This window comes from Brachycentrus maculatus, unplaced genomic scaffold, assembly GCF_059751285.1.
Source record: "Brachycentrus maculatus isolate JH-2025_06_01 unplaced genomic scaffold, ASM5975128v1 h1tg000522l, whole genome shotgun sequence".
Taxonomy (NCBI): domain Eukaryota; kingdom Metazoa; phylum Arthropoda; class Insecta; order Trichoptera; family Brachycentridae; genus Brachycentrus; species Brachycentrus maculatus.
This window is the reverse complement of record NW_028281268.1, coordinates 274,070-375,000: the sequence shown is the minus strand read 5'-3', so window position 1 is coordinate 375,000 and position 100,931 is coordinate 274,070. Positions and strand designations below refer to the sequence as shown.

Here is a 100,931-nt window from a genome sequence, read left to right as displayed (position 1 = left end):
CACATTAAAATAAAAGAATAAAAGAAACCGGTCTAATACTTACATACTTCTTGTATGGAATTTTCGTTTCAAGATCAAATTTTAACAGAATTTGTGAATTGAAGGTATAAAGCTGCGAAATTGACATCTCAATATAGATAAAAAGAATATGGAAATCTGGGATTTAACAGAGCTTATGACTTGCCATACGCTGGTTTTGAGTGATCACTTTATACACGCGTAACATTCAGTCTATTCATTATTGAAAACCACACTACTCCAATTTCAGAAGTTGTAAATATCCTTTAAATGATACCTTCTTTAACTTGCGAGTTCTCGATACCAACTAAGGTTGAGTAGGATGACTTTTTTTTATTTAGCACCTGAGACCTTTAAGATTTTCCCGATTTATTTTATATACTAAGAGACGCTTAAAAAAAATTCAGTTTTCGTTAAAATTATAATTGGTCCAGTTATTTCATTCACAATAATTTTAGTGTGCTTAAATCTTAAAATATTTGGACACTCAAAATATTGTAAAGCTTTCAATCGACATGCGTCATTTTTATTTGAAATAAATTATTTATAAACACGTCAATTTTAATTAACAGATGAATCACCGACAAGACACACAAGGTGGCTTGGTGTGTATCTGCAAAAAAAATGTTCTAAATATGTAAAAATGTTGAAAATGTATATAAAAAAAATATATATATGTGTTTTACTTAGCTTAATTTCTCCAAATGACTTATAATATGTATTTTCAATTTCCTTCATTGATATTATTGTTCGTGAACATTGACGAGTTCATAAATTACAAATTTTAATCTGTATTAAAACAATATTGACGAGTAGCAGGATAAAAGTTTGCAACTTTTGCCATCCTTAAATTAATTGTGCTACTCACCGCTAGTCGTAGCATTAACAAAAATGTTATTCGAATCATGAGAGAAATTTAAGGATTTTTTTTATGTTTTAATTTTATATAATTTACATATTTCCTAAGGTACCTTTTGAATAAACATTATGTAATATTCAATTTAAAAAATATGGTGAGTTTATTTTGTTATAAAAAATATGACTACATATTATAATTTTCCAACCATCATCTTAAAACGATAATCTTTCTGGCCTTTGTTAACTAAATTGGAATTATACTCAGTGTAAGAGAGAGTCATGATATCCAAAATATTTATTTTCTATATTTCTTCAAAATGTATCTTTGACATTTTCAAAAAGATATAGCTAATAGCGGTTTAATTTTTTTAACTGCAGAAAATTTGTTCTCTTTCCTAAACATTGAAAGGGAGACAGTCGCGTTTGCAGAGCAGGTACCTACCCATTAGAATGCTCAATTTTATCTGGACGCACTGCAATAGGTCCCCTTATATTCTTCTATAATTTCTGTGCTCGCATGTTTATTGTCTATGACATCGTGTTTACAAAATTTTGAAATGTGTCTGTAGTGGAAAAAGCCACTTTTGCCTTTTTTCACTTGAAATATACTTTGAAACGTTTTGAATATTTATTTTAACATGCCTAAAGTTAAGGTGACTAGTGTCGTGAGCTTCAGCAGCGAGGATCCAGTAATTATATAATATTTTTTACTTTTTGACAGTTTTATAACCCTTCTCGCAATGTTATGACAATATATTTTCATATTTCCTTATCGTATATTGTTCACAATCTTTGTCACAAATTGTGAGACTTATATCTTCATTTTTTTTTTCGGTTACGTGATAAGACAAGTAAGATTTGATTTCGTTTGACTTGAGGTAGTGTTTTACGAAAGTTGCGCTGTACTAACTATCCAAAATTGTTATTATTATTTGCTGTTACCTTACTAGACGTATTTTTTATTTATTGTAGAATTACCCTGCTAGTAATTTGTTATCGAATGACATTTCTCACATGCGTTGGATTGGACAAAAAGGCGATTCTTCTAACTCTGTAGTGTTGCAATTGGAAAACTCAACACAAATAACTTCTGTATCAATTGGAACATACCATTCTGCACTTATCGAAGTGTTAGTTGGACGCTCGGAAGCTTCTGGATCTTTTGAGGTATTTATAATCTCAATTTGCTTTTAAAATATACATTTGTTTCGTATAACAGTAAAACATTGATATAAACTTTATATTATAAAGGACTAATACCGAGCCAGTAGCGTTATATAGAATTCCGTTTTATATAAAAATATGTTTCATTTAAATCAAAAAACTTTTTTCTGATAATACGAACATTGTATTGTTTATTTAGATATAAATAAACAATTAAAAAGACAAATAAAATTCCATTTATAATATTGTCATCGGGCACTCGTCGTGAAGTGACGTCACATGAAGGAAAGGTGATCAGTCCTCCGCTTCAGGTACCAGTCCAGGGTATATTGAAAGCTGTCCCACCGCATGCCCAGATCTGATACAGAAGCATCTAGGCTTCCTGACAGATCTGCTCTTGCTAAGCAATTTTTTTTTTGAACTAAGTTGCGAAATTTATTGAAAATGTGAAACAACATAAAATTGTATCCCGATTTTACTATGAATTTACATTTAAAAGCTTTCAATATACCTGTCACTGCCAATCTAAATAATACAAGGCTGTAAGTCCGTCACCAAATTTTCTAGAAGTTCCCCAGTGTAGGCAGTGAAAGGGATTAGTGTTTAGTTCAATTAGTCAGCTAGATCCGATTACGACTCGACGTTGGCCGGCACACAGACCAGTCCAGGGTAATATTAAATAAATACTAGAGTGAAAAAATCTTATTTATTTATTTGACCCCCCCTCGGATTTGAACCCGGGACCTCCAGAACGGTAGCCAAGCTTGCTTACCATTACACCACGGAGGCGACAATAGATTATATATACCAGGGCTTTTTTTAAATAAAAAAGGTCCCGGAACTCACTTTTAAACTCCCAGAAAAGGCCCGGGAACTCACAAAAACATAATCAAATATCATTTACATATTCATTACAATACCATATTTTGTCATTTTAACGAATTATATAAATACAGATTGTAATTACGTTAGCACAAAAATTGTTTCGTCTAATTGATTTTGAAAATTGAAAAATATGTATCTGTGAAAAAAGGTGCTGGAATTTCCATTCCACCGTGTTGCGTGGAAAAAAGCCTCGGATTATACTCTAATGACATTCTCTTCCAGGTTCTAATATGTGCCAGTTCTTTTATGAACCCAGCGGACTCCCGGAACTCTGAGAATATATTACGGGTCAGGACATTTAGTAAAGATCAGATGGTACCAGCTATACAGGCTAAGAAATGGGATAGAATTAGAGTTGTGTGCACTCAACCTTTTAACAAACATGTACAGGTAAATGTAGAATAATTTTTCTTAATTCAAATTTTATCTGTGGATTTTGTTGATATTTTAAATTTTATCTCTGGTCTTAGTTACAAAAGGTGAAAGTTTCATGGTAATTTTTTTTTTAATTACCTAACATCTAAGTGACTCTTAAATCTAGCTACGGCTTATGCAACACCGCTTATCAAGACCCTACTTAGGCTTCAACATTTTAAGTTTCATAGCCTATGCCTACTCGTGAGTGGATTTACTCTTTATGTTTAAAGTTATTATAATTTCATGTAATTCATGAGTGAAAATTCTAGCCAAAAACACTCGCAGTTTCGTTACTTAGACCGCGTACTATACTTGTGTGTAAATATTTGATATGGTTCTCCATGTTTATTTAACACATTGTTTGCGGGAAACGCTTAAAAGCGTCTTTTACATACTGTTAGTAGAGAGCGGGAGATGCTTATAAGCTTTCTATTTGCTTACTTTTGGTAGAGCATGAGTTGCCAAAAAACATTGTGCAGATCGGAATAGGGTTTGTAATTACTTTTGATTAGGTTAGTTGTGATTAGTATACGACCCTAATTAGTATACTAATTAGGGGACGGGTTGATGAAAAAACCGCGCGATAACAATATGTTAATATGCTACTGAATGAATAGTTTTTTTTTTCTTTTATTTCAATTTCGATTTGAAGTTAAATGAGATACTGCAAATTTCATATTAATTTCATAATATGCGATACGAAGAATTTCAAAATCAACTGTCTTTGTAAATAATAGTTCATTCAAATTCTCAAATCTCCACAAGTTATTACTGATTGCTAAAAAAAATTGAATGAGCGTTGCATTTGAATATGTGCGTGTTTTTATAAACATCTGTCACAGGTGTCTTTATCATTTGAACCCTTATCCGCACCCGAATGGTGCATAGGGCACTGCATCATACAAACGCAGTGTTATCTTGATCGTTAACACACGAAGGAAAGGTGATCAGCCCTCCGCTTCAGGTACCAGTCCAGGGTAATATTAAATAAATATTATTGTGAAAAAATCATTTATATTTATTAGACCCCCCTCTGGGAATCGAACCCGGGACCCGGGTGTCTTTATCTGGGATAGCCAAATATGCTCCTTAGAGTTTTTATTTCTGACACTCTTACCATGTTTTTTTTTTCTATTACGCTTTGCATTCAATTCCATATGTCATGATATGTCGCACAAAAGTTTTATATATAATATTTAAATTTTGCTGTCGATCTTCATTTCAGGGTTTTTCCATATAGAATTTTTCAGGCATTCTGAGATGACTGCAGCCTTTTTTACTTGCCCCATTAATTCACATGATCCCTTTAACCACATAGTTGTACATGTTTTCATAAATATTGTTTGAATTTGCAGTTTGGGCTTTCCTTCATTGAATTGTATAACAGTGATGCCCAAACTCCAAATGTGTCCAGCGATTCGCAAACATCATCACAAATGTTGGGAAGGTTTAAACTGAAGGATTTATCTTCTGATGAAGAGGACGCTAAACCCGGAGAGTTATTTGCGAGATTTAAACAAAAGGGAACCCTTTCTGCAGGTTTGAAATTTTTATGTCTAATGGTGGGGACTGACCGGAGCATTTTATCGCAAAGCAACATCGTAACATCGCTTATGGCGAGCATCCAAAACTATGGATGGAGCGCTCGGCTCGCTGTACTGACTATCTGAATGCTCGCATCGTAACGTGTTACGTTACGACGAAATTGCTCCGGTCAGTCCCTAACATAAAAGTAATAGAAATATTTAATAATCTAGAATATTGATTTAAATGAATTAGTCCCTCTAGTCCCCTATTCAGTCCAAAAAATAATGTCAACTTTTGTCCAATTCCATAATGTAATGGTCATACCTGCCACCGTGCTGTAGGTACCGGGTTCGATTCCCAGGCAGGTAATTATTAATTCAATATTTATTTAATATTACCGTGGACTGGACTTAAAGCGTACAACTGATCACCTTGCCTCTGTTTAGTTAACAATCAACTTAACATTGCATCAATTTGATGCAGTGCCCTATATGCCATTGGGTGTGGATGAAGGTGAGAAGAATACAATCCAAAATCACAATGCAATGATATGTTTTATATTATATATGTCTCAACTTGATATGAAACATCTATCGTTCTTCTTTATATAAAAACGATGGAAATCTGAGCATCCCAGGGCTTATGACCTGGCATTTGGCTGGCTTAAGCAATCACTTCATACACTTGTGTAACGTTCACCAGTCTGCCCATCATTGAACATATCGTTTCGTTCATATATTTCATATCAAGTTGAGGCACATATCGACGTGCCCTACGTAAAAGTACTCTAACTACATTTTGGTCAATTTTGAGATATTTGGTGTACGTTTTCAACTGACCGTTATCTACAAATATAAACAAACAAAAAAAATGTATAAAATAAGTTACGCCTAGTTTTCAGGCGTATAAGACGCTATCTACATCGAACTTTCGAAAAGAACTGAACTCCTAAAACGCTAACTACTTAATTTTGACAAGGCATAAAGTTTTAAAACGATTTAATACATTGTTTTATCGTGTTTTTGAATGTATATACTAGTTACGAATTTCAGATAAAACTGTTATGAATAAAATTAAAATACGTTAAAAAAATCTTCTGAGCTCTCTCCTGTAAAGTAACAGATTTGCAGATAGTACTTTATGTAGGGGCTGTCGATATAATATTGACATCTCATCCGGGCTGAATAATCTGGTATAATAAATAATATGAATATTGTTCATATGTTTTATACCTACTTTTTAGGGATATTTTACAACTGTTTGTAATCAGAGACAACGAATCTAAAAATGAAAAAAAGAAGATTTCTTGTTTATGCCCTGAATTCTTAAATTGATAGATAATTTCATTTTTAGATGCCCAGATACGTCAAGCCAGTTCCCCGCTCAACTTGAATTCTGACAAAAAGAACACAAACTTGTTGGTAAAAGCCTCCAGACCCCAAAAAACTAACAAAATGAACGATCCAAAATCTGACGACGATAGCGCATTGTCGCGTCGCAGGGACGAGTTATTTTATGAAGACGAAGACAATGAAAGGAATGACAAAATAGACAGGATCATGAAACGAGACAGAGAAGAAAAGGCAAAAGAACTTGAAACTAAAAGAAATAGTGTGAAAAAATTCAAATCAGATTCAGATGATGAAGATATGGGCCAAGATATCAAAGCGTGTCCGAAAAAGCATAATCTTTTCGATACTGAGACTGATAATAAGAAAGATGAAAGCTCTTTAAAGGTCCAGCATAGCCAGGGGAGCAGAGACATTTCAAGGTCTTCGAAGATTGATATTGATAGAAGCGACAAAAAGCGGCATAGATCTCCAGACGGAAGAGGAAATAGTTCTGGTAATTTTATTGTTTTCAAATATTTTAATTTTTAAATACTCTCTCGAATAGCATCAAGCTGAGGCAAGCGTTATCGATAAAATTAAGAAAGGTGTGTTGAGATGGTTTGGACATGTAGAACGAATGAGTGAGGAAAGAACGATAAAACAAATTTATGAGGCGAATGTAATTGGAAAAAGGAGTAAAGGAAAACCGAGAAAAACTTGGCACGATCAAGTATGCCAAATACTTGAAAGTGGTCAGGTTAGGAGTCGAAACAATCGGTGGGTATGTATGAGGAGATGCATGAACGTGGATGAGGTGAAGAATGTTTGCAAGGACAGAGTGGTGTGGCGTTCTATTCTCTCTGCCTACCCCTGCGGTGAAGCGGCGTGATGGTTAGTTAGTTAGTTTAATAGCATCATTTTGCCAAATTAGCTTTTAGCTGAAGCATAATAAAATTTGCTTTTGGGTCTGTTTATTAGAATTTAATTCAATTTAATGGTTCTAACCCTAATGAAAAAGACTGAATGCACTCAAAATGCGAACTCTCAGATGAATGTGTGGTAAAATAATGTATGATAGATGTTTGAATGGTTATATAAGAAAATAATACAAGGCTGAGATAAGCATTATCAATAAAATTAAGAATGTGTAGGGTTGTGATCTCGTGGTTAGTGTCGCAGACTCTTGAGTCGGTTTGAACCCTCTACCACAATTTGATACCTATTTCTAATAATGAGCCGCCTGAGGTGGAGACTGACCGGAGCATTTCGTCGTAGCAAAATGTCGTAACATCGCTCGCGGCGAGCATCTGAAACTATGGATGGAGCGCTCGGCATGCTGTACTGACTGCCTGAATGCTCGCATCGTAACGTGTTACGTCACGACTAAATGCTCCGGTTAGTCTCCACCTTTAGTCTCACAGAAATAGTATGAAATTGAAGTATTTTGGTAAATACAATTTTGGTAATAAACTTTAAAAAAAAAAAATAATGATATGTCGATATGGTTTTTGCATGTGAATCAAATGACAAAGGAAAATCAGTAAAACTAATTTGAGGCCAATGTTGTTGAAAATAGGAGTAGAGGAAGACAGAAGAAAACTTATTAGAAATCATCATTAAGTATTTCAAATACTAGAAAGTGGTCAGGTCAAAAGTCCAATTAACCGGGAATTCATGTATCTCTTTCATACATATCTCCGGGTTTTTGGACTTTTGACCTGACCACTTTCTAGTATTTGAAATACTTAATCATGCCTTCAAATAAGTTTTCTTCCGTCTTCCTTAAAAAATAATTAAACAATACCTTTTCTTCAAAATGCAAAAACAACACTTTCTGCCCTGTAGCGGGTAAATATTAAGTTAAAAATATGTCTCTTTTGCTGGGATATAGTACATTTTCTGGGCATTCCGAAAACATGCACAACTGAAAATTGACGATTTTTGATTTATGACGTTCTTGAAAGTAGTGAGGGAAGTGTCAGAAGAAGAATAAGACACGTCAAAGACTTTTTAATTTATAAAATTCCTAAAACATCAATCATTTCATTTCTCATTTTGGCAAAATTTACTTTTTGAAATAAAGTATTTTCAGCTGTTTCGATAATAACCGTGTTTAAATTATTGTATGTTTCATATATTTCAGTTAAAAAGCAACGATCGACGGATAACGAAATGGTAGCTATCCCACGAGGTCCCATGTGCTTGAAGGGTGTCGTGTTTGTTCTTAGTGGCTATGTCAACCCCAAACGGAGCACCCTCAGAGATACTGCCATATCTCTAGGTGCTAGGTACAGTCCGGATTGGGGACCCAACTGTACCCACCTCGTGTAAGTGTTTTTTTGCTATTCTAAAAAGCTACTCCCTGTCCACCTCCGTAGCGCAGTGGTCAGCGCGTTTGGTTGCCGTGCTGGAGGTCCCGGGTCCGATTCCCAGGGGGGTCAAAATAAATATGGCTGATTTTCACTCTCATATTTATTTAATATCACCCTGGACTGGTACAAGAAGCGCAGGGCTGATCACCTTTCCTTCATGCAATTAATGATCAAGATGTTACTGCGTCGCTACGATGCAGTGCCCTATGCACCATTGGGTGTGGATAAGGGTTAGAAGAAGAAGAAGATAAAGTTAATACTTGTATAAAATTAGCAAACATGCATGTGGAGCATATGGAATTCAGAAACTGCCTCTAGAATGTTCTAGCGGTTAGCAGGTTCTTCCAAATTAGGCCTGTATTCTGTAGTTCAGGCTGTAACTGACGATGAATTGCTACTAGTGGAAATCCTGAGTAAAGAACCCTGACTAACCCTTAGTAATCGAGTGCTAAGTTATCATGCATGGTTTGCCGTACTACTTAGTTTCGCCGCTATGGCGCCAAAAATACAGTCTTTATTCTCAATATATTTAATTTATTGCTTTTTTAATTTTTAATTTAATAAAAAACTAAATATAAATTAAAAAAATTATAAATTTGGTTTGTAAAATGCCCAATTTGAAGTGAAAAACATGTCCCGTAGAACGGGGCTACTTGAACTTTGATGTGTTACTTGAGCCCAGTACAAAAATAAATTAGACTGTCGTATCGATCAAAGTTTCGTGACAGTAAGTGTCACCTGTCAGGGAAACAAGGAATCATGTCGATGTGTTCATTATTGCAGACCAAATACAGATTTAATTTTTTTTTTGTACTGGGCTCAAGTAACACATCAAAGTTCAAGTAAAAAAAGTTTTTAAAAAAACACAAAAATTATTGTTGTTTTGTTTTTTTGAATTGGACAACTTTTAAATTATGGAAACTCTTTAAGTTAAAAGTAAAATAACCTGATATTTTTAGTTCTATTTTTGTGAAAAAAAAAACGAATGTTGAGTTCTACGGTATAGAGTTTTTTTAAAAAATTAAAAAAATCATTGGTGTTTTGAATTGGACAACTTTTAAATAATGTAAACTATTTAAGTTAAAAGTAAAATGAAATTTTTAGTTCTATTTTTGTGAAAAAAAACCCAAACATTGAGTTATTAATGTACATTATTAAGTACGGCTCCCTATATACGTAAATTACTTTAGAATTAAATCTTCTAAGTAACTCGTTTATATTTTCATTTCCGCTCTAGATGCGCATTTGCCAACACTCCGAAACATGACCAAGTAAAGAAATTAGGAGTTCAAGCCGGGATAGTCAGCGGCCAGTGGATTGAAGACTGCAAGACGGAGCAGGCTTGTCTTCCGTGGAAGTGGTATGCAGTAGACCCTCAGCAGAGAGTTGCCCGACCCAAAGACGCACTCCCAAAACCCCAAGATAGTCCAAGAAGTAGAGGAGATTCGAGGAATAACCAAAAGATGTATCAAACACCAAGCACTACAGCTAGTACCAGTCGAAGTATGTCGTAATATTTTTATACCTTGTTTTACTTGGTAAATACCGCTATTTCGTAAAATTGTTTTTCAAACACTGAATGCATCGAACACATGTCACAATATATTTATTGAAATAGTGGTATTTACCAAATAAAACTTAATTTTAAAATGGATATTACCACAAAGAAACTGACAAATCAATCTTTTTTCTTTTGTTGTTGTTGATTTGTTCGAAGAATGTGGGTGATCTTTACCGTCCAAATTTATTATGTCTCAAAATTATTAAATTATGAATTTATTGACTAATTTAACTAGACGTTTTATCAATGTTCATTATTCAGGCTCTGTCAAATTAATTAAAAAAAATAATAAGACTAGTACTGACATCTGTGGTGGTTTTCATTAAAGCTTTTTGAAGCTGTAGTTCACATTTCGACGTGCCCTACATAAAGTGCTCTAACTACACCGTTATCTACAAATATAAATAAACAAGAAAATATGTTAAATAAATTACTCCTAGTTTTCTTCAGGCGTGTAAGACGCTATCTACATCGAATTTTCGAAATGAACTGAACTCCTAAAACGCTAAGTACTTAATTTTGACAAAATATAAAGTTTTAAAATGATTTAATACATTATTTTATCCTGTTTTTAATGTTTAATTCAAGTTTAGAATTTCAGATAAAACCGTTAATTGAATATAAAAAATATGTTGAAAAAATCTTGTAAGCTCTCTCCTGAAAAGTAAAAGATTTGCAGATAGAGTACCTTAAGTAGGGGCCATCGAGTTTTCAATGTTTTTGTTCCGATATCACAATTTTAATTTTAATAACGTTTCTATTTATTTTTCCACATCACATGGCTGATGATTACTTAAACTATATTTATTTACTCAATTATCAGTTGATTTTCGGTTAATCCATGATATTGTGTCAAAAAAAGTTACTAAAGAGAAGAAAAAAAGATTTTAAGGCAAAAGAAATTCACTCATTAGAATACAGTTTAGTTTGCAAGAACTCAGTCACCAAGAAGCCAATGGGCAGGTTTTAAACTATTACTGAAAGAAGATTTTGCGACACTTTTTCAACATTTTTCAGGTTTAATTGCATCCTCCTCATTGCATTACAAAAGCTAGAGCTACATTTTTCTCATTATGTATATATGTACAAAACCCATTATTTCAGTTTATGAAGTATGCTTTATTTAAAATTTAAACAAGTTTTTCATTGAATAACTACAGTTTCAGATGAAGAAATGGACACGGAAGATGAGATTGAACGAGTCCTAGAAGAACAAAAGAAACAGGAATTGAAGAAAACAAATGAAGAAAAGGGAAAACAAACAAAAAATATTCAAGAAAATGAATCTACAAAAGTTAAAACTCAAACTAAAGTAGATACAACACAGAAAGAGACAATAAAAGATCTTAAGGCATCTAAAAATGTATATTACAGCTCTGATTCCTCTACGGATATAGATGAAACATTGATTGAACAATTCAAAAACCAGGCACCAGAGAAAAATGTAAAAAATACTGAAAAAGAAATCAAACCTGTTTCTCCTACCGTTAACAAACAAAAAAATGATGAAACCAATATCAATGATACGAAAAAGAAGTTTATAACTGATGAAATCAAAGACCATAATAACGGAGAACCTTTTGACGATTTGACGATAAAAGATTCCCTCCCCGATATGTTTTCTGGAATCAAATTCTTCATCGATCCTAATCTGTCAAGAGCCAAATACGATGTCGACGAAGTTAAAAGATATGTGCTGGCTTACAAAGGTGAAATCTTGGATGCGTGGCCGAATAAAGAGATAGATGTAGCAGTCACCACAGACAAATGGGCAGATGACTTGAGAGACGGGAAGGCCAAGAAGTGCCAATTCATGCGACCGGAATGGGTTTGGAAATGCAACGATACAAGAGAGTTATATTCATTTGAGAAGTACAGAATTGCATGAAGCGTTTCTCTCATCTCTCATATCTCATTTATTTCTTGAAGAAATATACATTATTTTATATTATTTTGAGAAATAAAGTTATTTCATATTTTATATTTTATATACTACTACTACTACCACTACCATCACGCCGTTTCTCCGCAGGGGTAGGCAGAGAGGATGGAACGCCACACTCTTCTGTCCTGACATACACTCCTCGCCTCCTTCACATCCATACATCTTGTCATACATGCCCTCCGATTACGCAGACTTTTGACACTGCCAGATTTTAGGTTCTGATTGATCTGATCGTGCCTAGTCTTTTTCGGTCGTCCTCATTCTGTTTTCCCTCTCACATTTGCCACATATATTTTCTTAGTCATTCTCGTTATCCATTCGCTCCACATGTCCATACCACCGTAAAGAACTCTTCCTAATCTTTTCGATTATTCCTCGTTCAGCCTTACATATATTTTATATTATATTTCATATTTAATATTTTATATATATTTCATATTTTATATTATTTTGAAAAATATTTTCAGAAATAAAAGAGGGCAACAGGTTGTTGCTGAAACTAGTTGGTTGTTAATAAATATGTGAGTGGATCAAAAAACAAAGTCTTTTTATTTCTCAAAATAATATATCAATATGATCCACAAAGTTAATGCTTTCAATATTCAAAACATACATTATTTTATTTAATGTGATTGAAGTTCAATGTCTTTGTATATTATTTTTATTTTGAACTTGTTTTCGTTCAGCTTTTTAAACAGATTTCCACATTACTTTATAAAAAAGGAAAAATTGTTTGCTTCTATGACCACAAATGTTACCGCTATTATTGATAGTAAAAAAAATATAAAAAGATACTTTCTGTTTAATAAATGTATTACTTCTTTTAATGTTATAGAAAAAATGTGTTATTGATTAATTTCCCTTATCCACATATTTTCAACCCAACATAACATAGGGGATAACTAACTAATTAGCCGTCACGCCGCTTTCCGCAGGGGTAGGCAGTGAAAATAGAACGCCACACCAATCGGTCATCACAATCTTCGCCTCTTTCACATTCATGCATCTCCTCATACATACCCGCAGATTATTCCGACTCCTGACCTGACCACTTTCAAGTATTTGAAATACTTGATCATGCCTATGGTGCCTATTCGAACATTAAACATTTTTATTTTTACAACGTTTTGAGTGTGTCCTTATACTTCACAAATCTGGATTATCTCCAATTATAGGAGTTATTTTTCATATTATTTAATTGGTTCATAAATATAGAACTTCCAAGAATTTGAGTAGTGTGGTTGTCAATAATGGGTAGAATTGGTGAATGTTACACATGTGTAAAGTGATCACTTAAACCAGCCTATGATGTTCGTCAGCCCCGTAAATGCCCAGACTTCCATATTCTTCATCTTTGATGAGATGTCAAAAAATAATATGATTTTTAGTTTTATTTTGGATCATTCACATAAAAAGTACAACAATCCATAGAAACATACAATAAAGCTGGGATTATAAATAATAATAACTCGATATAAATTATGCAAGGCTACATTTACGCATCCGCACAATAGGTGACGCAAGACGCTAGTCGAATGTGTGATTTAGTTAGCGAATTTCTGGGTTCGAACCCACTCTACCACAACTTGATCCTATTTTATTAATGGCTGCTTAGGTCTACAAAGAATAGTACGAGTATAAAATTGACATATCGCTCACTCCTTTCAACAACGTCATATATAAAAAATCGTCAATTTTCAGTTGTGCATGTTTTCGGAATGCCCATAAAATGTACTATATCCCAGCAAAAGTGGCATATTTTAAACTTAATATTTACCCGCTACAGGGCAGAAAGTGTTGTTTTGCATTTTGAAGAAAAGGTATTGTTTAATAATTTTTTTTTAATACACTAAATATTTCTCAAATGGAGAGAAACACCTTCAGGTTTTACCTAAAAAGATTTGTTGCACAGTAAAAAGTTTAAAAAAGTGGCTTGATATTTATTTTTAATACATTTTATTATATTTTTAAACATTAAAAACGATCTCCTGAAATATCAAGTTTTTTGAAATATGACGTTGTTGAAAAGAGTGAGCGATATTTGCTTATATAGCACACAAATACAATATTTGCCTAAAATATATATTTTTTAAATGGCTCGCTCGTGTTGTAATTTTAGCCATAAATATGTAAATAAAAAAAGTGTTAGGAAAATTATAAAACCGCCTTAAAGTTGAACGCGGTCAATTAGTATTTCAATCTGTTGCGCAATAATGAATAGCAAATATGTACCGACTTATTCACGTCTGGATTCTGAATCTACCTACAAGTAAAGTATTCAAAGCTTGATACAGTGTAACGAATTAATAAGGGCGAAGACTGACCGAAGCATTTCGTCGTAACGTAACATGTTACGATGCGAGCATTCAGACAGTCAGTACACCGAGCCGAGCGCTCCATCCATAGTTTCAGATGCTCGCCGCGAGCGATGTTACGACGTTATGTTACGACAAAATGCTCCGGTCAGTCTCCACTTAACGCCTGCAAAAAATATCTGAAAAGTGTTCCGGTGTGTGTTGTGCTCTAAAACTAAAAATGGAGTAATAAAAATATTCAATTTTTGTGTGTGAACTACAACTAAGGTAAGTGTGGCGTTTGGCCTTTTCGTATTTAATATTCATTTATATATCCATCAAATATTATTGCACATATTAACAATTATATTTAAAATTGAACCTAACTTCATTCAGTTCAAATTGTCATACGCTCTGGACCCACGTGTCAATACCCCAAGAGCAAATGACAATTTCATAATTTAATCTATACGTGTGCAATATGTTGAAGCAAATACATAAAATCATATGAAAATCTAATAATTTGTAATTTGCAATAAATAACCGGTAGATTTTTTTAATGAAATTGAAAGAAAACATACATTTTAATTTTTTTAATAAATGTTTTACCTAGTAAAAACCACTATTTCTTGAAATCTACTGTGACACGTGTTTCGATACATTCCGCATCATTTTCAAACACCGTATATGATGCGGAATGCAAACACCGAACATGATGCGGAATGCATCGAAACACGTATCACAGTAGATTTTAAGAAATAGTGGTATTTACTACGTAAAACATCAATTAAAATGGATAGATTTTACCACAAAGTGACTGCCGAATCAATAATTGAAATAAATTTTATACTTCATTTATCTTGTGACGATTATTATGGGAAGAATTACGCCTGAAAAAGTGATAGAAAAAATTAAAATAAGGAAAAACTTTTGTTTCTTCATAATCATTAATATATTTTATTCACATGAAAGTGTAAAAAATATATATTTATATTCCATTCCCCTACAATCAATCGTGGTACACAAACATTTGCTAGATGACCTGTTTATTATATTTATTTTCTGCTTGACCTTTTTGGGATATTTCTTGAATGATGAGGTTTGTTTTATTTTTATGGGTTTCAAAATTCCTTTTCATCCTTTTATCTCTAATCTGGGAAACTATGGAATTTAATCAGGCCCGGATTAGGTCCTTAGCTTAATAAGTACGTGCAGGACACCTACGGAATGAAAGCTCCGGAGAACTTTGAATAATTTATACAATATTATTGCGTATTCGCACATACAAACATATACAATGGTATTGCGTGAACTAAATAAGACAAACATTTAAAATTATGTATTTATTGAATGTATAATACTTAGAAAAAATAATTCAATTTTATCAATTTGCTAGACATTTCTACTTTTAGCATATCTTAATACTAGTCACGCTGTTCCTCTCCAAAAAAAGACTTAACTCTTGTGCTTTAGGAGGGACTTACACCCATTATTGGTATTACAAATTCAATAATTATTTCCAATAAATAACTATCTAAAAACTTACCACCACGCCGCTTCCTGAAGGGGTAAGCAGAGAGAATACCCCTTCAGGAAGCGGCGTGGTGGTAAGCAGAGAGAATACAAAGCCATACCACTCTGTCTTTGCAAACAATCTCCGCCTCTCCCACATTCATGCATATCCTCATTCATGCCCGCCAATTATTTTGACTCCTGACCTGACAATTTCAAGTACTTGACAAACTTGATAAAGTCAAATTTCTCGGTCTTCCTTTGCTCCTATTTCGAACTACTTTCGCCTCATACTTTCTATTTCATATCTAGGTTTTTATTTTCAGATTTAGTGATCTATTGTGAAGTAATTTAATGACTGATTAAAATTAATTAAAATGTGATAATACTTCGTTAATTCATTCAAATTTAATCCGGGCTTTCGTTTCTATTATAAATTATTTTCAACCGCATTTTAAAATTTCTTGAAACGAAACTTTTAAATACCAAAATGTGGCAAAAACATTTCAGAAAAATGATATGTGTGAAATATAAATATGAATGTTACATTACGGGTTATATAGTAGTCGTACAGGAGAAAGTGACTAACTTACAAAACGTAAAATGTTCAGGAGGGCCATTTAAGTCACTTTTGCTTGGCAAGAAAATAAACATCAATGCAGTTAGTCATTTTTAATAAGTCAATATAATTATACTTCCAAGTTTAAAATCGCTTCGGGATTTTTTTCAGGGCAATATTAAGCTAGTAAGATATCAAATAGTCAATAATCACGTTTTTGTAAAAAAAAAATGCCCTTGGTCTTTTTCTCCTGTATGTCTACGATATTACAAACGCCTTAACCAAGTACTATAGATAATTTAAACTTTGTTGCTGGACATTTATTGCATTTCTAATGATGCCGGTATTTCGAAATCCGTCGCGATACGCGTTATCAGGAAGTTCGTCTTATTTGTTTTTACCGAATAGAAGTAATGTTTAAAGTTTTCTACGCTACGTATTTGGAATTTTAATTTTAAGTTAAACGTATTTGCATTCGTACCCAAAATTGTTGTAACTAGTATTTTTTAACAATCAATTAAAATAATTGTGGTCTTTTGAGTGTAATCTTTCTTTTTCGTTGTTTAAAGGGGGATTGCTTTATTTTTAAGGGGCTTTTTATACATTTTTAGGCTTAAAACAATATCGTCATAAAATGTTATCGGAAAAAATAATCCACTGAGAATGAGACAGAAAATGCCCTCCAAGAAGTTTTGAAAAGAAAATTAAAAATCGACGTCAATTTTAATTTTACATATATGAAAAATACAAAATCAGTCAAGAATCAGTCAAAAAGAGTCAACGGATTTAAGGCTGTAAAGCTCTGATTTATACTAAAATAGAGTAAGTCCTTCTCCAAGCATAATTCCCTATTCCAATTCCTTTCTCTCTCCTTCATAAAAAAAATAATTAAAAAAAACAATTGTATGTAATATATTATATTACATTTAATTTTCTGTTTTTTGTTACTGTTAACGCTCACTCTGCGAAAACCTGTCCGCACCCCAATGGTACATAGGGCACTGCATTATATAAACGCAGTGTTATCTTGATCGTTAACACACGAAGGAAAGGTGATCAGCCCTCCGCTTCATATACCAGTCCAGGGTAATATTGAATAAATATTACAGTGAAAAAATCACTTTTATTTATTTGACCCCCCCTGGGAATTGAACCCGGGACCACCAGAATGGTAGCCGAGCGTGCTGACCATTACACTACGGAGGCGGACATGATGAAGATGTATACTTATTGGATATGTTATTGTTCTCTGTTGGTTTTCCAAATAAAATAAAAATAAAATCTCGTATTTTTTGGGGAAGGTAGAACGTTATCAAAAATAAAAATTGGCTAAAAAACGAGTGACATTATTGTTAGCAATATGACATAAATAGTTTTTCAAAATTCCTTACATATGGGTGCACCAAAATCATTAAAGCCGATATCTCGAACGCTTACATTAGGTTAGACGTCTCTCCGCACTCAATTTTATAAGAATATATAATGGAAGTAATTTTTTTTAATATTTAAAAATATATGGATATATACTTTTTAACTCCTTACCTTTAGAGAACTTTTTTCAAAAATATATATATACTTATATCGAAGAAAAATTTATTTTTTCAATTCAAAATTGGTGTTTTAATTCAAATATATAATTATGTCAAATGCTACCTAGGTTTAAAGAGAATATGGTTGCGATTTATCGGATATTAGACCATAAATTAGAGCATCTAAAGGTATTAATCCCACCCTGAACACAACATGTACCACTCGGCTCACATTTCTCTCCAAAGGTGTTGTAGTACGACACTCTTTGTTCCCGAATAAGAGACTTCTTGAAATATCCCTCTGCCTTTTGCTGGTGACGTTTCAACAATCACTGAAAACGTAACCCATAAATTTGCCGGCGTTTTCAGTTATTTGATCGGTGTATAATCTACATATAAGACTGGTGTATAATTCATAACGCTGATTCTGAGTAAAGCTATCGGCAAATAATCGCATTACTATATATGATGATTACAAAGCTTTACCGCCCACTGCTACGTAACCTGTGACCTATTAGCACATTTATCTTTTAAAACACGTATCAGAAACCGCTTAATTAATTCAGTAACGGAGAGACGATGTTTGATTTCAATCATATCAAACCCAAAACAAAAAAATACAATTTATTACTCTAGAACAGGGGTTCCCAACCTTTTTGTACTCTAGTACACATTCTAAAATATCGGTAGGGTGGCGGGCGCCACCTGTTTTCAATTGACTTATTTCTAAGTACTGTCAGCAAAGGAACCACTCATACATAAAATATGGCGAACATACGTACGCATTTAATAAACCAGGCACTAAAAAAAATTAAAGCCAACAAATAAATAAAAATGATTCACATTTTTAATTAGTGTTTATGAAAAAATTCTGCCTCTGTCGAATACTGGCGGGCACATACGAATCGGTTTACCCTTTCGTGGGCGATGGGAAGATGTATTCCCACCTAAGGAAATGTAAATATATATTTATATATAAAATATAAATATACATAAATATATATTTGTGAACAAACTGAGAAATTGTAGGCGCTAGCCCACAATTTCTTAGCAACTTTTTAATCACAATAATTTACCATGATGAACCTTATGGTAAGCGCATACAAATGATTTTTAGTTGAGACAACTTTTCCTTGATTTATTTTACTTTTGGAGATTAAATACAAATTAAGCTTTATTTTTATTTAAAATTAGTATTTCCGATTATTTCTTATTGATATTACATGAATATGTTTAATTCTTTAGTCATTTTCTAAATATTGTATAAAGTTTACTAGCAAATTTCCAGCTTTTACTATTAATTATTTAAAAAAATTACCTCATGTATCAGCATTTAATTTTATTTTAGATTTCACCTTCGATTGGAATAAAGACCACCGAAAATAATTTAATTCGAAACATTTAAAAATAAAAAACAAGCTATAAACTGTGTTCTATGTTCTATTTTCGTCAACCTGTCGCTGTAAAAGAAGAACTATAATGTTATTTACTAGAGCCTAGTTATTCTAGAAACGCCATCAATAATGCTTTCTAGTTTCTAGAAATAGTTCGTAAATCAACCCGTTTGAATGACTTTACTATTGGTGTCACATACAACTTGTCAGTTTATCAGCGTCAGACTCAGAGAATGCGAAATGGACGCACACACCAAATCGTCAGTTAAATACAGAAATGTCCCATGTAACATAAAACATATCTTACACGAGAGTTTTTAAATGTACATAGTTTTATAAATTTCTTAAAAAAAACCTATGCTAATATTACATACTCGTATTGATTTAAAATGTGATGTGTTCTTTTAAAAAATATATATAATAACGTTGGCACAAAATTGATCACCCTATCGGAAGATGTGATAATCTTTGCAAATGACGTCGTATTTCAACACACTTTTCTTAATTTTATCGATAGTGCTTATCTCAGCTTTGCATTTTTTCCTTATTTCATTATTTGAACATCTATCATACATCGTTTTGTCGCACATTCTTCTGAGAGATCGCATTTCGACTGCATTCAGTCTACTTTCATCCTTCTTTTGCCAACTCCATGTTTCACTTCCATACATTAGAGTTGGAACCAGGACTCCGTTGTGTACTGCCAGTTTAGCTTCCGCTGATAGGTTTTTATTTGCTAAAACTGTATTCAGTGCACCATTCACTTTCTTTCCGGCATTCACTCTCCTTTCTATTCTTTATCAATCTTTCCATCCCTAGAAAATATACCACCCAAATATCCTAAATCTACCTGTTCCAGCATTTCTCCATTCACCAATATTTCACACTCAGGTCTACATTCGTCTCTTTCAAAAACCATAATATTGGATTTGCTAACATTCATCAATAAATCACATTCCTTGAACACATTATACACTTATACATACATATTTGAATACTAAATTAACGTAAATGAAAAAAATACTCATTTTAAAAATGATTATTTTACTAATCTTGACGTGAATGATCAGACTTAATTAAAATGTTATTATCATAAAATTTTCTAATTAAATAATACTTACATTTTGATTAAGACAATTATATATTTTTAAATAATCTAATTATTATTTAATCAAGTCAATATCTTATTCTGTAGAATATTTTTCTGGTCCATTATATTTTGGTGTCTTTAAATATAGCCTCTTGTCTGCTGATATCCATCTGATAGAAAAACTTAAAGTATGAATAAAAAAATGGATTCAAGCTTAAATTATTTTTTTCAGATAAATTTTAATCACAATGGAAAAAATCATTGATTATTTTTTTATGAGTTTTACAAATATCGGATGGCTGAAAAATTACTGAAAACTAATATTTCGAATATTAAAATATGAAAAAAATATTTGTTTTTAAAAGTGCTATAAATGCAAGATCATTTTGGAATATTATGTTACCTGTTTTTCAAGTATAATTTTTTTAAAAGCTTTAATGTTCTTTCATAAATAAACTTAGGATCTTTAAAAAAATAAAGTATTCGTAAATGGATTTATTTTTCATATTTTAAGGCCCAGTATTCGTTATATCTTAACTAATTTTCTCTAAGCCAAGTAAAATATTTGAAGTAATTGAATTTTTTAAAGTGTTTTTTTGTCGAAATAAACGGTTATGAATCGGTTTAAATGGTTTTGAAAAGAAAAGTGTTATTGAAAGGTAAGGAGCTAAAAAAAGTAAACATTTTTTTTTAATGGAGCATGAAGGTACGTGCAGCTCTGAGCGCGGCCGAGCGCATTCTGAGTTGAACGTTTGAGATCTAACCTCAACTCATCAGGTGAAACAATAGGGAATTATCACAATGAATGAATATCGGGTATAATATATATATATGTCGCCTACTTTTAAAATCCGCCAGATCCAATTTTATAAGATTTTAAAATAAATACTCTATCGGAATGCCAATTGTGGGTTTTATTATTTAAAATATTCAAATACTTAAAAACCCTGCTAAACAATATTTAAAAACAGCGTTTTATTTCAAATTCCGCTGTATTCATGGAACTTGTCTTCTGACCCATATCGGCCAATCAGAGAGCGGGAATAGATCAAAAATTAAGATGACGTCATGATGGGTTTGTATCTCGTGTTTTTTTAAATAATGAATAATTTTTTTTTTTAAATGGGAAAATTCTCTATTTCATAATATTTTATCTAATGATAGACAAATCTTTTAAACATAAATATTACCCGGAGAATTTCGCATTTTTTGTAGAATCGACTTACACGGATCTGGCGGATTTTGGAAGTAGGCGACACATATATACTCTGCATTCACGTTTGAGTTCATGTCAGCGACTATGATTGGTTTGAGGCTTTTATGTAGCCCCATTTATTTAGATATATACAAGATCCAAACCAGATTATTTTCCACACTAGAAGATGCCTGAAAGCACGACTTAAAATGTTTACCCAGGTGATAATTTGACCAGATATTTTATTCACAACATTTTGGGCGTGTCTAAATCCTTGTTCTCAAATCTACGTTTCTCCTTTTAGGGGTAGTTTTTACATAATGCGTCATGAGATTTATGATGCACGTAGGAGTTCCAAAAAAAATGAGAACTGGGGTGGTCAGTCATGGGTAGAATGGTGAATGTTACACTTGTGTAAAGTGATAACTTAACCATCCTATGATAGGTCATAAGCTTTGTAAATACCCAGACTTATGTATTATTCTTCATTTATGTGAAGAAACCCTGATTTGTATACAAGGATTTGGGCATGCCCAAAATGTTATAATACCACTACTTTTTAAAAACACTAGCAGTTGACAATAAAATAAACATTCAAATGAAATGAAATGAAAATGATATTTTCTGGCGTTTCTCATGTGTGTGATTATAATTCAGGATTCGGACCTCACATACTAATAAAAGAGTTTCTGCTCAATAAAAAGCATATTTTCATCTCACCAATAGATGTCTCTAGTGAAGTTCTAGTGATTCAAGAACAATGTTTCAAAATTGGTTCATATATATAGAACTTCCAAGAATTTGAGTATTGTGGTTGTCAATAATGGGTAGAATTGGTGAATGTTACACGTGTGTAAAGTTATCACTTAAACCAGCCTTTGACGGTCGTCGGCCCCGTAAATGCCCAGACTCTCATATTCTTCTTCATCTTTGATGAGATGTCAAAAAATAAAATGAAAATTATCATTGGTGATATTACAATTTTTTTTAATGAAGTTATAAAAAAAAACGTCAATCCAGAGTGATTACATTATCCACCCGTTACAGATACTAAGAATTTTAGGGGCTGAAATCAAGTGAATTTATTAATAATTGGGATGATTTAACGATAGGGAATTTCACTCGCAGTGGTCGTGAATCAACCCCTACCCCCATTCTCCCGCTGATTGCTACTTACCCCCAAAGCCATTGCTCAGAGGGAGATTTCTCAGAATGAAAACGACCGTTGACACTTCCAAGTAAACACCCTCTCTTCATTATCCCGGTAAAATTTGAACTGTATTGTTCAATAAAATTCATTGAGAACTAGTGAGGTACCAATTCCAAAAACAAGTATTTATGGTTTGAGGCTTTGCGAAAACTTTTTTACTTGAAGTGTTTCATGATTTCCCAGAATACTTAATATTCTGTCATTTAATTAATTAAAGAATTTATAGAAAATATTTTTATCGTTTATCAACTCGTTAATTATTTGTTGATTCGGCATCAACTTTTTTGAATGTTGATTATTTAAAAAAATCGTTTTTAACAATCACCTGTCGATGAAAACTACAGTAGTTTTCATAACTTGTCGTTTGTAATGAAATAAAACTTATTAAGTAGTATTTTACAAGTTTTTATATTTTTTTAATAATCTGTAAAAATAGTTCAACTAGAACAGTGATTCCAAAAGTGGTCTATATCGACCCCGATGGGTCTACGATGACTTGGAAGGGGTATATGTCAGCGAAAAAAAATTGGGGGTCCATGAAAAAGAAATGGAGGTCAACGACATCAGGTTTATTCCTTCTAAGGAAATAAATAATTTTTTGATCTATTAAAAGCATTTATTTTTTGCTTATTTATTGTGTGTAACAGAAAGTAAATTTTAATTTGAATTAACCTGACATGTGTGTATTTTTTGAATTTTCATTACACTTTATAAATTATCACCCACGTTATAAATTTCAATCTTTCAATGTGCACTACATACATCGGCTTTCAAAAATACATTAGAAGATAGTGAATTTGCTGAAAAACAATATCAGGTAAGGGGGGATCTACCAAAAATCGAAAAACATGGCAAGGGGTCTACGAGACAAAAAAGTTTGGGAACCTCTGAACTAGAACAATTCTTTTTTTTTAAGAATTCCATCCGATAAAAACATTATCTTCAAAATTTTATGTCCCCAATGTAGAAACAATTTTTTAAAATATTCAATTTTAAAAACGTACATTTGATACATTTAATTTTAATACGATAAAAAGGCATTTTAATAGTAACATCTCAACATAGATAAAGAAAAATATGGAGGTTTTGGTTTGTGATCTGTCCTAAGCTTCCTATGACATGTCATAAGGCCTACGGTAAATATAACTTTTAATAAAATAATAATAAAAAACCCCTATGTAAAATTTACATGTATTTGGACACACTCTTATTTTAGATACAAAATTTATTTTATTTATTTATAATTTCATAGATACATACATTTTTTATACTATATGCATTACGGCTCTTTAGGCATGGCCTGTGTTGAGCCGAAATACTTACATGTTAATATTTTTATTTTATTTTTTTGTTTTTTTTTTTTTTTTAATTATTATATTATACACATTACATACAATAGATATAATAACAATTTACAGTATAAAGGTTTTACAATAAAATAATTACACCTGGACTTTAATTAATTCACTTTCTACCTTGTCCCTTCCAACGAGAAGCAACCATCGACGGACACTGTTCTTAAAGACATGATCACTACTAGAATTAATAATGGTTGAAAATGTTGTGAATATTTTAAATATTTGGAAATCAGATATTTTAATAACTTGCGGATACCAAAACTGAAAAACTGATGTTAAAAAAAATATTAAAAAAAAAAACTTTTTATACATGAAACAACAAAAAAAATTCAAAGAAAAAATAATTTATTACATCCTTAATTAAGTAAAATAAATAAATATTGAGTGTAAGTCCCTCTCCAAGCACAAGAGCGTAGTCTCTTATATGGAGAGGCATAGCGTAACTAATATAATATTTTTTTACAAGTGGCTAATGAATTAAATTTATTTTGTAACTATACTAAACAAATAAATATTTTAATTAAAGTGTTGTATTATTTTTCCGCAGAGAAAATTGGTAGTTTTTTGACTTCCAGGTGGAACTTAATGTTTGAAAGTGGGTTGTAAAGTACTCGTATGATAAAAAAAATGCAGAAAATTGCTTATCAATTAGTTTTTTTTTTGCCGTAAATAAAAACAATTTTATTTTAACATTTTTTCATATACAGAATATTTTTCAGAAATATTTACATACACTTGTTCATATATGATAAAAGAACATTAAAAAAATACTTCCACATCGAAAATTTTTATTCCAAATGTCATACAAAGTAAATAAACGTGTAAAATAAAGAAACTATTCTTTTTTAAGTAGAGAAATATTTGTGTTTTTATTATTTGAACAAATATTTCAATTTCATACTATTTCTGTGAGCTTAAGCGGCTCATTTAATAGGTATCAAATTGTGGTGGAGTGGGTGCGAACCGAGAAACTCTGACTTAAGAGTCCGCTACCCTAACTACGGGACCACAACCCGACACGAGTTTAAATTTAGGCTATATGCTTTGGGCAGAAGTGGTACCGTTCCTCAGGTTCTGTAAAGGTCTTCTAGAAGGTGAAAGAGATTCTAGAATACAGAAGGGAGGACTGGGAAGTGGTCAGTATATTTGAATTTCTCCCTCTTTGTATAAAGACACAATCTTGCAATTTCCTTCCCTCGTTATCTTTTTTTAAAATTTTTTTAGTTGCTCAAGAATATTCTCCTTGCTATTTATATATCTTAAAAGTGATAGTGAATGTGTTTAGTTAATAATAAATTAATGAATTGTTGTGTAATATATCAAAAATTAAACAAGGTTTATTGGATTTGAATTCTACATTATTTATGTATATGTTAATACGTGACGCGTTTCGTCTTATGAAGACATTATCAAACACACGTATTGAGTGTTTGATAATGTCTTAATAAGAAGAAATGCATCACGTATTAACATAAACATAAATAAATGTAGAATTCAAATCCAATAAACCTTGTTTAATTTTGGATATATTACCCAAGAATTCAATATGGAATTCTACCAACTGTCTGAAGTTACAATAAATAAATTAATGAGTTTGATCCCTAAATAATACAATTGATACATTGATACAGTATAATAGATACAATGGATTCAATATATTATATCAATTAAGATCTGTCACATTTCCTTCCCCCGTTGACGAAAAAAAAAATGGCGGGATGTTGATAGACTTAAAAATGTTGGGAACCTGAAGGTTGAGCATAACTGTCATTACACTTTAATATTTCTCAGTAAATTATCTGGATTTATTTTTTAATAAATAATTATTTTAAAAAATCGTAAGATTTTCAGACTAATTATATTTTAAAAGCTGAGATAAAACCATTGTACTTAAGTTAATACGTCATCAAAATCTCTAAAGGTAGAACACTCTGTAGATTTATCTCTCCTAGAAATCTGACCACGTTAAGATGAGTTTTATTATCAGATTTTTCATGTCAAGTTCATTCCACCCTTACTGAGAAAGTTCCGATTTTGCGCGGGTAGAATAAAAGAACGATGACTGGCGTTATCACTTAATACGCGGTTATGACTCGAGTCGTGATTAAAGAAAAATCCGAAATAAGTTTATTCGATTATTAAAAAAAGTCGAATATAGTAATAAAAAAATAATACTCCATTAAGGTAAGCTTAAGAAATAAAAAAAAAAATTGCTGTGAATATTATTTGATTCTAGACTATATCGAAATATCTAGTGTTCCATTTATAGACATTGGAATATTTCTTACGTACCATATATAAACTTTATTTTCGTTCTTTTATTTTATTTACAGCTAATGCCTTTAACAATATTAACGAAAATATGTACAATAACAATTAAGAATACACTCATAAAAATCATCACTTGCATTTCCTGAAGATCTACGCCTTAGATCAATTTTTTGAGTGCCACTTCTTCAATTTTTTGATATTTTAGGATTCTAATTCATGTTTCAAAATACTGAATAACTATTCTGTTGATCATAGTCCAACATATTACCAATTTATTTACAACATTTTGAGTGTGTCCAAATACTTGTTCACAACATCTGAATTATTTCCAATTACAGGAGTTATTTTCTTCCAGATTTTGTGAACAAGTATTTGGACACACTCAAAATGTTGTAAATAAATTATCTGGTTAAATTATAAGCTTTAATGATAAAAATGAAAATGATGTTTTCTGGCGTTTCTCATGTGTGTGATTGTAATCCAGGATTCGGACCTCACATACTAATAAAAGAGTTTCTGTTCAATAAAAAGCTTCTTTCCGTCTCACCAATAGATGTGTTTAGTGAAGTTCTAGTGATCCAAGAAAAATGTTTGAAAATTGGTTCATATAAATAGAACTTCCGAGAATTTGAGTAGTGTGATTGTCAATAATGGGTAGAATTGGTGAATGTTACACGTGTGTAAAGTGATCACTTAAACCAGCCTATGACGGTTGTCAGCCCCGTAAATGCCCAGATTTATATATTTTTCTTCATCTTTGATGAGATGTGAAAAAAATACTTATCACCATGAGAATAAATATATGATGCTAACCCGGCAAGTTATCTTTAAAAATTGAGGAAAGTAGAAATATCTCGAAAACTAAGGCATTTCCATAATTATTTAAGGTTCTCTGTTCTGGGGTAAATCAGACCCCGTCCTTGCAGCATAGTTTTTATAACAGGGGGTAAATCGGACTCTTTTTGCCGCGGTTTTATTGCATCGGGAGAATTGAACTTTCACGCGGGACGTGTCAGACTTTTCACTTAACAATACCCTCAAACTATTTTCATTTCATTATCACGACGACAGTGACATTTGGAGGTGTCGAGCACGGAGCGCAGGTGAGGTGACGCCGGCGGTATCATATTACTATAAACATGGAAATTTACTCTCTGTTTATGTCGCGTCATTTTCCGCCCGTGAGTGGGAACCTAATGAAATATATCCCGAGTCGCGACGTTTCAGGAATATTACTCGATATTCAATACCATTTGGAACCAACCTTTCATCTTGTTTGTGCAAAAAATGCTTAACCCTCTTCTTACCATTCATTGTTCACTTTGTGTAATACCACTTTTATAAACACTTGGTCGTGACTACCGCTTTTGGAATAATCATTCCACCATCAGGTCATTAAAATAAAATTATGACGATGTGACATTTCACTCATTCCTTTCAAGAACGTCATAAATCAAAAAACTGGATTTTTCAGGAGAACCTTTGTAAAGTTAAAAAATATAATACAATGTATAACAAATAAATATCAAGCCACTTACTGAACTTTTTACTGCGTAACTAATCTTTTTAGGTAAAATCTAAAGGTTTTTTACTCCATTTGAAAAATATTTAGTATATTTTAAAAAATAATTAAACAATACCTTTTCTTCAAAATGCAAAAACAACACTTTTTGCCCCGTAGCAGGTAAATATTAAGTTAAAAATATGCCTCTTTGGTGGGATATAGTACATTTTCTGGGCATTCCGAAAACACACCCATCTGAAATATGACGATTTTCAAAATTGTATTTTTTATGGTCTTAAGCCCTTTTAATACCTAGACTTCAAAATGTATGAGATGTCAAAATGTATCTTGACTGTTCATCATATGCTAGTAAGTGTCTTTTGTCTATCTCAACTTACCTTCAAAGAAACAACTTGATCTAGGTTGCTCCATATTCTTATTCATTTATGTTGAAATGTCAAAAAAAACTTTATTGTTAATTTATGCAACCGTAAAATCAACGGAAATATTTAAAAAAAAAGTTAGGATCAGATAAGAAGTTGGAGGATAGAGGAAGAGGAACTAAGAAAGAGTCATTGACAATATAATTCAATTCAATTCAAACCCTTATCCTCACGACAATGGTGCATAGGGCACTGCATTATACAAACATAGTGTTATCTTGATCGTTAATACACGAAGGAAAGGTGATCAGCCCAGTCCAGGGTATTATTGAATAAATATCAGAGTGAAAAATTCACTTATATTTATTTGACCCCCCCTGGGAATCGAACCCGAGACCTCCAGAACGATAGCCGAGCGTGCTGACCATTACACTACGGAGACGGTATAAAGGTTGACAATATAAAGTCAGAATTATAGTAATATTTATTCAAAATTACCATGGACTGGTACCTGAAGCGGAGGGCTGATCACCTTTCCTTCATGTATAAACGATCAAGATAACACTGCGTTTATATGACACAGTGCCCTTTGCACCATTGGGGTGCGGATAAGGGTTTTAAAAATATATTTTTATATATATATATATATATATATATTTATATTTATATATATATATATATATATATAAATATATATATATATATATATATATATATATATATATATATATATATATATATATATATATATATATATATATATATATATATATATTTTTATATATATATATATATATATATATATATATATATTATATATATATATATATATATATATATATATATATATATATATATATATATATATATATATATATATATATATATATATATATATATATATATATATATATATATATATATATATATATATATATATATATATATATATATATATATATATATATATATTAAAGATGACATTTAGTGCTTTCTTCGATATGCTCACATGATGTATGGGCGTCTAATACTTGTACCACACATGATTAAAACACTATAACGAGTACCTACATACTAAATACGTGATGACGTAGGTGGGGAAATCTAGCTCGGGTATGAGAATACATGTATTGTTTATGTATTCAACCCTTTTGTCAGGGTTACAACGTAACGGCTACACACGTATCACAAAGATTATTCCACAACCTGTGTTATGATTTTATACTGTCCTTCTGATGATCACTATGTGTGAGCGTCGTGGCTTGATATTCGACTGACTTAAGTAAAATTCAGATTGACTACATTGATACATCGCTCACTCCTTTCACAGTTGTGCATGTTTTCGGAATGCCCAGAAACTCTGACTCAAGAGTCCGCGACACTAACCACGGGACCACAACCCGACACGATTTCAATTACCAATTTCATTTCATTTCAATTACCAATTTAATATAGTTATCGTCTTTTCAATTTGAAATAAACACAAGTTTTTTACTGTACTAAATTCGCGTGTTACTGCTATGGAAAGAATTCCTTCATATCGCTCACTCCTAACAACAACGTCATAAATAAAAAATCGTCCATTTTCAGTTGTGCATGTTTTCGGAATGCTCAGAAAATGTACTATTTCCAGAAAAAGCGGCATATTTTTAACTTAATATTTACCCGCTACAGGGCAGAAAGTGTTGTTTTTGCATTTTGAAGAAAGGTGTTGTTTAATTATTTTTTCAAATAAACTTAATATTTTTCAAATGGAAAAAAAAACCTTCAGGTTATACCTAAAAAGATCTGTTGCACAGTAAAAAGTTCAATGAGTGGCTTGACATTTATTTTCCATACATTTCATTTTATTTTTAAACATTAAAAACGGTCACCTGAAAAATCTAGTTTTTTGATATACGATTTGGTTGAAAGGAGTGAGCGATATATGCAGAGGCATTCTACACAGGCAGAAAAGCAGTACCTACCCTAAATAACTCGCATTTCATATTGAAACACGACCAGTGCCTACTATGCCTATTGTATTGCCTGCCTTATTGTATCTTACTACACAACTTAACTACCTACCGTGATTAAAAACTCTACTCACGCCACTGTATATATGTATACAAATATATATGTGTGTATGAATATGTGTACATTATTATAAATTCAACAAATTGAAATTAATGAAAGTCAAACAAATATATTCTAAAACAACCCTTACTAATTCATATAAGAATTACTCTCACATAACACAAGAAAGTATATATAAATATGTATATACATATATATATATATATATATATATATATATATATATATATATATATATATATATATATATATATATATATATATATATATATATATAAATAAATATATATATATATATATATATATATATATATATATATATATATATATGTATATATTTTTATTTATATATATATTTTTAAATAATTTTCGCTGCTTTGCTGTCCAAACATAAAACACAGTAAATAAAGGACAATTTTTTGTAGTACGTTTTTTTTGTTGAATTTTAATAGTAAAAAGTAGAAGTTTTTTTGCTTTTTTGGACTAGTAGAATCTACTTAGTCCAAAAAAGCAAAAAAACACGTACAACAAAAAATTACCCTGACTGTGTTTTCAGTTTATAAAAAATTATTTATAAAAAAAATCCATCAGAAAGCATAGAGCTTCTGCATTAGATTCGGAAATGTTGTGGGGACTTTCAAAATATATAATTATTCTATTCTTTCTACATGATCTGGTATCTGAATTTTGGTGTTATCAAAGGATTTTAAAAGTCTGCGTAATCGGAGGGCATGTATGACTAGATGTATGGATGAGAAGGAGGCGAGAGTGTATGTCAGGACAGAAGAGTGTAGCATTCCATACTTTCTGCCTACCCCTGCGGGGAAACGGCGTGATGGTAGTAGTAGTAGTAGTAGTAGTCAAAGGATTTTTTGAAATATCATTTTCGAAACTTTTTGTAAAAATGTATTTTAATGCTTAGTATTTATTAATATAATACAATAATTCTACAGAATGCTGTTAAGTTAAGGTGATTTATATTTTAATGATGGCTAAAATATTTTTAATGGTTTTATGAAAACCACCTGTAGCTTATTAACCTTGACGTAAACCCTTAAAGTAACTTCGGCATATGAGTACAGTATGTGACCATCGTATTACGTACTATGGTTTTAATTTTGTTTTATTTTAAATATTCGGGATTTAACTACCCATATCGAACATAATTTATAAAGCAAAAGTTTTTTTTTAAATCTCAACATAGATGAAAAATATGGAAGTCTGAGTATTTACAGGGCTTATGATCTGTCATAGGCTGATTACGTGGTAACTTAATACAAATGTAACATCCAAAAATTTATAATGATGAACATTAAACATGTTTTTCGTCTTCTCCCAGTATATATAATGATTCCGCAAGGTCTTGTATATATTTAAATAAAAGGGTCTCCGCTAAATAAAACCTTTCTCAAATCAACCATAGATACTGTCCACCTCCGTGGTGTAATGGTAAGCGTATTTAGCTATCGAGTTGGAGGTCCCGGGTTCGATTCTCAGAGGGAGCGAAAATAAAGTGAATAGTGATTTTACAGTCTAATGTTTATTTAATATTAACCTGGACCGGTTCCTGAAGCGCAGGAGTAATCACATTACCTTCATATAAGCAACGATCAAGATAACATTGCGTATCCAATGCCCGGTGAACGATGCAGTGCCCTATGCACCTTTGGGTATAGATAAGGGCTTGAAAAGATACTTCCATGAACTCACACAGGAGATTTATATGAGTTACTAAAATTTGAGAAACGTGGCTTTCAATCATGGGTAGAATGGTGAATGTAACACGTATTTAAAGTGATCATTTAACCAGCCTATTACAGGTGATAAGCCCTGTGAGTACTTAGAATTCCATATTCTTCTTCATGTATGTTTAATTATCAAGATGTAAAAATATAATCTTGGTTGTACTTTATATGCAAGGGAATGTCTTTTGTCCATCGCAACGTACCTTCATGGAACCAACTTGATCTAATGGATATTGAAGTGACCATATAATCCTACACATGTAATATGTATTAGCAAAGGATATTATGTATATTAACCATGTATTTTATGACAAAGAGCCACATAAATTGTATTACGGAAACAATCAACATACTCGTACATACGCAGATGAGTAGGCGGGATGATTCACGTTACATTCACTAAGTAATATGTAATTTTAACATATCGCTCACTCCTTTCAACGAAGTCATACATCAAAAATCATCAAATTTCAGTTGTGAATGTTTTCGGAATGCCCAGATAATGTACTATATCCCAGCAAAAGCGGCATATTTTAACTTAATATTTCCCGCTACAGGGCAGAAAGTGTTGTTTTGGCATTTTAAAGAAAGGGTATTGTTTTTTTTTTATGTAAAAAATATTTTTTTAAATGAAGAAAAAACATTCAGGTTTTAACTAAAAAGATATGTTGCAAAGTAAAAAGTTCAATAAGTGGCTTGATATTTATTTTCAATACATTTTATCATATTTTTAAACTTTAAAAACGATCTCCTAAAAAAATTTTTTTTTTGATATATCGTTCACTCCTTTCAAAAACGTCTTAAATCAAAAAACTTGATTTTTCAGGAGAACGTTTTTAAAGGATAAAAATTTACACAATGTATTAAAAATGAATATCAAGCCACTTATTGAACTTTTTACCATGCAACAGATCTTTTTAGGTAAAACCTGAAGGTTTTTTCTCCAATTGAAAAATATTTATTACATTTAAAAAAATAATTAAGCAATACCTTTTCATTAAAATGCAAAAACAACACATTCTCCCCTGTAGCGGGTAAATATTAAGTTAAAAATATGCCGCTTATGCTGGGATATTGTACATTTTTTGGGCATTCCGAAAACATGTACAACTGAAAATGGACGATTTTTGATTTATGACGTTCTTGAAAAGAGTGAGCGATATGTATCTCATATAGTTTTTTCATATTGTTTTGTTTCTTACTAAATAACTAACTAACCTTCACGCCGCTACTCGCAGGGGCAAAGATAACGCCACACCAATGTGTATTTGCAAACAATCTTCGACTTTTCCACATCCATGTATCTTATACATACCCGCCGATTTTTCCGACTCCTGACCTGACCACTTTCAAGTATTTGAAAGTCTCGATCATACCAAGTTTTCCTGTTTCGTTTAATTTTTCAGGTTATTGAAAGACTATGACTTCATCTTTTAAATTAAAGTAATAGGTACAGTAGTAAAATCTTTTATATTAAATTTATCCAGTTATAATATTTGAAGTACCTCCGAATCCTTACATACAAATTCATATAGCCAAACGGGTTGTCAGAATGTTGAATTTTACAAAGTATATCACTTATACTTGCCAATCACAGGTCTTAAGTGAAATGCTCCAGTTCCACATTTCTTTTTCAACAAACTTCTACGTCACTGCTGAGACATATGTTTAATAAAATATATTATTATAAACGCTCATTTTTTCATCATATTTATTTGTATTATTTATGTTACACATATTGAAATTGCATCCTCTGTTCGTTGGCTGAGCAACCCTTAACTAAAACACGAAATCAATTTACGCTAAAGTGGGCTCGAACCTAGTAACTCTGGCTCAGAGATCCCGACATTAACCACGGGACCACAACCAGACTTTTGTACCTATTATATCGATCTTTTGAATTTTGAACATCAACACACAAGTAGATTGATAAAAAAAGAGAAAAATTTAAATTGAATTTCATTTGTATCCGACAGTAAAATGAACCCTTAAAAAATAGATTCCCCGTCAAACGCCTTTTCAGTAGGCCACGGATTACCTATTATAGTTTTTATATCTCTTCGTGTCAACATCGTATTGGAACAATAAAATGCGTTTTATTGAAAGAAACATAATTCAATTTCATATCCCTTATTTTTACCGAGTCATAAAATAGGGGTGTGTCGGATCACCCCTCCTGTATGTAAATTATTGACATGCGTATCTTGTCGGAATGTGTACAGATATTACATTTATTGTTTTTTTCATTTACCGTGTTTTATTTGTGCACATTTCTTTAACCGATTCAATAAATTCACGATTCGATTAAAACGTTTCATTCATGCATAAATATTACCAAGAAAATATTTATTGTGAGAGCGGTGGAAACGAGATTGTTTTTTTTACTTTTTAAATACATGGAAAATTAAATGTTTTACGAGGGTAGTTTTTGAGATTAATTTTCTTAGTCGTATAGTTCTGCCAGTGAACGGTTAAAAGTGACACTTCTTCAATCAATCAGTATACTTAAGTAGTAACAAAAAATGCTTGAGACTCTCGCAAGTTATAAGTGAAACTTTTTAGGTTCAAGACACAGTTGATTTTACAGTTAAAATGTTACTTTGTTTTGAAATCACTATAAATATTTTATTTTACCTTAAACACAATGTTTACCGGTTTCAAAGCTTATCGCTTTTTCAAGACTGATCAATACTTATTGATTAGAAGTATATTTTAATTATTAAAGTTATATTTTAATTTTAAAATAAATTGGGAAATCACAAAATTATTACTTCAAATATAAATTTTAATTTATTTTACGTTATCTACTTACCTCGAATCTCTCTTTTTCTTTCCAAAGTAGTTATTGACACTTTTTATTACTTTATTAGCTGTTTTTAAAGGCTCGCACTCTTTCTGTACTTGTCTTTTTCTTCATTTTACTTTTCGCACAATGGAAATTGTTAACTAATAAATAATACAAAGTTTTAAGCTAACGTACAGTATAATATGCAAGCGTTTACTGGTTTCCTATGCTACGTATTAACACAGTACACGCGGCACATGCGCGGAGACTGCCTATGACGTATGCGATGGTAGAAAAGATTTTCCCACTCTCTCCTTTCAACTTCCAGATGAATTTGGAGAAGAGAGAGGCCACTGATTCAATTAAAAAATAAATCATGCATAATAAACGCCATGCTACATTAAAAAAAGCTTTTATAAGACAGCTTATTTTAAGGAGAAAATGGACCCCGCTAATAACTTAAAGTTAAAGTGTACTTTGAAAGTGAATTATATTTCAATAAAATTTTTGAATGATATATTTTTGCATTACCTTTAAATCCGAATTCGGAATATTAAGTACCAAACTTCGCTGCTAACAAATCGACTGTCGCATGTCAAATCGATTATTTCACTTTATTTTTTGATTGTTTAATACCAATATTTCTTCAAATCTAATTGCAACACTTGTTTTGGTGTTTGAAAATTAATGTGAAATGAATCGAAACATGTCTGACAATATTATCCACTGACACTTCGTGATGGAATTGCATTTTTAATTTATTATTAGATTAAAACCAATATTTTTAGCTTTTCCACTTTTTTATTTGACCAGCGACCGGGTTTCGTCGTTACCGACATCATCAGACTGGTGATGATGTCGGTAACGTCGACATCATCCAGTCTGATGATGTCGGTAACGACGAAACCCGGTCGCTGGTCAAATAAAAAAGTGGAAAAGCTAAAAATATTGGTTTTAATCTAATAATAAATTAAATGTCTGACAATAACATTTTAATATTTAATCATAACAATGGTATTTATAGTATCAATTTGAAAATAACTGTACGGTATTAATTAAATAATAATGGTTTGAACCAAGTTAGACTTAAAATAAAAATGGATGGATATTTACTACGAAGTGTCTGCCGAATCAATAAAATCAAATCTTCTTTACGCATTGAAAAAATACATATTGAGTGCATACTCGTAGTAAATGTCATAAGTAACGGTAATTTTTATCCAACTATTCAGAAATCCAAACTGCAATCATGAAGAAACATCAGTAAAATCTAATTTTCTGATATAAAACAAAAAAAATAATTTAGAATTGTTAGTTACAACAGTTTTTCACTAAGCAGTCAAAATTTTGGGTGGCTGAAATGCATTAAAATGTAAAAAAATGGTTTATTTATTGTAACTGCAGACAGTTAAAATTCCATATTGAATTCTTGGGTAATACATCCAAAATTAAACACGGTTATTGGATTGAATTATACTTTTATTTACATATATACGATAATATGTGACGCGTTTCGTCTTTTTTTGACATTATCAAACACTATAGAGTGTTTGATAATGTCTTAATAAGACGAAACGCGTTATATATTATCATATGTATGTAAACAAAAGTAGTATTCAATCCAATAACCGTGTTTAATTTTGGATGTATTACCCTACAATTCAAAAAATAATTTGTTAAATTTTCTTCTGTTAGCGTTCATTAAGTGAAATAATATAATGTCAATTTATCAATTGTAATTAATAAAAATCAAAGCGAGATTGATAATTAAGAAATTTATTTATTTTGACACAGCTGTTTCGTCTTGTGAAGGCGTAACAAAATGTGTTTAAAAAACAGATTTCATTACATTATTTTGAAAATGTAAAGTAATAATAGGTACGAATAATATAGATGAATAAAAAAGAACAACAGTTAGGATACTTAACATAACGGCAGGATACTCTGGGTCGCATACCCACACTCGTTCAAAGTCCATAAGTTGAACAAGCTAAAAGTTACGTTGTTTTTTTTAAAAAATTGGGTTCATCCGTAGATATTTGTCAATGTTGATTTTTTCAAATATACAGAAACTTGTGTTTCTGTTAAAAATAATATCAAAAAATTAAAATATCAACAAAAAAATCTTAGTAGATTAAGGAACAAGTTAGATAAAAATACTGCAAAAATCATTTGTAAAACAATCATAATTCCACATATAGATTACAGAAATTTAAATAAATTGGAAGTTATACAAAATAAAGCGATGAGAATTAAGTGTAAATATGGTGTATATTAGTGTAATATAAGCTAATTAAAGAAATAAAATAAAAAATTCTAACCAACTCAATAGCGGTATAACACAACTGTTTTATTTTTAAAATTGTATTCTTAGTCTCAATTCAAATTTGTTGTCATTTTTTGCAGCTTTAGTTATAAAATAACTCAGGATCTGGCTAGTACCTGATTTATCAAGGACCCCAGATTCGTGATCGAGTCCATGACATTACCACAGAACCACGACTAGTCTTAAATATTGTGCCTATTGTCCTGTACTCGGGTGAGAATTTGGAATTGCTTTAATTAAATATGAAAGTTTTTCTTTTGTGATCGTTGGAGGAGGTCGTTGACAATTTTAATCCAGATTTCAAAGTCCTCAACTCTTGGCCACCATTTTGAATTATGTATTTACACAACCTAAGAGCAGATACTTCCAGAACAAAATCTCGACTTCGAACCTCCGAGATGAAGACTCTCCGATCCATAACCGGAAACACATTGCGAGACCGAGTAAAAAATACCGACATCCGGAGCATGTGTAAGACGGAGGATATCGTGAGGTGGGGACGACAACGAAGGCGATACTGGAAGGAACATATAAACAGAATGTCAGAAGACAGACTTCCACGTATCGTCCTCCAAGGTAACCTTGAAGGACGCAGACCCCCAGGCAGAAATCTCCGAAAAGATGGAAAGACAGCTGGGAGTCAACATTCCAAGAGCGACATGCGGATGCACAAACAGATCCCTAGGATCTACAAAAAGAAGAAGAAGAAGACAACTTAAGGCCAAACCAATTAAAAATGGTGAAAACACGTTTTAAAAAAAATTGTTATTGTTTTTCTAAATAATTTAAATTCATCTTTTTTAATAAAATCAAAAAATATCGGTCTTAGAGAAAAATAATTGAAACTGTCGTAGAATAAAATGAAGTTTTCTAGTAAGTTTGGTGTAATATTTTAAGCTAAAAGTTGAAAATAAAAACAATTTTAAATGGCGTTCAACGCAAGTATGCGTCCACAAAATCTGTATTTACTCTACTAAGAAGATCCTCTAAACTGTGTTGACGACAGTCAACAGTCTGGCTTCTCCTGAGGGAGGTTTTACGTGGTTTCATCCTAGCAATGGGCAAATGCTGAGAAGTTCTTGATAGTCGCACACTAAATTATCTGTCCTGATCTAAATACAGATTAAAATATAACATATTTTTTTTAAGTGAAAAGAAACAAAAATCCACTAAATGATCTTCGAACTTTGTTTATAATAAGCGATATAAATAATAAATGCGACCATCTTTAAAAAAAACACCTCTAAACTGCTGTATTAGTTTTTTCAAACCAAAATACGATTTATGATTTTATGTGAAAACTTTTGCGCTATACCTTATTAAACTGTATTGAAAAAAATAAATAGATTGATAAAAGTATTAATATGAAGATCTAGATTCTCTTATGACAATACCTGAAACGCAGGACTGATGGCCTTACCATTATGTATAAAATTAACGATCCACTTAACATTGGGTCGATCTGATGTGTGCCGATAAGGGTCAGAAAAAACAAAATTATGCCATAGTGAGTGGATTTTCCTAAAATAATGCGTTCGCAACATTTGTACAATATTCATGATTCGTTGACTCCGACATAAATATGTTTATGTTCGGCTACATTCTAACTGGAATGTAGCCGAAGTATTGAAGGACGATATATGTTTTTAAAGACTAACCCACAAAGCCTCTGCTTTAAGAGTCTTGTCTACAGGTAGGATAGTAAGGATATGGAAGGAAAATGTAAAAAATACATCACAAACATCCAGACCAATTAAAAATAAATCTTTGAGGTAAGATAATGTGGAATTTCTTGAATATTTTTCGCAGATTCATTGTGGCACATTTTATAAACTTCATAAAATAAAACAACTTTGTTTTAACCACTTTTTATTGGTACACTTTATCCAACCGGTTTCGACACGAACCTTGTCATCATCAGATTTTATGTTCTAAATTCTAAAACATTGTAATACTCAAAATTAATTATTTTTCCCTTGCCAAAAACTTTCACAATAATGTGGAAGTCTGGGCATATATAGGGATCACGACCTTAAATTGGCTGGTTCAAAGCTAATTGATCACGTATGATACAAAGTAACATTTAAAATTCGGCTATTTTTTTTACTAAAGGAATTACCCGCAAAGCCTTTACTTTTAGAGTCTTGTCTGCAAGTAGGAAAGTAAGGATAAAGAAGGAAAATGTGAAAAATTGACATATAAATATATAATATATAAATGTATATATATATATATATATATATATATATATATATATATATATATATATATATATATATATATATCTATGTGTATATATATATCATATATATATATATATATATATATATATATATATATATATATATATATATCACAAACACCTAGACCAATTATAAATATATATTTATTAAATTTATTTTGCAATTGAAGCTAATTGAACCTGCGACGCCAGTTTTGCAGTGGAGCGTCTCCCCATTACGCCTGTGTTTTGAAAGTCACGTCAAACTTGGAACTAGCATAAGTATAGGTCCGCAAATATTTATCATCCAATATGACCATGATTGCAGTCGTCGGCAATTGCAACGGGGAATACCATAGGAAAATGATTACATGATTATTGTACGTATTGTTTGATGGTGGGCGGAACGACCCCGCGCTGTGGGCGGGGCGGGGTGGTGGTAGGGAAGGAGGGAGGAGGAGGGGGTCGGTGCCGACATATAAGGGCGGCATCCGTGGTCGCTCCTTCAGTCTCCAATCATCCCTTGACCTGGGCGATGGTGATAGCGCGCGGATGTTAATCGGTGACCGCAACATCATGATGATACCCACCCTGCTGGTTTTCCTGCTGCCGACGCTGATTGCGGCAGGACCCTTGTATTTATCAGGTATATACACTTATTTATTTAATTTTATTTTGATAAAAATATTAATTTAATCATAGGTCTTAATCAAGTATTTCATTTACAACATTTTGAGTGTCCAGATATTTATGTATCACTCAATTTCCGGTGCTTTACCAATAAATAATAACAAAAAATACTAGTTCACAAATTTAAATTATCTCCAAAAATAGGAGTTTTTTTGACATCTCACCCATGACGGTCGTCAGCCCCGTAAATGCCCAAACTTCCATATTATTCTTCATCTTTGATGAGATGTCAAAAAATAGTATGAAGTAATTCATTAAAAAATATTTCTTGCACTGGTAATTTTAGCTGGGATTTGATATTGTTTCGAATAATTTTCCTCCTTTTTTACCAGTCTGATGATGTCAGTTACGACGAAACCCGGTTGCTGGTCAAATAAACTTAATGTGGAACAAATTACGTAGTAAAATTTTGTTTAACACTATTTATATATAAAGATCAACATATTTAATTTTAGTCTCTTTTTTATAGATAACCAGTTGAGTTCTTCTCTCGTTTTTTCTATATTGTATGTAATATTATAACTCACATTTCTTGATCAAATAATCAAATAGTCAAATAGACATCAACAATATTTCTCTTAAATGTTTTAAAAGAAATATTATTGATGTCTATTTAATTAAGCATTTCATTGCACATATCGCAGGCAAGTTAAATTATATGATTATTCCGATATTGCACTGAAAAAATGGTTCACGGGACACTGCACATGAAAGCAAAACAATCAGTATTGCGCTTCCGGTACCCATTCACGGTGGTGCGAAACATTTTTACCTTAGAAAAATTAAATTTCATTTTAACCTCCCTGAAATCGAGTTTTGAATCTCATGTGGCTGTAGCCAAACGCACTAACCATTACTCAATAGAGGCGGGTGAAACCATCAGACGGTGCATTGAGTCGGAATAATCAGCGTGTATGTATGAGAAGATGTATGAATGTGGAAAAAGCGAAGATTCTATGCAAAGGCAGATTGGTATGCCGTTCAATTCTCTCTGGCTACTCCCGCGGGGAAACGGTGTGATGGTTAGTTAGTTAGCTGGTTAGTGGGTGCTTAATTGAAATTTTTTTTAAATTTTAAAATTAAATTAACACAAAATGGCGCAACTCACACCTCTAATATATTATTTAATTTAAACATAAAAACGGTCCCTAAACTCCCAGTTTTTGCATATTATACATAGTTGTTAAAATTATGGCCGCTAAAAAACCGTTATAAACGTTTATTTTCTGCGAAAAAAAATTCACGTACATATTTGATACGAAATTCTTAATTCTATGTAAAGAGAATATGAATTCAAAGAATTTAAAAAAAAGAATCAACCCTTTTTGTCAGATTTTTGTTTTAAAATGAAATAAAATAAAATCTTAAATATTGTAGTAGAAAAATGGGAATATCATTATGGCGTCTCTTTTAAAATTTCTCTTTTTTCAAGATTTTACTGCTTTATTTTTTGCAAATACTTGTGTGTCGGCTGTATATAATTTTTTTTACTAACCAACTAAATAACAAACGCTGCTTATTGCAGGGATAAGCAGATAGAAAACGCCATACCAATTTGTCTTTGCACACAATCTACGTTTCTTCCACATTCAAACATATTCAAACACCTTATCATAGATACCAGCCGATTATTCCAACTCCTGACCTGTGTGCTTTCAAGCATTTGAAATACTTGATTATGTCAAGTTTTCCTCGGTCTTTTTCTGCTTCTATTAGCAACCACGTTCTCCTCATACATTTGTTTATTCACTTATTCGATGCCCGAATCCGCACAATTTTCTTAATTTTATTGCTTTCTTTCCTTAAATCATCATTCAAACGCTTTGCCGCACATTCGTTTGAGAAAACGCATTTCGACTGCATTCAGTCTACTTTTATCTCGATTGGTGAAATGATTAAGGTTCTTAATTGAATAATCAATATTTTGATATTATTATCCTGTCTGGAAGCTGAATTAAATCAAATCTAAGGCTGAGGTAAGCATTTTGGATAAAATGAAGAAAGGTATGGTGAAATATGGTTTGGACATGTGGAACGAATGAATGAGGAATGTACGATAAAACAAGTTTGTAAGAAATAAGAGCAGAGAAAGACCGAAAAAACCTTGGCATGATCAAGCAGGTCAAATGCTTGGGCGTAGTCAGATCTGGAGTCGGATCAATCGGCGGGTATGTATTAGGAGATATGTGAATGTGGAAGAGGGGAAGAATGTTTTCAACGAAAGTGGTGTAGCGTTCTATTTTTTTTGCTTACCCTTGCAAAGAAGCAGTGTGATGGTTATAGGTTTAGTGTATTGTTTTTTTTAATTTTTTTTAATATAGAATTCATTAAATACAAGCATAATATCTATGTAGGGGTATTTCATTAAAAATTCAATTAAAAAACAATTAAATTAAAACAGAAGTAAAATGAAAACAACAAAGTCATTCAGGTAGACCTAATGAATTTCCTTAATTATGTATTATTTTGACCGCAAAATTTTTCATCATTCGTTAGAAGACATCCAATTACGTAGAATAAAAAACAATTCCACCTCCCAAAATTTGAGTTTGAAATCAAAGGTCCTCGAAATCATTGACTAAACTCACACAAATAGAATTAAATTGGTCTATTGTCACCCTTAATTAATTTTTTTATTATTAAAAATCGTCATTGGCAAATAAGGGTTGCTTATTAGTTGACTTGCTTAGAAAAAAAAAACATTTTTCATTCAACAAATTAATTAGTTACTTCAAGAATTTTTAGTCACGTCAAGAAAAATTATGAGAATCTGCGTATTGACAGGGCTAGGGCTACGTGTCATTGGGTGGTATAAGTGATCACTTATACCACCTTTAAACTGTGTAACGATTACTTTTCTTATAATTAAAATGTAACTGTTTTAATATCACCATAAATATTTTATTATAACTTAACTGTCCGCCTCCATAGTGTAATGGTCAGCACGCTCGGCTACCGTTTTGGAAGTCCCGGGTTCGATTCCCAAGGGGGGTAAAATAAATATTAGTGATTTTTTCACTGTCGTATTTATTCAATATTACCCTGGACTGGTACCTGAAGCGGAGGGCTGATCACCTTTCCTTCATGTGTAAACGATCAAGATAACACTGCGTTTATATGACGCAGTGCCCTATGCACCATTGGGGTGCGGATAAGGGTTTTATTATTTATTGTTATTAATTATAATGTCTACCGGTTTCGAAGCTAACCGCTTCTTTATCAAGACTGATTAACACTAATACTAAACTAGTATTTATTGCATATATTAAGTTTTTTTTATTAGCAGAAGCCTTTACGAAATGTATAAAAAACATCTATAATATATTGAGACTCAACATTTTGAGTTTGTCCAAATACTTGTTCACAAACCAGGATTATCTCAATTATAGGAGTTATTTTTCATATTATTTTTTGACATCTCATCATAGCCTATGACGGTCGTAAGCCCCGTAAATGCCCAGACTTTTATATTCTTCCTTATCTATGTTGAGATGTTAAAAAAATTAATCATTGAGATTGAGACAATAAAAATATTGATATAAAAAACTCCTAAGTGGACCAAATCCGAAATATTTGGACAAAATTTTGAAAACACTCAAAATATTGTATTTTATATCTTATTAAATAATTAATATGTTTACAACACAACAAGTACGATGTATTATTTATTGATTCGGCATTAACTTTGTGGAATGACATATTAATATGTTTTAATTTGTACCCGAAGATGAAAACAATTGTCGTTTTCGAAACTAGTCGTAAATAAAAATAAAACTCGATTAAGTGGATTATTCAAGTGTTTAATTTTAATAAAATAAAGTAAGATGTATTTCATATTTTATATGAAAAATACAATCATTATTTCTAATTCGTTATTCGTAAGCATAATAATTCATTAAACTAGTTACCAAACTGAAATATAAGTATGAAAAACAGATTAGTAGGGCGTTTTTTCTCACTGCCTACCCCTGCGGAGAAGTGGTGTGGCAATCGGTGACACTTGAGGAGATTTTTAACTAACAAACGTTATTTTTTTTTTTATTTGGTTTTATCGTTTTAAAAAAAAAATCTTTATAGGACCATATTTACCGTCGAAAAGATAACTTAACTAAAGTAAAAAATATATACATTCGTATCGCATTTAACCAACTGTTTCTTAAAAATCCTCTATATGCAATGCTACGTTTAAAGAAAGGAAATGAGTTCGTTCACTTATGTTAATTCTATATCTGTATTATCTTGCAAAATTTCGTATTCAGATTTTTCTAAGAGCGCTTTTGTTTCGTGTAATTTTTCTATTATTACTCCAAGAGCATATTATAAAAGAGAAAATTAGCATAATTGTTATTAAATTAGCATAATCATTTTAAGAGCTAGATCCAAACATTTTTAAGGATTGTCTTAAAAATCTCTGTAACTCTATAAATTTAAAATGTCATTTTAATTTATTCTCTGATTACTTTGATATAAAAATCAAAATGGGCGAGATACTTTTAAAGAGTGGAAGGTCAAAGAAGAACTTGCAAATGTTGAATAAATATTTAGATATTTTATTCTTATTTTTAAAACGAAATCATTAATAAATTCACACCCTAAATAAACCCTTTTCGCAAAAGTCACTAAGAAAATTATATGCCTTTTGGTGGATTTATTTTCCAGGACAAAATAGTTGTAGGTAATTTGAATCAAATATGGGTAAAAAACATAGTATATGTAATTAAATATGGGAAATTTCAATGATGTAATTAAATATGAAGTGATGTAATCAATCTTTCAATGGTACAATTATGAAGTGAATAATGATGATGTTGTGTGGTTAGGTGGTGGAATAAGACAGTAAAATATTGCTAGTTCTTTGACTCTGGTTTATTTTATGCATATTCAAGTTATTAGGAGCTTTTAGTGTGTGACGTGAGTTTGCGTTTGGGGGATGTTCTTATCACTACTTTGTCCGCAACGTACCCATATTCCTTACAGATAAAGACTTCAAAAACATTTTGTATAGCATAATTATATGGTTTTTGAAAGAGCTCTTCGCACATCTCTCTCAAATGCATATTAAATGCCATTACGATGCTTTTGTGAGCGACTCTCCGACAAAATGATTGTCAAGATATTACAGTTTTAAAATTTCACTCTTAAAACTATGTATTTCGTTTTTCTTTTTGACATCTCATCAAAGATGAAGAAGAATATGGAAGTCTAGGCATTTACGGGGCTGACGACCATCATAGGCTGGTTTAAGTGATCACTTTACACACGTGTCACATTCACCAATTCTACCCGTTATTGACAACCACACTACTCAAATTCTTGAAAGTTCTATATATATATGAACCAATTTAGAAACCTTGTTCTTGAATCACTAGAACTTCACCAGAGACATCTATTGGTGAGATGTAAAGAAGCTTTTTATTAAGCAGAAACTCTTATATTAGTATGTGAGATGTCAAAAAATAATATGAAAATAACTCATGTAATTGGAGATAATCCAGATTTTGTGAATAAGTGTTTGGACACACTCAAAATGTTATGTATTTTGTGTCAATTTTTGCATGAATCTATCAGGTTCTGGAGACAAAAGCTTTTAGATATCAAAATAATCGTTTTATGCACTGTTCCTACATATCATCATCCCACAAATCAACAAACATAATAATTAAATTACACGAATTTACATGGCTTCCATAATTCTTTTTTTCTACAAAGTTAACCCTATTTCACATGGTTTTAAAATTCTGCGTCGAGATTCTTGTTGAATGATTAAAATGGATCCCGATTTTGCAGCCTTTGATGAAACTATTTCAGAATCTGAATTTTCAATCCATTTTTACGACACCATTTACCATTCAAGACATCAAATTTAAATTTGTAATTTTTCTACGATTTATTATATGTAGTTTTTCACCTAGAGTACGTGATCAAATTTGTCTATGAAAAGGGGTCCGTGGGCCAAAAGAGTTTGGGAACCACTGGTTCAGATGGAAAACCCTTCAAACAAAAGTTTGTTGAGAATTTTTCTTCCTCAGTGGTATCTTAAATATATCTGTCACTATTTTGTAAAGCTCCACGTATATTAAAGTTTTAGTAAAGCTAAAATAATAATGGAAACCCTTCATTCACAGTGACAATGCATGCAATGACAAAGTTTGCGTTGTTTTATACCTATAATATTATATCAGACGTTTGGGTCATTTTACACGTGGGTTTCGGGTATAAAGACTGCCCGCACATAAAGCCTACATAGGTACATATATACCCCTTTATTAGCTGACGTGTTTTCCTTGTAATTTGTAAACACCCCTAGGCTTTACATACCGTACCTGAATAACGGAGAAATAAAGAATATTTTATTATACAGAAAACTTTAAGCCTCGCGGGTCAACAACGTACTTTTAATTGTTATTATTTCATAAAGCTTCTTGTATTTCCGAAATTAATTATCTGATCAACATGAACATAGGCACAATACTTTACCCAGTCGAATTACTTGGCTTTTGTTGAAAAAACTGAACTATTTTACTTGAAAGAGTATATTTCTCATATAACTCAACCATTCTTCTTCTTCCTTTGCTTGGTGTAGTCCTTGTGGCCTGATTTGGCCTGTGGCGATGTCGATTCCCAACTGTCTATCCATCTCTTTGGTGGCCTGCCCGAGAGTCGTCTACCTTGGGGTTGGCACCTTCATTAGGAAAAGCTTGAAAACATTTATTTTTTTAAATTTTACTTAGCTTATATCTCAGCAAGGTATTTCATTCACAACATTTTAGTGTGTCCAAATCCTTGATCACAAATATGGGTTTCTCCACCTAAGAACTATTTACATTGAAATCTCAAAAAGATGGGGAAAATATGGAAGTTATAAAGCCTGTGACGGGTCGTAATCCCTGTCAATACTTAGATATCCATATTTTTCTTCATCTATGTTGAGATGCCATTATAAATAATCATAATGGCATCTAATAAATAAACTCCTACTTGAAGAAACCCAGATTTATGAACGAGGATTTGGACACACTCAATTCGTTGTGAATTATACCCATGAGATGATACTCATGTGATATAACTTATTTCATATCCTTGTCATTTTCAGTTTTGTTATTACTCTACGAAAAACTAATTAAGGAGTAAGACGTCATAGTCTATATTCTGGATCACGTGATAAAACTAAATACACCACTTTTCCTTTAAAGTTTTCGCATCGACACAAAGATTTCATCTCATTAAGGGCGGTATGGCTTCTGACCCTACCCCTAAATACCAATATAGACCCTTATAACACAGTAGACACAACCTTTGACCCTTTCAAACCTAAATCATCGTTTAAGGGGAGATAGTAATGATACTTTAAACAAAAAATGCATCGTTCAAACTTAACATTGACAGCATAATATTTTGTTCATTAATCTGGGTTTGTGCACTTAGGAATTGATATCGCAACATAGATGAAGAAGAATATTGAAACATTATTTTTTGATATCTCAACATAGATAAAGAAGAAAGAATTTGGAAGTCTGGGTATTTACAAGGCTTACTACCTGTCATGTTTTTAAGCGTCTCTTAGATCAGAATTGATTCAGGAATAATTTTACATAGATTTATTTCATGAAGGTCTCTGATCATTAAAAAAACTGAACTCAACCATAGTTGGTGCTGAAAACTGGCATGTGAAAAAAGTGTCAATTGCAGCATAAATACAACTTCTAAAGTTTTAGTAGTGTGGTTTCAATCATGGATTCAAAAGTGAATGTTACACGTATATACAAAATGATCACTTAGACCAGCCTATGACGAGTCGTCAGTTCTGTAGATACCCAGACTACCATATTTTTCATCATCTTTGTTGAAACATTAATAATAAAATAGAAAACAGTTCGTGAACAACCATCTAAAATATTTGAAAAGAAAACATTATAAAAATTTCTTAGTAACATTCCACACATTTGTAAAAATATTAAAATACAAACCCTTTGACAAAAAGTATCAAATACTGAGGTTGCTTTAGAAATTGTACTTTACTTTATTGCAATGTTATTTTGAAACTACGGTTAAATATTTTACATTCTCATCGTATACTTAAAACATTAAAATGCTTTTTAAATGTGAGTGGTATGTTCAGTCGAGGACGAAGCTTTAAAGCTCTCATATTTTAACAATAAAATCTCTTTTAATCCAAGTTCTCATATCATTTTTAAAATATTTTAATTTATACAAAAATATATGATTAGTGTGAACCATTTAGAAATGATTATTTAAATTGGAATGGTAACGTTTCGTTCTAGAAATATTAGTTCTATTGTTATTCGTGCATATTTTGAAGATAAAATAATATGTATATGAAACAATTACTTAAGTAAGCACCTGTACATATACACACATGTGTGTTTGTGTGTGTGTGTGTGTGTGTGTGTGTGTGTGTGTGTGTGTGTATATATATATATGTGTGTGTGTGTGTGTGTATGCACAAGTGTATGTGCAAGTGTATGATCCATATTACAAAGTTACATTTCAGGTAACAAAAAAATTACCGTCCATGTTTTAATACGGTTTTGATTAAAAAAGTTCGAATAATTCATTTAATATTTTCCTGAATTTCAATTAATTATTATTGTTTTTATCTCCTCTCTCTATCTCCTCTTATACGCCTACCTTTTTTATTGCAATGCATTTTGTTTGTAATAGTCAAAATCACTCGCAAACGATTGGAGCCTTATAAAATAAATAAAATAATCTTGCAAAAAAATATCAAATTTAAATATTTGTATATCAACAAAAAAATCCTCCATTAAGACAATGTTTGTACCTACTTAAGTAAAAAGAAGAAAAAAAGTTATATGGTGAATTATCAAATATTGACAGTATAATGTAACTGAAAAATCGATACCTCAGTACCTATCGTACCTACCTTTTACATATCTTTACCATTTACATTATATTTTTTCTTTGTACGTTTAAACTTTTTTTAAAGTAAGTATTGTTTTTGGCTTTTGAATCAATGATATACGCCATTAACTGATAAGAATGTTTCTGAACTTTAATTTATTTTACAAAAAGTCTAATAATTTACATTTTTATTTTATTATTTTATGAGTTTTCTGGGGACATTGTTCCCGGAACATTAGTTTAAGGATGGAAATAATTTGAATTTTTATGCCAAAATTTAATGAAAATAAAATTAATAAAAAACGAATCGTGAACCATGAAATAAATTTCATTATTTTATGATTTTATCCAAAATATATCTTTTTAATTCTGAAATTTCTGAGAAAGCGGAAAGCCTTACTTTAGTGGGAATACACATTTGGTTTTAACAAACTTAGCAAAAAGAGTGTTGTAGGAGCATTTCATAAAGCCCTTTAAGTTTGAAAGGATTATATCAGTATATTTTTCGTTTTAACTTATAAACAAGCACTTAGCCAATATTACTAAACCCCCATATAACGTTGAGATAGGTACTGCGTTATCGGAGGGAACAGTATAGGGGTTCGATGTTTGAAATTTAATTTTTACATTTTCACCAGCGAATGACTGAAATGAGTCATTATTAAATTAAAATACGATTTTAAAACATTTACCCTCCAAAACGGTCACTCCGTATTGCGGTACTTATCTCAACATTACAAGGGGGTTTACTGTACGAGTATATGTATTCTGTAAAAAAAAATAATGATTAAAAAGTCGGTAAAAATGTGTAATAGAAAAACAGCAAATTTTAGATGCATTATTTGTTACCTTTCGCAATGTAAAAACAGGACCCTTAAAATGACAATGGTTGCTAGAGCTCCACAATCTAACGGGTAGGTACATTCCTCTTAAACACGTAACGCATGACACTTTCTTTCAAGGGAAACACAAAACAGACGGTAAATCTCCTAAGTGCCTCAGTAATCTTATATTTCTACCTCTTGGTATTTGATATTATTTGAATTTGCTTTATTAAGTTAAACAAAGTGCGAACAACATAATGGAAAATGTTACATTTCTTTTCCCAATATTGCGGCAGTCGTAAAATATTACCCGTGTGAAGATGGCATGAGACATAAATAACGTTTTTTATTACCGCGATGATGTTTCGAGTTTTGCAAAATATTCGTAGTTATTATTTTTTTACTTGTACTTTTCGCAAACCCACGCGTGTTTCGCAAGATTACAAAAATGTTAATATATTTACCAAGCTATTGTTTTTATCTCGATGTTATCTTATATGACAAGTGTTACATATCAATATTTTTAACAACTAAGGTTGTAATTTTTTTTATATTTTTGAGAATCGTAAACTAAGCGCGTAGGTGGTCGTAACGTTGTTGATGAATTTATTTATTTGGGGAAATCAACAGCAACATATGCAATAAAGCATGATCATATAATAGTAATATAATAAAACCCTTAACGCACCCCAATGGTGCATAGGGCACTGCTTTATATAAACGCAGTGTTATCTTGATCGTTTACACATGAAGGAAAGGTGATCAGCCCCCCGCTTCAGGACCAGTCCAGGGTAATATTGAATAAATATTACAGTGAAAAAAATCACTTATATTTATTTGACCCCCCTGGGAATCGAAACCGGGACCTCCAGAACGATAGCCGAGCGTTACACTACGGAGGCGAACATATAAGTAAATGAACATATAAACATAGAAAAAAACTAGTTATAGATTTCTACAGAAATACAATAGTGATATATTATTTATTGATTCGGCATTAACTTTGTGGAATGACATGTTGATTATTTTTTTTTAATTAAACACTTGAATATACCACTTAATGAGTTTTATTTATATATATACGACTAGTTTCGAAAACTTACAGATGTTTTCATCTTCTGGTAAAAATCAAAACTTAATTTTAAACTTAGTTTTAATTTTTACTAAAAGATGAAAATATCTGTAAGTTTTCGAAACTAGTCGTATATATATATATATATATATATATATATATATATATATATATATATATATATATATATATATATATATATATATATATATATATATATATATATATATATATATATATATATATATATATATATATACATATATATATATATATATATATATATATATATATATATATATATATATATATAAATAAAACTTATTAGTGTTCAATTATAAAAAAAAAATAATACAATAGAGTTCGTTGACAGATAAAAACTCGAATAAAAGTGTATTTAAATAATATTTTTATGTATTAAGGGTGTATATGTGTTGATATGAGTGTATTTAATAATATTGGATATAGGTTTGTAATGTTCAAAATAATTGGGAAAGATGGTTAAAGAATTAAAACATTTTTTTTTATATACAGCTCCGTTTTTTAGTTAATATTTCCCGGGAAAAATTTGCATTAATATTTGCCGCTTCTCCTCAGGGGTGGGCAGAAAAAACTCCCTCAATCTTTAAACAATCTTCGCTGTTTCCACATTCATAGATCTCATTATACATATCCGCTGATTAATTATTCCAACTCCTGACTTGCCCACGCCTAAGTATTTAAAATTCTTCATCATGCCAAGTTTTCCTCGGCATGATTTTTTTAAAAGTTTTGTAGCTATGAAAAACATTTTTTTTCACTTATAGGGAGTTTGTCCACTACACGGAATTACACGGAATTTTACCGTCCGGCACGTCAGTAAGCGTTAAACGACGATTGGCTTGCTCTTTTGTCCATATTTCTTACGTTGCGCGTAAATTAGATCACATAAAACTTTTGTAGTCGCTTTCATTTTTCAAAACCGGACTGCCGGACGGTAAAATTCCGGGGAGTGGACAAGCGCCCATAAGTTTGTCTTTACTTGAATTTACAGTAAATTAAATATGAAATCAATAACGTAATTAAACACGAAGAACTAGTGCGTAACATATGATTAAAACTCTTCTAGCACTGGTTATAGAAATGACCAATGCCCCAGGGTATTGCATGTGCCAATACAATAATAGTGTAGTATACACGTATGTAGGTCAATACATATATATTCGGGCTTTTTGAATGAATATACTCCTAATAAATAAGGGTAGTACGTGAATGGTAGGGCGTTATGTTAACAATTTCTATTAATTTGTTAGTACAAATTCTCTCAGATTTTAATTGACGGGAAGATTAGTAATATTTAATCGCACCCTTTCCAAACCTCTGGATTAAGATATCTTTCAAGTTACAAAAATACTTTCCCTTTATGAAAATAATGGAATTTTTAACCCAAAGCTCTTTTGTAGAAAAGAGATTTGGTTTTGAAATTAAATGCCTCGTTAGGGTGAAGAGATTTCCTCTACACTTCAAAAGGTGTTATATTTTGTAATTAATCTTTTATTTTTATTTTATTATATGTTATATTGACACATTTAATTCGTACACTACCCATTTTATCGTAAAAGCCCATAGGGCGAAAAAATATCGTTTAATAAATTAATGTATCGGTAATTTTTTGTTCATAATCATATTACATGTATTTAAATTTCATATCTCTTTTTAGGTATTAAAATGTTATTTTTAGCAGGATTTAGAAAATATATTTCAGATTAATTTTATAACAATTTTATTTTGGAAAAGGATTAAAGCTTAATTAATTAAAGCTCAGCAAGCAATAATTTTAAAATAACATTATTTTACTTATTATATACATAATATATAATTGTTCATTGGTCCAAAATCTTATATCTCTCAAACATTTCATAATTTTTCTGAAATTTGGACAACGCTGCATTAGCTATAGTTTTTTTTAATCACCTGTTGTGATCACAAGGGTAGCGTCATCTGTTCAACGTTGTAGCAACACATGACAAATTAAACATTGCTCATGGAGGACAGCGTGCTTCTTGGCAGGTGTTGTCACTAATCATTTTTAATGTTTTCAATTGCATTGATGTTTTATGATCTACGACTAGACTATAGCTCATGTTTATACTCGCTTGTCTCAAAGTGAGTATACATATCGAAAATGAGCAGCGCGTGAATGCTACACACAAAGATAACAGTGTATACTAGTATCTACAAAAATAACTTTCATTTTATTTTTTACTTTTAATGTTGTTTTATCGTTTTGAAAATATATATTTTGTCATCTCGTGATTATCTGCGATATATTGAATTTAAAGAATTTGTTAAATTAATGTCGTACAATAGATTGATTTTAAAACATTTCCTTATTTTGCCCTTTCCATTTAAAAAATGCATCCTTCAATAAGTAACTAACAGAACTCATTTCTTTCATGATTTCTCAGATTTAATTCATGGTCTGATTACGCTGGTCAACTGGATTTTGTAACTGAAATTTTTATGACTTTAATTTTTATGATAAGTCTATATGGTGACAAGCTTGTATCACGTCAAGTTTTGATTTTACAGTCATATTATTGTTTGCATGGACCCCATACGTTGAAACCGTAATAGTGGTTGGTATCTAGACATGTTTTAGTCTAAGGTCTAAAGGATTAAAAAAAAGTATTGATAATTATGGAGTAACAGTGGAAATGTATTAACTTATTAATATTAAATACGATAGCATTATATGTTTATACATAATAATGCGTTGTTTTGTCGCACAATATGTATAAACGATGTACGCACAATATGTATAAACGATGTATAGATGTGCTAATAGTGAAATAAGGAAGGAATGCAAAACTGAGATAAGCATTATCGATAAAATTGAGAAAGGTGTGTTGAGATGGTTTGGACATGTAGAACGAATGATTGAGGAAAGAACGGTAAAATAAATTTATGAGGCGAATGTAAGTGGAAAAAAGAGTAGAGGAAGACCGAGAAAAACATGGCACGATCAGGTATGCCAAATACTTGAAAGTGGTCAGGTTAGGAGTCGTAACAATCGGCGAGTATGTATGAGGAGATGCATGGACGTGGAAGAGGCGAAGAACGTTTGCAAAGACAGAATGGTGTGGCGTTCTATTCTCTCTGCCTACCCCTGCGGGGAAGTGGCGTGATGGTTAGTTAGTTAGTTAGTTAGTTACATAATTATACATAAATCTTGTCAACATCAGAATTAAAAATATCCATAACTAAAAAATCTGACGTGCTACATTTTTTTTGCTTTCCTTTTTAATTGAATTTCTTGCAAAGTGAATAAAGACCAGGTATTTTCAAGCAAGTTACAAATAAAAATTGTAAATTGTTGGCCAGTGTTATTAAACCTTCTTATTAAACATTGTTATTAATAAACATTCTGTATTTATGACGCTCATATAAGATCACGCAAACCCATTAAGTGCTGTTATATGTTGTAGGAACAGTATAAATAGTACCTACTATAATACTTTTCACTTGAGATAAATCTTTGACCTCAATCTGTTTACATTTTTATTTTTATTGTAGATCCTTATAATAGTTGGGTTATATATCCAAAATTAAACACGGTTATTGGATTAAATTTTACTTTATTTAAGACATTATCAAACAAGTGTTTGATTTCTTAATAAGACGAAACGCGTCACATATCATATATGTAAATAAAGTATAATTCAATCCAACAACCGTGTTTAATTTTGGATGTATTACCCAACAATTCAATTTGGAATTCTACCAACTGTCTGCAGTTACAATAAATACGGTCGTTAATAAACTTTCTTTCAGGAGACCTGTTAATATTTTATAAATTAGTATAAAAAAATATTTGGAAATTTAAAATTTGCTTCAGCTAAGAGTTATTTATACCAAGATTATTGATATTTTTAATATTTTGTGATCTATACTTAAACCTTTATCCGCACCCCAATGGTGCATAGGGCACTGCATCAAATAAACAAAATGTTATCTTGATCGTTAACACATGAAGGAAAGGTGATCAGCCCTCCACTTTAGAATATTCTTATTGAATAAATATTTATTGAAAAAAACACTTTTCTTTATTTGACCCCCTCCCCCTGGGAATCGAACCCGGGACTTGCGTGCTGATCATTATACTACGGAGGTGGACAAAATACGGTGTTTTAATATGTAATATAAAAATAATTGATATTTTCAGGCGTCTCCTAGTATATAAAATGATTTGTGATGAATCGTATATGGTATACATTTATCTGCTAATAAAAAAGCTAATTTGATTCAATCATAGATGTCACCGAAGATGTAGCACATAAAAGATTTTTTCAATTAAAACGTAAATATAACTTTCGAAATTTGAATCGTGTGGTTGTCAAGCATAGGTAGAATGATAAATGTGTTTAAAGTGGTCACTTAAACCAGCCTATGACGAGTCGCAAGCCTTGTAAATACCAGCAATAAATACTACCGTACTCTTTCCTATGCTATTGTAGTGCCCATCATTAAGTTAATTTACATTTTTAAAACATAAAGCAAATTTGATTTTTTTAAATTGAACTCCTGGTTTGATAGGAGAAGGCAACAAAATTTCATTGGATATATGGACCATATATTTGACGCATAGAAACAATTTATATCATGATATATGTATTACGAAATCAAATATTCCAGCGCGACAAATCACTGAGGAGGATAAGAGAAAATATTTTTAATACACGAAAGAAAATGAAGGAATGCCATTTTTAATTAAAAACTGTTTGAGTTATCAATCATAAAACGATACATCTGATAAAAATTTGTCCATTATTTATTTTCAGTGATTGAATTTTTATATTTATTGAAGCGGAGGGTATTTTGGCAAAGTTCCGATTAAAAATATTTTATTTTATTTGAAAAAAAATTAAAGCTTTTAAAAATGTGGGACATTAATAACGGTCGTTTTTTAAATGACTGCGTTTTAAAACTCCAGCCTACAAAAGCTGTATAAATTAAAACATTCAATTCAATAATACGAATAAATAATTTTATCTTTTTTAATGAAAAAATAGCAAATATTTAATACATTGGTGCAAAAAAAATATTTAAAAAAATTACTTCATTTTTAAGTATTTCTACCAAAAACTATTTACATAAGATGAGTATCTCAGTATTACATAATTTTAGACAAGTAAAACTTTCAAGTAAATCCAAATTAATCTGAAGTTTAAAAAGTATTTAAGTTATGATAATAATTACCCTTCACAAAAATAGAACTACAGTTTTTACATTATTCAAAAAAATCGCTCGATAAATCTCTTGAGAATTCAAAGTTAACAAGCACATTTTCATATTTTTGTCACACAACCATGGTTTCCAATCATAGGTAGAATTGGTGGATGTTACACGTATGTAAGGTGATCAATTAAACTATGCAATGACGGTCGTAAGCTCAGTAAATGCCCAGATATGCATGTTCTTGTTTCATGTTAAGATGTCAAAAATAATGTATTTTAATTTCATACTATATTATTTTTTAATTTATTTACAACATAAATTGTCTGGTCAAATTATAAGCTTAAATAATAAAAATGAAAATGGTATTTTCTGGCGTTTCTCATGTGTGTGATTATAATTCAGGATTTGGACCTCACATACTAATATAAGAGTTTCTGCTTAGTAAAAAGCTTCTTTACATCTCACCAATAGATGTCTCTAGTGAAGTTCTAGTGATTCAAGAACAAGGTTTCTAAATTGGTTCATATATACAGAACTTCCAAGAATTTGAGTAGTGTGGTTGTCAATGATGGGTAGAATTGGTGAATGTTACACGTGTGTAAAGTGATCACTTAAACCAGCATATGACGGTCGTCAGCCCCGTAAATGCCCAGACTTCCATATTCTTCTTCATCTTTGATGAGATGTCAAAAAATAATATGAAAATAACTCCTATAATTGGAGATAATCCAGATTTTGTGAACAAGTATTTGGACACACTCAAAATGTTGTAATTTCATACTATTTTTAAAGCCTAAAGGGCTTTTCAATGGATTTATATTTTCCACTGACACTTCGTGATGGAATTGCATTTTTAATATATTATTAGATTAAAACCAATATTTTTAACTTTTCCACTTTATTTTTATTTGACCAGCGACCGGGTTTCGTCGTTACCGACATCATCCAGTCTGATGATGTCGGTAACGACGAAACCCGGTCGCTGGTCAAATAAAAATAAAGTGGAAAAGCTAAAAATATTGGTTTTAATCTAATAATATACTAAAGGGCTTTTTAAAAAATAGGTATCAATTTATGATATATTGGGTTTTAACTCTAAAAGAAAGAGTTCGAGATACATATAACGGTGCCACAAACCCGTAGTATTTTATAGCCAGATTAGAAAATAATTCCTGAAAAGGCAATTTTCAGTAAACGTAAAAATTTCACGGAATTGTCTTTAATTTTCATCGCTCCAATTTTGTAAAGCCTTCGTTTACCCTTTCCTTTATTAATTAACTCCTGACATTATTTTGTGATTAATAGTTTCATTCTTGGAATTTGAACAACAAATATTTTTTATTAACTTTTTTACATTTGTTTTACGTGAAGGCGTTGTGTGTGAAAAAAAATAGACTCGGTAATTCTTAGAATATTCTCGAGCATACGTTAAAAAATACATTTTTACCTAATCATTTTAAAATACACGTTTATGTTCTAACGGATTCTCGATTATTATTCACCCTTTTATGCATAATCCAACGTAAATATCGTACAAGTTTTGTTAGCTTTAATATTAAACTTTAAATTAACCAAAAAATGTTTGCAATTAATTATTGTGTGTATGGTGGCGTGTGGAGGCTTGTTTTCTCGAATCGCGTTTAATGGCTGATAAATATATATATATATATATATATATATATATATATATATATATATATATATATATATATATATATATATATATATATATATATATATATATATATATATATATATATATATATATATATATATATATATATATATATATATATATATTTATATATATATATATATATATATATATATATATATATATATATATATATATATATATATATATATATATATATATATATATATATATATATATATATATATATATATATATATATATATATATATATACATATATATATATGTATATATATATATATATATATATATATATATATAATATATATATATATATATATATATATATATATATATATATATATATATATATATATATATATATACATATATTGATTAAGTGTAATTGGACAATGCGATTAAAAATATGTTGTTATTTCGCAATCATATTTATTCAATATTACTTGTTAGCGCAGGACTAATTACTTTTCACTAAAATTAATGACCAAAAATGGTAAAATAAATAATGGTAAATGACGCGACGCAATGTTTAGTGACTAAGTTGAAAAGAAGATTTTTTCGTTAATAAAATTTAAAAAGTAATATTCAACAAAGTAAACAAAATGGTCCTCGAATATTAAAAAACTTATTGTTTATGATCTTCCTAATGCATGGAAATTTTGTTTACAAGAAAGATTAAAATACAGAAAAGACACATTTCATCCGCAATGTCAATATCCTTTTTTTTATTTTTTGATGGGCGTAAAGTACGGCTTAAAAATGTACTTACTTTTGTACACGGTGTATGGTAACAAAATCAATTAAAATCAGCTTTTGAGGTACTCAAAGAGGTGAACATTTTCCAAATATGTACACATATCGGAAGTAACTCGGCTGTCCAAACTCAAAACACAGTATGGGACATTTTTTGTAGTACTTTTTTTTGCATTTTTGGACTAAGTAGATTCTATAAAAAAATGTCCCTTACTGTGTTTTAAGTTTGGACAGCCAAACTGCATTTACTTGATATTCATCGTCATTTTTCTAAGTATGTATCTGGATAGTCTCGAATTATAGGAGTTATTTTTCATATTACTTTTTGTTATTTCAACATATATGAAGAAGAATATGGACATAGGCTGGTTTAAGCGATCACTTTACTCAACGTTAAGTGATCACTTAAACAAGCTTATGACGGTCGTAAGCCCCGTAAATGCCCAGACTTCCATATTCTTCTTCATCTATGTTGAGATATCAAAAAATAAATAGTCGTGTTAATATTATTAAACTAAAAGGTTATTTATTGTTTAAAATTTAAGACAATGTATTAATTTAATTACTGAATGTCTGCAAATGTAGAATGTCTGCAAACGTAGAATGTCTGAATGTCTGCAAACAAAAATAATAAAATATATTTTGTTTGCAGACATTCTAAACTAAGTTAGTTAGTTTATGTATTAATTTTAAATCAAACACAGTTTGTTTGAGTCTACTGAGTTGTATTTTATTAACAAAAATACATAAAAAATTATTATACTGTGACAATTGTTTCACCTTGTTATTAGGGCATTATCAAACGAATGTGAAGATCAAAAAAAAAAAAAAAAATTCTTCACATTTGTTTGATAATGCCCCAACAAGGCGAAACAATTGTCACAATGTAATAATTTTTTATTTGTTTTTGTTAATAAAATACAACTTAGTAGACTCAAAAAATCTGTGTTTGATTTAAAATTAATACATAAATTAAAATGGAGTTCTACAAATTAAACGCCAAATCAATAAATAAGTTAGTCAGTTTAGAATGTCTGCAAACAAAATATATTTAATTTTTAATGTCAACCAATTGAACGTATTGTTTTGTCCCACCTTGTATATTTATTTTCGTCGATATTAAGTTTACCCTCATCCCCCTCTCCGCCATCATTTTGCCTCAGCTAATAATGGTACAATGTGTCCAAGAGAATATAATCATCTAGTTTTTATGGTTTCATATCTCCCAGGGACGTCCTTATAACATGCGAAGAATGAAGACCGCTCATTCAGAATCGGCACACCCTCTCTTCTGACGCAGAAGGTTTAAACCTAGGGTGTCGTTTGACCAATCTTTAGGCTTCTCTGGGACATATAAATAATTATATTTAATTAGTGTTTGATTAAACATTTGATACATAAATTATTTTTATTTTATTTATTGTTTCGGCATTAACTTTGTGGTAAGACATGTTACAATGATTAAAGAAAACACTTCGTTTTTTACCACTTGAGTTTTATTATAGACTACATGTTTCAGAAGTTAAACTTCCATCATTCAGGTCTATATAATAACTAACTAATAGTTATTATATAGACCTGAATGATGGAAGTTTAACTTCTGAAACATGTAGTCTATAATAAAACTCAAGTGGTAAAAAACGAAGTGTTTTCTTTAATCATTGAAAATTATTTTTATATTTCGACGTGCCCTACGTTAAGTGCTCTAACTACATTTTTGTCAATTTTGAGATATTTGGTGTATGTTATCAACTGACAGTTATCTACATACAAATATAAACAAACAAAAAAATATATATAATAAATTACGCCTAGTTTTCAGACGTAAAAGACGCTGTCTACATGGAATTTTCGAAATGAATTGAACTCGTAAAACGCTAACTACTTCATTTTGACAAAGCATAAAGTTTTAAAAAGATTTAATACATTGTTCTAACGTGTTTTTGAATGAATAATACTAGTTTAGAATTTCAGATAAAACCGTTAATTAATAAAAAAGAATACGTTGAAAAAAAATTCTAAGCTCTCTCCTGTAAAGTAACAGATTTGCAGATAGAGTACTTTATGTAGGTGTCGTCGATTTATTTGATTATGATCCAAAATTAAGGTCTATTTTCTTCTCGCCCTTATATGCATTAAATGACTTTAGCCAATCTTACTTTGAAAAGATAGTTTTCAAAACGAGACGTATGAATCATATCATACATGTTAGGAAATATTTATATGGAAATTTTTTATTGCTATCTCAATTTAGATTATTTGTAAAATAGATAATTAAAAATAAATACATATTTTCAGTCGTCTCCTAGTATGTAAAATAATTCAGTTAGGATCTGTCATACATTTAGAAGAGTCTCCGCTAAATAAAGCTCACTCAAATCAACCACAGATGTACGAACTCGCACATGAAACGAAGCATGAATCATTTCATTTACCAATTCGAATAGCGTGGTTGTCAATCATGGTAGAATGGTCAATGTTACATACCGCTCACTCCTTTCAAGAACGTCATAAATCAAAAATCGCCAATTTTGAGTTGTGCATGTTTTCGGAATGCCCAGAAAATGTACTATATCCCAACAAAAGCGGCATATTTTTAACTTAATATTTACCCGCTACAGGTAAGAAAGTGTTGTTTTTGCATTTTGAAGAAAAGGTATTGTTTAATTATTTTTTAAAATAAACTAAATATTTTTCAAATGCCGAAAAAACCTTCAGGTTGTACTTAAAAAGATCTGTTGCACAGTAAAAATTTCAATAAGTGGCTTGATATTTATTTTTAATACATTGTATTATATTTTTAAACATTAAAAACGTTCTCCTGAAAAATCGAGTTTTTTGATTTATGACGTTCTTGAAAGGAGTGAGCGATATGTGTAAAGTGGTCACTTACACTAGCATATTTCCTTATTTTAGTGACCACTTTACTAACTTATATTATTTTATTAATTTGATTTTTCCTTGGGAAACACCACTTTTTCTTCAAGTATATTGACACGTATTTCGATGCATTCCGATGCATTTTGGGTGATTGAAAATGATGCGGAATGCATTGTAACACGTATCACAAGAGATTTTAAGAAATAGTGATATTATCCAAGCAAAACTAAAACAAAAAATTTAATGAGGATTGATATTACCACAAAAAACTGCCGAATCAATTAATAAAATTACATATTCTTCTTTATCTATGGTGAGATGTCAAAATGTATAATTGACTAACTAACTAACCATCACCACGCCTTCCCGCTTGTGGTAGGCCACACCACTCTGTCTTTGCAAACATTCTTCGCCTCTTCCACGTTCATGCATCTCCTCATGCATACCCGCCGATTGTTGCGACTCCTAACCTTACCACTTTCAAGTATTTGGCATACTTGATCGTGCCAAGTTTTTCTCGGTCTTCCTCTGCTTCTTTTTCCAATTACATTTGCCTCATATATTTGTTTTACCGTTCTTTCCTCATTCATTCGTTTTACATGTCCAAAAACCATCTCAACGCACCTTTCTTAATTTTATCGGTAATACTTGTCTCAGCTGCATTCCTTCCTTATTTCACTATTTGAACATCTATCATACATCGTATAAATAACTAATTGAAGAAACCCAGATAAGAGAACAAGGATATGGACTCAACCAAAATAATGAGACTAGCTTGAAAAATCAAACTTTGAAAATAGTTATGATTTTTTCCTATCAATGCGATTAGATTTCAATTTCTATAGCATCAATTATCTGTCTACATAATAAAACTTAAAATGTAACGAAAATAAAAAATAAAATGATGATAAAGGATTAATAATACAAGTTAACAATTCAATTCAAACCCTTACTGCACCCCAATGGTGCATAGGGCACTGCATTATACAAACACAGTGTTATATTGATCGTTAACACACGAAGGAAAGGTGATCAGCCCTCCGCTTCAGGTACCAGTCCAGGATAATATTGAATAAATATTAGAGTGAAAAAATCACTTATATTTATTTAACCCCCCTTGTCTTTATTGTCTGCCTCCGTAGTGTAATGGTCAGCACGCTCGACTACCGTTCTGGAGGTCCCGGGTTCGATACAAGTTAACAATAAATTTTATTTTTTGTTACAGATTTTAACCCATCTTTTCAAGATCTCCTGGCTTATGAACTATCCTTGGGATCTGCGGAGGATAGAACTCCAAGTCCCATCTCGGATGATAGGAACAGAGTCCCTGATGATGAAGACCTCGACCAGCACTATCCTGACACTGAACTGATGAAGATCTTCGGAGAGACGAATGACATAAGGTAATCTTAGTTAATAATAATAACAGGGCTGAAATTATATATAAGATTTTGAGTGTATCCTAATACTTGTTCACAAATCTGAATTATCTCTACTTAGGAGTTATTTTTTTTACATACCGCTCACTCCTTTCAACAACGTCATATGTATATCAAAAATCGTCAATTTTCAGTTGTGCATGTTTTCGGAATGCCCAGAAAATGTACTATATCCCAGCAAAAGAGGCATATTTTAATTTTATATTTACCCGTTACAGGGCAGAAAGTGTTGTTTTTGCATTTTGAAGAAAAGGTATTGTTTAATTATTTTTTTAAATATACTTAATATTTTTCAAATGGAGAAAAAATATTCAGGTTTTACCTAAAAAGACCTGATGCACGGTAAAAAGTTAAATAAGTGGCTTGATATTTATTTTTAATACATTTTATTATATTTTTAAACTTTAAAAACGATCTCCTGAAAAATCAAGTTTTTGATACATGACGTTGTTGAAAGGAGTGAGCGATATATGACATCTCAACATAGAACTTGTAGAAAATACGTTTTATAATAAATTATATTAAAAAATAAGTACTTCATAAAAACAACATTTTTCTTATTTTATTAAAAGGTCAACATAATAACATTTTTTTAAATTTTGTTTGGGGAAATACCCATTATTGGGTAAGACATGTTTGTCTTTTTTGACATCTCATCTAAAGAAGAACATGGAAGTCTGGGCATTCGCAAGGCCTTCGATCAGTCATAGACTGGTTAAGTGATCACTTTACACACATATTACATTCACATATTACATTTTGAGCGTGTCCAAATACTTGTTCACAAAATCTGGATTATATCTAATTACAGGATTCATTTTCACATTATTTTTTGACATCTCATCAAATATGAAGAAGAATATGGAGTCTGGGCATTTACGGGACTGACGACCGTCATAGGCTGGTTTCTAGTGAAGTTCTAGTGATTCAAGAATAATGTTTCGAAATTGGTTCATAAATATAGAATTTCAAGAATTTGACAAGTGTGGTTGTCAATAATGGGTAGAATTGGTGAATAATAGTTGTTTTACACGTGTGTATATTGTTGTTTTCTCTTTATATTTATATTTATATATATATATATATATATATATATATATATATATATATATATATATATATATATATATATATATACAAATATATATATATATATATATATATATATATATATATATATATATATATATATATATATATATATATATATATATATATATATATATATATATATATATTACAAATATAGATGGCCAATTCTCAGTCCCTTGGATTTTTTAAGAATAGACTACTGTAATCAGTAATAAATAAGCTGAATATAAGTGCGAGTAGTTGAGTTATAAATAAGTTTGCTCTGATAATCTTCAATCACAAAGTTTGAGACAACTTCGAATCTTGTCTAACCGCAATATTCCCTGATGGGAGAGTGTGTTTGTAATCTGCAAATGGATTCAAAATAGACTTAATTGCTTGTAAACTATGAGATCGTTGCATGTATAAAACATACGCATCTGCATACATGGATACGTATAAAATAATTAAAGCTTAATTTACACAGTAACAGTAAACAACGTAACAGTCAAATGCTGTTTGTATTTTCTTGGGTTGATTTCCTTGAACTCTTTGAAATATTTAAAAGATAATTGGAAGGAAAAAAATGTATGATATACATGTATAGGTACTGACACTCACAATGCTATGAATGTTTTATTGTGTTAGCGTTTTTGACAGTAATAAAAGTATATTATATATAAACACCGCATCTGTAGTGTAATGGTCCGCACGCTCGGCTACCGTTCTGGAGGTCCCGGGTTCGATTCCCAAGGGGGTCAAATAAATATTAGTGATTTTTTCACTGTAATATTTATTTAATATTACCCTGGACTGGTACCTGAAGCGGAGGGCTGATCACCTTTCCTTCGTGTGTAAACGATCAAGATAACACTGTGTTCATATGAAGCAGTGCCCTATGCACCATTGGGGTGCGGATAAGGGTTTTATTATTATTATTATATATAAACACAATCCTGCATGCTATGGTATATTTATTAATTACGAATAAACGCTTTCTAGTATGAAGGGGTGATTGAAATTAAGAAATAACATTTAATCTCCATTCTCAAGAGGACAAAATAAAACTAAATTAAAGTGGAAACAGCTCTCGTATATGTAGATAAAAAGCTTTGTAAAACGGAGATTTGTCTTGGTTTGAATAAGCCTAACCGCAGCCCTGATTAAGTAACACAATTTGTTTTTATTTTATGTTGGCAATTCTAAAAAAAGGAAGGGAGTGTTGGGTAATGAAGATTAGTTTATGTCCTTGTGTGTGTGTACACTGTACATTAATGTACTAAGGGTATATATGTACCTAACTTTTACATTTCTCTTGATTATTTATTTAGCGAAGTACCTAGTGAATAAATAACACGTAGAAATTATTTTTTACCATCCAACACATAGATTCTCAAACTTATTTGACTGGACGCCTAATTTTCAATGTCAATATTTTTAATCGCCAACCCTAGGAAAACTGTATCTGTGTTTACGGTAATGGTAAATATAAAACGTACCTAAGAGTATTTTTTTAATAAAAACCATTATAGTTACGTGACATATCGCTCACTCCTTACAACAACGTCATATTTCAAAAATCGTTAATTTTCAGCTCTGCATGTTTTCGGAATGCCCAGAAAATTTACTTTATTCCAACTGGCGGCATATTTTTTTAATTAATATTTACCCGCCATAGGGCAGAAAGTGTTGTTTTTGCATTTGGAAGAAAAGGTATTGATTTTTTTTTTTAAATATACTAAATACTGTTCAAATGGAGATAAAATATTCAGGTTTTACCTAAAAAGATCTGTTGTACAGTGAAAAGTTCAATAAGTGGCTTGATATTTATTTTTAACGTTGTTGAAAGGAGTGAGCGATATGTTTTTAATTTCACAAAGTAAGTTTGAAATTTTAAAAGTGAATCTTTTTTGAAGTAATCTCAACCTACGTGAGTGATTTATCCTTCCTATTCCAAACACAGATAATAATAAAAAAAAATCTTAGCTAAAAGAAACAAAAATTCACTAATTGATCTATGAATATTGTACATATTAAGCATAAGTAGATAATAAATGCGACTTTTATCTAAAAAAATAAGTAATCGCTGATAGTTTCAAAAGAAATTCAAGCAAAAATACATAAATATACAAAATTATTCAAAATTGTCGATTTAACTAAGGGAAGTGTACATTTTTTGACATCTCAACATAGATGAAGAAGAATGAAGTGAAGTCTCGGTATTTATATGGCTTATGAGCTATCATAGGCTGGTTAAGTGATCACTTTACACAAGTGCAATATTCAACCAGGATTGACCACGACACTACTCAATTTTCATAAACTTCCACAAATATCATTAATCTCAGGACACTGTACATACAAGCGGTGTGACGGTTAGTTTAGTTGTTTAGTCTCTGCTGAGACAACACACATATCTTATTAAATATAGTGTTCGGTACAATGAAATAAATCGTTTGTGACTGTGGATTACTTTTCTATGTACCCATGCCTGGAAAATGGGTTAGAGCATCTATTTAAATAAACCCTTAAGCGCATTATATTTCATGCAAAATATATTACCCCAAAATATCATATAAAATACTCATAAAACATTTACACATTACTTTTTCAACAATCTGTTATTTGACTCTTCAAATTGCCCGCCTAATTCTCTCGAAGCCAAAATTGTCCACTGGGATTACTTAATCGCCCAGAAGCGAGTGATGTTGCCCAGTTTGGGAATCTATGATCTAAAAGGTCATCCGCCTCCCGCATTATTTGTTCTCTCCGTAGTGAAATATAAAAAATGTAAGTGATTTTTCAATGTAATATTTATTCTATACTAGCCATACTCGCGCACTCATTTCTTTGGCTATTTAAATATTAAACTCTCTTTGTCATTCTTTTTGTGTAATACCACTTTTATTTTAAAGTGTTATTACACAAAGTGAACGATGAATGAGAAGGAGAGTGTTATATTACCATACTACAAAGTTATCGATGCTTTTAATATACAAAATACAATAATACTTATTGCAATCATTCTCCGAAGAGTAGTGTGGTTGTCAATGATGATCGAAATGGTCAATTTTATGGTCGTTAGCCCTTTAAATATCTAGACTTCCATATTCTGCTTCATCTATGTAGAGATGACAAAAAATGTAAAGTATAATTAAAGACACACAAGGTGGCTTGGTGAGTCTCTGTAATTTAAAAAAAAAATTGTGATATAAATAAATGGATACATATTTTATTTATTGTTTCAGCATTAACTTTGTGGTAAGACGTGTTACAATGATTAAAGAAAACACTTGTTTTTTCCCACTTGAGTTTTATTATAGACTACATATTTTAGAAGTTAAACTTCCATCATTCAGGTCTGTATAATAACTAAGTTATTATACAGACCTGAATGATGGAAGTTTAACTTCTGAAACATGTAGTCTATAATAAAACTCAAGTGGTAAAAAACAAGTGTTTTCTTTAATCATTGGATACATATTGTTTTTTGACATCTCATCAAAGATGGAGGAAAATATGGAAGTCTGGGCATTTACGGGGCTGACGACCGTCATAGGCTGGTTCAAGTGATTACTTTACTTAACATTATTATTGAATCACTAGAACTTCACTAGATACATTTATTGGTGAGATGAAAAGAAGCTTTTTATTTAGCATGATTAGCAGTGTATTATATTACCATACCACAAAGTAAGCAATGCTTTTAATAAACAAAACATGGTTACATATTATAGAAAAGAGATGAAAGAAATAGAACACACCTTAACCCTTATTGGTCCAATATCTCGATATCGATTTTTTGCTCTTATATCCTATGTCGGATGTTATTCGACATTTTTTTCATCATTAATATTATTCATTTAAATTCCAAGCTTAAATTTTTGTCACTCGTATCTATTGCAACAGTATGTGGAGCAGAGGCCAATTTTTTTCCAATCGGAATGTAACTGTCTACCTACATTTTTTTTAATTTTAGAGGACCGGAAAGGGTTAATAATAAAAATATATTCTACCCCTACCTTGCTGTGGATATAACATTTTATCTAGCCGTCTACCAGTCGTATGATGTCGGTAATGACGAAACCCAGTGACTGGGTTTTGTCATTACCGACTTTACTGTGAATTTACATTTAAATCATCCCTATTTTACTGTGAATTTACATTTAAAAGCTTTCAATATACCTGTCACTGCCAATCTAAATAAATACAAGTTTGTAAATCCACTAACAAATTTTTTAGAAGCACCCCGGTATAGGATAGAAGAAGAAATAATTTATACATTTCGCTCACTCCTTTCAAGAACGTCATAAATCAAAAATCGTCAATTTTCAGTTGTACATGTTTTCGGAATGCCCAGAATGTAATATATGTAATATGTATGAATGAATGTAATATATCCCAGCAAAAGAGGTATATTTTAACTTAATATTTACCCGCTACAGGACAGAAAGTATTGTTTTTGCATTTTGAAGAAAAGGTATTGTTTAATTAGTTTTTGAAATATACTAAATATTTTTCAAATGGAGAAAAAACTTTCAGGTTTTACCTAAAAGATCTGTTGCACAGTAAAAAGTTCAATAAGTGACTTAATATTTAATTTTAATACACAGTATTATATTTTTAATCTTTAAAAAAGTTCTCCTGAAAAATCAAGTTTTTTTGTTTATGACTTGTTGAAAGGAGTGAGCGATTTGTCACTTAGTTGTCCGTTTTGTAGGTTGGAGAGCAAGCGGTCCGGCCTGCGCGCCGCCCTGGCCGCCCGCATGGCGCGCGGCTCGGCCGTGTCGGGCCCCCAGTCGCTGGGCAGCCACGTGTTCATAGCGCCCCCTTCCTTGTCGGACGGCTCCTTCGTGAGCAGACGGTCGCAGGCCGCGCACGCCCCCTACCTGGGCGTCGGTGAGTGCACTTTACCACTAAGCCTTCACAATGTCTTTTTTTTTATTTGTATACATTTATTTAAATCACAATTTATACATTGACGTCGCCCACCTTATCAAGCTGATATATCTTGGGAATATTAGAAGGGGGGGATAGGGAGATGAAAGAAAATTCAGCGCAAAAAATATACTTAAATTGATTTGATTAAAAATATAAAAATTATACGAAAATGACTTTAACTTAAACTAATCTTATCCGCTATCTTAAATTAGCTTAAAATTAATTAATCCTATCTTAAATTAAACTTATTCTAACCTTTGGTGGAAAAAATGCGCCGTGGGATGCTGGGGTGGCCGTGATCCTTTGTAAAAAAGCTGCGCCGTGGATGCTGGGATGAGGTTCTTCTTATGACGGGCCGCCGTGCGATGATTCTTGCTTCTTATCTTCTTCTTCTCCTAGTAGAGCTTCAGCTCTAAATTTGAGGCTTATGACCCGGCGTGGGTTTGCTTTTGATACTCCGGATGAGTAACTCCCTTTTTTCTATCTTCTTTCTCCCTGCGTAGAGCTCCCGCTCTTCTCCTCACTTAAGTCTTAAAACCTGGTGTAGGTATGCTCCTTCTAACTGATTTCTCCCGACTGCTCGATCCCCCTGATCTCTCCCGACTGCTCCTTCTAACTGATTGATCCCACTGATTTCCCGAATGCCTCTTCCAACTGACTATTCCGACCAGTCCGACTGGTCGGTCTTCTCTGATCCGACGGATCCCGGCTTCCAAGTGCTGGCTTCCAAGTGCTACTTCCAAGTGCTACTTCCAAGTGCTCGATCCCACTGATTTCTTCCCGTTATATTCGGTTTCTCTCCTTGAAGATCACGCCCTCGAAACCATTTTTCATTGGCTGACGGTGCGCTTGTATCCACCCCCAAAATTTTCAACGTCTAGACGTTTCAATTAGCAAACTTAATTTTATTGATAATATAATAAAGAATGCTCTTAGTATAATAATAAAGAAAGACCACCGGCAAACATCTATTTACAAAGGCCAGCGGGTTGGCGACAGTTTTTATGATTCAAACCTTTTAAATACATTTAAGTTTTACGACAGGTAAATTATAAAAGGTCGGAGCCATAAAAAATATTTGCGCGCACAGAAAAAAATTTTACCTAAGACTAATTAATTAAATGGATTGATGATTGATTTTTTTAGCCAGCCTGAAAGGATAAACGTGGTTTCACCACGTCAACATATTTAGAACTTTTTTGTTGTTTGCAGAAACCCACCAAGCCACTTTGTGTGTCTTGTCGGTGGAGTTCTTTGTTAATATTTTTTTTATTGTCTTTAACGATTTTAACACAAAAAAGAGAAAAAAATAAGAATATAGACATTTTACAATTTTCATAAAATTAACTCTTGATCATTTACCCATTCCTTTATTTTGCCTTTGTTCAACTGGCTAACTGGCATATAGTACCAAACTTAACAGTCATTTACAAGAACAAATCCGAAAATCGTATAAGCGTTAACCTTCAAATGTCTCTAGTGAAGTGATTCAAGAACTTCCAAGAATTTGAGTAGCGTGGTTGTCAATAATGGATAGAATTGGTGAACGTTACACGTGTGTAAAGTGATCGTCAGCCCCGTAAATACCCAGAACATATTCTTCTTCATCTTTGATGAGATGTCAATAAATAATATACCTTCAAACGTTCTCAGTTCTAATGAAAATAATTTCTTATCATATCCATTTATCAAATCTATTTTTCATTAAAATCCTAACTGTGCATCAAACCTCCTCCCCTAGTTTTTCCCTCTACCTCCGTCCCTAAACTCTCCTTTTTCTTTGCCTTCCTTATTATCGTCAATTTGTTATTTATGTTTTCTTTTTAATCACAAAGTAATTGCTTCAAATATCAAAATTAGAGAAAATAATGTTTTCAAGCGTTTCTCAAGTATGTAAATATAATCCAAGATTCATACCTCGCATACAAATTAAAGAGTCTCTACTTAATAAAAGCTTTCCTCACCCCACTATACATGGTTATAATGAACTCGGGCATGCTGTGTTACGGGTTTGATCAATAAACCTAGAAGTTTCAAGAATTAGAGTAGTGTGTTGCTCAATAAAAAGCATCTTTTCATCTTACCAATAGATGTCTCTAGTGAAGTTCTAGTGATTCAAGAACAATGTTTCAAAATTGGTTCATATAAATAGAATTTTCAAGAATTTGAGTATTGTGGTTGTCAATAATGGGTAGAATTGGTAAATGTTACACGTGTGTAAAGTGATCATTTTAACCAGTGTATGACGGTCGTAAGCCCTAAAAATGCTCAGACTTCCTTTTACATTCTTCTTCATCTATGTTGAGATGTCAATAAAATAATGTAAATTTCAAACTTAAAGTCATTTACAAGGACGAATCCGAAAATCGTAGAAGCGTTGAGAATATTTCAGTTTTAAAGAAAATCATTTCGCAATACGGTGCCAGCTCGCTAATCCGAACGTAAATCGTGCCGTAGTTCGTTCGGATTAGAGAATCGTTCGGATTACTGAGTGTTTTGAGAAAATTGAAAGAAAAAGAAGAAATTTCGGTTTGTGAAAATGTTTTTAACATTACTCTATTTTGGCATTAAATGAATAATTAAAAAAAAAACAACTCTGTAGTTTTTTTTCCACAAGAATTTTATTTGACCAGCAACATACTTTTCTGATGATATCGAATACGAAACAGGGTTTCGTCGTAACCGATATCTGGTCAAATAAAATTTGTGTAGAAAAAAAAACTACAAAGTTGTTATTTTATTCTATAAAATGCAGTTCCACCAAGAAATGTCAGTACAAAACATGAATAAATAAAAAATAAAAATAAAATATTTTAACTTTACTTTATATGAAACATATCCAATTATGAACGAAAAGCGCAAAACAATAATAATAATAAAAAATCCTTGGCACTTCAAAAATGTTTTAAAAGCAGAAGATTTTGAAAATAATTTGCGTTAAAGATTCGCCTATATTCGTGATAGTGGATATTATTTATTTGATACTACCTGTTGTGCTCACGCGAGATGGATAAATTAGGTACGTTACGTAAAGGGTATTTTACTTTACAACGTTAAAATACCCTTTACGTGTCCGTCACGTACCTACGTGTTCATTATTCTAGTGATTACCAAATAAACGTGATGATTCATACACACTACATGTGTACTTTGTACGTATACTCACTTGACAGGATGTAATTAGGTAAAAATATGATTATCATTTTAGGGAGGCTTTAATTTGGGGTCGCTAAGACTGACGATGAAATACTGACTTTTTTTCATTATAATTTGAGTTTAAATTCTACATAGGTACCTTTCTGCCTGAATTTTTTCGAGGTTCCTAGCTTTTTTTATCATACAGGAATAAATATCGTAATTAACTTAACTAAGTGGAGAAAACCCAGATTTGTGAAGGAGTATTTGGACACATTGAAAATGTTGTGAAGAAATTATTATTCTTTGTGAACATATTTTACAGCTCAAAAATCCCTCTCCGTTAATCTCCGTTTAAAATACTGAAAGAAGTTTAAAATAAAAGTACAATATGGCATATGGTAATATAAACTATCGTTTTTCATGCTTATGTGTAAACCAAAAAAAAAAAAAACCTTATCCGCGCCCAATGGTGCATAGGGCACTGCGTCATATAAACGCAGTGTTATCTTGATCGTTTACACATGAAGGAAAGGTGATCAGCCCTCCGCTTCAGGTACCAGTCCAGGGTAATATTGAATAAACTTACAGTGAAAAATCACTTATATTTATTTTACCCCCCTTGGGAATCGAACCCGGGACCTCCAGAACGGTAGCCGAGGCGGACAGTTTTTAAAATTATTAAAGAAAATACTTGTTTTTATACCACTTTATTTATGTCTTTTATTTATTTATGTCTACTAGTTTCGGAAGCTAAGCTTCCATCTTAAGTTCTTCGAGTTGATATTTGGACGTTCCTCGAGCGTTTTGTGAATCACTCGTGTAACAGAAATATCATCCTTAATCATGGATACAGGGCAAAATGTCGTCGTCATAAAGGGTAATAACTGAAATATCTGAAAATACCTTATTTATTTATTTATTTAAATGTGTTCCCATAAACCTCACGCGTGTCAACTTAAAATGAATGATTTTTCTTGCCTAGTACTCAATTTATAAAATATTTGTATTTTTGTATAACTGTTATGAACACGAATATAACCCAACAAAATTTATTATACAGATCATGTTTTATTAAAAACATTATTTGCTACTTTAGAGAAATATCACCAAATAAAAAGGAGTATATTTTATCACATATATGTTTTATGTTTGATATCTGAATAATTCTATGACGACATTAAATTGAATATCTCCTATAAAATATTTGTTTTGTACGAGATATTCAATTGAATATTATTATTTGTTAGTTTTCTAGCATTGGTTAGTACTTTTTCTTGACGATTTATATGCATACTCGTATATACTTTAAATAGCAGAAGTACTAATATTATATATTATAATTATTAGGATGAAAGTAGACTGAATGCAGTTGAAATGCGATCTCTCAGAAGAATGTGCGACAAAACGATGTATGATAGATGTGCAAATAGTGAAATAAGGAAGGAATGCAAAGCTGAGATAAGCATTATCGATAAAATTAAGAAAGGTGTGTTGAGATGGTTTGGAGATGTAGAACGAATGAGTGAGGAAAGAACGGTAAAACAAATTGATGAGGCGAATGTTAGTGGAAAAAGAAGCAGAGGAAGACCGAGAAAAACATGGCACGATCAGGTATGCCAAATACTTGAAAGTGGTCAGGTTAGGAGTCGTAACAATCGGCGGGTATGTATGAGGAGATGCATGAACGTGGAAGAGGCGAAGAATGTTTGCAAGGACAGAGTAGTGTGGCGCTCTATTCTCTCTGCCTACCCCTGCGGGGAAGCGGCGTGATGATTAGTTAGTCACTAATATTGTCTTATACGAGGGTTTTCGAAAAAAAAAATATACCCAAGAGCGACTCGTGTTATATAAGCTGGTCGTGTTATATACCTCGAACTATCACGAGAATCTTATAAAATTACAGGATAAACTTTATTAAAAATATGTTATAATCTGAAACTTATTTTCATAGATACTAGAACATTCTGTTCTCTTTGTGTGTAGTATTCACGCGCGGCTCATGCTTATGCTCTCTTCGAAACAAGCGAGTATTAACATGGTGTCGTCGAGGGGAGTAAAGCTGAGTTTACACTCGGTAATTACACATTTACATTTTTTTTTAAAGGAATAACCGACAAACTTCTACTTGTTGCTTACTTGAGGCTTGTCTGCAGATAGAATAGTAAGAAAATGGAAGGTTAAGGTGAAAAACACATCACAAACACCCAGATTAATTAAAAATAAATATTCCTTGAATTTTGCAATTGACTGGAATCGAACCCGCGACGCCAGTTTCGCACTCAAGCGTCTACCCAATTACCGTGTATTGTTTTAAATCATTACGTACTGCCATAAAATATTGTGTCAAGACTATAAGAGTATATAAACGCTCGCACTACTACATTTCGAAAAACTCTTAAATTTATTATTATTTCATTTTTTTTTCAATTCGATCGGTCGATTTATTCCCAATGCCACTCACATATAATTTTACAACATTCTTCACCTCGTTATATATCTGAGCTTCAAACCCATGTCTATAAATAATGGTAAAAATCACCTGTTTATGATATCCACCCTTTTCTGCTTTCATTTGGCTTTCGTTTCTGAGAGTTTTCTTCCTATTCTTATATTAATTTTAAGTCAAATGTTTTATTTACTCGTCACTTTTCCAGGTGTTGCGTGTCGCTAAAGCTTTACCAATAATTCATACATTTTATACTCACACCTCATGGTCGGGCATTTTATTGCATATTCATAACGTCACGATTTTCCAAGTATTTCAAAAATAATCTCCCGTAAGTCCACCATAGATATTTATGATTTTGCCTAACAATATAAAAGTCTATTTCAATCGTTTGTATTATTTTCGTTTATTAAAAAATCGATTCGATATTTTGGGCGAAAAAGGGTATACTTAATGAGTGCATAATACATTGATATATACACATACTTGCTTTTATAGATGTATTAACATTCTCATGGCCAATTTTCGAATTAATTGCGTTATCCGCTGCCATAGTGTAGCGGTTAGCTCGCTAGGCTAACATGATGAAGGTCCTGGATTCACAAGAGGGTCAAAATAAATATTTTTATTTTTCATATTAAATAAATATTATTGTCTAATATTTATTTAATACCTTCCTGGGCTGGTACCTGAAGCGCAAGGCTGATCACCTTACCTTCGTGTATTTAACTTTCAAGATAACACTGCTATACGATGCAGCACCCTGTACGCCATTGGGATAAATTTCATTGTAACAAACACAATATAATACGTTTATAGATTTATCGCTTAATTGCGAGATCTATATTCATGTATTATTAATAAACTTCTTCACTCATTCGATTCACACTCCCAAATCATCTCAACACACCTTTCTTCATTTTATCGATAATGCATATTTCACATTCTATCATCTACCATACAACGTTTTGACGCACATTCGTCTGAAAGATTTCATTTACAAAAACGGACTTACAGCCAGGATAAACATATATCGAAAATCTGGAGACAATCGGACATGTACATAGTTGCTGAGATGTATATATATATATATATATATATATATATATATATATATATATATATATATATATATATATATATATATATATATATATATATATATATATATATATATATATATATATACATATATATATATATATATATATATATATATATATATATATATATATATATATATATATATATATATATATTTATATATATATATATATATATATATGTATATATATATATATATATATATATATATATATATATATATATATATATATATATATATATATATATATATATATATATATATATGTGTGTGTGTATTCGTCAGTTACCCCATTCGTGCTTAAAAAATACAGAATTGTTTAAAGTTCAATGGAGATAAAATTGGGTCTAAATTTCTTTATTTCATATGAAACCTGAAAATGGATATTGGAAAACGATTCGCCTTTAAATCGACACTGTTTTCTACCTCAAAAATGTTAAATAAAAGAAAGAAAATACTATTTTCCGAAATACAAAATACAATACTTGTATTCTTTAAATATTTTATTTACTTATTTTGTCTTTCGCGCATAAAAAGTCATCAGTAATACAGTATGAGGCCCGTGAAGTGCAATTATTTTAATCAAAAAAATGTATGTCAAACTGCTGATATGTATATTACATACCAATAAGAATGCTTAAGCGTTTTAATTGGTTACCCTTGCTTTCTCTCAACCTAAACATGCTCTTTTAAGTACTATTAGTACCAAAATTAACATTCTTATGCTTTTTTTAAGTGTTTTATTTGGGAGTCAGTCATATAAGGGATATTTCAGATAGTTTCTTATTTGTATTTATAAACAAAAGATTAAAAAATAATTAACTAACTAACCAACACGCCGCTTCTCCGCAGGAGTAGGCAGAGAGAATATAACGCCATACCACTAGATATATACCACACATACCAAAAGAATCAATCCAACTCTAATGAATGGATGTGAAACATGGAGTTGGCAAAAGAAGGATGAAAGTAGACTGAATGCAGTCGAAATGCGATCTCTCAGAAGAATGTGCGACAAAACGATGTATGATAGATGTACGAATAGTGAAATAAGGAAGGAATGCAAAGCTGAGATAAGCATTATCGATAAAATTAAGAAAGGTGTGTTGAGATGGTTCGGACATGTAGAACGAATGAGTGAGGAAAGAACGGTAAAACAAATTTATGAGGCGAATGTTAGCGGGAAAAGAAGCAGAGGAAGACCGAGAAAAAGATGGCACGATCAGGTATGCCAAATACTTGAAAGTGGTCAGGTTAGGAGTCGTAACAATCGGCGGGTATGTATGAGGAGATGCATGAACGTGGAAGGGGCGAAGAATGTTTGCAAGGACAGAGTGGTGTAGCGCTCTATTCTCTCTGCCTACCCCTGCGGGAAAGCGGCATGATGGTTAGTTAGTTAGTTAGTTAGTTAGTCAAAAGAATCAAAAATACGTATTAAATTACATTTAGAATAAAAAAGAGTAATATTTTTAATTTTTATTTATATGGGCATTTTCATTGTGACCTTTACTTACTATCTAAAATAATAACTAATCTTCCTCTATGTTATTGTATTGACTATTGTTATTGTAAAAGAACTTATACTGATATTAAGTATAGAGTCATTCGAGAGAGGATGATTTAGCTACCCCTAGTTTATATGACGTCGTAATGTACGTAAATAAACATCCCCCGCAGTGAATCTGATTAAAATAACATAGTAGAACATGTTGATAGTCCATTTTCTTTCATGAAAAACTGAAAAATAATCATAACAAAAGTTGGTAAATTGTTAGGTATTTTTTAACCATGTACCTACCGTACCGATAATATTCATGGGTTTACATATGACAATATTGGTTCATTAATCATGAATTAATTTTAAAAAAATCTGATCTGTGAAATTAAACTACATAATTCAACTCAGCTCGAAACCAAAGCGACATTAAATCAACATTGAACCTAATTAAAACTTTATTTAAGTCAACTAAAGTCGAGAATAACCTATTAAATATGGATTGATCAAGTAATTATTTCTCTCATAAAACATACATACATGTACCTACCTACATGATTTTAAAAAAAATTAATTGAATACTTTTTTATATTATCCACTGACACTTCGTGATGGAATTGCATTTTTAATATATTATTAGATTAAAACCAATATTTTTAGCTTTTCCACTTTATTTTTATTTGACCAGCGACCGGGTTTCGTCATTACCGACATCATCAGACTGGTTTGACCAGTCTGATGATGTCGGTAACGACGAAACCCAGTCGCTGGTCAAATAAAAATAAGGTGGAAAAGCTAAAAATATTGATTTTAATCTAATAATATATTAATTGAATACTGTTTTATGTTGATTGTAACCATACAAAGTGAGTAGCTATGTTCCAAAAAAAACTTCATTTAATTTAATTTAATAAATAGAATTAACCTTGTTTATTTTACTGTAAATTTCTCCTCCGCCTCCGTAGTAGTAATGGTCAGCACGCTCGGCTACCGTTCTGGAGGTCCCGGGTTCCATTCCCAGGGGTGGATCAAAAAAATATAGGTGATTTTTTCACTCAAATATAAATTCAACATTACCCTGGACTGGTACCTGAAGTGGAGGGCTGATCACCTTTCCTTCATGTGTTAACGATCAAAATAACACTGCGTTTATACGATGCAGTGCCCTATGCACCATTGGGGTGCGGGTAAGGGTTTGAAATTTCACCCCACTTCTTTTTTTAAAAAAAAGGAAAAAAATGTAATTAAATTTCATGTAAGTTATATTGTGATAGGTTTTAGTTAATTAATCAAAATGGAATTTTATAACCCATTTTTAAACTATTTTTATATTAAAGGATGTTGATTTTATCTATTAAAATTTGTACAATACGAATACAAAAACCTTTAATACGCGACAGCATATTACAGATATGAGCTCGTATATCTAAGAAAAGCTATATTTATAAATAATATATAGGGCCCATGAGGTGATTTCTCACGAAAATGGCGCTATTCAAATTGTCCAATAAATTATAATAAAAATTATTATAACATAATATCTAGCAGATGTAATGTCACTTTTTTATTAATAAACAACCCGTCTTGTAATATCATCAAGTAATCAATTTTTATCTTGATAAATATAAATCTCACTGTTTCTATTACATCTGCAGATTTTCAGGTAGGGGGGATTATAGATAAACGCTGTTGTAGAATGATTCAATTATGTTTTATCGAACAAAAGTGAGGCTTTATCTTCGAAGCAGTAGTGATAGGAAGAAAAAATAAACCTTGCCGTATATTTTTTTCCAAGAATCGATATTCCCAGGACTTGATACAAATTTGAAATTAATCCAATAAAATCCTTGAAAACTGCCAACGCTAAGATTTAAATGTAAGTTTTTCTGACATCGGGTTTTTTAATCTTAAATAAGATATTAATTAAGATAAAGTCAATTAATTGACAACATGAGTTTTATGACTCCATTTTTTTATTTTTCTCTGTGAGGGCATCGTTTTAAATTAACATATAAAAATATAATCAAACCAATACTGAAAATTAGTCAATCGTTTTTAACGAATTTAATTATTTCCTCTTTAACGTTTCCAAAGTAATCAATAAGAGAAATTTACATATTTACCAATCAATGAATTAAAAGTTCAAAGTCAATCTGAAACTGAAAATGATTTATTTTCATTTCAGCGTGCAAAAGTACTATTATTTTGCAGAAAATTTATTGTTTTTTCGCTAATATAAATGTAAAAATGATGATGATTTTATTCGCAACTGATTTTTATTTTAATGTATCCAAATTTTCCCAAAAACCGATTGTCAAAATAAGTTCAATAAATTTATTAAATTATATTTTCAGCTGTCTTAAAGCACCGGAAATTATATTATTTTTTGACATCTAATCAAAGATGAAGAAGAATATGGAAGTCTGGGCATTTACGAGGCTGACGACCGTAATGGGCTGCTTTAAGTGATCACTTTACACACGTGTAACATTCACTAATTCTACCCATTATTGATAACCACACTACTCAAATTCTTGGAAGTCATATTATATATGAACCAATTTTGAAACATTATTCTTGAATCACTAGAACTTCACTAGAAATTATTCGAAAAAGAATCTTACATGTATATCTTGAAGGTTGCTGATAATAAAACTTACTTTTTTCAACCACACATGTCGATTACGAAGTAACATGAGTTGATTTTTTCAATTAAAGCATAAATGCAATTTCCGAAATTAGAGTGATGTGATTATCGATCATGGGTAGAATGATACATTTTACACATTGTATAAAGTAATCATATAAACAAGCCAACGACAGCCCCATATTCTTATTCATTTATGTTGGGATACGAATAGAAAACTTTGGTAAAAATAATTTTAGCAAAAATACGTGATAACGTATTTTGGGTTGAGTATTTTATAGCATGCTTGTACAGTATATCATACACCGTGCAAGTCGTGACACTAAACCTTTAATAAAGAAATGTATTTTATGATTGTCTGTTGCATAAAATACTGATTCCAATAAAGTATGTATTTTATCGTCTCCCCAAAAATATCGCCCGAGGGTTGAAAATAAAAAATCCATATTTTTAGTTGAATTTATTCATGACCTAGTTTCTAGACTAGTCCTTCAAAATTATCTACTTTAAATGTTTATATTGATAAAACATATCGCTCACTCCTTTCAAGAACGTCATAAATCAAAAATCGTCAATTTTGAGTTGTGCATGTTTTCGTAATGCCCAGAAAATGTACTATATCCCAGCAAAAACGGCATATTTTAAACTTAATATTTACCCGCTACAGGGCAGAAAGTGTTATTTTTGCATTTTGAAGAAAAGGTATTGTTTAATTATTTTTTTAAATATACTAAATATTTTTCAAATGGAGAAAAACTTTCAGGTTTTACCTAAAAAGATCTGTTGCACAGTAAATAGTTAAATAAGTGGCTTGATATTTATTTTTCATTCATTGTATTTTATGTTTGAACTTCAAAAACGTTCTCCTGAAAAATCAAGTTTTTTGATTTATGACGTTCTTGAAAGGAGTGAGCGATATAAGTAAACAATAATAAAAAATTAAGATAAAAACCTTTCCGTTATGTTTAGGTTACACTGTTTTTAAGCGATTTTTTTTTAGTTACAACATTTTGAGTGTGTCCAAATACTTGTTCACAAATCTGAATTATCTCCAATTGGGAGTTTTTTTTACATTATTTTTTTGACAATTCCTAATTGGAGATAATCCAGATTTGTGAACAAATATGTGTGCACACTAAAAAGGTCGAAAATAAATTAACTGGTCAAATATCAGCTTAAATAATAAATGGAAATGATGTTTTCTGGCGTTTCTCAAGTATGTGAATATAATACAGGATTCGGACCTGAGTTTCTTCTTTATAAAAAGCTTCCCTCATCCCACCGCAGATGTCTCTAGTGTAGTCTAGTGAAGTCAAGCACTATGTTTGGAGTTTGATCAATATATCTAGAAGTTTCAATAATTTGAATATTGTGGTTGTCTAACATGGGTAAAATTGGTGAAAGTAACACCTATGACGGTCGTAAGCCGTCGTAGGCCTTGTAAATGCCCTAACTTCCATATTCTTCTTCATCTTTGTTGAGATGTCAAAAAAAAATGAAATAATTCCTTGGGTATACTGGTGGTCTCCGCGACGCATGAATAGGAGTTAATCGCACTAGATATATGGAAGTTTAAAGTATCTAAATCACGAGTTACTAAGAAAAGCAAATTGAGAATGTCAACAAAGACTAAGTTGCACCTTATACTTCTTTAAGGACCAAAAAATTAATACCATTTATCAGTAACTGAATGTACTAAATCGATCAATCGAATTATGAGCTAATCAGTCGTTACTCGGCTATGCGCTTCACTAACCGGGATACCTTTTTTGTAGGTAAGATGTCAGGTGCAAAAGATTCGAAGCTGGGCGACTACAAAGTACTCGGTAAGCTAATTATTCTAATATCTAATTAGTTTACCTTTCAAGCTAGAACTTTCCAATGCGATTACTGTTATTTCCTAAGCAAGTATCTTCTTCTAAGTCTTCTCCGCACTCAATGGTGCATATGGCACCGTATCAATTAGATATTTTATAAATTTGGTCCTTAATTAAAGCAAAAAAGTCATTAATATTTATATTATTCTCAATATTAATATTTAAAGCATGTACTTTGTGGTTAGTCATTTTTACTTATTTTTTTTTACAAAAATGTTAATAATATTAGTATGTAACCACTCACCGAGATTTTTATGTCTACCGGTTTCGAGACGTACCCGTCTTTTTGTCAGGACAATCACTAACACAGCATGCAAGCAATACCACCCTTCACCACCATAGCACCATTTACACACTCAAAACTACACAAATTGTCTAACACATGCGATTTTTGGTCGACCCGAAGACCAACATACACTACTGTTTTCAACACAGACATGCGTTACAAGCCAAGGTTACCTAAACATGCACCATTATCATGCATCATTAGTATTTATTTTTTTCCCCTTGAGAATCGAACCCGAGGCATTTCTAGGTATCTCCAATAACTTATTTATTCATTCGTCTACGCCTTATTTATTCATTAAGGCGTAGGCGAGTTTATAGAACATAGTTTTAGGTATGATTTTGATATTCGAATACTAAGATAATCAACTTGATATCAAGCTTGTTCGATAAATAGTTTTCGTATTTATTTATATTTTATTTATTATTATTTATCTTTCGACCAATCTTAAGACAGTTATCTTTCGATTTGACTATCCACGTTAAAAATTAATGGAAAATTCCGTCCATACAATTTTATAACTTATTTTGTTACAAAGGTATTTTCGTTCATTTTAATATTTTTATTTCTTTCCTACAATTTTTTCTGAAATATTATGTGTAATTACCTACATTTTCTGGAAAATTATCTAACTATAACGGTTTCTATTTAATTTGAACAATTCAGTTATGACCGTATTTTGGTTTTCCTGTTTTCCTGAAAAATTCATCCCAAATTGAGTGGTTACAAAAACGTGCGTGAAGAAAATATGTTTTTTCTCTGTATGACATTTTCATCATAACTAAAATGTATCATTTTTTGTATATAAACTGATGTACATACGTGCAAAGTTATTCAGATTTGAATTAAGAAGTTTCAGCATAAATAATACCTACGACCTGTTATTGGCTGGTTTAAATGATCAACACTCAGTAACTTTCATAATTTTCCTAAGATTTATTACTTGATTTCACTATTACTCAATTTCGCTCACGGACGTTCGCTTCTTCAACATAGATCTAACTTATCTTTCGGGGGTATTAAAAAAAATATATATTAAATACATATGAGTACACAAAGTAATATTTATTAGTGGCTGAATTAGCTAGCACTATGTAAACTTAGTAAGGGAGGAATGGAATGTTACATTTTCTTAAGAATTGAATTGCTCTTTTTTAAGAATACGTTCAAATATATTATTTTTTTGTTCCAGGTGTATTGAGCAACGTGGGGCAGTACTTCAAGGGGCTGCAACAGCACTTGGAGACGCTTGCTGATGATCCTGAAGACAACCAAGCTCCAACCCCAAACTTAAACCATCATTTTTTTGGTAAGCTCTCATCACTTTTGCAAAGAAACATTTTTGTACATACTTCATCAACATTTCTGTTAGAAATATGTAATGTATCGAAAACCGGAAATATGATTTATGGGATATAGAAAAATAAAAACCTATTCCGACACTCAACAATATTTAGTTGACTGATAATGATGCCCCTTATCCGAGATGTGACTAATGGGTAACTGTATTATTCGGTTAACCAATTCAGATGGTTAACATTACTTTCTCTCGGTTTTTATTATATTCTAGTTTAAATTTTGGATGTCATATATATTTGATATAATGAAATTTAAAAAAATCCAGTTTTTTTCACATATATTTTATTTGACCAGTTACTGGGTTTCATCATTACTGACATCAGCAGTCTGATGATGTCGGTAACGATAATACCTGGTCATTGGAACAAAAATATAGTTGTTATTTTATTGTATTAAATTCAATTCCACCAATAAATATCAGTACAAAATTTAAATCAAATATATTAGAAACTAGAAATAGGCAACACGGAACAAATGAAATTATGGAAATTTCTTGAGTCATTTTATATTACTCGAAAGAAATTTTGTAGCATTAATTAGTTTTTACCATATCGTTGTAATATACGAGTGTGTAGAAAGGAATCTTTTGATTTACTGTAATTAGATCATCCTGGAAGCAGATTATCCGAGATTATTTGTATTAACCAGATCACTAAAAACCAATGTCCCAAATTTATTTATTAAAATAATCATATTATTTTTTGACATCTCATCAAAGATGAAGAAGAATATGGAAGTCTGGGCATTTACGGGTCTTACGACCGTCATAGGCTGGTTTAAGTGATCACTTTACACACGTGTAACATTCACCAATTCTACCCATTATAGACAACCACACTACTCAAATTCTTGGAAGTTCTATATATATGAACCAATTTAGAAACCTTGTTCATGAATCACTAGAACTTCACTAGAGACATCTATTGGTGAGATGTAAAGAAGCTTTTTATTAAGCAGAAACTCTTATATTAGTATGTGAGATCTTAAGCAGAAACTCTTATATTAGTATGTGAGATCTTAAGCAGAAACTCTTATATTAGTATGTGAGATCTTAAGCAGAAACTCTTATATTAGTATGTGAGATCTTAATAAAAAGCTTCTTTACATCTCACCAATAGATGTCTCTAGTGAAGTTCTAGTGATTCATGAACAAGGTTTCTAAATTGGTTCATATATATAGAACTTCCAAGAATTTGAGTAGTGTGGTTGTCTATAATGGGTAGAATTGGTGAATGTTACACGTGTGTAAAGTGATCACTTAAACCAGCCTATGACGGTCGTAAGCCCCGTAAATGCCCAGACTCCCATATTCTTCTTCATCTTTGATGAGATGTCAAAAAATAATATGAATATAACTCCTGTAATTGGAGATAATCCAGATTAAAATAATCCATAATACAATTTATATTTGAAGCACTAACTTTGTGATTTTCCATTTTATACTTAAAATGTAACTTTGTTTTAAAATCACTAAAAATATTTTATTATAACTTAAAGTTAAATGTCTACCGGTTTCGAAGCTAACCGCTTCTTTATCAAGACCGATTAATACTAAATGTTTTTGTATTGGGTAAAAAGGTTTATAGTCACAACTCTGTTTCCACACAGTGTAATACATTCAATTAGGTCCTTTTAGTGTATTTGCAGAAACATTTTATTTGGTTCGACTCTTTCTACTGAAATACTTTTTCTTTTAAACGTATAACTCACGTAGTACATATTTGATTTTTCATTTTCACCTTATGTTACAATCAAATAGTAGTTTATATTATCACTTTTAACCTAATTTTATTTCTGATGATTTTTATTGTATTCTTGCTAGTGCCCTTCATTATAATCCAAAATATAATGTATACCCACACACGGTGAAAACCAAATGGCGCCTATACAATGCCTGTATTGGTCCTGTTCTCTTATACGGCTGTGAAACATGGCACCTTACAAGGGCCCAGAGCAGCCGTGTACTAAGCTTTGAGAATAGGTGTTTGCGGAGAATCTTAGGCGTGCGGTGGTTTGACTTTGTGAGGAATGAAGAGATAAGGCGTAGGACGCAGCAAATCTTGGTCACAACTGTCGTCAAGAAAAGGCGATTCAGTTGGCTTGGCCATGTACTCCGCATGCCTCCTGAGAGCCTTAATCAAGCTTGCCTCTTTTACAAGGCATCAGGTTCGCGCCGCCCAGGACGACCACTGCTGACAATTCGTCGGCAGTTCTCGTCAGAACTTCGGGACGCGGATCTGACTTGGGAGGATGCAAGGGAGCTGGCAGCCGACAGAAAAGCCTGGAGACAGTTTGTGGACTCCATATGCTCCACCTAGGGAGCGGATATGGTTAATAATAATACCCACACACAGGCCGCGTCTTTGAGGAATCATTTTTTGTATTTACATTTTGTATTTTTTTGTACTCATTTTTATAATATATTATGAAATGCAAAAGAATTTAAAATAATAAAAAAATACATAACTTGAAGCTTCAAATTTTGAGAATAACAGCTTGTTAAAATAGTTTTCTTTTTCAAACTTTTCTTTTACATACTGTAAATTGTAGTTAGTTTAGTTAGTTATCCATAGTAAATTGTTTACTAGTATATGACCGATCCAATTATGTTTTATGCAAAGGTAGATACCATTTATTTGACAATAAGGAAAAACATAGCCTTTTTATTGATACAATATTGTTATTCAAGGCACCCGCCCTCTGAAATGAAATTACCCTTATTTCGATATTGTTTCTTTTTATGTTAAATGTCGCCCTTTTTATTCAGCACTGTAAACGTTTTAATAAGTGGCTTAAATTCACTTATATTCAAAGTTTCAATTTTATTTATTTATTTTATACTTCGCCTTCATTTAGGAAAAGGGTAATACGAGCTTTTGAAAATTCAGATTTTGGCAATGGTTATTCAAATATATATATATATATTTTTTTAATCCAACGAACGCGTGTAATATGTTCCTTTACTGCATTTTGAATAAATAATTAAATAATCTAACTTACGGGTATATTCTATGAATTTGTTTAAAGTTATAAATTCTATAAACGATTTGTAACGACAAGTTGACAAGTCACAATGTAAATAAAAGTTTAATAAAAAATTAAAATGATATTTTCAAGCGTTTCCTAGTATGTTTAATAAAACAAGTACCTAGAATATTATATAAATAATTTTATAAAGGTCTCTTCAACTACAAAATTTACTCAACTCAACCAAACATAGTGTCGAGAACTTGCGTGTGAAAAAAGGTGTAAATTGAAGCATAAATACAACTTCCGAAAGTTAAGTAGTGTAATTGTCAACCACGGGCAGAATGGTGAATGTTACACATGTGTTAAGTGATCATTTAAACTAGCCTCTGACAGTTCGTTAATCCTATTAATACCCAGACTCTCTTATTCTTCTTCATCTATGTTGAGATATCAAGAAGTCTTGTTTTTTCTTGAATGTTTTTTTGCAGATACGAGTTCTTTGTGGCAAATTTTATAAAATAAAACTATAACTACAATTTGAAACACTTAATAATAGTGGCTAAAAACAATGTTTTAATTTGAGTGTTAAATGTTAAATCAAACACTGATGTTTTGAGTCTACTACTAAATGAATATAAGTATAAATATGTACCTACAGTCCGCCTCCGTAGTGTAATGGTTAGCACGCTCGGCCACCGTTCTGGAGGTCCCGGGTTCGATTCCCAAGGGGGGTAAAATAAATATAAGTGATTTTTTCACTGTCATATTTATTCAATATTACCCTGGACTGGTACCTGAAGCGGAGGGCTGATCACCTTTCCTTCATGTGTAAACGATCAAGATAACACTGCGTTTATATGACGCAGTGCCCTATGCACCATTGGGGTGCAGAAAAGGGTTTTATTATTATTATGTACCTACATCCCCAATTATTGCCTCCCATAAATTATTACTGCACATGGTAAAACTATTACCTCAGTACCTAGAATTGTATAGGACCGTCAGTCCATTTAATATTTACCTTCGTTTGAACATGCCATAACAAGGCGAAGCAATTATCACGAATTGATTTGTATGTGTTTTTTAATAATAAAATACAACTTACTAGACTCAAAAAATCATTGTTTGATTTAACATTAAATACATAAATTAAAATCTAGTTCTACAAATTAAGCGCCAAATCTATAAATAAGAATGTTTTAGTTTTATTTTAACTAACTAACTAACTCACCATCACGCCGCTTCCTAGCAGGGGTAGGCAGAGAGAATAGAGCGCCACACCACTCTGTCCTTGCAAACATTCTTCGCCTCTTCCACGTTCATGCATCTCCTCATGCATACCTGCCGATTGTTACGACTCCTAACCTGACCACTTTCAAGTATTTGGCATACCTGATTGTACCATGTTTGTTTCGGTCTTCCTCCGCTTCTTTTCCCACTAACATTCTCCACATAAATTTGTTTTACCGTTCTTTCCTCACTCATTCGTTCTACATGTCCAAACCATCTCAACACACCTTTCTTAATTTTATCGATAATGCTTATCTCAGCGTTATTAGTTTTTTTTTTTTTTTTTTTTTTTTTGTTTTATTTTAAACATTTTATATCTTATTTTGAAAATTTACAGTCGAACAGTATGTAGTCCTGTTATTGACATATCTATAGGTATAAATAATACTTGAATAAGTGTACCGAGGGTCCTGCGAGTGACGTCAAGTTTGCAGTAAGGATGTAGCCACAAATCCTCAAGTTCACTGGTCATTATTTCCTTTGTGGAATGTCAGCCCACAATCGTTATCCTCTGCCACTAAATCGCATTGACTTCCTAATTCGAAGGAGGCATCCGATAACTCAAGCACAGGATAACAAGAAACCTGATAGTAGCTACATCTTTGAGTAACGGATAACGGTAATGACTCCTCTAATTTGTAACTTCTCATTAAATTGGACGTTTTAATCGAGAAAGTTCAAGTATAGATGGGATTCTCGCAATTTTTTTTTATCTAAAGATGTTTTATACTAAAACTAGGACTAAATTGACATGTTGACAGGTCACCGATACGGATCTTATTTCAACCGGATGGAAATTCTACCAGTAAACAGTTAAAAAAGCCTTTCATGCACATATTGAAAAAGTAACAATTTGAGTGTGTCCAAATACTTGTTCTCAAATCTGGATTATCTTCAATTACAGGAGTTATTTTTCATTTGACGATCGTCAGCCCCGTAAATGCCCAGACTTCTATATTCTTCTTAAAAATATGAAAAATAACTCCTGTAATTAGACACACTCAAAATGTTGTACGTAATTTTTTACCAAAAGAGCAATATGTGTTTTTATGCCAACAAAAAATCGTTAATATCTTGCCAAAATTCAAAATTCGCCACCATTTTTTAATCTTTCGATGAGTCCGATATGATGATGTTTGAGATGAATGGTCGTCACAGGAACAATAGAATCCACAAAATGCATTAACGGCAACTGATTGCCTTCCCAAATCGGCTATCAGCGCAAAAAGAGGAGGTGAAGGGACCTCATATACTCGATACCCAACAGCTTTTAAGCTCAGCTTATCGTACTTTCGTTTGATGTGGGCATGTAGGTACGTAAATTGATGAACCAGCTTTCCCGGAACCTTTTCATTAGCCCCCCTCGCCTGTCAACACGTACGTCAAATAATAAACGCGTTTTATTTTCACGCCGTCAAAACATTTTATTTAAATTCCAAATATATGTAACATATTAACCCATCGGCATACCGGACACCATATCTTATTTTATCTAAGAATATTTTACATTCGCATATCAGCCACTCGTTGTAAGCCACACCTCCGTGGGTAGTTCATATTATAAAGATACTTCCGTGTGATATCTATTATACAAATCAGTGAAGAGAACTTGAGATATTGTATTATTTTATTATTATTTCTTATTATTTTTATAGAAATTTATTAAAGGCACTTGACCAAAGATGTTCTTGTAAGGATGTAATTATCCTTTTGGTTAAAATATCAACTTATCAGTTAAAATTCTAATATTAACATCCCAGGCATAATGTTTTACCGAGTTATTTTTTTAACTTTTCTTGTCAATTCATCACATTTCTGATCTAGACACTCGATAAAATATGGGCGCAATAGTTATATGTACCATATTTATTGTTAAAACAGTAATATATTTGTGAGACAGTTTATTTTTTTATAATTCGGTTGAATTTGAACGCCTTTAACGGTTCAAAAGTATGAGTCACATGATTTGTTGGACTGATTTATACCACAAAAATCAATTTGTGTAGTGCGGCTACCTTTTTTGCATTTGAAGATTATTTCTACTTATTTTTTGACATCTCATCAAAGATGAAGAAGAATATGGAAGTCTGGGCATTTACGGGGCTGACTGTTTTGAGTGATCACTTTACACACGTGTAACATTCACCAATTCTATTCATTATTGACAATCACACTACTCAAATTCTTGGAAGCTCTATATATATATATATATATATTAACCAATTTCGAAGCATTGTTCTTAATTCACTAGAACTTCACTACAGACATCTATTGGTGAGATGAAAAGAAGCTTTTTATTGAGCAGAAACTCTTTTATTAGTATGTGAGGTCCGATTCTTTGGACACACTAAAAATGTAGTAGATTATTTCTACGTTTGTTCTCGTTTTATCAGGTGCAAAATATTAGCGCGTCATTGTTTGACAAACCATGTCACCTCTACTTCGGGCGGGGCAACTTTACTTTCGGGCATACCTACATTAAATCAGTTTTTAGTATATGTATTTTTAAAACTGATATGCGGATGGGTTAAAGTCTAAATATATGTATGTTACATATTAAAACCGATCCGCTTTGTTCTGCGTGCCTCGAATAGCCCATTTTTATTCGATTTGCTTGTAAACATGATCATGCTGATTTGGCGATATTTTAGTGACGGCTTGCCGTGGGCGTCATTAATAAAACGTATGGACCTGTCAACTGTCTTTTATATCCTGAATTTGCTGAACGCACTCTAGGACAGGCGTTATTTGAAACCGGAACTCGTTTGATAAAAATGGATAACGAATTATTAAACGTGCCACAAAATAATACAGTACTTTTTTATTTCCGAGAAAGCGAGTAAAATTATCTGTAATTTTAGCTACCTAAAAATACTAAAAATATGCAATATTACGGGTGTGTCAAGATTTTTACAGGTATCATAGCAAAGAACTTGATAAGAAGGAAGTATATGAAAGTCCAGACATTTTAAATAGCGGTAATAAGTGAACAGATATGTATATTTATATACGTATACACACACACGCCTGTATAACCAGCCAATAACAGAGGTCTCGTTAATGCCAAGACATCAATAATGCCCTGTAATAAATTTATTCTTATAACAAATGATAATGCATGCATTTTTTTCATAATGATAGTTTTATGATTTATTTTGCACTTCTATCTTTCGTGTTTTTTTTATGGTTCTGCTTAATTCGACAATCAAATTAACGATGGCATATTCCACATAAAACTGTATTTTTTGTAATCGCAGTTTTTAATGTAATTTTTTTGTAATTGCAGTGCGGAATGCATCGAAACACGTGTCATTAGAGATTTTAAGAAATTGTTGTTTTTACTAAGCAAAACTTAAATTGTAAATGAATAGATTTTACCACAAAGTGCCGAATCAGTTAATGACATTAAAATCTACTTTTACTAGCTTTGTGAATTAAATTAACTCTTTAATTGTACAACAATGTGCTTAAAAAATATTTCCAAATTAATCGCTGGTAGAGTAATATATATTCTCTTTTATTCCATTTTTCCATTTACAAACTATTAACGACATACAATTAAAAAAAAAACAAATAAAAAAAGAATTGGAACTACAACGGTGTCTCAGGAGGCGCACTAAAGCGGTTTAGCAATTCTGACGAACGTTATAATAAGCAGTAGTTATGCTAAATTTAAATTCAAAATCATTTTGGCGAGTCAAGAGTTCATAATTCCTCTGGGGAGAATATTCTCGAATAAATTAGTTATTCCGAGAGCAATACACGTGTAATGTAATATTATCGTCAATTAGTACAACGTAGACATTAGGGATGCAGATGGGATGTTTGTCGAACTAACTACTTAATTCTGTTGCGTTTGCTTCCCTCAGCCGTTTTTCACTAATTACAACTTCCCCTTCAATCTTCCTGTTTCTTGCCTTACACTGCTGTGTATGGCAGACGTTCATCCGCTTGACATTTGAGAGACAGCATACAAGTAAACTACTCGTTTGTGTGTATGTTTCTTGTCTGTCAAATATCAAAATTTTAACGTTACAAATATTGTATTATTACTATTATACGAATTCAATCACATAAAGAGCACCATACGGCATTTGTCGAATATGTGATGTCCTAATTAATTTAGATGGTTTTAAATTTTAATTTATTTATATCAAATTATATGAACTATTGATATAATTCGTCCTACTCCCTTTTTCTCGGATATGCGACGTCCCTAAAAAGTGTTTATAGCTGAAAGATTTATATGTACATATATAATGGTTTCGTTATAAGAGATTAATCACAAATAGTTAATATGAGTCTAGGAATCTAGGATCAGCAATAAATTTTAAATATATACATTGGAAAAAAACTATTTTATCATTAATTATATAAAACATTAAACCTTGAGTATAAGTCCCTCTCCAAGCACAAGAGCTCAGTCTCTTTTTTGGAGAGGCACAGCGAATCTAAAACATTAAGTTTGACATATCGCTCACTCCTTTCAAGAACGTCATAAATCAAAAAACTTGATTTTTCAGGAGAACGTTTTTAAAGTTTAAAAATATAATACAATGTTTTACAAATAAGTATCAAGCCACTTATTGAAATTTTTACTGTGCAACAGATCTTTTTAGGTATAACCTGAAGGTTTTTTCCCCATTTTAAAAATATTTAGTATATTAAAAAAAAAATTGAACAAAACCTTTTCTTCAAAATGTAAAAACAACATTTTCTGACCTGTAGCGGGTAAATATTAAGTTAAAAATATGCCTCTTTTTCTGGGATATAGTACATTTTCTGGGCATTTTGAAAACATGCACAACTGAAAATTGTCGATTTTTTATTTATGACGTTCTTGAAAGGAGTGAGCGATATGTATAAATGTTTAGAAATTGTATTATGTTGTACTTAAAAATGTAACTACATTAAACAAATAACTATATTAAATAAACATGAGTCAAATTCGGTATCCTGATTTTTCTTTTTCTTCTTTGTTAGCCGTCTCTTCACTGCTGGATTTAGGCCTCTTCTATTTTTTTTACAGACTTCTCTTGTTTGAGCAATCAACTTACTACCCGCGACGGGGATAATTGGCTTATCTTTTCTGAGATCAGCCTATTCCTCACTTCATGTCTCCACCCCAAGAACTCTGGATGCCCATCTGAAGGGCATGCAAAACCTGATTAGTTTTTGCATTTCACACTCAACATTCATCGACATTCATCATTCATCAACATTCATCATTCATCGACATTCATCATTAATCGACATTCATCATTCATCGACATTCATCATTCATCGACATTCATCATTAATCGACATTCATCATTCATCGACATTCATCATTCATCGACATTCATCATTCATCGACATTCATCATTCATCGACATTCAACATTCATCGACATTCATCATTCATCGACATTCATCATTCATCGACATTCATCGTTCATCGACATTCATCGTTCATCGACATTCATCGTTCATCGACATTCATCGTTCATCGACATTCATCGTTCATCGACATTCATCGTTCATCGACATTCATCGTTCATCGACATTCATCGTTCATCGACATTCTAATACGGATCACTTTCACAAAGTCTTTGATTTTTTCTAGATAACCTATTGTAATAAACGATGTAGAAAAAAAGAACCCTAACTCACAACCGAGTACAAAGTCCTTAACCACTACATATGTAGAAAGACAATAACACAATGCAGTACCACACATAAAGAAAACAACCTTATTATGCAGCACCTTTGATCCAACATAACCATTTAAATATCACAAGCAGGGTATTACAACAGAAGCTGGAATTGTCTTGGGAGAAATAGCACGGAACACTGTGTAGCCATATACATGGACCTAATGTAGAAATCAGACACCTAATGGAAAGAAAACTAACTAACTAACTAACCATCACGCCGCTTCTCCGCAGGGGTAGCCAGAGAGAATTGAACGCCACACCACTCTGTCTTTGCGAACATTCTTTGCCTCTTCTACATTCATGCATCTCTTCATACATACCCGACGATTATTACGACTCCTGACCCGGCCGCTTTCAAGTATTTGACATACCTGATTGTGCCAAGTTTTCCTCGGTCTTCCTCTGCTTCTTTTTCCAACTACATTCGCCTCATAAATTTGTTTAACCGTTCGTTCTCCACTCATACGTTCCACATGTCCAAACCATCTCAACACATCTTTCTTAAATGGAAAGAAACAAACACAATATGTGAGACGTGACATACAAGACGGAATACAGACACTCTGCCACAGGAAGAAGAAGAAGAATAATGATGAGATGTTGTATCATTTGTCGCGATTTCAGGCGTCTCGCGCGGCGGTCCCCGGCCGGCAGCCACGGCTGCGTACCTGCACGCGCTGCGCTCTCACGGACCCTCGCACCGCATAAGGTCAGTGTGGCCCGCACAGCATGAATCCACTCCGGCACGCTACTACAAAACGTAACGTATCTACCTCACCTCCCCTTTCATTTCTAGACTGCCACGTCACTGCTTCACTAGCTCTGCACGCTCATCTTGTACTCTATTCCATACATAACCTAGAATGCTTTTTTGTCAAATACCAATCCCCAAAATTGTTCAAAGTACAAGCAAAAAGTTTTTATTAAATATATAGTTATCCAAAAAGAAGTTTCATTTTGGTATATTTTAAGATAAATCAATGAATATTTATTGCATTGTTAAGAGAAAAGTATGCGATTAACGATGGAAGACGATATCAGCCAAATGGCCGCCACGGCTACGGCTGCAGCACCATATCCTTTTCATGAAATTTTCCATGACCTATTCGCACATTTGCGACTGTATGTCCACGATAACTTCACGAATTCCATCTTTAAGGTCTTCAATCGATTGAAGAGCATTGGCATAGACATTATCTTTTACGTGGCCCCAAGGAAAAAAGTCTCAAGGTTTTAATCACAAGATCTCGGGGGCCAACTGTGATCACCTCTTCGAGAAATAACACGGCCAGGAAATTTTTGTTGCAAAATTGCGATTGTTTCGTTGCTTGTGTGACACGTAGCGCCATCTTGTTGAAAATAAACGTCGTCCACATCAATATCTTCCAATCCGGCCATAAAAAATCATTAATCATAGCTCGATAGCGCAATCCATTCACCGTAATAGTTGCACCAGCCTTTTTTTCGAATAAGTAAGGTCCAATCACACCGCCAGTCCAAAAAACCGCACCAAACAGTGACACGTTGAGGGTTTCGATTCTTCACATCACCAAGTTGTCCCAACAGCTCAAATTTTTTAACGAGTTTCACTGTTGCTGGCCAAAAAGGCGCTTCACGACTACCAAAAAGTTCTTTAGTTTCACGAACTGTGATTGCAAAGTTTTCACCATTTCTGTAGTGAATTTTAACAATTTCAATGCGTTGTTGAAGCGTGTATCGTTACATTTTTATTAATCGCGTTTTTACTTGTCAAATGTCAAAAGATGACAGCTTCAAAAGTGGCAGCTGCCCAGATAGCGGGCTATTCAAAATGAAACCTCTTATTGGAAAACCCTATACAAACACACTACCAAGAAGAATGTAGTTCCTTTTGAACTGTAGAATAAGAGTATTGTTTATGACTTAGATATAGGAAAAGGCTCGTATGACACTTGCATCCTAATGTTATTTTTTAGTTTACGTATACTTATGATTTTTTAGTGTGCATACCATAAAAAATATTAATAACAACCTTTATTTTTAGAAATAATAATATTATCAAAGATAACGAAACATGGAATCAGAATTCTTGAATATTAATAATGGAATGTAATCTGACCATGGTATTTCCCCAGCAACGCCTGAGGCAAATTCCCTGGACCCCATATCCATATCAACGATTTGCCTAAATAATTTAATTTATTTTTATGTATCAGTATTTTTGGTCCCAACTGTAATAATATGTATCTAATATATTTTAATTGAAGTTTCTATAGTGTCTATCATCTAACCAATAGCATGTATGTACATGTGTAATATAATCATCTCCTTCACATCATTTGATGGTTTTTCATAAATAGAACATCTTTAAAATTAAAATTGATATTAATAATTTCTTCTTTAAAATTGAGCATCTTTGAAATTAAAACTAATGAAAACATCTCCTTCACTTAGTTAAATAGTTCTTCATAAATAGAACATCTACAAAATTTTAACTAATATAATAATCTCCTTACTTCATTTAATAACATTTCATAAATATAACACCTGTCAACGTTAAACTAATATAATCCTCCCATTCCCTTAATTCGATAGTTTTTCATTAATAGAAAATCTAGAAAAGTAATTACCTCTCCTTGTAAAAAATGCACCTTCTCTCATAACTTTTAACAAACGTCTGAGACATTACTATTTATCGTTAGAATCCTAACTGTCCATCAAACCTCCTCCCTTAGTTTTTCCCTCTACCTACATCCCTAATCTCCCTTTATCCTTTGCCCTCCTTATTATCATCTTTTGTAATTTATGATTTTTTTAATGTTCAAGTACTATCTACCCTCTGATTGCAAACAGCTATATATGGTATCAAACGTTTTGATCAATATCACTAGAATGTTTTTGGTTGGTTGGATAATATTGCTTTTTAGCAATAAGACCGCTAATGTACTTCTCTATTTTCTGTACATGAAGTTTAAATTTAATAAAATAAATAAAAATAAAACTAAGAGAATCATCTACTCATTCAATTTGATATCTTTTTTTATAAATAGAACATCTATGCAATTAAAACTAATCGACTCACCTCCTTCACTTAATTTTACAGCTTGTCATAAACATAACATCTATGAACTTTCAACTAATATTGTCATCTCCTTCTCTATAATATTGTCGTCTCCTCGACTTAATTTGATAGCTTTTTATAAATAGAACATCTTCAGATTTTAAACAAGTTATACGTCAAATCAATATCACAGAATTCGCTGTAATTTTAGAATATTTACATACTTGAAAAACAATTTCAGCACATGTTTTCAAATGATTATACTTCTATCCAACTTCCAGGGTACAAGAACGGTTAAATAAATATTATTTCTTTTCATTTGACGAACTTCGCGAGGAAGACTAATGAAATTTGTATTAGTTTTTTCCCTAAACACAGTATGAATGACAATGAGTGAACATTAAATACGTCATGTCTTTAATATTCCCTTAATGTTCACGGTGACCCGGAAAATAATTGTATTGAAATTCTTCAGAATAAGTTTTATGCTTAAAGTAAATATGAATTGTAAAAGAGAATAAATTTTCCGAATTTGACAAAATAATAAACTTTAGCTCGATCGTCCGCTCCAATCGATAAAGAGGCAAATAAAAAAACGTAATTCATTATATTTCTATGGTATTTTCTTTAAGGCGTTATAATCGATAGCCCGCAACAAAAGTTTCTATAAACCTATGTAACATTTAGCGTAAATGAATTTTTTGCTTAAAACACCTTTTTTGTATTGAAAAAAAATATTTTTCTTCGAAACACAAATATAGTTTTAAAAAGAAAACAGTTATTGAAAGGTAAGGAGTTTAAAAAATCAAATTTAAAAAAATAATGTGCGCGGAATTCTCGAGCAGCAGGTTTACGTACTGAATTGCATATTTGAGAGTACAGCCTTAATAACTGAAAAATTCGTCATTTATTAAGATAGGTATGTTCCGTTCTTATCCTCATGCGCACCCAATGGTGCATAAGGCACTGCATCAAATTGATGCAATTTTAATTATGTATGTTATTTTTATGAAGGCCAGGTGATCAGTCTTACGCTACAGGTACTAGACTGGGGTAATTTCAAATAAATATTTTTAGAAAACACTATTATTTTATGAAAAAAATATATTTTGACCCCCCTGGGAATCGAACCCGTGACCTCCAGCATGGTATATAAATGTGGTGTGGATAAAAACACAATAGAGGCGAGACAAAATATAATATGTAAATACCGTTTAAAGTTTTAGACAATACCATTTTTAAATACGTTAAAATAAGTACGAAACCGTGCCCGAAACCAAAATTTATTTCTCAGAACGATGTGGGCGTTATTTTTTCGACATTAAATTTTTTTTAAATATGTATGATCCATTCATGTTTTATCACGTTATGGCCATAATTGTTTTATATTTATGTGCCCTCATCTCTAAACACTTCCTCCGCCTCCCTTTATCTCGTTGCTCCACTAAACACGATACGTGACGAATCCAAATTTCATTCATAACTTCCACTCATAAACTTGGAAAAAGTGCCCTTAAATTTTCATATCCACTTCATATTTTCTTAAAAAGTCTGCCGAAATGTTTTATATCAACCAAAGCATCAATATTTCCAAAAAATTGCTCTTATTTATGTGGGAATAAATTATTGAATGTTTTATATGTGGTAATAAAACGTGCCTTAAATTTTCTGCTTTTAACGAATGCATTTGCTGTATTATATTTCCATGTATATATATTTTCTTAATTTTGACTGTACAGCGTTTGACAATATGAAAACTAAGACAAACGTCATGTTTGAAGCTAACAGCACCCAAAGCCCCTATTTTAGAAGCTTGTCTGGAAGAGAAAGGCTACAAAAAAACTGCGCAATATCTAGATAATAAAAAAACATGGTTTTAGCTAGAAGAAAGAAAAACTCACTTATTGATCATAAACTTTGTACATAATAATTAAGGTAAATATTAAATGCAACTCCCATAAAAAAATACCTAGATAAACTGAACATAAATATTTTAACTAGCGGGAATCGAACCTTGAGATGCTAGTTTTCCAGTATTTAAAAAAAACTTTCGAAATGCGAAGCAATACTAGTTGTTATAATTAAAGATGCTCGAATAAATTTTTGAACTAACAAATAAATTTACTCAAAATAAACGCAGTCTCACCCAAACGCTTGAGAAGGTAGACATTTGGCTACGAAACTGGTGTCGCGGGTCCGATTCCCGCCAAGTGCAAAATAAATTCAAGAATGATTTATTTTCAATTGGTCTGGGTGTTTGTAATGTATTTTCACATTTATTTTCCCTATCCTTACTATCCTACTTCCAGACAAGCCTCTAAAAGAAGAGGCTTCGCGATTTCCTAAAATTCAAAATTTGACCTTTCTAAAAAAATAGTTCGTTTCATATTGCTGACGCTTTAGAGTTTTTTTTACTGTTTTCATATGCCCTTCTGTATGCTGACTGTTAGCTGTAGCACCCTGGCTTACCCATGCACCGCAGTTTGTTAATATGCTGTGTAATTCCCTTGACAGCGAGTTCCCATTGCAGATCGTTCGTAGAGGACCCCGGCCCTTTGGAGCTCCGTGGGGCTAACAGCCACGACCCCGCGCTGCTGTGGACCGGGCTGGGGCGGCGGTAAGCGCCCCCTCGACGCGACCCGACCCTATTCTTAGACCCTTCAAACTGGAATGGACGACAAATTACCTGTCTCGTGACTCCCACAGAAACAGCCCTTCAGCCTCGTCGGCCGGCGAGCAAGATGGGAAATGTGCTATTAGAGTCACGCATCCCCTCAAACCCCCAATCCCAAATAACCAACTATTTTTAGATACGTCAATCACAACTTAACGAGAAACCATGTATCCATCTCATGATCTCAGATCTGCTGCTAATTATAATCTATAACCCAAATTCACCGTTGTCACTTTAAGCTACGTCGAAGATTTAAATATCAAAATACATAAAACGCTTGTGTAAGACCACTTTTTTGAGTTTAATGTCAGTTATATGTTCACTTGTTGATGTTCTCACAATCTGAAGTTTTTGAAACTAGTCGTGTTTACATTATTATACTCAAAAATGCAGTCACAAGTGTTTTTTATTTTATTTTTTTATATTTCAATCATTATGTTATTTAAATCAGTAAATAATATCTGGAAGGAATACTCTAATTGATCGTATATTGAATTGATTTCCTTTTTCATGTTTACGAAAACTTAAAAAAGAGGAATATACATAATAATAAGTTCGTCAAGAATCCAGTGTAGAATCTTTTTTTGTCAAAAACTGAAAGTCTTACACAAATTGTGTAATAATTTTTCTAATTCCTCTTCCTATCCAATTGTGCAAGATCAGTGAATCAGATCGCAAATGATCGAAATACTAGATCTGTAATGAATATTACTCAAATATGGGAATGAAAAGGGAGAAAAGTAATAATTGCTAGTTTGTGCAACTTGGATACTTGTAAAACGTGTGAGTTCCTTGACGAAATATATGGTATATGACATCGCTCACTCCTTTCAAGAACGTCATAAATCAAAAACTTGATTTTTCAGGAGATCGTATTTAAAGTTTAAAAATATAATACAATGTATTAAAAATAAATATCAAGCAACTTATTGAACTTTTTACTGTACAACAGATCTTATTAGGTAAAACTTGAAGATTTTTTCTCCATTTGAAAAATATTTAGTATATTTAAAAAAATAATTAAACAATACCTTTTCATTAAAATGCAAAAACAACACTTTCTGCCCTGTATCGGGTAAATATTAAGTTAAAAATATTCCTCTTTTTCTGGGATATAGTACATTTTCTGGGCATTTCGTAAACAAACACAACTGAAAATTGACGAATTTCGATTTATGACGTTCTTGAAAGGAGTGAGCGACATGTTGGGAACTTTATAAGCGGCAGCGGATCTTAACTCAATTAAAATTATGTGGTCATGAATCTCTATAGAAAATAACCGAACCTAACCCAACTCTCTACAGAAACACTTTGTAAAGGGAAAGAAAAATCCTTTGTTTATCACAAAAATAAATTAATGTTCCCCCCTTACTAGTTTCACGGTCCCAATGGCTTTAAACCTTTCTTCTTGTTGCTTCTTTTTCTTGGGTAGACAAAAAGAAATATTTCTATTTAGGCCGTGAATCGTCATATATCACCTAAACTAACCTAACTAACGCAATCCCATCTGACGTTGGTAAACGCAGGTTAGGTGAGGTCAGGAAAAAACAATCTTCAAATCACACTTTTAATTTAAGATTGTTTTATTTCTATTAATTTTTTATATGAATATTAAATTATAATATTTTAGTTCCTTATTAAGTATATTTTATGTATGTGTTGTGAGTAACATGTGTGTATTTAAGAGGATTTGTGTTTATTATATATATATATATATATATATATATATATATATATATATATATATATATATATATATATATATATATATATATATATATATATATGCAGTTTTTTTATTGTTGCCATCTCTTCGTTAACTCAATTTAAACATTTTAAATTAACCGGTTTTAATTAGGCCCCTTAAAGATTTTCTTATATGTGCAAAATAAACTTGACAACTTAAATTTAATGTACCTGATTACAGGTTAT

The 100,931-nt window shown here is 31.5% G+C and overlaps 2 protein-coding genes across 2 annotated transcripts; both read left to right on the top strand.

The window, feature by feature from the left end:
• The first annotated feature begins 1,383 nt into the window (after positions 1-1,383).
• Positions 1,384-12,164, top strand: LOC148301754 (DNA repair protein XRCC1-like). Its single transcript, XM_088272768.1, has 8 exons — positions 1,384-1,565; positions 1,849-2,043; positions 3,148-3,315; positions 4,698-4,881; positions 6,223-6,714; positions 8,344-8,527; positions 9,810-10,075; positions 11,294-12,164. The coding sequence occupies exons 1-8, from the start codon at positions 1,515-1,517 to the stop codon at positions 12,019-12,021; spliced, it is 2,268 nt and encodes a 755-aa protein (XP_088128894.1). The 5' UTR covers positions 1,384-1,514; the 3' UTR covers positions 12,022-12,164.
• A 27,918-nt stretch (positions 12,165-40,082) lies between these two features.
• Positions 40,083-99,300, top strand: LOC148301753 (uncharacterized). The gene is made up of 7 exons (XM_088272759.1): positions 40,083-40,176; positions 62,752-62,929; positions 68,757-68,935; positions 81,584-81,634; positions 83,164-83,280; positions 93,910-93,994; positions 98,856-99,300. The coding sequence occupies exons 1-7, from the start codon at positions 40,083-40,085 to the stop codon at positions 98,944-98,946; spliced, it is 795 nt and encodes a 264-aa protein (XP_088128885.1). The 3' UTR covers positions 98,947-99,300.
• Positions 99,301-100,931: the final 1,631 nt, after the last annotated feature.

Bases quoted from the DNA above. Each gene is read 5' to 3' on its own strand.
- LOC148301754 (XM_088272768.1), top strand. From the start codon at position 1,515: ATGCCTAAAGTTAAGGTGACTAGTGTCGTGAGCTTCAGCAGCGAGGAT. The intron at 2,044-3,147 runs GTATTTATAATC...ATTCTCTTCCAG, and splicing joins AAGCTTCTGGATCTTTTGAG to GTTCTAATATGTGCCAGTTC. The intron at 3,316-4,697 runs GTAAATGTAGAA...TTGAATTTGCAG, and splicing joins CTTTTAACAAACATGTACAG to TTTGGGCTTTCCTTCATTGA.
- LOC148301753 (XM_088272759.1), top strand. From the start codon at position 40,083: ATGTTAATCGGTGACCGCAACATCATGATGATACCCACCCTGCTGGTT. The intron at 40,177-62,751 runs GTATATACACTT...TTTTTGTTACAG, and splicing joins AGGACCCTTGTATTTATCAG to ATTTTAACCCATCTTTTCAA. The intron at 93,995-98,855 runs GTCAGTGTGGCC...TTCCCATTGCAG, and splicing joins GGACCCTCGCACCGCATAAG to ATCGTTCGTAGAGGACCCCG.